This window comes from Rhipicephalus microplus, chromosome 7, assembly GCF_043290135.1.
Source record: "Rhipicephalus microplus isolate Deutch F79 chromosome 7, USDA_Rmic, whole genome shotgun sequence".
NCBI lineage: Eukaryota > Metazoa > Arthropoda > Arachnida > Ixodida > Ixodidae > Rhipicephalus > Rhipicephalus microplus.
The window spans coordinates 125031684-125160012 of NC_134706.1; the positions used below are offsets into that span (position 1 = coordinate 125031684).

Consider the following 128329-nt stretch of genomic DNA (forward strand, 5'->3'; position numbering starts at 1 on the left):
GAGGTTGGCGGTCGAAAGAGCCAAAGCGGAAAAAGAAGCTGAGTTGGAGAGAGAAAAGCTGGCAGCTGAAAGGGCGAGAGAAGAAAGAGAGGCAAGGGAGCGACAGCTGAAAGAAGAAAGAGAGGAAAGGGAGCGGCAGTGGCAGCACGAGATGGAACTCGAGCGGCTCCGGTTGCAACAGCGAAGTGAAACTCCCGTCCAAGCTAGAGTTGAAAGCAGCGAACGGGAAGATCACGGCTTCCGCTTGAACCCAAGCAAGCTGCTCGTAGCGTTTGATGAAAGGAAGGACGACCTAGACGCGTACCTCCACAGATTTGAGACGATTGCGAGGAGCCAGAATTGGCCGGAACAGCAATGGGCAACTGCTTTGAGTACCTGCTTGAGTGGTGAAGCGCTCAGTGTGTACGGTAGGCTGACGCCGATCGATGCAGCCAACTATTCAAAGGTGAAAGCTCCTTTGCTGAAGCGATTTAGATTTACCGTGGAAGGATTCCGGGACAGATTTAGGACAGGAAAGCCAGCTGATGGGGAGACGGCTACGCAGTATGCCGCCCGACTTTGCCATTATTTCGACAGATGGATTGAACATTCTGGGACAGCACAGGAGTACGATGAGCTTAGAGAGCTGCTAATTAGAGAACAATTTCTTACTAGTTGCCACCCAAGCCTGTCATTGTACTTAAAAGAGAGGAAAGCTGACTCACTTGAAGACATGCTTGAATTGGCTGATCAATTCTTGGAAGCGCAAGGTGGCACTAATTTGGCCAAGTTCAAGAAGGATTGTCCCAATGATTCGAAGAAATTGGCTCCCGAAGAAAAGAAGCGTGCACCAGAGAGCATTCCGCGATGTTTTCTGTGCAACCGAGTGGGCCATCGCGCGAAAAACTGTCGAACGATCTTTACGAGCCCTACGGTTGTAAAATGTTTCAAGTGTGGTCAGACTGGGCACAAAGCAGATGCTTGTCGGAACGGAGTAAGTCAATCTCACCAGGTATCCTGTGTGCAAGCAGCACCGAAATCTGATAATAATGCCGTCACTGATGGATTCGTAGAGTTGAAAAATGGGGAGAAAATTCCTATTGTGGGTGCTGTAATGTCAAAACAGCCAACCGGTGTTACGAAAGGAATGCCTACACTGCCTGGAAAAGTGGCGGGCAAAAAGATTACGGTGTTAAGAGATACCGGCAGTTCCACTGTTATCGTGCGGAGAAATTTGGTACGGGAAAGTGAGTTGACAGGCAGAACGAAACCGGTTTGCCTAATTGACCGTCCAGTTCGGATGCTTCCCGAAGCAGAAATTGAGGTTGAAACCCCGTACTTCAGCGGGAAGGTTACTGCTTTATGCATGACGACCCCCCTGTATCACCTTGTCATCGGAAACATCGACGGGGCGCGAGGGCCAAGTGATCCAGAATGTTTGGGAGAAGACCCGAAGATAGAGTCCTCGCCAACACAGCGGCCGCGAGATACAGTGGAGGAACATCCCGTGACGGATCTCACTAGAGCCCAAGGTGAAGCTGCGGCGCAAGAGACAGCGAAGGAGAAGACGATCGTGTCGAATCAGTTCACGGGCCGAGCAACCAGACTTACGTCGGCACGACCTCAACCGACAGACAGTGTAAAGGAGACGGTGTTGGCCAGCCGGGCAAAATGTAGAGGCATGATCAAGCGGGTAAATAAACAGACAGGACCCGTCGAATGTAATGACGCGTTAACGGTGTCGGAAGAGACAGCGATGGCTGAGACGACGCCTCAGATATCGTCGTTGGAAAGGGCTCGCCGAACGTGGAAACACAAGAAGAGACCGAGCGAGCACCGCAAAAGGGGGCGCAAGCGCTGCTCGAAATACTCAGGATAAGTGCTGAGGTCGAATCAGAATGTGTTGGGCAGTGCTGAGTGCCATATGTTGTGTTAATATTGTGTTATATTGTGTCACAAGTGTCGAAGCGTCTGTGCTGTGATGTGATGTATAGTGTTGTATAATTTTTGTAATGAGAGAACTTTGTACGTTTGTATTGTTTGGAATGAGTGATGAAGTGTTGTAGTCGTGTACCTGTGGCTATATTTCATGTGTTGTGGAATTGAACTACAATGTACAATTGTATTAAGTGATCTATTATGAATGTGAAGTGTCATGAGCGACGGACTATGTTACAGTCTGTGAGAGTGTGTGGTGACTGTTCGCGCTCGTTTTGTGTGGTTTTGAATATTATGAGATAATATTCTTAAAGTGGGGGGCAGTGTCACAGAACGAGCGCTAAAAATGAGCGCGCCGCCAAATTCTTGCGACAACGGGCGGGAGAAAACGCCGCGAGGTCAAAAGAAAAAAAAAGAAAACAAGCATCCAAGGCTCCCCGGGCGCGCGACGCCTCTCCTCTCGGAAGCGTCGCTTCGCCGATGAACCTCCTCACCCCACAGCGGCGACCGGGCAAGCGCTCGATTTTTCCAGAACGAAAGGGGCGTGGTCATACCGAGTTGAATCATCCTCCGGGGAGGGCATTCCAACCGTCTCACTCTCCCCTCAGCCTTCGCCGCGTATCGCGCCGACGAAATGACGAGAAATTTCTGGAAGGTGGCGCGGAAGGTATTTAATCGAGCGGCCGAGACGAGAAATCAGGAGGTGACGGAAGTTAACGCCAAAGCGCGTAGGGATTCCGCCGTGTAGTCGGCGAAGGTTTTGGTCCGTAGGGACGAAGCCGGAGATGAAGAGGATTTCCACCTGAGGGGTGAAGGCTCGGGCTACAGGCAAGAGCGTGTGTTTACCGCTATTGAGCGAAGACCCGTGGCAACAGCTGCGGGTGTGAAGCCGACGTGTTCCGGCGAAGACGTTGAAGTTTGAAGAGTGGCCAATTGAAGACGGGAGGTTTCCTGGAAGAGAAACTTCGAGGACAGTGGAACGGCAACAACGCTGGACTTTGAGTGAGTGATTCTCGGAAGAGTATCATTCAGACTTTGGTTCCAAGGACTTTGGACTGAATAGGTTTTCTATCTCTTTAGTCTTTAAGGATCTTGGTTGTTCAATGCATGCGACTGCATTGTAGTGTGTACTGTTGTCTGTGTCCGTTGTTCGAGTGTGGCTAATTGTACTGGGTAGTGTGTTGATTGATTGGTGACATATTGTACTCAGCTATTGTGGAGTGAACATATTGGTGTATTGTTTTTCTGATCTGCCATTATTGAGAATATAATTTTGTTTGTTTATCAACTGTCGGCTCTGACTTGTTCTTGGGGCCACAGCCGGCGTCCGCTGGCGCACCAAAAAGGACCACTTCTAAATTGTCCACGCTTTCGTGGTGCGGTTCGGGGGGCCAATACATCGGCTCTTGGAATTAACCCGGCGATTGCCTCCCTAATTAATGGGACCGGTGTGACAACTAGTGAATTAAAGAACAAATAAAGACAGTCGACGGTCGAACTAACGTACCAACAAGAAGGAAATATGTTTCTAAGCCCGTTGCATTTAACTAAAGACTTGTAAATTGTTCTCATTTACAGTGACAGAATCAGTACTAAGAGTTAAAAGAATAGCTGAGAGCAAAGGAGGTCAGATGGAGTAGCGAAACTTGCAATTTCCAAGGCACAAAACAAGATCAGGTCACAGAAAATATGGCAAGCTCAAGACCACAGCAAGCGGCCTTCTCATGGCAGAGATTATAAAATGAGCGGAAATTGATGATTATACATGCCTTCATAGGCGTTTTAATGAAAGGGGGAAGGGGGAGTGATCGACCTCCATAATCCCCTAAGAGGTGAGGGCGCAAAGTCTGCCCATACATTCAGTAAATAGGAATGGGGGCTCTTTAATTACCCCCCCCCCCCATTAGGCAACTGTGCGCACGCCTCTTCCTACTAATAGCCCAAACAGCTATTCGGCGTGCACTGAAAGTACGTGCGCATCCACTCTAGTCACTCGGCAGAGATGGATAGCGTACTACGACATAATTGGCTCTTGATTTCAATTGCAGTGATGTTTATTGACAACAATGTTGAGAGGGTGACCATGAAAAAAAGCAGCATTGAGCAGCTTCGGGGTAACCTTGCCACCTACTACACGGGGCAGCTTCACAGTGGTCAAAGGGGAGCACATGCTACACAGAATGTATGAACTAACTAAAGAAATAAAAACAGCAAACATTTGTGGTCAGAACTAATAAAGAAGGTTATTATAAAAGCATGCGGAAAAACTACTGTAGTGATGAAGGCTAAGAAAAAGAAGAAATGAGCTATACCAGTCTAAGAAATCACATAAATATGGCGCTTAGCCTGCTTAGCTACAGAGAAGGTACAGTGAGACCATTGTTTGCATAATTGACTTAGGATAAACAGCAAACAAAACTGTAGCAGTTGGTCACCGTGTATAATTCCGTTTTTCTTATTATTCCAACGTTTAGGTTACAAAATTTGTAAAAAGAATTATGTTACTGTAAGAATGTGACTTGTGTTAAAGCGATATCATTCCTAATTTTTCCCTCTCAGTGTTGCAAAAAGGTCTATGGTTTAGGTTACTCCACTGCTTAAGTATGGGGATGTCATAAGTGTACAAGCGCTTCACGCCGCATATAACATATAACAGTCTTTCAGCAGAGTCCCGCCATTTTCTGTGACGTGTCCCACAAGATCTGGGCGTCGTGCTCATTTCCAAAAGAAAACATCGGCTTGCAGTCCGCAAACATCTTCCCGCTGACGCCTTCCACTTCCTTCGACACTGCCAAGTGTATTGACGTCTGTGCACCATCCTCGGCACTCTGTAACGAGCAAGTGTAAGACTCCTTTAAAATTCCGCTCTTCTCAGCAATAGTCGTCAAATGCAGCATTAGGGCTAAACAATCTCTGCGAAATCTATACGTGTGGTCGTTATTCCAATAAGAAGAATAACGAACAACTATAAATCGACAGGGCACGTTGTAACAGCTTACTTACACAAATACGAAAATTAAAGTACTCGAGTTGATACAACTGAACATGAAGTATCCTGCTACTGCGCGCCTCAGGTTTGGTACGTAAAACACTAGAAGTTTTTTTTCGTGTCATTGGTATACGATGAGCAGTGCGCGCTTCAGGGCTGATGTGCCCAAAATTCCAAAACACAAACCACAAATAAATGACCCCGAAAGCAACGGAAAATTAAACAGCCAAAGGAAAGACAGAGTTTCATACATTGTTACACAATATTTATTGTTGCACTGCTGGTGAGCAAAGAGCTATGTAGATAAAAGCGAACACCTATGCTGAGATGTGGATGAAGCCTCGCGGCAGTGTTAGTGAGTAGGAACACGCTGGATTAGGTGCGAAAAAAAATACAATTCCAAATAAACTAAACTTGGTTAAATGGTATGGTAAACAAAAGTGAAATGCTTCCTTGCAGTAGTTGTTTAGTGCTTACTATACATTGATATAACAGAGATTATACAATTTTTGTTGGTGTTCAAAAGCTCCAACACCGATTTTAGCATAGACCTACAACCCGATGACCAACGTCCATGATTACTGACTTATTAACGATTAAACATGCCACCGTGGTCATGGATGTTTGTTATGCCTGTATAGTAGTTAACAGAGAGAGTGGAACCAAAGATAGTGGTGTGACAGCCGGAGAGCATCACTGATTGTGCCCCACACTTCGGCTAAGGTTGCCTACCTGTGGCATGGTAAGAGTTATTGAACGCCGCTGCGCGATTAAAGAAAACGCAACGCGCGTTGTGACTTCTTTGTTGGTCGGGCACAACTTTTTGCGAGGAGAGCCTATAGGAGGGCAACGCTAAGGAAAGGCGAACGTACATCCAGGTGAAGCAGTCGCGTTGCTCTATGCGTGGCAGAACACGTTTTGGACTGCATGGATGATATGAGCCCCACCGAAGCTTCGGGTAAGGTTAGCACCCTGCAGTGTGCGATTCTGTCAACGCCCGTTAAGGCGTTAACAAAACTGTGCTTCCGTTGGAAACGCATTGAGTAAGACAAACGCGTAGAAACTCCCAGTTCAATATACTAATCGGGAATTTCGCGGTAATGATGCATGAATACATCTTCACCAAGATAATTGAGAAAAAGCAGGGGTATAGATATAAGAAACGTGTTTTTTAAACGTTCATAGCATCTGGCTATCGCGCAGTGGATAGCGCGATAGGCACCAACTCAGAGGTCGCGGCTTCGACTACCATTGATGGTACCTTTTTTGTTTTTTGATCCGTGTCACTTTTAGATGTCATCTCCGTGACATAAGTTGGTCACTGAAATGTTGGTGGACCCCTGCATGAAACAATTTCATGTTTAAAAAGGTTTCACCAGCTCCACTTGGCAAACACTGATGAAACAGCGAAGCTGGTGGTGCGCAGTGGGGTTGAATGAAGAGGATTGCATAAGTAGAGTGAAGCGGTAATGAAATGGGAATGACATGGCCTGCAATGCACAACTGAAGCAGGATGAGCTGTGGGAGCAATAGTAAGAGTAGTCTTGATTTCTGAGAGTAGAGAGTAGTGAAAGTTGCGGGAGGAGTAGTAGGCGCCATGGTGAGCTGTGGGAGTAATGAATAGTGAGAGCGGTGAAACAGTAGTAGGCATAGTGTTGACTTCTGGGAGTAGTGACTAGGGAAAGTTGCCGGAGCAGTGATAGGCGCAGTGGCGAGCAGCTGTAGAAATGCGTAGTGAGAGAGGGGGAAGAGTAGTAGGCCTAGTGTTGACTTCTGGCAGTAGCGACTAGGGAAAGTTGCGGAAGCAGTGGTAGGCGCAGTGGTGAGCTGTCGTAGAAATTTGTAGTGAGAGTGGGGGAAGCAGTAGTAGGTGTAGTGTTGAGTTCTAGGAGTAGTGAGCAGGGGAAGTTGCGGAAACAGTGGTAGGCGCAGTGGTGAGTTTTGAGAGTAATGAGTAGTGATAGTTTTGGCAGCAGTATAAGGCACAGGGGTGAGTTATGGGACTAATGCGTGGTGTGAGCAGTAGTAGGCGCAGTGGTAAGTTGGGAAAATAGTGAGTAGTGAGAGTGGTGCGAGAAGTGACACACATCTGAAGTGGGAATGAGAGGCTCTCATTGTGTAAATCCCACTACGATCTACAATCTGCAATGGCACCCGGACATAAAAGCCTTAACAAAAAACAGCTTTCCTCCTAAACTAATTATGCTTTCGGCACACCATTTGGCGAGTGCTACTGTGCCAACGGTATTGCCAGTAGCAAGCCATAAAACATAATATGTAAAGGCGAAATGGCGTTACCAGTGCCCCAGCGCACTTCTCTGTGTCCAACAACTACACATATTATGCAGGTATTTCTAAGACGACTCTTGGAAGACTATCAGAACACTCAGTGTGTGAAGGGTTGGCGCATGAGACCTATCTTCCGGCATTGAACGCGTAAAAAAAGTAAAACGTCACGATGCTGTAGCAGAACTTCTACTGTAGTAAAGTAACAACATTTCACAAATAAAAAAATGAATGTTTTAACAGGATGAGTACAGTAATTGAGATAAGGAACCATGAAATCTTGCGCCCAAGGTAGGCATGATAATGCACAATTTTTGTTTAAATTTGGGTGGTCCGTAAGAACTGCTAAAGTATTCCAAAAAAGCAGCTAATTCGCAGTCCTAATATGTGATCCTAAGCTGTGGCTTCATGGCATAGTAACTGTGTCTTTTTTGCACCAAGCCTATGATGCGTTTACAAGGCACCTGAAGTGTAGGGCTACAGAAATTTCGCCATCCTCCTGTTTTTTGCTGTGTGCCTAAATCTAAGTACGCGGGTCTCAAGCATTTCGTTTCCATCGCAATGCGTCTGGTGCAGTCAACAACAAACTCATACTTTTCGAGTCAGCAGCAGTAGTGGCCACAATGGCGAATTATCAAAAGAAATGAAACTAAATAAGAAGCGCAGTGAAACCTATCGCACCAACCACATGTCGCATCATTTAACTAGATCTTGTAGTTTTGCTTCCGGTGGCGTAAATGGTTTCTTGACTAAGTTTCTTGACTGTGACAAACAATAAATTTCATGTACTCCTCATATCTAGCACATGCCTTGTTAGCCACAAGGACACCAGGGAAATGTCACGTTCTTCAAAAAAGGCGACTATTTCGAAGAAAGTAACAGAAAAGTTAATCTATGCGTGAGCAGCGCGATTCACAATGTTCACGAACTATAGGTGGCGCGCTGTATGATTGAGGATGGTGCCTGGAGGAGGATCAACCTATTTGCTAGCATAAGAACAGATAGTGTGTACGGACGCGCGGCACTTTCCACTTTCACTGAATCAAGTCATAACCTGCAAGTGAATGTATACGAGGCCAAACTACTTTTTGAAATCATGGAAAGCTCGCCATCTGGTTATTTGTTGTGGTGTGAAAGGTTATATTTCAGCTGCGTTATCATGTATGGAGAACGCTGTGCAAAATTTTGTGCGTGCTACAGAAACCTGCGCGAAGCAGATCTGACGTATGAACTGAATGGCACCATGAGGCAGTATGAAGCCAGCCTGCCTGACAAATCTGTCGCAGTTGTGGCCGCTATGGAGTAGCGCCTTCGCATCTGAACGAGACTGAATGTTTAACGTTGCGACTATTTGCAAATATATTGTCACATTGCATTACTTGCGCTATCAAGAACCTGGAGTAGCTTTTTCAACAGAACGCAAGCGCTTAACACCCCTTTAAGTAGTGGTTGTGCCACAGCCTTGCTCAGACTCTAGCCACGCGCAATTCACTGCACTAGAATGTTGCAGGTTCTATCAGCCCGATCGAAGCAAGAATATTGAGAAGAATACACAGGTGTGTTTTTCGCAACGTCGCACTTGCGAAAATTTGTTGAACAACGTCGTCCGCTGAAGTACATGAAAATTTAGCGGAGAGGCCTGGATTGTAGTCGCAACTGCTCGTTTCCTCGCTCGAGGTATTTCGCTTCGCTGGCCGAGCGTGTTGACGGCATGCGTGGCTTCATGTTATCCTGAGTAATTGGCTACAGGCATTGGACAAGAAAAACTATGCTTTTATTTTGACCTCGCTAAAGAATATTACGCATTCGTTCAATAATGGTGACTTACGAGCGTGAAATAAAAAAAAACATTAAAACACGAGGGGACGTGAAGTACAGCTTGCTCCTTGTGAGTTAGCAGTCATTCACCGTAACTGTATCTCTCAATGCGTTAACAGCCTCCAACGCACAGAAAAAAATCCTCGTCGTCAAGAGCGTTTCTTTGAGCATAACTGCTGAAAGCAATCTGAGGGATTCCCTCCGCTAAACGACTTCGAAAAAAAAATCAACGCTTCCCTCAGCACTTACAACACCAACACAACCTCACACACCGTGGCCTTGTGGGCACGGAGAACATTTTAGTCTGAAACATGCCAACAAGGGAATCACCTTCAGTGTGCTGCCATCTATCATCAAACACACAAAAACACGCAGTGCAGCGTTGGTAATGTTTTGGAAGAGCAAGTCTCGAGCCATCGTTAAAGGTCGCGCTGGATCAGATTGTAAAATGAATGTTTTGAGATTATTATATTAAGAAAGCATTGAAGAATGCTATACGGACGTAGAACAAGCTAGGTTTCAACTGTGAAGATCAGAATATAGCATTTGCCTAACCTATGTGGCTGTAGAAAATATCGCGAACGTGATACGTGTACTCTGCTCGCTAGAATTAAAAGCGCCAGTTACGACGTATTTGCACGAAAAGTTCGCGTCTCACAAGAACGAACCAGATTTGTCATGTCACGGACAGCCCGGTTTATTCACTGATGCAGAAAAAAAGAAAAGTGGCTTGCAAGTGTTAGTTTTTTGCAAACACGTTAACGATGAGCCGAACATATGCCGAACATATAGCCGAACATATGCAACGAAGGAACTTTGAAGCTTAGAGCTTAGCGTAAGCTCGTCTGGTCGAGATGATGCCTTGTGAAGGGAGAACACCAGAGACACTGGGCCGACGAATGCAAAAATTTAAAACCCATACACAAAAGCACGTTTCGGCTCCCGTAAGGAAGCCTTCTTCTCAAGAAAAACATGTGTCCCACCAGTTTGCCCATGAAGGCTTTGATATATTGCACCGGCAGCTGAAATGTAAAATCCTGTGCTTTGGCTTGTTATCCTTCACAGGGACACGCAATATACTGGTGAAAGACACGTGGTCTTGCTAAAGAGAATGGTCTACACGTCATCGTCATCATGAGTCACTCGTGATGTGGATTACTAAACGCACTATTACGCCGGAACTAGAAAAATCCATAAAACTGAGTGGTATCTCCTTTTCGCCCATTGCTTATAGCTCTCTACCAACTCGTTATTTCTCACCATCGCTATTTGATCGTACCCCGGATAAGTCAGTGCAGTTGCAGAGCATGCACTGGGCGCAAATATTCAGGAAGAGAAGTGAAGAATGAAAAAAAATGGCCCCGTATCTGCAAGTAATCTGCAAAAGTCGTCGAAATACGATAATCTTGCGTGTAGAGAGAGTGAACAAAACATTTATTTGATGTTCTGCGCAAGAAAATTGGTGAATAGTATTGCGGAGGTGCTGCGTTAGAGTGCCTCGAGCGGGGAGTGGAGGCTCACGAGCGCATCAAGTCATCTCACACGTGAACCGTGAGCGCCATCTGGCAGTTTCTTTTGGAAAACAAAGTGCGTGGCCATGCGCGCCCGTCTCAGAGATGATAAGATGTAGAACGTGAGGCGACGAGTAGGTGCCACCACCATCTCGTCTTAGCAAAGCGTTGGAAACACTTTCCGTTCCGTGCAAGCGTTGCATGGTAAGCGCAGTGTGGTAAGTGCTACGCTCCTTGAAATTACTTATGTATGCGTTTTCTAGTAAGAGATGCATATGCAGAATATCGACGGGCTGTTATGGTGCCTTAGATAAACGCAATAATTGCTTTTTCATTGACCATATCACAAGTATGAGCGCTCTACCTTGAGCAATATTGGTGGGCGCTGCGGATGGGGTCGGCCGTTTCGGGTATCGTTTGATGCCGTTTCGGGTACCGTTAAGAGCAGTCAAAAGACAGACAGACAGACAGACAGACAGACGAACTGAAATTTTCCGTTGAAGGTCCCCAAGGAAGACTATCGTCTTTAAAAGTACGACCCCAGTGTGCGCCGGCGAGTTTTTTCGTTGCGCGTGCTGTAGTTGGATAGAATCAGAAGGCGTTTCCTCTTTTAAAGTGGATGCGCGTTGATTGATTGATATGTGGGGTTTAACGTCTCAAAACCACTATATGAATATGAGAGACGCCGTAGTGGCGGGCTCCGGAAATTTCAACCACCTGGGGTTCTTTAACGTGCACCCAAATCTGAGCACACGGGCCTACAACATTTCCGCCTCTATCGGAAATGCAGCCGCCGCAGCCGGGATTTGAACCCGCGACCTGCGGGTCAGCAGCCGAGTGCCTTAGCTACTAGACCACCGTGGCGGGGCAGTGGATGCGCGTTAGCCTGCAGAAGTGGGTGAGCAGTCCAAACTGACTTCAAGAGCCCGACAGCCTGATATTAGCCCGAGAACGAACAATGACGTCGCTGCTGTCGCGGTGAAATGACGTCATGGCACGGAATCACCTGCTCCACAGCCGACGCATGCCTACGGTGGCTTCTTTCCGAGCACTTCAGCGATACGTTGGTGATTTCTTCTCAATCTCGATGAGTAGATTACTAAAAGTACAAAGTAAAGGTATTTATTAAAGTTAAGGTCGAGTAAGCTGCAGAAAGTATGGATCCACTTTGAAATTGAAGGTGCAGGACAGCGAGACATTAGTTGTTTTCGCCATGCATGTGCTCGAAAAAATCAATGCTAAGAAAATACTCGTGCTAAATGGGCCTTACTCAATAAAATTTTGCATAGACTACGCCTATAAACACTTGTGTTGACGCATTACAAATGAAAATAGGTTGTTTTCAGTTTATTCACAGCATTGCGATCTACCGTGCAAGTTATATCTGCCTCTGCAAATAATGTAGCTTATTAGACAGAGCTGCGCTTTGGCATGCAGGAGACTTAATATTGAGCTGTATTTCATACACAATCACTTATAATAGAGAGAAAAAAGTAACGCAGCAAACCACAGAATGGTTTTCGGAATTCCGGGAAGTTAGTATACTCGCATCTTATGTACAGATTTCTTCTCAACAGTCGTCAGGATTACGTAGGCGCATACCCTGAATACCCAAAGAGCTGACTCGATCTACCGTCACGCCATAAACGGCAATGTTCACTTCACACAGCAGCACTGCTGATAGCAATAGTTTACAACAACAAAAAAAAAAAAACGCCAGAAGGTCGAAACGAATTGTTTCAATTGCGCATGTTACTTGGTGGCCCACGTGATAATTGAACGCCCTTTGCTTCAGTGAAGGAACGATCTGTCTCGCTGTGATGAGCGAAGAAAACGACAACGACGGAAGTGCGGGGCAAGGCGCGTTTAATGTGCGCGTGACTGTCAGCGAATCAGCTGATGACCAGTGGTGGCCCATAGAGGTGGCGTGCCACGATTGGGCCACGGGCGACCACCACGTGGCAGTGGGCTTTGTGGCTGGGGACGAGCCGGAGCAGGGGCAGACGGGAGACAGCGGGCCGAAGCGTCGGACGCAGGTGATCCAGATTCCGGCCAGGGAACGCGGCCGTCCACGCTGCTGCCGTCCAACTACCAGCTGGGGCGGCATTGCCGGCACGAGTACTGCATCTCGGGGCACGGCCTGGCCTGCTGTTCTCTTCCTTGCCGAGGGCATCGCGGATCTCGGCGAGGCGTCTCCACGGTCAGCCGTTCGACACAGCGATGAACGTGGCCTGGCTAATGGTCACGGATGCGTCGAGCATCGCGTCTCGGCGCACGCTCTTCGCTGGACGGGCTGGCCATGCCCCGCATGGAGCATCGCGTCTCCGATGCGGGTTGACTGCTCCGTGGCCGCACCCATGCCATCAAGCGCCGGTGTCACGAGAGCGTCGCACGTCGGCAAGGGACGAGCGAGATGTTCTGCCGGGCGAGACGCGGGAGTGCGCACAGAGGAGCACGGAGCCGGGTGAGGATTCAGGGTGGCCGAGGATTCAGATGCCAGGGGAGAGACTGGCTGAATCTAGGATCGCCGAGCGGTGCCGAGCGACGGGCCAGACTCGGACGTGGGCCACGAGCTCATGAGCTGCAGGGCGCACACGAGGGTACCTGGCGGTGTCCTGGCCAAGAAGGAACGTGCGGAAAAGAGAGCTCGAGAGTGGAGGCCACGAAGGCAGAGGAAGTGGTGCGCCGCTCGAGAGGACGAGTTGCTGGCAGCGTTCCTGAGCCGGACGTGGGACACGTACGTGTCGGCCAGGTCGAGCTCCGGTGTGTCTGTTCAAGGTCCAAGGCCGAGACCTGCCGAACGGCTCCTGCCTGAGTGCAGTGGCCGGGAGCAGGTTCGTGGACGAGGCCTACCGGGTGTGGTCGTCATGAGGCGTGGCCTGATCCGGGACCTCCGGAGTTGCGACCCTGACTGCTGGCCGCGACGTCCGACTCAACGGCGCTGCACACGGTAGCGTATCCGTGCGTCGTCAGCCGTTCCACCCATGCCATGAAATAAAAACTTCATGTTAATGATTTCTCGTCCGCTATCAGCAAACACAGTGACGAACGTCCCGTTAACCATCACACTCGCACATAATGCTCACATACTGATTGAAGCTGTTCTGGGGTAAACAACGGTGAAAAAAATTTATTCATCGTATGGCTATTTGAACTGGTACTTACAAGCGTGACAACAGCACAGTTGCTAGGATGTTGCACGTATGGTGGAAACGCGGGGGCACGTACTGACACGTGTTAAACTTCCTTCTCTTTCTATTCGTCTGATAGTGCTTCAATTTCGCTGTGGCGAATAGCCCACATGACTAGTTTTCGAGATAGCCGGCTGGGTCGAGGTGTGCAGTGCAGTATCGACAGAAGGCGATGGCGGCACAGTTACCCTCCTCAATAGTCCCTTCATTGCTGGGCATTTGCGCACAACACGCATTTAATCTCTGTTGGACGAAGCATTCATCCGTTGGTTTAACTGCTATTAGTCCAACTTTCGGCTTATAGTGCAGACACTATCTGAAATCAGCAGCAGTTTCTCAAATAGCCTGATCTTGTTTTTCCAGTGAAACGGAGTGCCGACATTATTCCCCAAAACATGAATATAAACAACGTGATGAAATATGAACAACTACACACAAGAAGATCTAACGCAATGGCTGCGGCGGTATTCTCGGGCGAGCACATTCGATATATTTTGCGACACTCGATTTTAAATTGAGCTCGCACCAAGAGGGAAAAAAAGAAAAGCTGCCAGCAGTTACCCTGATGCGTCCGACACATATACCAATTCTGGGCGCGAAACAATTCCATCTTTCTAAAGGAATCGATAGTGAACAACGCAACAAGATATGCAATTACGCTGTCGTATACGTTTAATAAACGCGATATGATTGCGAGGCACGCTGCAGAGTATTTGTGGTAACTTCGTATTTTTTTAACCTGCTGCACATGCATTGTCTTTCACCTCCGTCGGAGTGCAGCTACCGTAGCTTAGAATTGAACCCGGCAGCGCGACACTATATCAAACCTCATCAAAGTGTGTACGCTGCTGGGATTGCAGACACTCTTGGCGATTCTACTGTAAAAAAACGTTTAGCTTTTCATTGTTTTACTACGAACATCATTGATACTGCTTCTGTAATTTATTTCAAGCGTGAGACAACTAAAAAGTTAACGCTGGCAGTGCAACGGCGTTGAAGCGAGCGCGTCTTATGTATACGCGTGCCACACCAAGATTCGAAGAGTCCTTGCCGTGACGTCACGCAAGACTCCCACCAGGCGGCGCCACTCCTACTTCTCGGGGCTAATCGAAGATATTGGAGAACCTTCGCACGTTCATGAGCAGAACTGCGTAATTAGTCATGGAGGCAATTGGCAGCAGCGCTGCAGCCGTCTGAGCGGGGCTTGTGAGACTTGTAAGCCAAGCGACTTACCCCCGTATTCAGAAACGCTCCTCGACTCGCATTCCATCCTTCACTTGACTGAGTTGAGAACTGCGCCACTGCTCGACTGAAATTAAAGCTGCACTTCTCAAGAATTGCTGCATAATATTGCCGATATGCAGTGACCCGGTCCACCAAGAGACGGCGCTTCTATCGACTTTTTCGAGTCGAGGAGAGGCCTTGAATGAAGGAGCGTTTGTGAATACGGTGGTTAGCCAATTTTCTCGGTCAACCCGCAACACCTAGTATGGAACAGCAGAAGGCACATCTGGGAAGCTCGGACGACTCGCTTGCTGGATTTCGTGCCGACCAGCTGTACCCCCGTGATCGCCGACGATAGCGCTGCTGCGGTCGACTGGGCTCCCTCTACGCCATCTCCGGCCGCCAACATGAGCTCTCACTGAGTGGTGCCTTGTCCTCGGACTCCTGCGACCGTCTCCATCTTTGCTATTTTCTCTTTACTTACGTCGCTCACTGTCCCTGCGCCTCGCTCTCTCCTTCCTCTCTCAATATTTACATTTCATCCTATCCTTTTAGTCTCTCCTTACCCCCATCCCTTGTGAGCTACTGTTGAAGTGTTGCACTCTGATGCAGACTGTTACGGGGCTCACTTTTCTTTTCTTTCCTTTTTAGGAATAACACAATAAATAAAATCTCAGACACGGAAGGGCCACTCGCACTCCGAGATCATGTCCGGCAGGCGGCTAAGGCCAGCCGACCCCTGGACGTAGGGCCCCAGCTATAAAAGCTGCATGATCCACCTCTCCCTTTGCCCCGTGAAAAATGTTTCTATGTATGGTTTCAATGGTTCTCAGAAAATAGAAAGGGGATAATGCGTACTCACGATGCGTAACAGCGTAACTAAAAGCGTAGCACTTCACCGTAAAAATTGAGCCAGCAACTTCGTCAAGTACCCTCCATCTGCTACAGAAATATCATAAAAATATTAAATAATCCAAATAATTCTCAGCGTAAACGACACCTTTTATCTGTACTTTTAATGCAATAATCACAACTTAAAATATCTATGAAATATTTTGTCACTTTGAGACCGACATAAAAGCACGTGATTACCCATAAATATTCATATAGCCAAAATACTTGAATTGGTAGTTATGTTCATTATTATCTTACCTTGCCGAAGCAGTCAACAAGGAGGCTTGATGCTCTTGAGTAGAAATCCTGCGCTCGGCGGGTCAATTCGGATTTGACAATGCCTGGATGCACACAGTTCACCGTAATACCTGCGTCAAATGTTCAATGATATTGTTTCGATTGGGTAGTTAATAATAAAGAATGTTGAATAAAAGCTATATTGCACATAGTAAAAGTGCCTAATTTTAAGTAACATATGCATGCAGTAAAACCAGCTAGCAGAGACAGGTAACTTGGGATCAAATGTACTGCTGCATAATAAAAACAGGAAAATCTGAATTGTTGATTGATATGTGGGGTTTAACGTTCCAATACAACCATATGGTTATGAGAGACGCCGTAGTGGAGGGCTTTGGAAATTTCGAACACCTGGGGCTCTTTAACGTGCACCCAAATCTGAGCACACGCGCCTACTACACTTCCGCCTCCATGAAAAATGCAGCCGCCGCAGCGTGGATTTGATCCCGCCATCTGCAAGTCAGCAGCCGAGTACCCTATCCGCTAGACAACCGCGGTAGGGCGAAAAATTCTTAGTTGCTAAAAGCCATCATGGCAGCTCATTTTCGGGACTAATCTCATTTAGGTGGATTAATTCTTGAGCGTTCACGAATACGCGGGGGGAGGTCTAGCGTACTTGGTCGGGTATTCAAATAATTATTGAGTATTTTCACAAACAAGCAAGTGCCCTGAGAGTCGGGGAACACTAGGGCACTCACAAGTCGTGAGGTAATAAGCAGCGGGCTGTGCGAGCGTCTGAATTTCGGTGGACTATGTTTTCTCTGCGTCAGTCGGGCTTAAAATCAATATATTTGAGATTACTTCTGTTTAGCACTGAATTTGAACGATTTGCAGCGTCTGAACTGGTGGTAGAAGGCCATGGGAAAGCTCTTTGCGACAGGTAACGTAACATGTGTAATGTTGCGTGGTATTTACAACCAAATGTGTGACATGTGCGGATGATGGGTTGCATTTGCAACAGGAAGCATTGAGGCCCTGTTCTGCGCTGAAATATTCGCTCATGGCCAACTTTTGATAAATGTACAGGCATAATAGAACCTACGCTTCTAGTTTTAACTGAAAGCTATGAATTGTTGAATGATCGTGTCATGGCTTCTTAAAGAAAAGCAGAGAGATTCAGAGGGAGTCTTTATTAGAAAAACTGAGATTTTTGCCGGTGTCTATATACCGCTGACATGCTACTTTTTGTATAGTAATGTGGATGGGTTTTAAACATTCCAGGAGAGAAAAAAATAACAGTACCAAGGTTTTCAACCATTCTTACTGGTCATAAAATTTCTGCGCAACTCAGTGGGAGTGCTCCATATACCGCCCGCACTTTTCATGCCGTGGCGCTGGCGTAGCTGGATGGGCAACGAGAAAACCGGCTGCTTAGCAAAGTGTAGACTATAGATGGTTAAAGCGACTCACTTCAGAGAGCGGCTCCGAACGGCTCAATCTAATAGAGTGAACCGGTTATGTTCAGTGGCTCACTTGTTCCCCAGGGGTCGGTTAATATGTGTACCTTCAATAGGACGCCTCACTTCGTGACGTCGGCATTGGCCGTGCCAAATGTCATTTTATTTATTTCCTTGGCGAGGGAGATTCAGAGCTACAAGTTTCACCAAAGGGCATGCTGCATCTGCCATAAAACAAAAGATTGAATTGCACTCACAACACAACAAGTATTTCGCCTCATTTTATTGTCGTTTTTGAAAATCTTCATTCCTATGAAATGTAGTGCGAAACAGGCTCAAGCGATTACCAGATTAACCACACAATAACATACATGTATTACAAGAAACATATTTTCGCAAGTACAGTATAATAAAAATTTTATATGTGTGAGTTCCGCATCCTGCGATCATTTTACATAGGTTCTTCTTCATTTCAACAATTTATCGAGTTAGCTGCTGCACTGCAACGCAATACGCACGCTATCAATACTTGGAATGTTGGAGGCTGGCTTATATCGTGCTTTCGCGCTCACTAGATATTTAGGACATTAAAATATAAGCACAAACATTCACATAAACCTTCGCTGGAGACATTACGTGAAATATTTCTGAATTACCAATGCATTTTTACATTTAAAATATTTCTTCAAGTTGTACTACATTTCACTGTATACCTTTGCGTATGGTTAGCTACCATGCTTTTCTTAATTATATTGTGTTCATAATATTGTCTCTATTAGTTTACTGACAGAATTACACGTTTATTATTGCTGTTGTTTTCTTGTACTAGAACTATTACAAATTCTTTTCTTTAATGAAATTTGAGTATTAAGCTAATGCTTGTTTGTTGTTAGAAATGTATTCATTCAAAAATAATTCCCTGTTACGTTTATACAGGTATTGTTATACGCTTTGCTTTTGTAAATATTTTTTCTATCATGTGCCATTAGGACTTGTACATTTGGTGAAAATATTTTGAGTTTTCACTTGTTGCCATGTGATTGGTCGTCTGGGCCCTAGTCAAGCTGTTTCATTACAGCTTTTAGCTCAGGAGACCATCCAGAATGTAATGTTTTCATTTTGCTCTGTAAAATAGAGATAAAGAAAGAAAGAGAGAAAGAAACAAAGAAAAAAGGAAAGTGAACTTCACAACAAAATTCGAAGCACACAGGACGAAGCGCTTCATTCTGTCTGCCCACTTCTTTTGTTGTCCTGTTCGTTGGGCTTCATTTTTTGAAGTGTATGTATGTTAGCCTCCTGGTGATCTGTTAATCTTCTGAGGCTGTCCGACGCTTTTTTTTTCACAAAACTAAAAATAAATTTCTTTCAGAAAAGAAAAAAAAGATTTGGCCTTGTTTCATTGTCGTTTCCAAAAATGATAATTTTCATCAAATGCGGTGCGAAACAGGCTCACGCAATAAGAGATTAACAGGAGATTAACATACAAATACTTTTTGGAGAGCTGTACAGTAGCCAGCACAACCATGACCTTAACATAAGAACTAGCAGTAACGCAGATGACACCCACGAGTAATGATAGAAGAAGTCAGAAAAGCCTTGGAGAGCATGCAAATAGGCAAAGCTGCTGGGGAGGATCAGGTAACGTCAAATCTACTGAAAGATGGAGGACAGATTGTGTTTGAAAAACTGGCGACTCTGTTTAAGAGGTGTCTCCTGACGGGAAGAGTACCATAATCTTGGAAGGATGCTAACATCATCCTATGACATAAGAAAGGAGATTACATGGACTTGAAGAATTACAGGCCGATCAGTTTGCTCTGCGTATTATACAAGCAATTTACTAAGGTAATTGCCAACAGAATTAAGACATTAGAATTCAATCAACCAAAGGAACAAGCAGGATTTCGAACAGGCTACTCAACAATCGACCACATTCATACTATCAATTAGGTAATAAATAAATGCTCAGAATATAGGCAACCACTATACATAGCCTTCATAGATTACAAGAAAGCGTTGGATTGAGTAGAAATATCAGCAGTCATGCCGACACTGCGTAATCAGGGCGTCAACAAAGCATACATAAACATCCTGAAAGAAATATACAGGAGTCATTTGCTGTCATAGTGCTTCATAAAGAAAGCAACAGAATACAATCAAGAAGGGTGTAAGGCAGGGGGATACAGTCTCCCCATTGCTATTTACCATAGTGCTTACAGCAGGTTTTCAGAGGCCTAGAATGGGAACAGTTAGGAATAAGAGTTAATGTAGGGTACCTTAGTGACCTGCGCTTCGCCGATGACATTGCATTGCTGAGTAACTCAGGGGAAGAACAGCACCTCATGATTACGGAGTTAGACAAGGAGAGCAGAAAGGTGGGCCTTAAAATTAATCTGCAGAAAACGAAAGTAATGTACAATAACCTCGAAAGAAAGCAGCGCTTTAAGATGGATAACAGTCCACTTGAAGTTGTAAAAGACTATGTCTTCTTAGGGCAGGTATACAAGTTGTCTTCCCGCAGAAATAAGCGTCGCTTCAAAGTTGGCGCCTTTATCATCTCACTCGCCGGTTTATTGGCGTCCTATTTGCCCTATTTCACAATGTGAGGCAATGCCTAAAGGTAGTTAGTATCAAGTTATGAATGCAGGAGGTGCATTTATAGTGTGCAGCGGCAGGCTTACCCGTGTCAGCCAGTTTTCGTGCCAGCTCCATCGTGAAAAGGGCCACGTAGAGCTTTGCCTTCGGGTACACCTGGATCCGACGGTATCGTTGGAAGCCCACGTCAGCGTCGAACGTCGCAAACCAGTGAGCAAGGGAGCCCACATTTATGATTCGGCTTGGCGAGCTCTTTTTAAGAAGCCCTTGAAAAATATAGATACCTTTAAAGCAATCATAATAAGAATTTGCATTGTAGACGGATGCACAGTAGAGGATGAAATGTGAATGCTTAGAAGACAAAGTGGAACGCCACTTAATTTATGAGCGCTTCGTCGGCATTACACCGTAATAAGAAGCGGAGTGATTATAAAAACTTACCCAGAAGCAGGTTTGTCAGCAAGAAATGACCCAAGTAGTTTGCTTGGAATGTCGTCTCGAATCCATCCTCTGTCTCCGTTCTTGTTGGCGGAGCTGCACATTTCCAAATTAAATGGTTACATGCAATGAAGATATGAAATCCTGAATGCACTCTTATAATTTAGCGTATTAAATTTCTGTTGTGGATGTACTTTGTTCCTCCACGTGTTTAAAGACAAAAGACTAATGAAGAATAAAGTCAATCGGTGATGTTTAGAGGTAGTCGAATGGTTTTGCATCGTACGCTGTGTTCTATGAAATTATGTTTAGTGTACACCCACATTATACTTATAGGGAGCAGTTTTTCAATCATAGATGCACAAAATAAATTAGATATGATGAACCTTTGGTTTTGTGAATCACTTCATAGGAAAAATGACAATACAGGCTGCCCATTCCCAACTTCTTGGTAGCACCTAGTATGCTTAATTTCACTCAACTAGCTTCAAATACTCTGAACTAAACATTGCTCAACATAGGCTTACATGCTGTTTATAAGCTTACTTATCCGACAAAACCTATTGGTTATTCGGACACTATATACCACAGTACTTAGACTATAAACATCGATTCATGCTTGCATCCAGGTCCAGTGGGTCCAGGTCCTGCATTCAGGCTTCAGACCAAGACGCCAAGGCTTAATCGAGAGTAGCCGACCGATCGGTCCTCCTGCAACATGCAGGCAAGCGACGCCTCCCACTGCTCGCCCTTTCTGGCTGATTCTGACATAACAATGCAATGCGGTCAAGAGATGGTTGCCGGCAAACCATGGGGAATAGCTGGAATGCATCGTGCGGTATATGGGGTGTAGTGAAAGCAACTGTACAAGGGGGGGGGGGGGGGGGCAATAGTTCCAAGGCCACCGTCCCATGCATGTATGTTCACGGCAGCGAGGCCTGGGAATGTTTGATCCACCATACATATTCTCAGCTTGCGCTAGTTGATCATCTGAGCTGTGTAACAGCATGGGTATGCAAAGTTATATCGTTGCTTCCGAGTCTTTCTGAATGTATACATTTTGCTGAATTAGAGAGTGTAAACGCAAGCGTTCAGTTACTGAGATGCTATATTCTCCAGTGAGGTGGTCCACATTCTCGTGCCCGTCACTCCGGCGTGCGCCGGACACCTTGAACTAGCATGGTGACCCATTCGATTTCTGTTTAGGATATCTTAGGGACGTAAGGCAGGGTGCCTGCTATAGAGAGGCGGCATGCTGACTGTAAGTTGGCAAATATTTTAAATCTGGATGCCCTCGTACTCGATGTCCTGTGAAGTCTCTCAATTTGTATCACAAATCTTTATTAAAGCACGCAATCTTTATCCCGATCGATCAGAATTTAGTATGCTGACCGAGAAGAAATTTTGAAATTGCACAAATTGATAAAGTTGCAATCACGACCGTTTTGCGGAGAACAGACAGCCTTAGCCTTGCGTTTTTCTGCACTGATGTTGACGCTGGAAAGCGCTGTATGCATTGTTCAGAAGCCCAATTTTTTTTGTTGCGAATAAATCTGAATGCTTGTTAACGCATTTTTAACGCATTAGCAGTCGCCAGCTTGCTCCCCCCTGTTTCTTCGTAAACTTGTGTGTCTGTGTATGCAAATAAATAAATAAATTGACGTCATTTGAAAATTTACATTTTGGCATATGAAGAGACACATTAAGCACTTGACTTGAAACTTGATTGATAGTGTCAGGAGCCTTATCACTACCTTTCGAGCTAGCATTTTTGATGCAGTGGTCTTCCGCAGGTGCATTTTCGGTATCTGCTCCAAGTTTGTGCCACTGATGAAGATGTCCGGTAGATGTAATGTTCTTCACGAAGATAATGGTAATCAACTTAAGAGTTTCCTCTATCGCACGTTACATTTGTTTAATTGATATCTCTATATGGCCTTGAGACAAGCCTCGTATACATATCTGGCAGGGCAGTGAAAGGTTGGCAAAATGGCCACAAATATGCAAACGATGACCTCTTTACGGTGAGTGTGTGCAAATATTCGGAAGCACGTCACGCAGCACGTGTTGCATGACCTGACTTCAAACGCAGTGCGCGCAGCTTGGAATGCTTACTGTGTAAACAACTAGCACTCATTTATTGTCATTGTGCCGCGCATTGTTGCAGAGGAGACGTTATCATGTTCGACGATCACTTGGGGCGCCGTGTTCTAGCACATACTTTAATGTTGTTATTATTTTTTGCTCAAGACAAGCCCGAACAGGAAATAAAGTGGACATAAATTTTCAGCCTACTATCTGATTCTTTTTAGGCATGTACCGAATTTGTGTGATCGCAGAATAAGCATATATTGGATTACACGCTATCTGTACAGAAATTCGCCAAGGACCCATTACCTCATTTTTTTGACGGGGATGTAATATCGAGGGCCCTGACATTATGTTACGTTATTCCCAGGTGGTGCGTTCTGAATCGCACATGAAGCGGATATTTTGGACAATTACTGGAGCGCACATGGGAAGATACTCGATTTTTATACATAGACAGAAGAATATAGAAGCGTTTTGTCTTGGGCAGCAAGGTGACTATACGCTTTAGTTTGTACTAACATTTTGATAAGGGCTCTGCAGAATTATATTGTCACGTGGTCGTGATGCCGACGTAGGCAACAGATGGCCATTCGAAGAGGAAGCTCTTCATTTGCCAGAACTTGTGGCCAGAAAATGAAAGATCAGCCTACAGCCATACGAATTGGCAGTGATAGTGTTGAAAACAGCATCGGCCAAGGTCAATCTAATTAGTTCGCGACAGTCAGAACGAAAAGTGGTCTGAAACTTATTGCGATAGACATAAACACCACTTGACGATTGAAGTGTGACTAGGTGAGGGGCTACAAATATTGAAAACAAAAAAAACTAATTAAACGTTTATATTCAATAGTTTAAATTTTATTTATTACAAAAATTTACTTTGACATATGGTATCGTGCCCTTTTTTTTCGTTTGATTTCGGAAACAGCGGGCACATGCAGACAGTCTAGTAACATGGCCCAACAGATTTGGGGGCGTGTCTAGCGTGGCTAGAATGGGCAGGTGTGAAAAGCGGCCGCCGAAACCGGTCCCCAAAGCGCGCCGATGCCGCTTGGGGCGCTGCATGCACCGGCGCGGGTAACATTGCGGAGGAAACCAACGAGACGCACGTGCCGCTCTCCACAAAAAAATGCTCCCACGCTGTGCGGTGGTGACCCGTTTTCGATAAAATCACTTTCATCGAGCAAGTGTCAGGCAGTACATGGCACCTAGGCTCTTTAAGGTCTCATCTTTGAAAACCATTTTTGAAAAGGCCTTGATATGCTTAGTTTAACGTCCCCAAACCACCATATGATCATGAGAGACGCCGTAGTGGAGGGCTACGGAAGTTTAGACAACCTGGAGCTCTTTATCGATTATACTCCAAGATCAGAAGTTTGAATCAATGCGCCCACGCTGCGGGAGCCAGAATATCATTTTAATAAACCACGTATTTAAAATTGACATGTCATAAATCATTTGCTAAACATGGTTGTAGTACCATAATTTATCTTGCTAAGCTAAACGTCAACCCAATTGTTTGTTTCACAAGACACGAAGAATTAAATGTGGATTTTACACATTCCTTGAAGCGTTTAGGATGAACATTGTCCTACAGGCTACCTTACCTATTAACCACCTTAAACCACGAAGACATTGACACTTCATCCTTTCTTGTGCCATTGAGAACTTCCTATGTAGCTCTTTAAATATTGCCTTCATATATTCATATATTCGCCTTTGCAGAAGAGCTCTCACTTTTCTTTATAGCTACGTACACGAGTTACGCGGTAATGTTTTCTACCATAAAAAAACAGTAAGTACGACAAAAAACAAGATGAATGCACTCTCGCGCTGCCGCACTGCAGCAAGACCATATACACGAGTAGAAATCATCAGTTGTAAACTGCTTATATGAAGTTTGCACCATTATACTCTTTAGCAATATGTACGGCCCGGCCCGGGCCCTATGCTTTTCGGAGGCCAGCCAGCCCGGCCCGACGATGTATAGAGGACGGGTCGTCCAGGCCCGGCCCGGCGTCCCATGCCCAAGGGCCAGCCCAGCCCGACTTGGCCTCACTCGATGAATGACGCAATAAAGCACATGGCAAGAGAAAAAATGAAAATGCACTTATTAAAAAAAAGCATGCCATCCACCCTGTAGCTTTTTTTCAATTGTTCATAAAATTCAAGACTGAGTGCAAAACCATTCGCAAAATATCATGCAGAAACAAAAGGTTGTCTATCAATTCGGGCTTCAATCGGGTACATCATTCCTGCATTACATACCTTGCAGCACCTTCTTGCAAGATCTTTCTTGCAAGTTGGGCAAGTTTTGGTTAGTTCTTTTTTTCCCTTTCTAAAAATTAAGAAGTTCTGATTCGGAGCACGCGCTTAGTAATTCAGTATGCAAGTACTCGCTAACTTCATCTCGGGTTTCCTCCAAAAAAAGCACATATATGAACAACGAGGATTCCGGCACATTATCTATTTTTTGGGGGCTTGACTCGGGCTTTTTACTAGGCGCAAGCCCGGTCCGATAATTAAATTGGAAAGCCCGAGCCCAGCCCGGGCTCGAGGTGGAAAGATGTCGGGCTGCCCGAGCCCGGTGCGCGAGCCGGGTCGGACTCGGGCTTACGAGCTACCCGGAGCCCATGCACATCTGTAATACTTTTTGATATGAAAGTTTGTTAGAAAACTTCAAAATCATGCCAGCCGCATACTTAAACTATAAAGAAACATGAAGGCTGATTTCGATAATCCAGAATGTAGTCTCCCTTTGACGTTCCTCGCCGGAACTGGAGAAAGTTGACGGCAGGACCACACATTGTCAGAAGTTATTGAATAATGTTATTGAGTTATTGAAGAAGTTATAAAATGAAATTATTGAAATCGCTCTATCATTGTCCGTCAAGATGCCGCACTGAACTCGGCTTGGATGATTCAAGGAAAATTACGCGTCGGGTTTTGTTTGCAGGTGCAAGGTTTGGGGTCAGGTGCGAGAAACATTTTCTATGGCACGCACTTACGCAAAATGCCAGCGTTGTTGATAAGTACGTCGAGGCGCTCCTCCTGGGCGACCACCTGGGACGCGAACTGCCTGATGGAGGCGAAGGAGCACAGGTCCAGGCGCATACATAAGGGTCGCACGCCGGTGTCACGCCCAATCTCCTCCGCAGTCGCACGAGCCTTGTTGACGTCTCTGCAGGCCAGGATAACGCGAGCCTTGCGCCGGCACAGCTCACGGGCAGTCTCCTTGCCGATTCCTGTACTTGCAGAAAAATTGTAGTTTTATTATCAAGACTCGAGCACGTCTAAGTATTATGGAACTGCAGACATTGCATATGTTCTTGATATCCTAACTGCTCGCACAATGTCCACAATTTTCTAAAGGTTGCACCTGGATCAAGTGAATGTGCTTTGACATTTTGAATTTTATTTGTAGAAGCTGTCTTTCGACAATTCGCCTGCATAGTATTTTTATTTTTCCGTAAACACTTACCTCAAGGCGTAAATTTTGCCAGCGAAGGGGAAATAATGATGTGTTTTGCATGGAACATGCAAACCATCCATATGGCTCGATTTCTAGGTTTATTTGAAATCATGCAGACAGATATCAGCTGTCCGGTTGGAACCGCTGACAAAGCTACCGACCTAAAAGAGGTGCTATTATTTTTCCTCGTCTGGAGAGGGTAGACGTTTTTTGAACAATATGCTCTTCTAAAAAAAATCAACCCATATCTGCATGTTAATCTGCAAATGTCGTCAAAAGACGATAGTCTTGCGTGTGTAGAGAGTGAACAGAACATTTATTTGATGTTCTGCGCAAAACAATTGGTGAATGGTATTCTGGAGGTGCTGCGTTAGAGTGCCTCGAGCGTGCAGGGTAGACGAACGAGCGCAATAAATCACGTCACCCGTGAGACATGAGTACCATCTGGCAGTTTTCTTTGAAAACGAGGTGCGCGGCCTAGAGACGGGCGTGCGCGCCCGTCTCAGAGGTGATAAGGTGTAGAACGCAAGGCGACGGGTAGGGGCCACCACCATGTCGTCTCAGCAAAGTGTTGGAAACACTCGCCTTTCGTGCAAGCGTTGCATGCATAAATGCTACGGTCCTTAGAATTATTTATATATGCCTTTTCTAGTAAAAAACGCACATACAGAATATGTACGTGCTGTTACGGTGCCCCAGATTTGTGCAATCATTGCATTTTTATTGACAATCGCACAAGTATGAACGCTGAACTTTGAACAACATTGGTGGGCGGTGCGGATGGGGTCAGCCGTTTGGAGCAGCCGCAGCAGTGTCATGTGTTTCTTGAGTACCCGGTACCATTTAGGGCGGAAAAACAGACAAATATACAAACAGATCAATATTCTTGCGTCAAAGGTCCCCAAGAAAGACTATCAGCTTTAAAAAGAATGTGAATTCATTACTAGCTTCTTGCTACAAACCGGAAACTGACATTTATTGTCTTATGACAGGCAATTCAATGAAACATTCACAGAAATATTTTGCCAACAGCGTTTATATAACATCGTAATTATGACACTGTCTGTCTTAACGCCTTGCGAATACACTGTGGGGAGTTTTGCCCTCGAAGTTGTTTGATGCCCCACGGAATGTTTCTTAGGCTCAAATGTCTAAAATATTATGTTTCTCCCCAAGAATAAAGTGGCGAACGAACAACATGTCACTGTGTAGCGATGTCTGATGGCAAAAGTCAGAAACGTGGTGGTGACATCTTATTTTCCAAAAAGGCACAACGGAAAAATGCCCCTGTGGCTGAAAATTCAGACAGCTGTGGTGTGATTGTTGTGGTCATATCATATTTCTGTGCAATTTTGACGCTGACTGCGTGGCAAATAAGATGCTATTTCACACTAAAAAATAGGCGTAAAACCTAATGTTTACTCTCAAAGTATTATTTCCTATGTTTTTAGGCAAATACGGTTTTTCTTGCCATTTACTTTTGTTAGCGTAAGGCTATTAAGTGTGCGTTTGCTCATTGCTTTTCTCTTCACCAGTATTTAAAGAAAAAGACCACTGGAAATGCCGCCCGCATCTTCCCATGGGGGGAACTCGAGTAGACGTGTCCCAGAGTGGTGGTGGTATTGCGTGAACGTTGCGTCATTGGGTAGTGTTCGGGAACACTTCATTGTTATTTTGTCTTTATTATTCTTATTCAATGAATGAAGGAGAAGCATTGGCTTTAAAGAATGGTGGGACGCTGCTGTGCGAGCTAGTGCCTGCATATACGGGGTTTCCAGCGAACGGTTGTGCAGCTCGAGCAGCCAGTTTTTACTAGCAGACGTTGCCAATTGAGGAACCTGATGTTGTCACACCACCCCTGTTAATCCGCAAGTTGCACTAATTCTCTTGGAGAGCGATAAAGGGCGGTATTATTCAGTTCATGAATAATTTTCAATGCATCGCTTCGCTGAAATCTTTCCTTTAAAAGAAACTCCATTAGTTACTGAAAGAAGCTGTGTAATTCTCTTACCAGCGTTGGCTCCAGTGATAATTACTGTCTTTCCCGACATGTCCCTTGTCGATCTGCATTTGCCTACGGTGACCAAGCTGTAGATCTTTAAAAACATGGCCATGGCGAAAACCATCAGCACAATGGACGCCAAACAGGAAGGTAAAGTCATGACGGCGGTATCAACACCGAGGTCTTCGTGGTCTTTGTCTGAAAATATAATTCGTGCCAATCGGTCTGCGCATCAGCTCGGCAGAAGTACCACTACATAAAAATTTAAAGAAAAAATGAGGAAACAAGCGTATATTTAAGGGCTCCTACTTCCGTGTATGACATGATAACAATCAGAACTAAAAGATAATAATAGCAAGGAATGCATAGGGGAGGTTATTAGAATTCATGGCGACGTAAATGTGAATAAAGCTATGTGGAAGACACGGCAACTTGCCACCCCTAAGGACCGAGCGTGCAACCTAACATATGTGCGTTTAACATATGTGCGTTCAAACGAGTGAGCGTTAGTCAGCGCCCCCGGTACTGATTACGGTGAGTGTGAAACACTTTCTTTTTTGCCTGTTGGCGTATGTATAGCAAGCGATCTCTGAACAATCTGACAGCTGACCAATAATCTCTCGCATACTGCTTTGAAGTATCAAGACTGCCATTACGAGATTGTCACTATGAATTATTGATAACTAGCAAACAATGAAATTAGTGAAATTAGTGATAACTAGCAAACAATGCTGCCAAGGAACATATATACGTCCGTGCTCACAACAGCAAGTCTAACCACCTTGTCTTCGCTATGAAGGCTTTGTTCACGATCATCCTCGGATGGCCATCCTGCTTATCAAGCATTCCTGCGCCTTTCGAAACGTTTCTAACAGCCACAAGCACATCTGCGCCGCTCGACTTCGCACCACCTATCGTGTTGGCACTTTCGCTGGATGCTCCCATCCGCACCCCAGTCTCATCGACGCAGCCATCACCTGGAAACGAAGATTTAGGCAACATGCCAAGTGACCTGAACGTCAGTGGACATGGGAGCAGTGTTCACAACAGCATGCCTAATGACCTTGTCTTCGCTATGCAGGTGCGTACAGCCACTCTCTTCACGCTAAAAAGACCGATGATCAGTGTTTGCTACTGTTCCCGTGTCCACGGGTGTTATTGCATACCATATCCGATTGCTTTGCTGTTGCCCTTCTGTTGTAACAATCGGGTGATGTCGAGACTAACCCTGGGCCTAGCACATGCTCTGAATTGATGCTGAATATAGATTTACTCCCCGCAGACCCTTCAAAACAAATGAATGTATTATTCGAGCTGCTGAAGGATCTGCATACTCGTTCCCTTGAAGGTTACAAAGCACAATCTGAGCTGGCTTCTGATGTCAAAGCTATCAAGTATGGCCAGAAGGTCACCGAGACAAAAATTAATGGTCTTCAACAACGGTTAGACTCGCTCAAAAAAATCATTAAAGGTCGATGAATTAACTAAACATATGGCATCCGCGCAGGCTCAGGTTGAAGAAACCGCTAGTTGTCTAGGTACGTTCGATTCACGTCTCGCTGAACTTGTAGATCGATTACGCTCTGATAACCTTGTATTCCGGGGTTTTCCTGACACAGAAGAATCGTGGCGAGAAACCGAATCCAAGCTAATCACATCAATAAGATCAGTTTCTGATTCCTTTCCCGATGGTGCAATAGAATGCGCACATCGTCTCGGTTCCTTCATTCCGAACAAGTGCCGCCCCATTATCGCAAAATTTTCGCACTTCGAAACAAGGGAAAGCTGCGAGACCAATTTAAACAACAAAATCTTTCAGTTGGCGAAGACTTTTCATTACCTACTCACACCGCCCGCAAAAAACTCTTTGTTCGGTACCGCGCAGCCTGGCTCTTCCAACTTCAAGCTTCGTTACAATAAATTATTTTTGAACTATAAGTGCTATGTGTACGACACTACTAATGATTCTGTCCATGAACTGATTCAGTATGAAACACGTGCTGGACTAAATCATGCGAATGCACGGTTACCGGTACAATAGCAAAACGATGAGGGAAGTGGCCGATCGCCTCATGCAGACACATTTGTCATGCCCATTCCTTTTACAAATGCAAGAAGTGTTCTAAATAATTGCTTTTATTGCTTTTCGTTGTCATCAGCAATCGACACGTGCAGCGCTAAAATTGTCGCCATTACCGAATCCTGGCTTCTTGCACACGTGCTCGATTGTGATATATTTCATGGCGCTTCTAATTTCACTGTCTACCGGTGTTACCGCACTCAGCGCCGAGGAGGGGGTGTTGTTCTCGCCATTTCTAAAGATGTTTCGTCGTTTCATATAGACTTTAAACCGAGCTTGAATGCACATGGGCTTGCCTAACACTGAGTCCTCCAAAGATAACCATTTGCGTATGCTATCGCTCGCCTTCATCATTTGCCACCCTCATCGACAATTTACATGATGCCAATAACCTGGTTTCATCTCAGTTTTCCTCATCACCCTTGTTTTTACTCGGTGACTTCAATTTGCCCAATCTGTTATGGAACACACAACCACCTGGTATAACACCCTTTTCAAATCCGGCGAAAGAATTTTGCGAACTTTGCTCTGTGTTTTTCCTGTCCCAACTCGTTACACAGCCGACCACAATCACTTCCACCACTGCGAGCACGCTTGACTTAGTCTTAACTAGTCGTCCAGATCTAGCTTTCCCTATAAATTTTCTGCCTAGTATTAGCGATCATTCTTTAATAAGTTTTGCTATTAACGGTAGCGCTCCTAAAACAACTAAGGTTAAGAAAATTACTCGTGTATATGAGAAAGGAAAAATTTTTAGGCAATGAACATTGCATTGGGCTCAGTTTTCGACAGTTATTTGATTAACTTCAGTTATTTTTTAGTTCTCGACGGTTAGTTCTCAGTAGTTATTTGATTATCTGGTGTAATTTTGCAGAACAGGTACATCTGTTGACAGAAAAATACACTCCTAATCGTACCATCACTTCCAACACACATGCCCCTTGGTATAACTCGTACATCAAGCGCCTATCTAACAAAAAGAAACGGCTCTATAGTTCAGCTAAATCGTCTTCTAACCAAGCACGTTGGGAATCCTATGAAACTGCTAATCGTACATATATATCTGCCCTAAAGGAAGCTAAACATTATTACCTAACCCACACTCTACCAGACATCATCAAAACAGACATTTACAAATTTTGGCGCGTCATTAACCCCCCTTGCAATAGCACTATCATTCTAAAAGACACAGAAGGCAACATATTCCTAACGCTTGCGCGATCACTCTTAATTGCACATTTTGCAATTTTTTCTCGGTTACAAGCAACATCACCTACCGGACATCAGCACATGCAACTATCTGTACTGTTACAGGATCATGGATCCTGTAACAGTACATTCATCTGGCATTGCTAAACTTATTGATAAATTACCCTTTAACTCAGCACCAGGCTTTGACGGCATCAACAGCAAATTTTTAACACTAGCGTCTTCAGCTCCATCATATTGACCAAAATCTTTCAACAATCCATAGACTCATCTACTCTTCCTTCGAAATGGAAAATAGGGAAGGTGATTCCTCTGCAGAAGTCCGGCAGCAAAAACTCACCCTTGAATTACCGCCCAATCTCACTGGCCAGCACCTGTTGCAAACTTCTTGAATATGTAATTTTCACCGACCTGCTTAACTTCCTCAACTCCAACTCAACTCAACACGGTTTCCATAAAACTTACTGTTGCGACAGGCGAGACCAGTGCTGGGAACTGAAAACGTTTATTCGTCGTGAACACAGTATTCAAAGCATAGGAAGAGAGAGGGGGTTGGGAAGGAGGAAAGAGCGGAAAAAGACATGACGCTCAGTTGCTGGCACGTCACGCGCCTGGCTCAGGTGGTAGTAGATAACATAACAAGCTGATTACAACATTTCTCCTCCCTTAGAATTGAAAACGCTGTACAGGTTTTCTTTCCCGGGTAGAGCGTCGCAAAACTTGTGGGGATTTCTGCGCATTCTGGATAGGCGGCTACGGTTGCGCAGATGCTACCTGGTCTGCGGGCTGCTCGTTCAACTTGCCTTCGTTGCTGGTCGGTGTGGGCGCCGCTGCAGCCGGAGGGCTCCCCTCGTCTTGGTCTCACTGAGCGCCGCTCCGGGCAGATGCCGGGCTTGTCCTGGAACGCACTTGGTCTATGTGACGTCGAACCACCCCAGCGGGTGTTTGTATGGTGACCATGCGTGACCCTGAAGGTGATTTTCCCTCGTGGCACGGCGTTCTCCTGTAGTTGAAAAGAATTTTCACCAATTTCTCTTCTAATGTGCCTTTGATTATCTACTTTAAAGCTTCCTTCATCGTCCGAACAGCTCGTTCGGCGAGCCCGTTAGACTGGGGGTGATACACAGCCGTACGGAGGTGTGTGATGTTATTGTTCTTCACAAAAGTGGCGAATTTTTCACTAGTGAACTGCGTGCCATTGTCTGCAACTATTGTGCGTGGAACACCAAATCTGGCAAAAATGCTGCGAAAGCTGGCAATAGTAGACGACGTGCTTGCCTGCCTCATGGACACGGCTTCAATCCACTTAGTTGCAGCATCCACGACTACCAGTATTATGCTGCCTGCGATCGGCCCGGCGAAATCGGCGTGCAGCCTGGACCATTTTTCCTGAACTGCTGGCCGACTCACTGGTTGAGCAGAGGCTGGCATAGGAAGGTTTTGCACGCAGTTGTGGCACGACGCTGAGAGGTGTTCTATCTCTCGGTGTAGTCCCGGCCATCAGAATGCCGATCTGGCGACCGCCTTCATTGCCGATGACCCTTGATGCGTCTCATGCAGCATATATAGCACCCGTTCTCGTGCTTTTGTGGGAACAACTCGATGACCCCAGTATAACAACCCAAGAGCTACGGATAGCTCTAACCGGCGGTCCGAGAATGGCACCAACTCTGTCTTTTACATGTTTCGGCCAGCCTTGCTTGGTGTACTCTACTACCCTCGCTAGTAAGAGGTCCCGCGCAGCTTGGAGTTCGACAGACACAGTACCATCATCGAAACTTGCTAGAGCGGAAACATACTCTGAGGGTTCGCTTGTTGATGGTGGAACTGGAGTCTGCAGCGGTAGCCGGCTGAGGGTGTCGGCATTTAGTAGCAGCTTACCGGGCGAATACTGAAGCTTGTAGCGAAATCCACCAAGGTAGAGAGCCCAGCGCTGTATTCGTGCTGCGGCAAACGCTGGCGTCGGCTTCTCCGCTTCCAGAAGGCCCAGTAGCGGCTGGTGATCTGTGACCAAGGTAAAATCTCTGTTGAGAAGATAGTCGCGAAATTTCGACACCCCAAAAACAAGGGCCAAGGCCTCACGTTCTAGCTGGGAGTCATTCCCCTCAGCAGTGGTCAGCGTTTGCGAACGGAAGCCTATGGGCCGATTCTCTTTTCCGTCCGTATGAAACAACACGGCACCAATGCCATGCGGCGAAGCGTCGCACTCCAGCTTTAATGGCTTTTCGTGGTCGTAGTGAACGAGCACCCCTGCCGCAAGTAGGCACTGCTTTGCATTGGAAAAGGCTGTTTGTTGAGCTTCTCCCCAGACCCAACGCGCATTTTCGCCAAGCAACTGGTACAAAGGTGCAAGCAAAGATGACATATTCAGCAGGAACTTGGAGTAATACGACAGCATGCCCAGAAATGAGCGTAGTTCCTGCACATTTGTCGGGCTAGGAGCCTGGGCGATTGCTTCCACATGTGTCTCAGTGGAGTGTAGGCCGTTTTTGTCGATTTGGTGCCCTAAGTACGTGACTGAAGGCTGACTAAATTTGCATTTGTCTAGCCGGAGTTTTACACCGTGCTGACGGAAACGCTGCAGTACCGTTCGCAGCGTCTCGCTGCTTCCCTGTCGCTCCGCAACCAACACATCATCGAGATAATCTTGCACGCCTGGTAGCCCCTGCAGGACTGTTTCGAATTTTCGCTGGAAGATGGCTGGGGCAGACGCTATGTCAAAAGGCAGCCTCTAGAAGCGAAATAGCCCTCAATGTGTCTTAATTACGCATAGCTTCTGCGATTCTTCGTCAAGTGGTACTTGATTATACGCGTCACGTAAGTCGAGAGTGCTGAAGTACTCTCCGCCGTCTAGGCATGCAAACATATAATCAATCACTGGCAATGGGTACTGCTCCAGTTCGCATACAGAATTTAACGTGATCTTGAAATCGAGGAAAATTCAAACTGTTCTATCTTTTTTTAAGACGGGCACAATGGGCGTATCCCACTCCGCATGCGCTACCGGTGATAACACCCCAATTGCTACGAGTCTGTCAAGTTCTTGAGAAACCTTATCATGGAGAGCGAAAGGAATGGATCGTGTTTTACAGAACTTGGGTGTAGCTCCTTCCTTGAGTTGAAGGTGCACAGGGGGACCGCTGATGCAGCCGAGTTCCGCTCTGAAAATGTCTTCAAACTCGATGACGATGTCGTCCATGGCCGGAAGGCACGTTGGCGATCCGGCTTCCGCAGTCAAGTTAAGGACAGGTGACCCTGCATTGCTCAACTGAAAAATTAGGTCCCTTCCGCATAGACTAGGACCGGGACAATTTAATACTACCAAGGAGCAGTCTACTACGGCACCCTTGTAGCCTACTTTCATGTCCAATTTTCCCAGAACGGGGAGCTTGCCAAGGTAACATAAAAGCTTGACAGATGAAGGTTTCAATGTAGGCCATCTCTCCCGGTTCTTTTGATATATTTCGCGTGGCACAACGCAGACGGGCGCCCCGTGTTTATCAGCATTGGCATGTCAATGCCGCACCACGTGAATGTCCTGTGGATTGGGGGTTCTAACTGCCACTTCCGAGATGAAGTCAAAGTCCAGAGGTGTATGGCTTCGTCTGCGTTCCCCTCCGCACGGTCTTCCGCCACCGCCAGTGCTCATCCCTGCATGGCGTGCGTCTGCCCGGTTTCACGTTTCCTCGGCGCGTCACTCGAACACATTTTCGCAAGATGGCCCGGCCTACCACAACGATAGCACCTACTCTTGGCCCAGCCGCAAGCGTGGGTGTTATGCTTCACTTCCGCAGCGTCCGCATTTTAGCGCAGGCTCGTTCGTCAACACGCTTTGCGCGCCAACCTTCAGTACGGTAGTTGCATCACACGATATCTTATTCGCGTCATCTTCTGCCGTTTCGGCTGATAGTGCTATCTCTTCGGCCTCTTCCAAGGTTAAGTTTGGCTTTGCCAGTAGCTGTTTTTGCAAGGCTTTTGATCTGACGCCACAGACTATACGGTCGCGGAGCATTCGTTCCAGCATGCTGCCAAAATTGCAGTTGTCTGCAATGCGTCAGAGGTGGACAAGGAAATGTTGCAAAGGCTCACCGTCGTGCTGACATCGACTGAAGAACCGGAAGCTTTTCGTTATCTCGTGGCGCTTCGGGTCGAAATATTCATCCAGCGCTGCAACGACTTCTTCGTAGGTTAGGCTGTTGGGGTTTCTTCGAAGCAACTCGTCCCGTAAAAATCTGCACAGTCCTCGTGTTTAACGCTGCTACGAGCAACGCCCTTTTTTTTCGCTGTGTCGGTAACCCCCGTTGCCTCGAAATAAGCCTCTGCATTGATGACGTACACTTTCCAGTTGTCCCTCTCGCCATCATACTCGGGAAGTTGGTGGTGGGCCATGGCTGCCGTCGTCACTGCGGCAGGTTCTGGAAATGCCGTACCGTGGTTTTTCTCGCCGTGTTCTTTTTCGTCATGGGTTTCGATCCCATCCTCGTCGCCACTGTTGCATATCCGGCGCACACACAGTGCGTGAACGACAGGCGAGACCAACGCTGGGGACTGAAAACGTTTATTCGTCGTGAACACAGTATCTAAAGCATAAAAAGGGAGAGGGAGTTGGGAAGAAAGAAAGAGCGGGGAAAGACATGACGCTCAGTTGTTAGCACGTCACGCGCCTGGCTCAGGCGATAGTAGATAACATAGCAAGCCGATTACAACACTTATTCATACGAAACGCAACTAATATCATTTACTCATGGACGAAACTGTATTTTAGATCACGCCTCATCTGCTGACTGTGTGTTTTTATATTTTAGTAAAGCATTTGACAAAGTTTCGCATCAACTATTTCTTTTCAATCTAAGTCTATTGAACCTCGATAATAAAATACTGAAATGGATTGAATATTTTCTTTGTAACCGCCATCAGTTTCTTACTGGTAATAATCATGACTCACCTGTAACGAAAGTTCGTTCCGGCGTGCCTCAAGGATCAGTACTAGGACCACTTCTATTTCTAATCTATATTAACGACTTGCCATCTACATTGACATCTTATGTTCATTTATTTGCTGACGATTGCGTAATTTACCAGGAAAGAATCAGTACTGACGACTCTAATGCTCTTCAATCAGATATAAACCTTATAAGTGATTGGTGTAATACCTGGCGAATGCAACTAAATATTAACAAATGTAAAAATTTACGTGTTCATAGAAACTCTACCACCCTTCCATTCTACCATATGAATAATATCCCCTTTAGACCCTGTGAATTTATATAAATACTTAGGTGTTCATATAACTTCAAACCTAACCTGATCTCTTCATATTGAATACATAACCAGTAGAGCTAACACCACGCTTGGCTACTTACGTCACAAATTTTCTAACGCCCCGTCATCTTTAAAATTACTACTTTATTAGTCATTAGTGCGCCCGAAACTAGAGAACGCCGCAGCAGTGTGGGACTTACACAATGAAAACCTCATCTTCTCTCTAGAGCTCCTTCAAAAGAATTCTGTTCGTTAAATGTTTTCCAATTATAACCGCACTTCCAGCATATCTTCAATGAAAGCTAACCTACGTCTTCCGTCATTAGCATCACGAAGAAAAATAGCTCGCTTAACTCTGTTTTATAAGATATACTATCACCCATTTCTTCATAATAACTTCATTTCACAGCCACATTACTTATCGCACCGTGTAGACCATCGCTTCAAAGTCGAAATTCAAGCAGGAAACACCAACACCTTTAATCATTCATTTTTCCCTAGAACAACTCGACAATGGAACCACCTTTTCAATGAAATAGTCAGCATCATTGATAATAAGTTTTTTCGAAAAGCTATAGCTAACATTGTTTAACTTGAAATTCAAGGCACCTTATTATAGTTCTAAAGTTGTATAAACAGGAATATTGTCATGTTACTTTGTTTGTTTTGAATATTTTTGCAAAGCCGTTCCTTGCTACATTGTATGCACTGATATTTCTAGTGGTTTGTTTTATTGCACTGTTGTATTACGTTCTTCTTCTGTTATTTACGACCCAAATTTGTATAATTTTTCGTTTCCCACTCCCATCTGTAATGCCCTCAGGCCTTGAGGGAAGAGTAAATAAATTAAATAAATAAGTAGATAAATAAATAAATAAATACAAGTAATTGCAGTATAAGTGCCAACAAAGAAACGAGTACAAAAAGATAATATTCCACCGGCAAGCAGCGAACCGGCAACATTCGATTTACGCGTCCGATAATCTGAGCTTTAGCGGCGGTCATCGCTCCGCCCATTTTATGTGCGTTTACACGTCATGGTTCAGCACCACCATTAGCCATTACAACGAGTGTGAAACACTTTTATTTTTTCGTTGCTGGCATCACGAAGCACCTAGTCTTTTTACGAGCTTGCAGCACACCTTTAATCACCCGCATACGACTTGTAGGCATGAAGTCTGCCAGAACAAGATTGCTCTGTATGTGTGCAGGAAAAAACTTTATATTTCATAGTTCTTTTTTCGTTCTTAGCCAATGTTAGAACTATCTGACACTGAGGCCAAGGAATGTATAGGGGATAATATTACAAGCAATTACAACGTGATTGTGAGAAAACAAAAGTGATGGAAAAGATAACCTGCCCCGGCAGTGACTGAAACTTCGACCTTTGTGTGACCGCGTGGGGTACTCTACCGCTGAGCTACGATGGCGGTCATCCCCTTGTCTGCTTTCGGGGTGCATTAAAACGTGGGAGCGTCAGTCACAGCAACCGGTAGGAGCTACTGGCAACCGATAGTTTGTCGTAGCCACGAAGATCCTGCTCTGCCGATGACCACGCTGTGGCGAAAGCACAAGCACAATCCACCAGCTGACAGCAGTCCTGGAGACTAACCTTGGCCGCCAGAAAACCTTACAAGAGCAGATTTGCAGAAAGGCGACGCAGCCGTGATCCGATGCAACGTCCTCACTGTGATGGAACATCACGAAACACAGAACTTCACGTGTGTAATGATGATAGTGAAACCACTCTGTTCGACGCCGGGGCTGACCATTCCGTGATCAGCGGCTAATTGAACAGCAACTGACTTGCACAGCTACGAACTTGCTGGATGTTTTTTTTTTTATGCTGATCACTCATTAACATAACTGGGTGTTTTGGAATGGGTGCACCTTTAGAACGACGACTCGTTGTGCCATTCATGTTCTTTGATACCTGGAACATCTTTGTGCTTCTGCCACAAAATAATATACGTGTTAAAAAACCTCTTTCTTCTGCGTGGTATTCATATGGTGTACAATTTTAAATGCAAAGCAGCTCTTTGACTAGCCTGTGTAACGCTGTTCCACCGTGAGCACTGCGCTCCCCTGGCCGCAGGTGTTGGGGCGGTGCAAAGTAGGTCACGGCTTTCCTCGCAGTGCGCGCTCATTGACGTCACCCTTTCCCTAGCCTATCGCCGCTCGCATCTCGTCATTTCTCTCGCTTCACTTTTTCTACCGCTTGCAAATTTCGAGCGCACATCGAGCGAACAGTCTTTCTGCGATGAAACTTATAGCAAACCCAACCCGCGTCCCGTGTCTTTGCGTTGTAAACAAACCTTCACTCGAGTAAAATTTAGCGAGTTTCGCTTCAAAACATTCTTCCAGCACCCGCGTCGATGCCCGCTTCAACCAGGTCAACGCCGTGCGCACCTCCGCTGCTTGGCATTCCATCAGGGTTCACTTCGGGGAGGTGATGTGTAATTTTTTTCCTAAGCCGTCTCAAGCAACGGCGTGTGCTTTGTGGCACCCCACACGCTTGCCGCGCGAAATGCCTCGGTTTGAATAATACTCGAGCTGGAGATTTTTACCACTTATTTTATTTGTAGCTTACTGAATTTTTAGGTGACGGTGAACGCGTATTTTTCGCTCACAACCAACAACGTCCGCACTGACGCTGGCACCGGAACTTCTCCGAAACAAGTCCTTTAGCACCCTCGTGTGCACAACACAACTTGCTTGGAAATGAACAATGTAGTTCACTGCGTATATGAAGACAATGCCTAGAAACAATACGAAGTAAAACATACTTACTGTTATGTGCTGAAGGAAGCCGCCTGCCCAGGTGTCTGAATTCTTGACAATTGTGACAGCAGGAAGCTTCCCGGCATCAACAGCACAATTCCGTCAGACAAACACACAAAAAACTCGCCTGTCATGGCATCAACTGTGTTTTGTAAACATCCACTCATAATTGTTTGTCATTTGTGCGGGACAGTTGCTGAGCGCATGAGCTTAGCTTATTTTGAAACTACTTCCTGCACGCATACTCACGGAACATCCATGTTGAGGGCAGAAAGGAAACGTAGTTTTGAAACGTTTTACGCACACTTCACCAGCTGCAGCTGCTCACTCTTGATGCAGGTACTAGAACATGCCGTTCTTAAACAACGACGACAAAAACGCTGAACAAATTATGGTACAATATGGTGCCCAACAGATGTAAAGCACCACACCGCGACATAGAGACATTTGTAAACAAAGCGAAAGGAGGTCAACCCAAACAATTTGTGGCTTCCTACCCTAATTAGCCAAACGCATAGCGTATTATACCAAGTTAAACGCAGTTTGTGGTAGGATGAGGTCAAATGCGACAAAAATCTTAAATTAGTGAATATTTGGCATTGGTTTCCTTCTTACAAATAAACATCAATGCAGAATCAATTATTTCGGTACCAGGTAAGTGGTACATAAGCATTGTCGTGTTGCCACGCTTCAAAATAATATTTTAAAAATAACAAAATGCCCCAGATGTCTCAGTTTGCCCCAACCTGCGAGGCAAAACAAGACGGTGTGTGAGGCAAAATAATACCGTGTGAAAAAAGTCAGTCCTTCAGTTTATGCAGTAGAAAGACTTGAAATCTACTCTGTGCGCGTTTAAGCAATCTTACAGAGCTCAGTGCTTGTACTCTACGAATTGAATCTAGAGATAACGCGGCGCCGTGTTGCTCCGAAACTCCTTGAAGATAAAACACCGCCAGTCTTTCTTTCTGCTATGGTTGTCTTTTGTTGAATGCTTGCACCTCAATAGATTATTCAATATTAGATGATAAGGATGTACTGACGTACCTGCTTCACTTCTTTTTGCCGCTTAGATAGTGAACTGCTCAGGTGTTTCATGGCTTTTATTTTCGCCCACCGGGCTTTCTTAGTGAATGAGTTTCAGACTGTTTTAGATGGAGTTTTTCTAACACTTGTTTACTTTTCATTAGGGTATGGAGAAACATAATTAAAGCTCATTCACAAGACGCGTTCGGGAACGACTTGACTTGAAGGTTTAGCCACTTTTATGCGTCTCTTTTACAGCATCCTTGAGAATACGGAAATTCTTGATGCAGCACGAATGAAGGAAGTCGAGTAGTGAATGCCAATGAGTCACTTTTTATATCGTTTACCTCCCAGGAAACTATATATTATATTTTCTTGTCCAATAATGAACAAAGAAGTATAGTTTGTAATGAGTGGAACCGAATCGTTAGAATATGAGGACACTCTTTAAGGCAACGTCTTTTTGTTGGGTTTCACCCCTCTCACATGCCAGAATTCAGCAAATAATGTCTCAACTTTGGCCCTTGGCACCAAACGAGTAAACAATTGGTGTTAATTATGTAGCTCGTAATTTAAAATAACAACACAAATAGTTACGTTGCTGTACTGACGCAGAGGTAGCTTCATGCACGGATCCGAAAATTTAACCGAGCAAAATTTCGCCCATTTTTGACAGGTCGCGAACACACTGACACTATCGCGCAATTTATGACGTGTGATTGCGGCGGGCAATCTTCATCTTGTACATATGCAAATGTAGACACGGACCAACAATTATAGCCTGAAAATAGAAACAAAGAAAAGTAGCTTTTGTATCAGCTACAGACGCCGGTAAAGTGAAAATTTCGCATTTTTATGTGTCTCATTTCCCCTACTTTATCCTAAATAGTATAGAGAAGTGTGTTGCAACTATGAAAATGCAAAAGTCACAGCTTCACCGCAAAGGCAAAGCAACGAACATGACAGCAACAATGTGAAAGGTCACGAGTAGAATGGCAAGGACATCTAAACGTGCCCCACGTTTCTCAGGCACAATTGACGCACGAAACGTACTCACAGGTACAGGTGAACACAAAATTACTTCGCCGTGTCTGAAAAGTGCGCCCTGTTCGCAAACGGAGGCTGTGCAACGATTTTAGTGACCTTTGTGTGCCCCGTAACTACAACAAAGTCGTTCCAGTGCAAACTCAACGCCTGCAAAGACGTATGATACAGCCGAAACCTATGACCGGAAGATAAGGGCACGCAAGCGATCGTACACTCCCCTCCTTTCCGTGGACCAAAATACGGGTGAGAGATGAGAGCCGTGCGCGCTCATTGCGCCATCGTGCAGATAATGCTGAAGACACAATAGTTCACCCCCACCCCACCCCCAAGATGCCTGCCAACGGCGGTAACTGGCAGATGTAAGTAACTTGCCGTTTGAACGATGAAAGACGTATCGCTCAGAGATTAACGCCTCGCATTGACGACGTGGAGGTCCCACTTCCGATACCGACTTTTTTCTATATTTTTTGCTTTCTTGCGTTTTCATATATATAAATACGTATACACATATAGTTCATGACACTTACGCCAACGCCAGCGGCGATATCCAGCCGAGAGGTCCATATAAACGCTATTGCGTTAATTGTGATCATATGATAAAGCTACCGACTTCATTTGCTGATGATTCAAATTTGGTTTATTCTTTCTGATGTGGGCTTCTAATAAGACATAAATTACAGGCTGACAAAAGCGTGCAATTAAGAACTCTTCATTAGACACAATATAATGAAAATGTACAGGCAATAACGCAAAGAAAAGTAAAGTGGATGTTATTAGAATTGATGTCAATGTGAAAAACTATAACCAATAAGGCGTCCGATGCTCTACTACAAATTGACGGGAGCGTTGATTTCTCTGCCCACTCTACAGGGTATATGCGCGCATATGAAAGGGGAAGCGTCCGTCAGCGCCACCTGTTGCCATTACGGCGAGTGCGGAACACTACCCAGCCCCTTTTGTTCGCTTGTTGGCGTCAAGTTGCACGCAATTGTTTTACGGGCTGGCAGCTGAACGAAGGTCTCAGGTTAAATTCTACTGGTGGGAAAATTGCCTTTTCGTTCGCTTTTCTCGCTTAACATTTACATTACGAACAGAGTATGGTGGTGGTGGTGGTAGTGATCGCACCACCACCACCACCACCACTACGAACACTTCTAATAACACTCGCTATACTTTCATTGGCTACACTGTTAGCTCCCATTATTACGGTGACCAACAATGAAAACGAACGCCCTGGCAGGATTAATGCCTTCAGGTAGGGGGCGTTCACACTTGGCCTCGAAAAGAGCGAAACCGATGAAACTCCGGAGACTGGCTCGTTTCGCCGCCAAAGCAGCCGGAAAACCACGCCACGCGGTCGGCGCGCAAGAATTGCTCCGAGACCGATTTTTCCGCCACGCGAAATGGAATCCGGTTTCCACTTCACAGCCTTGGGTGCGATAAAACAAACCAAGTGACCTAACCAGCCGGCCGCAGATTCAACATGGTGGCACAGGCGTCGGCGGTGGCTCGCAACGGCTCATATTGCAAAGTACCCGTGCAGCACGACGATGCTTTATGGCCTCAACGAGGACGAGTTCATCACGAGGCTCATTAGGATTACGATCGCCAAGAACTCTGGAAGTAAACGGTGCTGCGGCAGCGAGTCGGCATGCCCCAACATGTCTCGTTTTTGTGTACAGCCGGTTGAAACCGCGCCGCTGTTGCGGTGCGTTCGCTCATGTCGTTTCAGCTGGCGTATCTCCCAAAACAACGTTTGAAGGGGTGCAAGCTTTTTTTTTCACTACTTTTTGTCAATAACTAGGCTGCGAACTTTAGTTACCAGAAAGCCGGCAAAATCAAACCAATTTTCGCCCCGCCGCGGCGGTGCAGCGGCTAAGGTACTCGGCTGCTTACCAGCAGGTCGAGGGATCGAATCTTGGCTGTGGCGGCTGCATTTCCGATGGAGGCGGAAATGTCGTAGGCCCATGTGCTCAGATTTAGTTGCGCGTTAAAGAACCTCAGGTGGTCGAAATTTGCGGAGCCTTCCACTACGGCGTCTCTCATATTCATTTGGTAGTTTCGGGACGTTAAAGCCCACATATCATACTAAATCGAGTTATTGTCAAGGTAGCGACGGAAGCAGCGGCAGGTTGGGGCAGAACGAGTGTGAACAATCGACGCACGCGGTCGTGGTTTTGCGGCCATCATGGAATTTTCGTTTTCTCTTCCCTTCCCTAACGTGAACGTGGCCTAAGTCTGCGAGTGATTATTTGTCAGCGCAAACCTTGATATAAGTTATCCTGCCACGTGATATCCACAGGTAGGGGAATCGAATTTCGGCAGTGGCGGCTGCGTTTTGTATGTAGGCGAAAATGCTGTTGGCATGTGTCCGGAAATTTGGGCACACGTTACAGAACCCTAGGTCGTCAATATTTCTGGAGTCCTCCACTACGGCGTTTTTCATATTTCTAGAGATGGTGGTTTTGAGACGTTGAACCCCACATATCAACGAACCATATAGTTTAATTCAATGGTGCGCAGCGAATATCCCTTATCGCGTGCATACAGCAATGCTTACGCATCGTGGAGCAGTTCACGAGCAACTCAATCCCGCAACTACGAGCGAGTAGATAGGATTGGGGCAAAATGTTCGACGATGCATGTTGAAAGGGGGCTATCTTTAACGCAGTGCGCAGGTTCAGCAACCGGCGATAATTTTTCAACAATTGTTCCTATTTAAGAGTCTCAATCACGAGTTCGCCTCATTCAATTTTCGTGATTTCACCCAAACTTTATAGTGAAGTCTTTTATTGTCATGACTTGACAACATTAGGTATACGTGCATTTTACTCACTGTTATTGTAGAGGCCTTCGATGTAGAGTTTTTCGATGTCGACGGGCGCTGCCAGTTAGAGACAGACAACAAAATATACAAGCATACGCAAAGTACTTTGATTTTAACAGTTAATTGTCGTTTATTGTCAAAGTCAATGTGAAATTTTGTTTAATAACCTTTACTCTAACACTTCGGTTGTGCACATGAGGATAAGACATTATATGAATACTAATGGAAAGGTTCATCATTTGAGCCTTACCAGAATTCGGCGCGAACCTCACAAATTTGCACAGTAATTATTCATCGCACATAACACTTCATTTTCATAATGGGCTATCGGAAGCTGGTACAATCTCGCAGCAGTAGCTCCCGAATAGACTCCATCAGAAAAATTGGAAAAACCTACATCGTATTTTGGGTGCCACTGCTTGGGTATCGTGGTCTCACATGTAGCATAGCTGTACAAGCGTATAGATTCTAATTACCTCAATAGAGTTGAGATGCCACTGTTTCGGTAGTATGATGCCACAAATAATTTAGCTGTACAAGCGTTTCAGTGGGCGTCTGGCCGTGCCTCAGCAGAGTCCTGCCATTTTGTGTGACACGTCCCATAGGTTCTCAGCATCGTGAAAATTTCCAGGAAACGATGTCGGCTTGCAGTCCGCGAACATTTTTCCAGTGACGCCTTCCACCTCCTCCGAGACTGCCAGGTGTACTGACGTCTGTGCGCCATCCTTGACACTCTGTTACGAGGAAGGACACCAATTGTATTATACTCGGCGACAACTTTCTAGGCACTCAAGGGAAAGCTACGGAGTCAAATCATATGCATCCTACCACGAGTGAAGGTAGTTTTAAAGTAGCACGCGTATTTTCAGCGTGAAATATAAATGTTCCTTCTTTATTTTCTACTTGGAGCTATATGAAACAGTACGCTTCTCATCCTGTAATATATTCGTATTTATTTGAATTTATCAGTTGTGACTTCCTGTTTATGAATGCGTGAGGAAGTATCGCCTTTCTAGGTGCACCTCAAACGCTTCGCCCAAAAGCTCAGACTCAGACTTGAGTTTTAAAATAAAAGTTTTAGGGGTGAAGCTTCTTATAGCGGCACCCGTTCGTTTCTCGTAGTCGTAGTAGTAGTAGTGTGTAACCAGTCTTACATTTTGACCTCGAAGGTAGTGCTGGTGGGAGATTTCTTTTATGTGTTGTTGAGCAATAAAAAATTCGCAGCGTGAGCGCTAACTAAAAGCCGAGTTCTCCTGTCTCTCATTCCCCCTTAGCAACAATTGGCATGTACACTGAGCACTATCTGACAAGGAATGGTTGCTACGTTATAATCGCTGGGCGTAACATTTTTGGTTTTAGAAAACGTTTAGTGAGCGTTGGGCCTCAGTGCCATGAATACATGAACTAGTATATATCATGAACTCGAGGTGGCTAAAGGTGGGAAGTAAACACAAAGCGCAAGCCGTAATAAAGTGTGCGTGTGCCTCCTCTTGTTCAGTGCTTGGAATGTCCGCTGGATGACGGTGTTCCTATATGAGGAATATATGATGAAAAGATGCGAGATGGTGGTACTTGAAGTGTTTAATAGGTGGACGAACGGACGCACAGACAGATGCAAGAACGGACACATGGAAGGCTGCACAGATGGGTGGACGCATGGACGGACGCAGGAGCGGACGCATAGACGAATGCAGAAATGGACGCACAGATGGACGTGTGGACGCACGAACAGACGCACGCGCGGACGGGCGAGTGGATGCACGGGCGGCCACACAGACGCACGCATAAACGGACGGAAGCACGAACGAATGAACGGACGGATACTTCACCCCACCCTCCATCATTCACTCCGTGGATATGCTGCCATTGCTTTCTCTCTCTCTGTCTCCCAAACACTAAGCGGCATATGCGTGCGTCTAATTTTCCACAGCGTTACGAGACGCGCGCCAGGATGAACCACTTCGCGAAGTGCTAAATGTGCACAAGCTCCCCCTCCGTACACTCTAAGCCAAAACGGAGCAACAGGGGTATAGGGGTTGCTCCTTTCAGGGAGCAATTGCATTGCCACTCCCATTACTCTCCTAAAAGGAGTAACTGCAGAGGGAGGAACCGTTGCTCTCATTTCAGTTCCTCCTTCGGGGGATGAACAGTTACTCCCTCCAGTTCCTCCCTGCAGACCAACAGTTACTCCCACCAGTTGCTCCCTGCCGACCAACCATTACTTCCACCAGTTGCTCTTCTAAGAGCAACAGTTACTCTTTACCGTTCCTCCCACGTGTTCGCAGTTACTCTCTGAAAACCAACTGCACATGCTTCCAGTTACTCCTTGGGGAAATGAGTATTTATCTCGAGTATGCTTGTCACACGCTTAACACATGGCGAGAGCTCCTTGGAAGAGCACTGCTTGGGTGCTTCTAACACAAAAAGTGGACAATATTGAAAGGAAAATAAATGCTTTATTGTTCTTTTTATGAAGCGACGTGTGACCACACGTAAAAGTAGACTTCGCCACACCACAGCCAGCACTAAACAAACACCATAATACATCAAAGGTTTTCTGCGTCATCCGTGGAAAAACAATCTTGAATTATTAGCATAGGGCAGTCTGTGTCATCATTGGTGAGAGAAGGGCAACTTCTCCAATTCTGAAGAACTCAAGTTTCGCAGCTGGTGTTTCCATCAGGCTAGCGCAGCAGAACGTCACCGCAGGCATATGTGAAGCATCTCATTGCTGCAAGAAAAAAAATAGAAGTGTGAGGTTAAACATGCCAGAATCAATTCATAACAATGAGTCACACACACTGCAGCAGCGCTTACATTCTAGGATGTCTACTGCAAAACGAAATGTGAAAAAAAGGAAGGTTCGGCCAAACGTTACTTGGCAAGCCATATAAATGCTGATGTGGTAGACGCTCTTCACATGATGTCTCAGACAGCAATATTCTGGAAGAAAATGTGCAGCACCTCAACAAGGCATATTTGTAGTAGCTAAAGATACCCTTAGGTTCAGTTAACTTGTTTCCTATACACAGCTGAGTGACATTTCTTTGAGCCCATTCACCAATGGGCATTCTAAATGAGGTCATGTGTGTGGCAAATAACACGTACTGTCCGCTCATGTTAAAATACTTATTTAGCTCGTGCACATAGTTGCTCTCGATTCTACTGTTCTATCATACGCTGCTGCGTCTTGAATTGTGCAATACCTGTAGGCACAAGCCAAGCATGCAAAGCCTGCTTGAAAGCAACCATTTGCAGAGGCTATATGATAATCTTCAGTATATTTCTTTGTACCTGACGCAAACGACTGGACAAAACTATAGACAAATAAATGTAGACCGTGCTACCTTCAAAAAATGCTTTAAATTTAGAAAACTAGGGTGCATTTGTTCACTCGGTTGACGAGTCACAGCCACGAGATATGTAAACGAAGCAATATATCTTAAGGCATGCACAGATATTCTGATTCTTTGTTTGACAGTGTCACAGATAGCTTGCCAATACATATATATTTGAGAGCAACAAGATGTGAAGCTTTTATTAGTTCAACGTCTTGTTGGTTCACAGCCAAACAGGTTACTGCTTGTTAGACAAATTGGAATAAGCACACCATGGTTTCCAAAAAAAAAAAGCATTATTAGAAGTTAGCTCCCGGTGTGAATGTCTGCCTATTTATTTTGTACTGCCTTCTACATGTGCCACAAAGACATTTGTTGAGGATGTGCTACCAGTCAAGCCAAGATCGCATACTTGGTCAATGTGATGGAAATACAAACATTAGAAACACTGCCACCTCTAGTAAGAGCATAACACTTCAGTATCTTGGACTAGCAAAGAGGGGCACAAGAAAGTTAAGCCCACTCTTGCAGAACTTTGAACGCGAATATTTCAGAGTGGGGGAGGTCAACATGCTGTGGCACTTTTAAACCCACGAAACATCTGCAGAAAACAGGGTAAAGGCAAGTCAAGAAACACTGTTATGAAGGCCTGCGCATGGACAGCTTTGTGAATCTAGGCCCAAGTGTTATGCTTTGTGCAAGCCAAAATCTATGTAAATAGGGAAAGCATACTTTCAGGAGTACCAGCGTAAAGAAATCTTGGCAGTTGGCTTTTTAGTACAAACAGCAATCCCTGCAATGAAAACATAAACATTTTATCTTAACGCTAACAGTGTGAGCACACACACGGGCCAGCGGAGCCATGTCGAATTGTCAGTGCCAGTGTAACCATGTGGCATAATGAACTATTCTCTGGCCAACACATGCACAGTTTGCCCCTAAAAAGCGATGCTTTCATATACGTAGTACAAAAAGTCTGCACTTACCGAAATTCACTTGCTTTCTGTACTTTAGCATCGTTGGGAGCATCTTTATCTGCAGTATAACCAAATTTGTGTGATATCCCTGAAAAAAAAAAGTAAAAGACATGCATCAAATATTGTTTCATTTGGTAGCAGTAAAGTCAGGTTTAGAACAGCCTAGTGGGAATCGGCCTAATTATGTGCATGCGGCAAATCCCAAACGGCATTATTGAGGTTGTCAAAATTTTCGTCGATTGGTATTAACGTCGATATGCGACTTCAACGGCATGCCAAATTTTCACAGCGCATAAAGATTTCATGATGCAGAATAATGACAGCGCTAACGAGAACATACAGCATTTATGATTGTCTTTTACAATATTCAGTTTTGCTAAGGTTTTGCATCACTAAAGAAATCTGAAAGATTTGGGTCATTTCTCTTCCAATTGTTCTGTCAATATGTAAACTGCTCGCTTGATGTTGCGCTTATAAAATAGTACGTTCAGCGCAGAGGTGAAGCAAGTGACGCAGTGATGTGGGCAGATTTTTTTTTTTTTTAGGCGTGCGGGGAGGGGGGGGGGGTCCGCTTATCTGAATAGGCCGGGCAAGCGAATATGGTCGTCAATTTGGGCTCCCTACGCCCGGCCTAAAAAAATTCTGTGCGCAACCACCTGGCTATGCCAGTGAAGTGATGCGACAATGATTTGTTCACTTACTGATTTACATACACTTTGCATCTCTAAGAAATGCGGCCCAAGGCCCCAACACTCAGCCGTTAACATTACATAAAGCCAATGGTTGAAAAGTGCCAGTATGAATGCAGCTACAACCCCACCCCAATGTTTTTTCAAGCGAGGTAGTGTTGCGCAAAATGAACTTTTAACTGCAAAAATACACTGGCACTGCAGTGGTGACAGGGGAAGCAAGAGGATGCAGGCGGTAATAGAGGTAATTTAGTCCGATACGGCTAGCAATGGATACGGAGAATAAGAGCAAATCATTTCTCTTTCAATAGCGCAACCACTCAACAATGTATTGTAAGAGCATTAAATGTTGCTGGAAATGCCACTCACCTGCACGCTGATGCATGCACAGTCCTTTGTCCGACGAGCGAACAGGCTTGCAGATAGCTGAAGACGTGTTTACGATGTGTTTGTTCCACCCAGCAGCAAAATCCACAACTACTTCGCGCTCCATAAAGATAAATATACACTAACCTTCATCACGAATAAGTAGAAACGCAAATCTGCGACACACACACACTATCAAAACATAGCTCACAAGCCCGCACGTCCATGTGCTCGCCAACCACAGACCATATGAAAATGAGTTAGTAGTGCGAACGCGAACCTAGTTGCGCCGAAAAAAAAAAAACGTCGAGCAGTGGCAGCACAGGCGTCAGCGCAATAATTTCAGTGTGTTCTCCTAATAGAATTATAAAAAAAAAACTGAGGTACACTAAAACTCATAAATAAATATAAAAAGTTGAGTGTAATTTTTTATTTAGTGCTAGTTAACATAAACACTGAATAAAAATTACTTTGTAATTTACATCGTTTGCTACACTAGCGCCACACTTGTCGTGCGGGCGCAGATGGCGCAGATTTGTCATTCTGCCCTCAAACTACACGGTGAAGCGTGCTACTAAGTGAATGGCTGATGAGAAGCGCATCTGGGTCCGCTTTTTTTTTTCTTCTCCGATATATCTGGGCGTTCGCGGACGAACGGCGTGTCTAGGCTTTTTTTATCGTTGTTTTGCACGTGTTTCGGCGTTCGGTCCGCTTTGACGTGCCAACTCTCCATTCTGCTGCTGCGTGTGTTAGGTATTTGCCATACTGTATTCTCAGGCCTTCTGTGTTCAGCCAGCGCTGCTATCTCATTATCTACGGATGCTAAATGCTAAAATAAATCACTGTTTTGGTTTGGTGAAGTTTGGCACACAGACCAAACAATAATCTGGCCCATGAATATCAATGTGGGCGGCATGCATATTTGTGTGCGGTGTCTTGCCGGGGAGTAACCGTTGCGTGACGAGAGCATTTACAGTGGTTCCTCCTTCCGTTGCTCCCTTAGAAACTTAAGATGAATACAGTTGCTCCCCCATTCTCGACCAAGTCGGCCATCTTGTTCCGCTTGGTCTTTTCGGAGAGTAGCAGTCGGTCTGAAGGAGTAAAAACAGCCGTTGCTACCATTTTGGCCATTTTTGGCTTAGAGTGTAGCTTTCCCTTCAGTACCAAGAAAAGTTGTCGCCGAATATAGATCGTGCGTTTCTCAAGGGATCAGTTTTGCATGGTACCACGATTGAAATAGGCACTGTTCAATTTGTATGTCTTCGTATTTCGACACACACACAACACACACACACACACACACACACCGGTCGTAGCCCCGACGCGGTGGTCTAGTGGCTAAGGTACTCGGCTGCTGACCCGCAGGTCGCGGGTTCAAATTCCGGCTGCGGCGGCTGCATTTCCGATGGAGGCGGAAATGTTGTAGGCCCATGTGCTCAGATTTGGGTGCACGTTAAAGAACCCCAGGTAATCTAAATTTCCGGAGCCCTCCACTATGGCGTCTCTCATAATTATATGGTGGTTTTGGGACGTTAAACCCCACTTCTCAATCAATCAACACACACACACACACACACACACACACACACACACACACACAAAGGCCGACAAGTATGTGTACGCGTTGCGAGGCTGATAGTTTATTATTGAGGAATCGGGCTGTTAGAATGCTACCCTCCCACACACAAGCAAAAGTTGAAAACAAAACAGCTGTGTCTTCTTGCGTTTATCTTGCGTTAACCCATCCTGCTCTCTTGTTTTTTCTATAATCCTGTTGGTAATGGGAAATCTATGCGGAACAAAATAAGTTGCCACCACACTGCCGGCTAATATAGGACACGGCCAAAATGAGTGCGGAACAGTTCTAGCGAAAATTTGCGATACAAAAAACACAACAATACACGGCTTCTACACCCTGTGGCCCGAAGTAAGTGCGAATAGTTCTTCGGGTCCCTCGCTTTCCAACAAGGAGTAGTTTTCCACAGGAGTTAAATGAATCGGCTGGCACTCTTTCGTAAAAGAAAAATGTAACGCCTTGTTCTATGTGCTTTCGAGATTGCAACAGCACAACGACGGTGAGAAAGATGACATTGATAATGTGACGCCGACGTAAAAATGCTGTAGAGTGATTTTGATCATTACCTTTTGAGGTGCAGCTTGCCGGCATCTACATATTTGACGATTCTAAATCACCACTCCGTAGTCATCAATGGCTACATACTGGGCAAACTGAAGAAGCATATCCGGTGGTGTATTTGAAAGGAGGACGACGTTTACACTACGTCAATAAAAGCTAAAACAATGCAGCTGGTCGGACGAACATAAAAGTGGCCGATGTGATGTTGCGTGCATTGTGTTATGGAGAGGTACCACGCATTCTGAATACACTTTGAAATCAGCGCAAAAAAAAAACAAATCGCAGCAAAGAACTTTTTCCTCGAAATAAGTGGGAAGCAACGTGAGTACAGACATTTTTCTAAATCTCACCTTGCCGAAGCATCGAATACAAAAGTTAACTATTCTTGCGTAGAAGTTCGCAGCTGTGGCGAATTCGGATTGAACGAATCCCGGATGCAAGCAGTTGACCGTCACACCTGCAACAAAATGTCCCAGATATTGTTGAGACTGAACATTTCATGGTTCTAGCTGGCTTAATACGTGGTATAAAACACGCAAAGACTCTGAATGCGTACTTTCATGTGCTTTATACACGCAGAAAAATCATCTAGCACTCTCGAGTACCCAGAAAATAAACTTTACTGCAGCATGGACACCGTCAGAATATTTTTAGAAAATTACGAAGCAAGAAAAAAAAGCAAGAAAGGCATTTGTGTTTATCCACCGCACTTTTATGTAATCGATTCATTAGTACCTGCTATTCTGACTATAGTATACTTCTGGTTTACAAAAAAGAAAAACAAAAGATTTAAAGAACAATTTCGGTTTGTTACAGCTGTACGCACCGGTAGCGTGCAGTCTGCTGACACTATTTCCTTTTCAAGTGTTCCAAGGGACGTCCTTGTTTTATTGCGCTAGTTAAAAGACGGGCTCGTCAACACGGGGTCAGTCCCAATACATTAGGTCCGCACAAAACCAATCAGTCAAGCTGAACCTCTTCCCGGCTTATACACCGAAATAGACAGGCGGGCAACGACGGTTAACCTAGAAAGGAGAAACCCTAGCCTAATACATAAAAAAAATAAGGAGATCCCATGTACCTGAGAATCGACGTTATGCGAAGCACGAGGAGTGAAGATGACCCTGTTGTAATTTTTTTAATTGAGCAACACGTCATGAAATGTCTCTAAATACGTGTACACATGTTGCAATCACAGACATATGTTGAACAGTTGCAGATGTTTATGTAACCAGTTGTATGCACTTGCGCAATTATGTTAACTGGAACATGTGTATTAGCAAACCCAGAAGCTGATATCAAGCGCTGATGCTCGTGAGCATGCTGGCCCTGGACACTGCTGCATAAATCAGCTTCAGCGCATGGTAACCCACCACATTTGACGTTAAACCGACGTGACGGCTGTATCAAAGGACTACATATGTAATCTTTATATATTTAGGTAGGTAGCACTGCAACCACAGAGAACGTTTCACGAAGATAAGCGTCTATTTGAAAGGTGCGGTTCCGAGTCCTGCGTACCTCCTTGGTAAAATGCTTCAGTGCCATGCAGAACGCTTGGTTTTAATTCCAGCTGGGACTCTGACATTTATTTTTTATATTCGTCAGGTCGATGCTACCGATGTCGCGTATTTCTTAGCGCACGTGCGTTTCAATTGCACACTTGTATTCTCGTAGTTCCTGAGTAGATACGAAGTGTCAATCACCTGTGGCACATACCCGAGTACTAGCGGCACATACCCTCCCGTGTATGTGGCACTGTCTGGCGGGAAGTGTTTGACGACGTGTGCGACGAGATGGTGTCATTATTCATGTCTTGACTAGGACATAATATTCATCAAACCATCTTACCCTCCCATGCTAATTTTGGTGTACGCCAAGTTAATGGGGTCACCACGGGAGCACCCAAATGTAAGTGGATAGATAGATGAATAGATAGATAGATAGATAGATAGATTGATAGATAGCTAGATACATCGATAGACAGACAGATAGACAGATAGATAGATAGCTAGACAGACAGATGGATAGATAGATAGATAGATAGATAGATAGATAGATAGATAGATAGATAGATAGATAGATAGATAGATAGATAGATAGATAGATAGATAGATAGATAGATAGATCACCATAGGCCTAACTACGTCCACTGCAGGACAAAGGCCTCTCCCATGTTCCGCCTGTTAACCCGGTCCTGTGCTTGCTGCTGCCAATTTATTCCCGCAAACATCTTAATCTCATCTGCCCACCTAACCTTCTGTCTCCCCCTAAGCCACTTCCCTTCTCTGGGAATCCAGTTAGTTACCCTTAATGACCAGCGGTTATCCTGTCTACGCGCTATATGCCCGGCCCATGTCCATTTCCTCTTCTTTATTTCAACTATGATATCTTTAACCCCCGTTTGTCCCCTAATCCACTCTGCTCTCTTCTTGTCTCTTAAGGTTGCATCTACCATTTTTCTTTCCATTGCTCGCTGCGTCGTCCTCAATTTAAGCTGAACCCTCTAAGTCGCCAGGTTTCTGCTCCGTAGCTAAGTACCGGCAAGATACAGCTGTTATATACTTTCCTCTTGAGGGATAGTGGCAATCTACCTGTCATAATTTGGGAGTGCTTGCCGAATGTGCTCCACCCAATTGTTATTCTTCTAGTTACTTCAGTCTCGTGGTTCGGCTCTGCGGTTATTACCTGCTCTAAGTAGGCATAGTCTTTTACAACTTCAAGTGCAATATTGCCTATTTCGAAGCGCTGCTCCTTTCCGAGGTTGTTGTACATTAGGTTCGTTTTCTGAAGAATAATTTTAAGACCCAGCTTTCTGCTTTCCTTGTCTAACTCCTTAATCATGAGTTGCAATTCGTTCCCTGAGTTACTCAGCAATGCAATGTCATCGGCGAAGCGCAGGTTACTAAGGTATTCTCCATTAACTCTTATCCCTAACTGTTCCCAATCTAGGCTTCTGAAAACTTCCTGTAAGCACGCGGTAAATAGCATTGGGGAGATTGTGTCTTCCTGCCTTACACCCTTCTTGATTTGTATTCTGTTGCTTTCTTTATGAAGCACTATGGTAGCAGTTGACCCCCTGTAGATTTCTTCCAGAATATTTATATATACTTCATGTGCGCCCTGATTCCGCAGTGTCTGCATAACGGCTGATATTTCTACTGAATCAAATGCCTTCTCGTAATCTATGAAGGCTATGTATAGTGGTTGGTTATACTCTGAGTATTTTTCTATTACCTGATTGATAGTATGGATGTGGTAAATTGTTGAGTAGCTTGTTCGAAATCCTGCTTGTTCCCTTGGTTGATTGAATTCTAATGTTTTCTTTAGTCTGCTACTAATTACCTTTGTAAGTAGCTTGTATACTACAGCTAGAGAGCATGCAAGCTGATGGGCCTGTAATTCTTCAAGTCCTTGTCATTTCCTTTCTTATGTATTAAGACGATGTTAGCGTTCTTCCAAGACTCTGGTACTCTTCCCGTCAGGAGACACCTCGTAAACAGGGTGGTTAGTTTTTCTAACTCAATCTGTCCTCCATATTTCAGCAGATCTGATGTTACCTGATTCTCACTAGCAGCTTTGCCTCTTTGCATGCTCTCCAAAGCTTTTCTGACTTCTTCTATCATTACTGGTGGGGTGTCACCTGAGTTACTGCTAGTTCTGATAGTATTAAGGTCCTGGTTGTCTCGGCTACTGTAAAGATCTCTATAAAACTCCTCCGCTATTTTAGCTATCCTATCCATATTGGTAGTTATTTTGCCTTCTTTGTCCCTTAGTGCATACATCCGACTTGTGCCTATCCTAAGTTTCCTCTTCACTGCTTTAACACTTCCTCCGTTTTTCAGAGCATGTTCAAGTCTCTCCATGTTATACCTTCTTACATCGCATACTTTACGCCTATTAATCAACTTCGAAAGCTCTGCCAGTTCTATTTTGTCTGTTGTATTTGACACTTTCATGATTTGACGCTTCTTAATCGTGTTCTTCGTTTCCTGAGAAAGCTTGCCAGTGTCCTGTCTAACTACCCTGCCTCCAACTTACACTGCACCCTCCGTAATGATACTCGTCAGATTATTATTCATTGTATCTACGCTAAGGATGGTTTCCTCATTAAGAGCCGAATACCTGTTCTGCAGCGACACTTTGAATTCCTGTACTTTCCCTCTCTGGGCTAGCTCATTGATTGGCTTCTTGTGTATCAGTTTCTGTCGTTCCTTCTTCAAGTCTAGGCGCATTCGAGACCATACCATTCTATGGTCACTGCATCGTACCTTGCCAACCACTTCCACATTCTGTACGATTCCTGGGTGTGCACTCATTATAAAGTCTATTTCGTTCTTATTTTCGCCATTAGGGCTCCTCCGTGTCCACTTGCGGTTTTCTCGTTTTCGGTAGAAGGTATTCAAGATTCATAAATGATTGTGTTCTGCGAATTCTACTAGTAGCTCTCCTCTGGCGTTTCTAGTACTGATGCCATAATCTCCTACTGCTTGGTCTCCAGCCTGCTTCTTCCCTACCTTTGCAATAAAGTCGCCCATCACTATAGTATACTGTGTTTTTTCCTTACTCGTTGCCGATTCCACGTCTTCATAGAAGCTTTCAACTGAAGCGTCATCATGGCTGGATGTAGGCGCGTAAACCTGTACTACCTTCATCTTGTATCTTTTATTCAGTTTTTTACGATACCGACCACCCTTTCATTAATGCTATAGTATTCCTTTATGTTGCCAGCTATGTTCCTGTGAATTAGGAACCCCACTCTCAGTTCTCTTCTGTCTCCCAAGCCCCGATAACAAAGGACGTGCCCATTCTGCAGCACCGTATAGGCCTCATCTGTCCTCCTAACCTCATCGAGCCCTATTATATCCCATTTAACACCCTCTAGCTCTTCGAATAGTACAGCTAGACTTCCCTCACCAGATAAGGTTCTAGCGTTAAATGTTGCCATGTTCAGGTTCCAATGGCGGCCTGTCCGGATCGAGTGATTCTTAGCACCCTCTGCTGCGTTGCAGATCTGACCGCCGCCGTGGTCAGTTGCTTCGCAGCTGCCGGGGACTGAGGGCCGTGAGTTATTTGACGTATGCATGTGAGAGGTAGTGGCTAGATACTGCACCAAGGTAGCCAATCCTTCTCTGGTGAGGGAGTGCGTTTCCTGCGGTGGTTACCGGTGAGGCCGCACCCCAGGCCTCTTAATTTAGTTCCATCAACACGCGGATTTTTTTTTGATCCGGTTGGGAACTGCGCGGCACCGGGATTTGAACCACGGACCTCTTGCATGTGAGGCGGATGCTCTAACCACTACGCCATCACCGCAGGTAGATAGATAGATAGATAGATAAATAGATAGATAGATAGATACATAGATAGATAGAAAGATAGATAGATAGATAGATAGATAGATAGATAGATAGATAGATAGATAGATAGATAGATAGATAGATAGATAGATACGCTCAATGTCGCCGAAGTTTGCTAGGAAATGCGTCGCATTCGGAAAAATCAGAACAATAGAGTTATTATGTGTAGTAATAAAAGTCAAAGAGCTATAATGCGTAGGATACAAAATGTATTGGCGGTTGTATAGGACGTGAGATGCATTCATAATGAAAGCCTTACGTGCAAAATATTCGCACACATTTGCTAGCCGACGGTAGAAAGAGTGTGGGTACCACCGGTTGTTGCAATGTCGTCTTAGAATATTTCGCGAGAAAGACCCATCCTTAACCTACTGTCGAGACGTGGTACAATGCAATGTGAATAGAAGCGCTTCCTAGTGAGAAGGGGTCATTCAATAGATTCAATGAAACGTAAAGGAAGAGGAACACTGGGTCATAAATTATGGTTGCTTTTAGCGTGTCTACTACATAAATATTTTTATAGTATATTCATTCTGTGTAAATTACGCTGCAATATATTTACTAAATAGTTACCAGCTAACGAGTAACACCAAGAAGAACTTATATTTCAGTATTTTAAGCGATTGGCGAAGCAAAAAGAAAACCATGGATTAGTTGGGCGCTATCAGATTCCTAACTGAGACATGTCCGTGCAAACTGCAGGCTACGAATTATTCAAACTCAAATTTATATATAATGGCTTCTATCATTACAGGATGCAAAATGTGCAGACCATTCCTGCAATGTAAAATACCACAATCAGTATTCTTGAGTTTTCTATACCAAAATTTTTTCTGACAACTTTTACTCGCAAACTTTTTGTACTATGTGGTGTTTCTGAGTAGAATTTCACATTCAGAGGTGTGAAGTTTTTATTGATTTAAAGTGCTTCAACTTCTTGACAGTTGATGGCTGCGAGTGGCTGTGGTAAATTCTGTCAAACAATTTTTATTTAAAAAGAATCAACTACTTTTAGTTAGAATTATCCGGGCAGCCTTGAACAATACTCCCCTCTGTATGAAATGATTTTCTAGTTGTTTAACACATTTTCGCACTTTTTTACACTCATAAAAGAATCCTTACCCAAGAAGGTAACTTTAGTTCACTAGGGCCACGAATAAAACACTGACTTCGTTGGCCCACTGCTTATGACGTGAAGTAGTCAAGCCCACCTTGTGTAGCTCGACATAAATAACCCCTTCAGAATGCTATATGAAGTAATTGTCAGAAATGCCTGAAATTCGCGTGACATAATTCCAAGGCACTCAGTATTACATTACAAGGAAGAAAATGAATGAATGCGTAATTTCGCTCATTACCGTAATTAGTGTGCAACTATTTCTCTCATTATTTTTCTACTAGTCAACTTCAGTACGTGCATAAAAATGAACTGTTGGCCACAAAATACATGCACAGTTTTTTGTTTTTGGTTCTATTGATTTCAAGCCGAGAAAAAAATACTTTTCACGTTGGTCCTGGATCGCGGCACGTTGAACAATCGCCAAACATGGTGGTATCTCCAGCAAAGTGATCCAGTGAATCTGTGAAATAATACGTAGCACGATGAAATGAATGACAGCTAGCTGTTCATTCATGAAGCCTGCAGAAATGTGCACACTGAGCGTTCAAGCCATTTGAAAAAAAAAGGCTGCGTGTAACCCCTTTTGAAGTTGGCGTCCACAATTGTGGGCCAAACCTCACGCTGAAATATTCAAAGCTGAGCATGAAGCCGCATACATTGTAGCATGATGGTCATGTTGCAGCAAGTGCCTTTCTTAAGTGGCTCTGTGGTCTTACCGGTATCAGCCAGTCTGCGCGCAAGTTCCATCGTAAAGAGCGTCATGTAGAGCTTAGTGCAGGGGTATACGAGGTTTTGCTGGTATTTTTGGAAGCCGACGTCAGCATCAAACGCAGTGAACCAGTGAGCAATAGAGCCCACGTTGATGATGCGGCTCGGCGAACTCTTCTTCAGAAGACCTTGAAAATTATGGATACAGTAAGTGTTGTCATCTGCAGAACTTTCTTAGCGCAAAAGCACGAAAACAGATCGTGCAACGTAAAAACCTTGCGTGATTCAGCACATTACAACTTCAAAGGGCTTAAATGAAAACTTTAGTATTTTTTAGTATAATAATACTACTTTGAAAGCTCTAAAAACCATTATTTTGTCACCGCATATTTGATTAAGAGACAAGAAAGTGAAAACGAAATGTAATTCTCTTGTCACAAACAAAATGCTGAGACATCTGCATGTAAATGTCAGCACAACGTCTTTTCTTTCAATTCTTTTTGTCGCCTTTTGGTGATATTGGCTAAACAGCATTTCATGAAACATGATAAGGTAAGCTTCTTCCCACCTGAGACGACGACGTACTTTATTTTTAACGCTAATTAACTATTTACATACTTCTAGACACAATCATGACCATCGGCGTCAGAGAGACTGATGCGGAAGCATGGAGGTGGCGCTGGTACTTGACTTTTTTTTATTTGTTCTTATCCTGCGTCTTCTCGCGTCATAAATTGTTTAATGTTGTTAAAGGGTAACATACTAGGAGGAGAAAAATTGTATTTTTAGCTCCAGTTACGTGTGTTCGCTTTCTCCAAAGAAAAGAAAAAGACGCTGTTCTCAGGTCAATACATACCAAGAAGAAGGTTTGTCAGCAAAAAGTGACCCAAATAATTTGTCTGGAACGTAATCTCGTATCCATCTTCTGTCTCCGTTCTGTTCGGTGGAGCTGCACATTAGCACATTTTATGATCATTACTTGTGTCGAAAATTGAATGAAATTTTCATTTTGACAAACCAAACTATAAAAATCTGCGTGTAAGCTGAAATCGTCCATGCTGTGGTTAAAAAAAAGCTAAACATTTTTCTTTTGAATTCACAAGCTCTCATTGCATGTTACGCGTTTTGGATTGCATATACTTGCTGGATTGAACTTCTGAAATGAATATTCTCAAAACACTTAGGAGAACATCAATGTGTAGCTTACGTAAAAACTTTGTAGGCAACATTTTTTTATTCTATACAAGGATTCTACGTTCACAGCGTAACGTGGAAATTGCTATGTTTCGCTTAGCGTAGGATGGTTTAGAAAAAAAATATCTGAATATCGAAAATTCTTTTATCACCGTTGCATGTTTCTGTTTAAAATAATAAACAATGTTCGTTATTCATCAAAATAACCGACAAGAGTTGCGAAGTTTTCTGAGTGACCTATCATTCAGACTTCGAGCCTAATAGCACAAGATCATACAGTTTCGTATGTTAAAACATTAAATTTTTGGACGGGTACGAAGATTTACTATCTGCTCGTGATGAATATTGCGTATTTAGTGTGACCATAGCTCAGTCCTCCGTTTTCTCATTGACGCGTTTATAATAAAAGCAGTGGTATGCGTTCCCCACACACCTCAAAGTCCTTCACATCTCTTTTGAGAAAATCAACCATGATGTAGGGCAGCGCATCGTTGGCGCAAGTACCAACTCCCAGAAAAATTTTCAGACACTGCGTGGGTGCCTATGCCCTTGGACAGTGTTGATGAATGTGTTTTTTGGGATTATATACGATTGACTATTGAAAGTACCAATTTCAGTAGCACAATTTGTTCCCCATGGTGAAAGGTAAACACGGTGGAACCTAGATGAGACGTACGAGGAATAACAGAGAGGACAAGTGCTCCCCCTACCTCCGGTGTACGGTCTCCGTTTGGGTGAAGATCCAGTACTAATATACGTAGACGTTGAAGCAGTACCACATCACTTCGTATGTATATTATTCTAAGTTACTACCACTCTCCCTTTTTTCATTTAGCATTCTGCGCCTGTGTGATGCAGATACATAAGTGAAGATACATAAGGGAAGTAAGGATATTGATCACCCTCTAGCAAACCAGCAACAGGGCTCGCAACCACTTGGTTAGCTTGGTAGTCACCAAATTGGTATTGGATCAGAGGAGTTTATGACAATTATCACAGACAGGTGGTAACACAAAAACCACGACATGCATTTCTTCTGCTGCGTGATTTAGAGAGAAACAAGAAGAAGAGAGAGAGAGAAGGAATGTAGGAAAGGTAGGGAGGTTAACTAGACTATACGTCCAGTTTGCTATCCTACACATGCAGAGGGGGAGGGGGAGTAAAAGAGAGAAAGAAGGATAGGCACATGTCACATTGCACCCACAATGCCGAGTTTCACAGGCGGTACCTCAATGAAGTTGCTGACAAGTATCTCAGGAGGGCTCTTGTGGCTTTCTGTGCTGATGTTCTGCGCTACCAGGCTCCTAAGATTTTCGCTTCATTAAATGGCCGGTCATCGAGTCTATTCAAGGCACACTGGAGAGTCTGCCGATCTTCATCAAATTGGGCACAGTGGCACAAGAGATGTTCGATAGTCTCGATACAGTTGCAGCTTTCACACATGGATGAATCCGCCATGCCAATGCGATGGCTGAATGACTTAGTAAACGCTACCCCCGTCCACAGCCGGCACAGCATTGTAGCAACACGTTGAGAAATATTGGATGGCAGTTGTTTCTGACGTAATGACTTAAGATTCTGAGGGTGATGATTGGAGTTAAGTGGAGAATTCCAGTGCGCAAGCGTGGTATTATGCGCGATGTGACGAAGTTCTCTAGCTGCGTCTACTCTTGACAAGGGTATTAACAGTGTGGGTGCTCCATCGTGGGCACATCGGGCAGCGTCGTTGGCGAGGTGGTTACCGCTGATGCCACAGTGGCCCGGCAACCATTGTAAAACAATGTCGTGTCCTTGATCAGCAGCGCGATGACAAAATTCATTAATACGATACACCATCTGGTGGTAGTTTCCTCGTCGTAGATTTCGCACGCATTGAAGGGCTGCCTTGGAGCCGCAGAAAATGGCCCATCTACTAGGGGATTCTTGCGTAACAAACTCCACAGCGGCTCTAAGAGCGGAGAGCTCGGATCCCGTAAATGTCGTGACGTGTGATGTCTTGAATTTGACGGTGATTGATCGAGATGGTACGACAAAGGCACCTGTCGAACTTCCCGAGACCGAACCGTCCGTGTAAACATGAATTCGGTTAGTATACGACAAATGCAAAAGGTCCAGTGAGATCTGCTTGAGAGCTGCAGATGACAGGCTTGCCTTTTTAGATATCCCCGGCACTTGAAGGTGCACAGTCGGTCTTTTCATGCACCACTCTGGAGATAGTGGTATGGTTGCGGGCGAGAGTCTCCACGAGATGGAATTCTGGTTAGCCGCAACAACTTTGGAAAACGCTGCCTTTGGTCTTTCTCGTGGCAAGCTAGCAAGGTGGTGGTTAGGCACTGTATATGTGACGGATATGTGTCCGGAGTGTGTCGACAGTTATATATGTCGTGATCGGATGGTCTTTAGCAATACCAATTGTTGCTAATGTATTAGCGCACTGAGGTAGCCCCAAGCATGTGCGGAGGACTTGGCCTTGAATGCTTTGCAGGACCCTGATGTTAGTTTTTCCGGCGTTGGAAAGCACGGGCGTGCTATACCGCAAATATCCCAAGAAGAGCGCTCTGTACAGCTGAAGCATAGATGACACTGATGCGCCCCACGTTTTACTAGCGAGAAATCTCATCACGTGTGTGATAGAGCTGAGCCTCTTCTTCAAGTGCGAGATGTGAGCACTACACGAGAGATCTCTGTCGATAATGACGCCCAGGAATCGGTAACGTCTCATATACGAAAGGTTCACGTTGTCGATAGAAACAGGATAACGGATCATGGGCCTGCTGGTAAAAGGGACTAAGGCGCACTTCTCGGTGGAAATTCTGAGGCCTCGAGCATGGAGGTACGTCGACGTTATTCTCGCTGCTTTCTGGAGCCGTGCGCGTACCTGGAGTCGTGTCACTGCTGAAGCCCAGATACATATATCATCAGTGTATGTAGAGATATTGACTGATCGAGGTACACTTTGTACAAGGCCAATGATCGTAAGGTTAAGCAGCGTAGGGCTGAGAACCCCGCCTTGTGGAACGCCACGAGTGGTGTAATGATCAACGGTGCTGCCTTCCGCAGTGAGCACGAAGAAGGATCTCCTTTGTAGGTAGCTCCGAATCCATCGAAACATTTCTCCACCGATTCGAATGTTCGCCAAGGCATCTAGGATGGCATCGTGCGTTACGTTGTCGTATGCACCTTTCACATCGAGGAACATTGCAACCGAGAGGCGCTTGAGGTATTTCTGTTGTTCCACAGAGGTTACGAGGTCGATGACATTATCAATAGAAGAGCGGCCTCTTCGAAAACCAGTTATGGCCTCTGGGTATATATTATATACCCAGAGGCCATAACTCGGCCAATGACCCAGAATCCTTTGTTCCGACAAAGGCCGATTCTCTAGTCTATCCAGAGCTGCAGTGAGTTCTTGTCTTTGCACGTTGAAATAGGTGCACTCACACAAAAGGTGCGCGATGGTTTCTTCGCAAGTGCAGTAAGTGTCGAAATAAAGGGTGCCCCGAGTACTCAAGGAGGAGAATGCACTGCGTTTCTCAAGCTAGTTGGTCAGGCAATAAACTGCCCTGTCTCGGCTGATGATTGTGTTCATCGTGTTGCTGCAAAATCTGGTGAAAAATATAATTGCACGTTGCGTGTTTCGCAAGAAGAAAAATGAATTTGTTAAAAAGGCACGCAAAGCACAGCTTCACACATCGCAGATTGGCTTTAGTGGAGCGACTGATCGGGCTGTGTATGCAAATGATCACTTGACCCTCGAGAACAATAAGCTGTTTTCTAAAGTCCTTGCGCTGAAGAAAGAAAAGAGGTGGTCTTTTCTCTGGACAGAAAACTGCCAGATAAAAGCAAGAAAGACCAGTGACAGCAAGTTTTTCGGCATTCAAGCTGAATCAAATCTGCGCATATTCACGAAGACCTTTTTTTTCTTTTCGACTGTGTTGATGAAATGCTACATAAGAAGGGAAACGTGGCTTCACTGCCACCCATATATGTTCGAACTTTGATAGATTATAACAATCCCTGCCTTCTTCACTCAAACGCGAGAAGCCTTTGGCGTAATTGCAAAGACATTTCTTGCTTCTTACTTCCCTTTTGATGCCAATTTCCTTAGTATGCATCACCGAAACCGGGCTTTTTCATGATGATTATGACTTGTTTGAATTTCCGTCTTATAATATATTTTCTCTTTCTAGACCAAACACTATCATCTCTACTCGACGTTTGAAGTTAAACACGTGACTGGCTTTTTTTTCATTCGCTGGCTTTATAGTTAGCCGAAGAACAATTATGTAAACAATGCTAAAAGCTGTCTGATCGGACGTTTTGCAAGCCAATGTATAGTTTAGTCACTCGAAGTTTTACCAACGTTTGTTAATTCAAAAATAAGGTGCATAAATTGCATTATTTAGGTAGAAAAACATAGTGTGACTTCCTTCTTGCAAACGTCGTCAACGTGACTGTTGTCGCATCGTGAGTGAGTTTGGTGGCACATATAAAGCTGGGGCGAGAGATGGCTGGAAGAGTCTATATAGTTCGAACTATTCGTAAATCCTGGATTGTCACACTAATTAAAGGAATACAAATTTTAGGACTAAGGACTGATACAAATAGTTATCATGTCGATGGTAAACGTCTATACATGTATAAAGAGAAGTTTTTTTCACAATGTAGCCCGGCCGCGATGGTTTCAGGTACCCGGCTGCTCACCTGCAGGTCACAGGATCGAATCCCGGCTGCGGCGCTTGAATTTTTGACGGAGGTGGAAATACTGTAGACCCGTGTTCTCAGATTTGGGTGCACGTCAAAGAATTCCAGGTGGTCGCTATTTCCGAGCCCTACACTACGGCGTCTCTCGTTATCATATGGTGGTTTCGGGACGTTAAACTCCACACATCTATCTATTTTCACAAATGTATGTTCCAAATTTTTATGATACCAATTATTACTTTTTTTTATACTAAGAACAACTCATGGACAGGCATGGGGAACGATTAGAACGTTGTGTACTCACACAATACGCCGGCATTGTTGATAAGCACGTCAAGGCGCTCCTCCTGGGCGACCACCTGGGACGCGAACTGCCTGATGGAGGCGAAGGAGCACAGGTCCAGGCGCATACACAAGGGTCGCACACCGGTGTCGCGCCCGATCTCCTCTGCAGTTGCACGAGCCTTGTTGACGTCTCTGCAGGCCAGGATAACGCGAGCCTTGCGCCGGCACAGCTCACGGGCAGTCTCCTTGCCGATTCCTGTACTTCGACAAGAATTCATGTTCCCTTCAGAAGAGTTGTAATAATCGTGGTTCTTTCATAAGTACTAGTGCCGAGATTTGTTCCCGTGACCTATGGGTCTGCAGTTAAACACCATAACTACTAGACTACCGTGGCGGGTAGAAAACTGCAGTGTACACAGATGCGACACAGGTGTGTATTCTCGAAACCAAGTGATTTTTGCCATTGCTTGGGCTGATGCACGTCACTGTTCGCGTCAAACAGGTAATCTGAGTGCAACAGCCGGCCGCTCCGTGAATACTTTCGTACATTCAATAGCGGCTTAGGCTTAGGCAGGATGATGATGACACTGATGACAATGTACTACATGCTGTAGTACCCACTCTACGCCATTACGATGGCGACGAAGAATAAGCGCGATCCACACCATAAATTCTCTTTCTGCCATGGATGAATATGAACGGGAACGTGCTCTTGCCAGAGGACCGCAATGCCGACGCCGACAACAAACTACCCCGGTGGCGAGAGCTCTGGAAGTAGCAGAAAAAGGGCAACGCCGACACCAAGTGGTACCGGAAGGGGTGGCTTAACCCAAAAAGAAATCACAGCTATCCACGGAGTGAATGATGTAGAGTAGGCCGAAGCGTCCGTCAGCCCGTCTGTGCTTCCGTCCGTCCGTTCGTTCTTGCTTCCGTCCGTACACGTGACCATCCTTGCGTCTATCTATACGGCCATCTGTCTGTTCATGCTTCCGTCCGTGAGTCCGTCCATCCACCTGTCTGTCTGTCTGTCTGTCTGTCTGTCTGTCTGTCTGTCTGTCTGTCCGTCCGTCTGTCTGTCTGTCTGTTCGTGCGTCTATCTGCCCGTTCGTCCGCACGTCTATCCATCCGTCCGTTCATCTGCAAGTCTGTCTGTCCGTCCGTCCCTGCGTCCATCTAGTGAACACTCCAAGTACCGCGATCTCGCATCCCCTGTGGCACATACCCGCTTCAGAGCGGATGTGTGCCACCGGTGGCTGCGTACTACTACATACATACAAGGGATGGACAGACCCACATATTAAAGAGCTTCGCCTCTAAAAAAACACGTTTTCACACTCCAAGCACGCGTTTTCACTCATATACATGCGTGATTGGGCAATGTAATGGGTGATTCACAGTAAGAACGAACGCCAGTGCTTCGTCCACTTGTCATAACAACATTTGTGAAGATGCATGGATTTTTATATCACCAAATCACCCACATGGGCATCCTTCTACTTCCCTAATTCTTGAAATCATACTGAATATGACATAAGCGATACTTAGCATTTTCAATGGCAGTAATCACCCTAAGAATTTGCAACAGGCTATCTGAAGGCTTTTTCCAGCTTACACCTTGAAGTTACAGCGGTAGTACAGCCAAGCTGTCTATGTCTTGGCGAAACAAAAATCTGTAGTTCCCACGTGCGCATGAGCTCCTTGCGCATACGCACCACGCGAACATTGGCCAATCCAATTAGTCAGCACTAGTCCAATGAAAATATTGGCATGAACATAAAAGACCAACCACGTTTTTTTTTTCGGATGTAAGTAATATGTGAGAAGAAAAACTTAGCTGACGCCTCTGTATTAATCCAGCGATAAGTGGCAGGACCACACTGGTTCACTGGTTAAGCATCTGTACGGATATATTGGCCGAGGACTTATCGAAAACAGTTATACCAAGTAAGATTAAACAAAGCATGAGAGGTGGACATCTAAAATTTATTTCAAAATTGCATGTTATTTTGCCTGATGAGTGGAAAGAAAATAACTGTAGTTGGCTTTGCTGAAAAAATATTTTTCGATGCACAGTACAGTCATAATTACGAAGAAGTGGAGAGCAATGCTTATCTAGCTGCTCTGGTGTTTTTGTGACTATGGTTATGAGATGCACCAAATGTGTTCAATCTGAATACCTTAAATTTGCGCAGCAAATAATAGGCACATTTTGGTTTGCGTTCAACTAGTTTTTGATTCTCCGGATAGTGTACATAATTTTACTTAAAAAATAGAAATCGTCCCACAAAATGTCGTCTTGCCTGTTTTGTGGGTCTATATTTCAAAATAAGTGCATGACAGACCGACCGAAATTCCGCATGAAGTTCTCTGCGTGCTTAGCTATAAAACATCCAAAGCCCATATCATTAACAATTTTCAATAAAGAGGTACAATAGCTTCAACTTTAAGAAAGCAGCGTTCAATAGAAAATTGAGACGAGGAATAAAAAAAAACCTTTTTGATAATTCTTCAACTTTCTGCACTTAGGATCTTGTACTTGAGCTTTGTAATCAATAAAAACTTGTTGCATAATTTCATTTCACTTGTAGGTACGGCCCGTGGAATAAGGCCCTTGCGCATGGATAGGCAATTGTAGATTGAACTTCGCACCCACTAAGTTTATGGAATGCAGGCCTATACCTATAGGTTTCTTAAAAAGTAAAAAGCAGTGAAATAGCTGTCGGCTGCACTGAGGCCGCCAATTTTGAAACGATTTGTTTACGGGAGCGCCCATGAGTGCGGGATTACCGAGCAAGCAAGGGTGGACATTCCGGCGTGTTCCACTGCGAAGAGGGCTCGTTTGCGTGTCCTCAAACGAATAGATTGTGATACCGCCTGAGGTGACTCTAAAGCAAATTCCTTGGAGTAATGGTATTTTATTCGTCCTTTGCTCGCATCGCAGCTGTGCGCGCCTTGTTAACTCGGTTAAGATAGAAGTACAGACGTGGTATCCATTATTGGCGCTTTTTGTTTGTTCTAGTGACTAAGGCACTAAACTGCTGACCAGCAGGGCATGGGATCGAATGCCGGACGCGGTGGGTGTGTTTTCAATGAAGGCGATAGTGCTTCAGGCCCGTGTGCCTACATTTGGGTCCCGTGATCAATTCATTTCGAAATTGGCATCGTCAATGCAGCCGAGATGTATTTCAGTGCTGCTTGTCTTTTAAGATACTTTAGTAATGGCCTGCATTCCAAGCGCTTTGCGGGCAAAAAGTTCGACCTACAATTACCTACCTTTGCGCAAGGGCCTCGCTTGAAGGGCCGTAACTGCAAGTAAAACCATACTATGCAACATGTTTTTGTATTTATTGCGAAAGGTAATCTGCAGGAGAATAAGTGTGTAAAGTTTAAGAAATATTTAAAACATTTTTACAGCCATCGTTCGAATTTGTCGTAGTATTTTCTTTGCTTAAAGGTAGCGCTACTGTATCTCTTCATTGGAAAGCGTAATTTATAGAAGCTTTGGCACTTTTTAGAGTAAGCCTGCTGAAAACGTAATCCAGAGTTCTTGCCACACTGTCCTATGCCTTTATTTAAATGGAGACGTGCAAAGTGGGTAAAAAAAATATTCTGGGTTGATTTTCAGGCATTGTATAGGATTATGTACGTCGCGCAAGCAAGCGACAAATAAATGAAGTTGTCGCAGAAACGAGGTGAGCCAAGCGTGGACGGCATTCAATGCAAATAAAAAGCAAGAATCTTCTGTTTTTTATTTTGCTTATTAACGCGTGCACTCTTTCGTGCCTCTTGTCTTCCTCTTTTTCTCCTTGACTTCAGTGAGTTTCAATAGCTTCTGGCCCGCATGAAGCTTCGGGCCCGCTCTCCTCATTGGAAACAAACTTAGAGTTGATAGATATGTTGTACAGATCTCCGAATGAGTTTTCCTTGGTTTTCAAACGGCAGGAGTGCATCTTCCCGTCAACTTCGGAATAAACTTCCATGACTTTAGCCAGGTTTCAAAGTGAACGAAGAGAGCGTAAACCAAACAATACGATTTCTCCTCGGTTCACATTTCTTGTTTACTTGCGTAAGCTTGCTCTCTCAATTCCTTCAGATATTCCTTGTTCCATCTTTTCCACCAATGTTTCATGACGTTCTGCCGCTTTCTCCAGATTTCTTCAATTTTGACTTCGTGTTGATATTCATTATTACTTCGAAGTTTGTATTTTTAGGGGCGAAGCTTTTTATAAGGGCACCCGTTTGTCCCTCGTAGCCGTTGTAGTGTGCAACTAGTATAACATTTTGACCTTCAAGGTGGGGCCGGTGAGAAATTTCTTCTGAGCGTTGTTGAAAAATAAAAAATAATGCTCAATGTACCTGATAATGGCTGCTAATGGAGAATGAGAGACAGGGGCATTCGGCTTTTAGTTAACGTCCACTCTGCGATCCCGATTAGCAGCCATTGGCATGTACATTGAGCACTATCTGACAAGAAAGGGTTGTTACGTTATACTCACTGGGTGTAACCTCCTTAGTTTCAGAAAGGTTTAGCGAGCGTTGGGCCGCAGTGCCATGAATACAGTGAACATGTATATACCATGAACTCAGGGTGGTTAAAGGTGGGAAGTAGACCCGAAGCGCAAGCCGTAAGAAAGTGTGCGTCACCTCTCGTTTAGTCCTTGGAATGCCCGATGGATGGCGGTGCTTCTATAAGGGGAATATATGATGAAAAGGTGCGAGATGGTGGTACTTGGAGTGTTGAATAGATGGATGAACGGACACACAGACAGATGCATGGATGGACGCATGAATGGACGCAGGGGTGGATGCATGGACGAACGCAGGGACGGACGCACGAACACTCGCACGCACGGACGGGCGGATGGACGCATGGACGGTCACACAGACGGACGCACGGACAGACGGAAGCAAGAACGAATGGACGGACGAATGCTTCACCCCACTCTTCATCATTCACTCCATGGATATGCTGCCAATTTCTTTACCTATTATGCAAGCCGGCACAATACGTAGCGGTTCATCTGGTTCGCTGTAGAAATACATAAGTCAACGGCCTGTTGTTAAGCATCGCTTCAACTTCACAGGTTCTTGTTTCCATCTATTTCCTGTTTAGCAGTCTCTTTCGGATGACTGTCCTCGCTGATGATTTCCTGCTTTTTATTATCCTTTCACAGAAGCCTCCCACCAAGGCGCTTGTTTGGCGATAAACTTCCTTTTTTTGATCTCTTTGGTTAGCTCTTTTAGAAAATCCTTCTTGTAGTTACTTCAATATACGATTGAATGGCCTTGCGTTGTCATTATATATTGTCCGATATTAGCCACTTCTCGCTGTAAATCTTCTGAATGCATGTAAGAATGCTTCCGTTTTGCAGTTGTTGACAACTTCGAGATTTACAGCTCTTGTTGTTGCATACAAGAATACTGCGATGTACAGTTTTGTCATGCCTTTCACGGCGTCTTTTATAAGCATCTGGCCTGTAAAATCTACAACAGTCACTTCAAATTATTGTTGTTGGTTTACTCTCTCCGCAGGCATCGGTGCTGTGTCTTGCTGAGTTGGTATAGCGTCAAACCACTGACACTTTGAACAACCATGAGTAACCTTCTTCGGCTGCTGCCTTCTATACATTATCCAATATTTCGTTCTAAGCTGTGACAGTGTTGCCCTGTTTCCTCCACGTAACGCGAGTTAATATACATGTCCTACTAGAAGCTTTGTAGGGGTCACCGCTTTGGTAGCACAATTGGATGTTTTTCGTTGTTTGTCAGTTCACTTTGAGAATGAAGACCCTTGTGCCTTATTAGCCCTTGCTCATCTTCAAAGACTTCCCTATCACAAAGAAACATCCTTGTTGTCTTAGTCGTATTGCTCTTGTTGAGTATAATATATTCTGGTATGTTTTGTTGCTCCAATTTTATTATCGCCGTCTTTGCATTCTTCAGTTCCTCAAAACTCACATCGCTGAATATCAGCTTCTTTCTTATAATCTGTATGTATCTCAGAACCCAAGCTGTTACTGTGTGCAGTCTTATGTAGGTTGGATATTTCTCGGCGTCGATCACGCCCGGCATTGACGTGTATGTGTTAGTCGCATAACATTCACTACTCTCAGTGTCTTCTTCCGTTTCCATCTGCCCTGTGGTCTTGTTTATCGTAACAAGCCTCTTTGGACCATGTCACCATTGGTCCGACTCTATCAAAGCCTTTGTGCTTACACCTCTGGTCATTAGATCAGCTGGGTGTTCTTCACTTGCAATGTATTTCCACTCTGATAGCTTCGTTTTCTTTTTATCTCCTTCACTCTATTCTCTACAAAAATATCTCGCTTTCTCTTTCCGCGTAGCCAACTAAGAACAATGGTCGAGCCCGTCCAGTATATTGTAGCTTTTAAATACCTTGCAAATCCGCTTCTGATGTATTCAGAATTTGCAATTAGGATTTCAGCCTCTATGTCCTTTTCGTAGTGATTTATAAAATAGGCCACTGCTCCGTACGCGTATGGACTTGCATCTAAAAACAAGTAAAGTTCTGTGTAAATAGGCTTCCTCCTTTGTCGTACATGAAACCATTGTGGTACACTGAAAACTCGAAACGATTGCAGCTCTTCATTCCATCTCCTTCAAACCTCCGTATCATCATCTGGCAATGAGTCACCCCAAGACGTCCCCCCCCCCCCCATATTTTGTATTTCACGCTTGGCTGTTACCGTGAATGGAGTAAAGAGTCCCAGAAGATCGTATACTCTTGCAGTGAGCTGTAACATTTGACGCTTCGTTAGCGCACCGCTGGTATTGGTGTCTTTTATGTCAAATGATGAAAGGTACAGTCTATCCTTCATGAAGTTCAATCTGTTGCCAAGCACCTTTATTTCGGTGGAAGTCCTTTATATTTTGTTGTAATCCAGGCTCATTTGTATTGCCTCTTGAAAAACATCTTTTGATTCTCAAAAAAGTTTTTAACTTCATTGAGTGATTCGGCTCCCATTATCACATTATCACATCGTCGACGTAGATGTCGCTCCTCAGTGGTTTAATCGTCTCCGGAAATTTCTCCTCCTACTTGCTGAGGTGGAGCTGTACTGTTGATGCGAGCAAGAAAGTACTGGGAGCAGCGCCAAACGTCACCATGAACATTCTCCATCTTGAAACCTTCACATCGCTTCTACTCGCAGTGCGTCTCTGTCTTCCTTATGTATTGCAATCTGTAAGAATGCCTTCTCAATATCAGCTGTCATTGCAATGCGATGGTGTCGGAAGTTCATCAGCGTGTGCACGAGATTACGATTGAGATTCTGTCCAGTTCGAGGCTGTTATTTAGAGATTACCCTTTTGTGGACGATAATCACGCATCAAACACTATTCTTATCTTTGTTCTTTGCCGATATTCCTTGATGTGGGCTTGATGTGGCATGTGGTGGCAGTGTGTCATTGGTGCCCTTTTTTCCTCGGCCACTTGTGCCACTACACGATTCAAGTACTCTCTGATGGAACTGTCGTAACCTTGCAGTTCAGTTTCGTCCTTCCGTAACCCTCGCGTGAGTTGGTTCAATCTGCTCATTATGACATCCTTGTTTTCATCAAGTTTCACGTTATCTTTCCATGGAAGTCGTACTGAGTATCTTTTCTCTTTACACTTCAGGTTCTTGCTAAAATACTCCATCACACTCTCTTTTTTCTTTGCGTCTTGCTCGGTGCCCTTTATGCTGGTGAATTCTGTGTCCCAGAAATACCTTAGCTCTGTCTACAAGTCGGACGTTTCACTTCAGCGTGAAGTATCATAACGGTTGACCATTTCAATATTGTTGCAGCTAGCTTAACTTTGCCTTGCACCGTCCAACTAAATATAGTTTCTGTTGCTGTCAGCTTCACTTCCAGTTTTCGGATGCCTCCGGTCATATTTTGCCAGTACTGGTCTGATCCAACAAAAATTCCAATTTTTGTGTAGTTTGTGCTTTTACGTAAACCGTTAGCCAGCTTCAATTTGTCGGCTTCATACTACTTCTTCAGTGAAACTGGCCGAAACAGTAATTTTTTTCTTGATAGAACGTTAGCCTCGAGTGCTTCCAACAAAACCTCTACGCCACTCTATGCGCTTATAAGTTTGGCTTCAACTGAATTCATAGTCTTTTCCTCTTGTCCTCCGAAAGAACCTTTGGTCAGTCTTTCTTTTCCTTTGACTGGGCAACCAAGCTTTTTTGACAAGTTCTCAAGGATGAATATTCTTTGGCTACCAGTATCCAACAGAACCCAATAATAGGACAACTCATTTCTACCTACTTCTATTGCCACTGCAGTCTGCAGAAAAATACTTGATATGTTCGTATATTGGCAGGTTGACCCTTGCTCTTCCTCATTTTCATTTTTACCTTGAATGGCCGCTGCGAACTGCACTTTTCCCGGCCGTTCTTTTCTCCGGCACATGGAAGTTGCGTGCCCTTTCCCGAATGTCTTGCATCTTATGCTTGCCTTGGATATTTTGGTGGTGTGGCGAGGCCTCGTGCAACGGCGGCATCTATGAGACGCTTTTAGCTTCATTTTCTTCTCTTTGGATGGCATATTTTTTATAGTCTTCAGAATAGACGGTATTAGTCTCACAGAATACGCAAAACTACGTCGGTGCTCTGAAAATCGACCGTTTTTTTTTGTTGCCTGCTGTCAAATTTGTTGCCGCGGCTTTGGTTCAGCTGTACCAATTGCTATCTGCACTCAACTTGATCTTCCATATAGCTCATCGAACGCTTCAGAGTTCCTTCATGATGTTTAGTTGCATTTGGATGTCGATCTAGAGACCGACCGGCCGATTCTCTTTGTTTCAGTTGGAACTCCATGAGCATCTTCACAGGTAAAGATCTTTTCAATACTGGTAGTAGCATCGATGCATAGGACCCGATTTCCACGCCTAAAGATTCCAGCCCAGGTGCGTGCAGTGGTACCTTGTCTGACTTGTCATTTCCGAAGATGCACATGGGGTTCCAACTGAAACAAGGAGAATCGGCCTTCTATATGAGGAATATATGATGAAACGATGCGAGATGGTGGTACTTGGAGTGTTGAATTGATGGACGAAGGGACACACAGACAGATGCATGGACGGACGCACGGATGGCTGCACGGACGGATGGACACATGGATGGACGCAGGAGCGGATGCATGGACGAATGCAGGGACGGACGCACAGATTGACGTGCGGACGCACGAACAGACGCACGCAAGGGCGGGCGGATGGACGCATGGGCGGGCGGATGGACGCATGGGCGGCCACACAGACGCACGCATGGACAGATGGAAGCAAAAACGACTGGACGGACGGATGCTTCGCCCCACTCTCTATCATTCACTCCGTGCATATGCTGCCATTTTTTTGTTCTTGCTCCTTGTACCTTATTGCAACAAGTATCGAGAGCTTTCGACCACGTATCCCTTTACAAAAGCACTGACGCTAAAAACGACGCATTCGACTTGTGGCGCAAGTGAAGTGCATGTCATGTGAACGATGGCACGAGCGTGGCACGCAGACGCCTCTGTGCGTGTCGCTGAACACTTTGACTGCTCGAAGAAAACCAGATTGTATCCTCGCGCTTTTGGGCTATGATTATCTCTAATTTTCTGTGTCTACCCCGCTAGTTTTCTTCTGTTTCCTTATTAAGTGTGAATACACTTTCTAAGCGACCCCAAACCATCCACCGCCGTCGGCGGCGTCCGCAGTCTTCTCTCTATCTTTAAAAGAAAGAAGACTTGGCGAGCCGCAGGGCAACGCTCTACCGAATAAGCCACAGACGCGACGCTGATATCGGTGTCAGTAACGCGCCTTATACCCCCTCCCCCTTCGCTCGCTCCTCCGTTCTCCTCGCTCGCTGCAGCTTCGCGCGCACCCCTCTCTCTCGCGCGCCCGTCTTCTCTCTCAGTCTCCTGTCGAGAGCGGGTCGTGAGGGGAAGTAAAGTTAAAATCCGTTGGCATTCGCCAGTGAGTTAACGTAAACTCCCCCGTGTGATCAAATTGCAATTCCCAGGAACCATTACACCATAAAGGCTCCATAGTGTGATTAATAAATATAATAGTGCGAATTAATAAATACCCCTCATAGCATCACCCCGTGTATTCGCACCTAACCATGTTAACCCTCGGGGAAATGCTTGGGAGGTTTTTTTTCCTTTTTACTGCTTCCTTTTGCACTCAGCCCCAGCATTAGGCTCTCATGAAGTCCGTGGTCGGCCAAGAAGAGTGCGAGATAAATATTGCAGCATATCCACGGTGTGAATGAAGAATAGTGGGGCGAAGCATCCGTCCGTCCATTCGCTCTTGCTTCCGTTCATCCATGCGTGCATCTGTGTGGCCGCCCATGCGTTTATCCGCCCGTCCGTGCATGCGTCTGTTCGTGCGACCACACGATCATCTGTGCGTCCGTCCCTGCTTTCGTCCATGCATCCGCCCCTGCGTGTGTCCATGTGTCCATCCGTCCGTGCAGCCATCCGTGCGTCCGTCCAGGCACCTGTCTGTGTGTCCGTTCGTCCACCTATTCAACACTCCAAGTACCACCATCTCGCATCTTTTCATCATATATTCCTCATATAGAAGCACCGCCCTCCAGCGGACGTTCCAAGGACTGAACGAGAGGAGACACATGCACACTTTCTTACAGCTTGCGCTTCTTGTCTACTTCCCACATTTAGCCACCTCGAGTTCATGGTATATACCAGTTCACTGTATTTATGGTACTGCGGCCCTGCGCTCGCTAAACCTTTATAAAACCTAAGTGGTTACGCCCAGATAGTATAACGTAGCGACCCTTTTTTGTCTTCTGTGCGTTGTTGAACAATAAAAAATTTGCAGCGTGCGCATTAACTAAAAGCCGAATGTCTCTGTCTCTCATTCTTCCTTAGCAGCCATTGGCATGAAGATTGAGCACTATCTTGTATTGTTCAACAACGCACAGAAGAAATCTCTCACCGGCACCACCTTGGAGGTCAAAGTGTAAGACTGGTTACACACTACGTCTACTACAGCTAGGACAAACGGGTGCCGCTATAAGGAGCTTCACGCCGGTTGTTGACTCCGGTTTGCTATTGCAAATGACCTCCCTGGTCGTTATAAGTCAGGGGCATCCGTCAGTACGAGTCATGGTGCCCGTGGCGTCTTGGACGCCTTCGAAGGCGCTTGTCTTCGACGTTCTCTACGGGGACTAGTGCCGAGATTGTCGTTGATGCGATGGCCTCAATAGTCGGCCTCTCAAAGGTATACTGCGTGCAGCATCAGTGAGCTCAAAACATCCAAGTCACCGTGAAGAGCATGGCCTCAATGTCTCTAATATTAAATGCTGACTGCCTCGGGATTGGCGGCGAGCGTGTTCAAGTCATTCTCGTTGGCCCACAAGTGACCAACATCGCCTGCCTGTTCCTGCCATCATTCGTTTCAAACGAAGCTCTCGTCCAAGCGTTATCCCCTTATGGCAAGGTGCTCACTGTCACCAGTGGTTTGATGAGTGGGCGACGCGGCGTACTCACTGGAAAGCGGTATGTTCGAATGGAGATGAACGCCGCTGATCCTGTGCCGAACTACCTGCGCATCTCTGGTCCCCATGCTACGTTCGACTACCGTGGTCTCCAGTGTGTATGTCGAAGATGCGGCTCAGGGGACCATCTACGAGCCCAGTGCACAACACCATATTGTGGTCGCTGCGGTGTGCACGGTCACGTTAGTGAAGGATGTGACCACCCGTGTCGATGCTGTGGGGATGGCCACCCAACTGTGGTTTGCTCTGTCCACCGCTCTTACTCAGACGCTGCCGCTGGTGCCTTTCCACCACTTACACCGGCAACGGAACCAACTACCGACTCGGGGGACGCAGAGGAGGTCACCGACGCTGTGCTGGCCTTACCCCTACAAGTTCCTTCAAACGAAGCGCACAACGAAAGCGCGATTGTCGATGCGACGCTTGGCGATCGGCTTGCCCGCTGGTGCAGGAACCGTGCGCTTCGAAAGACGCAACTCACTGCCCTAAAAACAGCGTCGGCGTCTCTTCTCTGACGCCACTTGATGTTCAGTGCGCAAATGACCCCAGTTCTCAGGCTGCTGCTCTTAGAGTTCACCCTACGAGTCCTGTTATTTCGGAAAACAGTGGCGAAAATACCACAAACTCTTCTGTTGTGGCCACTCCGACCATTTCGACATCGCGTCATACACGTAAAAAATCGCCCACACAAAGGGTACCTACACCGGCCTGCCGAGACGCGGACAGTGCTGCCAGCATCAAGGATGCGGATCCAAGCTGCCGGCGGCTCAGTCCCTACCTCTTCAGGACACGTCTTCGGAAGACAGCTTGAGCCTGGGACTGGACAGTAGCATCGGACTGTCTAGCCTTGCCGATTTCGACGTCGACATGAGAGCTCCACGTGAAACAAAGCGAGGGCACACTTACAGCTCTTGCTCCGATGAACGCAGTGATGGCCGTGGTAAATCCCAACGGTCCAAAAAACCTCGACCCTCTTCTGGAGGGTCGAACAGTGCGTTGTAATTTGGTTGAGCAAGTGTCCCCTGGACACTTTCCAGGATACCTTTAAGAACTATGCGTCCGGGTTAGTCTTTACTTTTTATTATGGCTTCTACACTGCATATCATTTCATTGAACGTTCAGGGTTTTCGCATTCCGGCAAAAGAGGCTGAAGTGATTAGTGTCGCCCGCGCAGCGAATTGTGTTTTTTTGCCACCAGGAAAATTTCTTCTCGCTATCCGACGTGCTTGCTTTTAAACGAAAGTTCGACCCAGATTGTTATTTCTCTTTCGCTACATCTCGTGATACGAAAGTAGGTATTATTTTTTTATTCGAGCTCTATTATGGTATCATCATGCTTTTTACGATGGCGTGGGCAGGGTTTCGGCTTTAGACTGTAGCTACTTTTCTTTCAGTTTAAGTATACTGTGTGTGTATGAGCCAGCGCAAGCTGGACAGTCTAATGACTTTTTTAGAGACCTGGATGTGTTTTTTTTCTTGACGGTCGTGATGTCATTCTGATTGGCGACTTCAACTGCGTTCTAAATACGCGAACCGAAGTACAAGGTCCTGGCTGGGGCCGGTCTGCTTGGAATTCACGCGAGCTGCGTCGCCTTGTCCACCACTTTTAATTACTAGACGCGCACATTTTAGTGCACGGCAATACCTTTGTTTGGACATGGCGACGTGGACGATCCTCCAGCAGGCTCGAGCGGGCTTATATCCCACGAGCGTTAAAGGCGTTTGTCTCTGATTTATGCGTTCCGTCCTTCCCACCATCTCCTGTGTACGTATCTGATCACCGGCCTATTGAGCTTCATCGATTTACCAAGTCCCGGATCCCTCGCGGACGGCCCGCAGACTCCTCGGCTCACAGGTGGTTACCTCACATGCACGTGATCTAAATGTCCCGAGCCAGCCCGAGCGGCCTTGGGCCATCTGCGCGCTTGATGCTGACTGCATCCGCTGTGGCGTCTGCTATGCCTGGCTATGCCTGGCTATGCCATCTGCTCCCTCCATAGATGAAACACAGGCCACAACGCTGACTCATTACAACCTAAACAGCAGTTAAGTAGTGAATTATACCTATTCCTGTTGTGATGCAACTTACTGTAAGCGAACTACTCGAGCACGTGCGCATCGTAGACCGGCACGGTCGTTCCACCTCTGTTTCTCCTAGCGAGTATAACGCGTGTTTGCCCGACCTTAGGGAATACGCACATGCTCGACGTGGCTCAGAACACCAATGACAAAAACTTGGTGCGCTAACAATGAAAATCCAGAAACAAGCGAGAAGTGGACAAAAAAGCAAAGAGAGAGCAAGAGCGCATCGAAAATTTCCCCTGTCTAACTTAAGATGGCCGCACAGCATGTGCACCGCGCTGTCGTCTGCCAGCGGCCTGAAAGAAATTTTTCGGGCGGTCCCGGGCCGCGCGTTGGCTGCCAGGCACGCGAAAGATGAACATGCGTCCGAGTGATCCCAGACCAGTGGGCGGAGCTTCCAGTTGGTCCCCTAAAAAAACGAATGCGGCGCCGGCATCCGGGGCCGTATGGAGCCGTCCGGGACGTGTAAATTGATGAAGGTCATTGTCTTGAAGCTCGAAGTTCCATTTTCTTTTTCGGAGAAGCCATGGCGTCTTGATGTTTGCGTCCTGCAGGGCGCGCGCTCAAGATCAGACTTGTCACGTGCAATACATGCGTCGCTCATGGCGTCTGGTCCTGAAGATTGGGATGCGCTTAAAACACAGTGGCACCTGCGCTGCGCAGTAGAGGGGCGTTCGCTTCGTCGACGCGTTTCTGGACAGCTTGCTGATACTGCGATGAAGCTACGCATTACTTTCCGCGCCGAGACGCCTTCTCCTCTGACGCGAGTGTGGCAGCGTGAACTGCGTGAACGCTTTCAACGCTTGACTGCTGCTTCGTCCCTGGTGGCAGCAGCATGGCGCTGTAGACACAACCCATGTGCACACCCCGAGGAGCTGCGCTACGCGAGACAATCCTTTTTCGGGCAATAGGAGGCATCTGTCTCTATGACAGCATAAATACCACCTGCGCAGCGGCTTCCTACGCGTGATCGATCTGTTTTCTTGGCGCATTTTGAAGCAATGTCGTGTTCGCCCATGCGGACTAACTGTGATGAAACACCGTCAATGCTTAGAAATTTGCCCCGTATTCTTCAAGAAGCTGTGGATTGCCTGCACATCCCTACGTCGGCTGAAGAGGTAAAGGCGGCACTGAAATCTATGAAACGTGCAACGGCCTCAAGGCCAAACGGTTTTCTTGTTGAGTTTTACTTGACATTTTGGGATGAGATTGGTGCTACCTTTGCCGCAGTAATCCGGCGATGCTACGTGGACGGTGTCTTCCTATCAAGTTTCTGAGATGAACGCATTGTGCTTATTCCAAAGGGGGATGCTTCCTCTGTTAATCCTGAAGATTGGAGACCTATCACGCTCCTCAACGTTGGCTATAAGATATTCGCGGCGGTAGCCGTTCAACGTTTGAGGGGTCTTTTGAACACCCTGGTAGATCATCGCCAGACTTCATCAGTGCTTGGACGAGAAATACACAGCTTGTCATTTACCACACGGGATATCATAGCCTATACTCTGTCACTATCTGCGCGTGGTATCCTTGTGTCTTTGGACCAGGAAAAAGCATTTGACCGACCAGAGCACGCCTATATCCTTAATGTGCTCACAGCCTTCGGCTTTTCTCATTCGTTTGTGAAAATGATTAAAAATACATACACAATTCTGAAAAGCACACTAGTTCTGGATGGCTAGGAAAGTGCCACCTTTTCCATAACACGTGGGGTCCGTCAGGGATGTCCATTGTCTCTTGTGCTATTTGTCCTCAGCCTTGAGCCATACTTACCTGCTCTTGACGCGGACGCACGTTTCCGGGGTCTTGCGCTTCTTGGTAGCAGTGCTTTCGCTCATGATATAACCTTGTACCTTTCAGATGAAGATAGCCTTTCACGCAGCATGCGTGTATTTTCCCGGTATGGCGACATTTCAGGTGCATCGTTGAACATCTCAGAATCCCGGTATTTCTTCATTGGCTCTCCAAACTCCAGGCTTAGCGCCGGTTTTCCCATTCAGCCGGCTGTGTCCTTTCATGTTTTAGGTATTTTATACAACCACTACGGTATCTGCGAATCTATTTGGTTGAACGCTCTCGAAGAAGTAGGACAGAAAATTCGGGATGCATGGGATTTTGACTTCCCGCTTCTTGAGCGGAGGCACCTTGCGCAGACTGTATTTTGCGGTCGGATTTGGTACCTTTCTCACGTCGTGCAACCATCTTTACGTATCGTGCGATCACTGAAGTCTACTTTGTGTTCCTTTTTTGGTCAGGCGGCTTTGAGTTGGTCTCTCGCGCGGCACTGGGACAGCAGCGTTCTCAGGGAGGCTTTGCGTTCCCTTCAGTGTCCATACGCTGTCGGCTGCTGGCTGCTGGCCTAGTGCAAGGGGAGAAATCTCCCGCACGAACGCTTGCATATTACTTTCTGGGTACTTACCTTCGGCATTTGATGCATGATGTGCAACTTAACAGGGCGCCGCAGTCAATAACACTTCCTGCGTTTTATGCAACAACTGTTGCATTTTTCGCCATGTCAAGTCGAGCTGTCCTGGCATAGATGTTTTGAACAACCACATAGTTGAGACAACTGCTGCTTTGTTGCTTCCATTGGTGCCGCCAGCCCGCCGTGCTCGCTCTAGACGGGTGTCTTGGAGCACGTTAACGGCTTCTTTTCTGCCTGGACACCTCCGGGACTTCATGTGGCGCCTGGGATGGGGTGTGCTTCCCACTCTCGATCGCCTCGAAAGGTGGAGAATGGTCCAGTCAGCAACATGTCGGAACTGCTCCTTTCGGGAAAAAAATCAGCATTTTCCGAGGCATTGTGTCATTGCTCGCGTTTTTTGGAGAGCTGTACATGCCGATTTCGCTGCCTCAAAGTGAATCGCTTCGTTTCTTCTGGGCATTGTTCGCGAGGCCGCTTCGCTTGTCTTCTGATTGTTGCCCGCTCTTTCTGCCTCTGGCGCAACCCCTGCGAGGCGGCTGCAGCGGGCCGCCGCTGCCGCGCGCTCTACCCGATCCTAGAGAGATTGTACTCGGAGCTGCTGTCTGTTTTGTCGGAGGAGCTCTTCTTCTTCGGTGAAGAGGAATTTCTTCGGCACTGGTCTTGCCCTTTTGTGTTTTTCTCTCATCGACGAGTGAAACTTGTCTTTCGGCCGGCCTGGTATTGGTAGGCTGATGATTCGATGCGCTGGCGGAAATGGCATGCCAACATGTAAATATGGAAAGTGTACATATATATGTTTTATTTGTGTCTTTTGTTTACCTTGAAGTATTTTTGAGGTTGGGTTTGTGTGAACTATCAATAGTACATGTCTTTCAACGTCATCTCATATCCATGTTCATGTAAATGATGCCTGTTTTGTCATCATCGTTTGAGTATGTCTAAGAAGGAAATGTTCTGTTGAGTGTTATTGACGTTTGTGGCAATAAATTTTTTTTTCTAAACAAAAGGCGATACTCGGCTGCTTAGCAAACGAGTTCTTGCCGTGACGTTTCTTTACCGTGACTGCCCCGCCACCAGTGTTAGTTCTCGGGGCTAACAGAGCTCGCATGCGTGCTGCTTCGTACCACTCACAGTGGCGTGCGGTATCTTCTATTCGTCGGTTGTTGACTCTTTTATTGCGATAGCAATAAAACCAACAGTCTCGGTCGGTTTTTGCGTTGCCGCCGCCACCGCCATCAATCACGTATGTGTATATTCATGTGTATATTATATAGTTTTGTACAATAATACCTATAGTGGAACCTGGCGCTATGTGTCTACGCAGGCTTCTTCAGCGGAGCTTGTACCCGCATGAGAATGATGGGAAGTATAGGCTTTGGATCTGTTTCGGATAGATCACGTTCTTGAGATTCGCAGCGCTTCTTTTCCGAGTCTGAAACAAAGCAATATGAAGTTATATCAAATTAAAACTTGCTGCATTTCTTTGTACGGAAACTTTATTAGAAACGGTTCTTGTGACTAGGCGGTAGAAGTGAAACCACGACAACTATAACCACCAGGGTATGCATTGCTCTGCCATTGTGTTCCAGATTCGGCATCAAGCCCCGCCGTGATGGTTTAGTGGCTAAGGTACTTGGCTGCGGACCCGCAGGTCGCGGGATGGAATCCCGGCTGCGGCAGCTGCATTTCCGATGTAGGCTGAGGTGTTGTAGGCCCGTATGCTTAGATTTGGTTGCACGGTGGTCAAAATTTCTGAGACCCTCCTATATGGCGTCTCTCATAATCATACGGTAGTTTTGGGACGTTAAACCCCACATATAAATCAGATTTAGCATCAATATGTAGTGAATTCTTCCTTACAACATTTGAAAAAATCATTCTTGGTTTGCCCTTGAAAGTACGCAATATCTATTCATAGAAATAACAGCATAGTATTAGGTGAGGAACGCTTAACGCTTTGTCTGCTGTGATTCCTGGTGCGTCTGTTCAAGTGGTCTGCCCCTAATACACCTGTCGTTTTGTTGTGAAGTCGAGTGAGAAGAGCGATGTGGTGCGTCTACTTCGGGTCGCCGTTAGTTTGCGGTTGATTTCAACGAGTTTTGGCATGACGCACTAAAAGCAAACGTGATCTTGGTGTAATATCCTGCCCTTGCATGGGACGCTACATCTATGCACAGCGGTGAGTGGACGACGCTTCACTTAAACTGTTCAACCCGGCTTGTACAGCTCCAGCGTTGCCGTGAATTGAGAGGCCTAGCAGTTTTCAGCTTCTTTGAACAACAAAGGCGCAGCTTAAGTCCTTTGCAGCCACCCAACTACCCACTCTATGCGAAAAACGAAACTGAAACAGGAGAAAAATATCCGCAGACAGTTCGCTGGCTTACGTGATTCAATCTGAAGCCTCTACTTTCCATAATTCTTATGAGGGTACACGATCGCAGCGCCAGGTTTCTCTCTAGGTATTATCGTATGAAACCCTATATGGTATATATAGACACTTTCAAGTCTTACAAACGCAGCCCCTTCACAACTTCTGGTTTTGTGCACCGATATGTTTCAATAGCAATGGCGGATCACAAAAAACTTTAAAAAATAGCCCACTGATTTTCCACAGCCTTCTTTCCCTTATTGGGCAAATAAATGGTATTTGAGCTATATTAAAATGATGAAACAATCTCTTGTACTTTACGCCCATTTCTTTTGTGTGAAAAACAAAAGAGAGATATTCCTTACGCTTGAAAAAAAATATAAACCCCTGGTGGCCGAAATTTCCGGAGCCCACCACTACGGAGTCTCTTATAATCAAATGTTGGTTTTGGGACATTAAACCCCACAAATCAATCGAAAAAATTGAAAACCTGCTTTCACTTTTGATGTTAGGATCTGGTAAACGAGGTGACAATGCTTCTAACGGTTGCCATTTGTGTGTTTGGATGTACCTTCGGTCTGGTCGTCGGTATATTTACACTGCAACGACTCAAACAATCCGCCGATGGTCTCTGGAAGACTCCTTCCGTGCCTTGTCCTACCCACAGCCTTTCGTTGGGCAATTCTGTAGTCACAATGGAGGCACACGCAGCGACACCCACAAAACTTGCACACCTGCACTTCATTTTCAGCCATGCTCCCTGCTCCGCCATATTCCCTCTCTGGCTATGTGGAGCATCCCCCGCCTTAATCCACGGCGTCGAGGGAGGTGGGTGCGGATACACAAAAGGGAAGCGAAAAAAATTCTTTCATGGGGTGCACAAAAGGCCTATTCAAACGCCGTGGTAGTATCGGAGGGGCATTCTTATCTCCCCCAAGCTTCCTCTGTCGTGATCGTTTGAAGCAAGAACATGGGCAAATTTTCGCTCAGCCGCAAATCACCCGACGACACGCCGATTACAGGACTGCTGATGTGTTTTGCAGGTACTTTCAGTCTGTCATTTTGTTACACTATGACGACATTCTTTCTTTTGAGGCGTCGTCCTCGTTGTCTGCCTAGTGTGATTATGGGGTCTTGCGACCTCGTCAGGCAGAGACTCGTCGCTGGAAGTCTGCGTCTGCCTCATGTCTTTGTCGGGGTCGTGTCAGTGTCGTGTTGCTCGAGTGTGAACGCGCCTTTACAGCAGTGTTTTGCAGAGTTACATAAGATCGGATGCTAGCTTTGCTTCGTAAAATGTTCGAATAACTTGCTATCACATCCATTGCATTGCCCTGTTTTGGCGCAATTGTGGCTTTTTTGGCCGTGTGTTCTACATCTTCTCGTCAATGTCATTTCTCTACTTTCACAGGACCAAGCCTCCCATCACGATGCGTTTTTCTTTATCCGGGATTATTTACTGCACTTTTTTTTGTGCGTCCCATGGCTTTATCTAATCTAGCGGTGGAAGCGTAGCCGGCACGGCAGAAATCACTTGCGTGAGGTGTCTTCTTCATTGTGCGTGGTCTAACCATAGCAGCTCCGTGGCTGTCGCTGCCACGCATCCCATGCCTTAAAGGGCCACTCACCAAGCTACCAAATTACAAAAAAGGACGCAATATGCTTTCCTGATATTTCTTGTCCTTCTTGGCGCACTACTGGGACGTAGACAGTAGTTGCCTTGACGTCTACAGCGTACATGCTCTTGATTCGTTGATATACGCAAAATATCACATGTGATTAGTCTCCTTCACTACTTTGCCATGCAGCTGCCCATCCGTTCTTCTTTGTGTCGCACGAATACCGTGCACAATCAAACAATCAAACTTCATTTTTTGAGTTTACAACCACGCAACAGCGTGCAGCTGAGAAGTACGAAATGCTGATAGGCTCGAGCGCTTAGTGCTGATATTGTTCACGTTCATTCAAGAACGAAGGGGCGAAAAGGATGCTTCGTGTATATGAAGGAGAGGAGAAAATCACCCCCTCGTCTTTAAACACGGGGTGATGAGTGGCCCTTTAAACGTGGCTTATCAAGAGATGCGCGGGCTTTAAGGCAGCTTAAAGTGCATCGCTTAAAGAAACACGCGCAGCACAGTGACAGCGAAACTGAAAAAGTCAACTTTCTATGCCCCCCCCCCCTTTTTTTAGCCGTCGTGGGACAACTACTACAAGCAGACGTTTATGGTACCCACTATGATATAAGTAATTGGAATTTATGTGTAGGGTGGAAGTGTCCACGATGCCATTATGTGTCAATCTTCGCAAAAAACGTGGTACCATCTAATCACTTGTAAGTATTTATGCTCACTTTATGGCGCCAAGACTCAATCGTTGTGCCATTCGCATTGTGTGAGGCCTGTTAGTTACTTTAACATTAGAAAACACCTTATTACAGGGGTCAACATGACTCCTTACACGACATGAAACCTGCATTGGACCGGAGTTGGAAGCACGCGCTCAGCTCAGTCATAAAGAATAAAAACGGGCACAGCTCATTGGTGGAGCAATTAGCACTGGGTTGCCACTTAGAGGGCCCAAGTTTGATTCACATTCCGCCCGTGATATTTACATTTATTTTTTGTATTCACCCATGGTTGCGGTGGACAATTGGAGTGCCAGAATTGGCCATTGTTGTGATATCACAACACTTTCAGTGACGTTGTGTACGTCAGCTTCCATGACACACCACGCATTGCGCGTTTCATCAAATGGCTTTAAACTTGGTGCGCACTTTTCTACAGGCCTCGTTAATGGGCAACTGGAGATAATTCATCTTCAAAAAGCTGCATATTGGGGCAGAGAATCACTTGGCTGGATACACTAAGATGCCGGACAATTGTTCGACATGCCATGTACCAGGACCAGCTTAAAGACTTTTCGTTTTCGCTCCAAGCGAATACGGCAACAAAACAAAGTGTGCATGTTTTCCAGGCCTAATAGTTTATTTCTTATGCAAGTATGGAAGCTGACTGGTTGCAGGACAATTAGATATCATTGCACGCTAAATAATCTTATAATTTGAAACTCAAACAAAACAAAACATTCTGTCATTTTCTTTCTTTGAATGTAAAACTGAATGCTCCCGAATCGTCATACAAACTTGACGCATCTCCACATAATGCATCCTTATGCGTGACTGAAGCACGGGCACAGCTCCTCATAAGGGTGATTAAGCGTAATATCGAACAAAGCGTGGCTGGCCAAAATCTCAAAATATTTTAAAGTTTTATATAGTGTAGCAAGGGGAGTGGAAAGAGATCTGTAATAGGTTAAGAAAAATTTGAAGCATAGTAAATCAATATTGACGAAAATTTGTAGTGCCAAGCTTACCTGCTGAGGTGTTTTTTCTGGATTTGGTCATAAACACCAAAGTATACTAAAGTTGTGTACTTCGAAATTGTTTAATTAAATATTTGTAAGTTTTTGCTTGCGTTCTATTGAAACTCACCGAAGATAAGGAGTAGAAGAAGAAGACAAGGGGCACGGAAGAGCACGCGCGTTAATGAGCAAAAAAAGAAAGAATATTCTTGATTTCTGCTCGCATTGAACGCAGTTCATGCTTGTCTCTGCGACGTGGTGCCGTGGCCAGAATAGCGGCTTCTCCTTTTCCCATTGGCCACGGAATAACAGGACAAATGAAGAATGACTGCTAATGGCAAATGAGAGACAGGCAAATGTCGCTTTTAGTTAACGCGCACGCTGCGAATTTTTTATTGTTCAACAACGCACAGGAGAAATCCCCACCGGCACCACCTTGCAGGTCAAAAGGTAAGATTGGTTACACACTACGACTACAATTATGAGGGACGAGCGGGTGCCGCTTTAAGAAGCTTCGCCCCCAAAAGAGGATGCAGGAATGAGGCGTGTGCATATGAAACGAAATTTCGCTGCCGAGGGATCGCATGTTGTTCCTAAATGCCTACGGCACTCGTTCAGCGAGGCTGTGCTCTGTGCCACGGACGCAAATGATCGCATCTACGCTCATGATCCTCGCTTAATCATGCACACGCCGAGGGGGCTCAGTGGTCATGGTGTTTGATTGCAAGCTAAACTGAAGGGCAGGGGAACGAATCCCGGCTGCGGCGGGCGCATTTGAGTGGAGGCAAAATTCCTGAGACGCCCATATGCTTAGGGGCACGTCAAAGAACTCCAGCTGGTCAAAATTTCGGAATTTATCTCATTATGGAGTCCTTCATAATTGGACCATCAATTCTGGACGTGAAACCTCGGCCATTTTTGCAACCTTTTCGCCATCAGCCGTTTAACAATTGAAGGCGACTCGTAAGCTTCAAGCAGAAGCGACGCTCAAGAAACGAGCTTGTACGCTTATCATGGGATAAAGGTTGTCCGTTACTACCCAGACGATTGCATACTGGATAATCATTTGAGTCACAACTTCTAACAAAATTTACTGATATGTTCAAATTTCTGTCTTAAATCCAGCAACACAGACGTGTATCTCTATGAGGAAGTTTACGCACGCGTGTTTGCTAAGTGGAGGGTGAAAAAAGGTAACTGTGTGACGTCGTCCAGTATGCAGTGGAAGTTTAGCCACAGGGATAACTTCGTCCAACTCATAATTGCTATCGGAGCCTTCATCCTATGGAAGCGCAGGGGACTGGCCCGCCTGAGTGGACGCCCTCAGAGAGCTTTGTTTCCTCTGCTACATCGGCTAAAAAACGTGATGCTTTTGCACCTCAACGCAAAACTAGTCATGCTAGGATAAGAGGCTTTCCTCCGACGCTGGTCTACGCGAATCATTATGGTAAAAAAACAACAGAGTGTCCATGCCTTTCCTCCCCTAGTGAGGAGGGGGGCCAGAGCTTGCACCACTGTGACATCACGGTGTGCATTTTTTTTCTTCATTAGAAACATGTAGTTTTTGTGCAATATTGTTCTTGAGCGCGAGAGCAAACTGTCTTCACAGCTGAATGCAAAACATCACCCTACGCTGTGAATGACCCCCCCTTGTTTGTTCATATAGCCTTACTGTTTATTTAAGTTTAATCATCTCGTTGTCATGAATGTCCTGTCTTTGTTGTACAATTTTCGCATTGTACGTCACTGCACACGCTATAAGCTCTTTTCGCAGTATATAACAGCTTCCATGGTACATACGCATTCATCACCACTGTCCATTTTTCTGTGTGCACATAAGCTGTGTAAGATATATCGGGAAATAAAATTCTCTTAAACCAGCATAGTTTTCTTTATGCACGTTAGAATTTCTGTTTACACGTACAAACAATTCCTGTTGTGCATTTGAATGTAAATTAAGATATATTAGCATGTCGGGAGAACGAACAATGTAACAAATAAATGTCTTCTGTGTATGTATGATTTTTTCAGAAATAAAATTTTCTTGAACATAATAGCACCTTTTTTTCTGAGTGCACATAAGCTATGTAAGATATATCCGGAAATAAAAGTCTCTTAAATCAGCACAACAGCGCCACTGCTCTATTTAGCCGGAATTGCTCGACCACCTCGTCGTGTTTTGCTGAGAGTGGTTACTGCGTGCCGGTCCTTTTCTTTCTGCGGCCGCCACGCGCCCGCGATACGGTGGGGATAATTGCTCAACGTTGCGATGCAAGTCTAACAAGGTAGAAGGCGACTGTTTGCACTGCTAGCGAAAGTTAAGTGAGCTACAGAAAGTTGCGATTATCTGATGGGCAAGCCTTCCTCGAAACGGAAGATTAATTGTGAAAATGGTGGGGCATGACAGCAAGACATTCGTTGCTTTCACCGCTTACGCCAAGAAAGTGGTCCTTGAAAGCTCTACGCTCAAAATTCTAACTTTCAGTAGAACTTGGCCTACACTCTGGAGTTGGAACATTTGTTGCAAAGAATTATAAATAAACTTATGGTGCTTCAAATTCACTAAGTACATAGTTGTTTTTATGCATATTCTTCGGGTTATTTGACAAAATAGGTATTTCTGCTAAAAGAGGCGTTAGATGAATTCGCGAAGAAAATATCTGCAGGTATATCAAAAATGATGTTGAACAAAGTAGTAAGGTCCCATTAAAATGCTCAGTGAAATGCTGACATGCTATCTGTACTTTAATAACGTAAATATTTCTTCTAATTGGTTAGTCACTTGCACCTATGTGGCCTCATGTTCAAATATGCAGGAACTGCTGGTCGGATCAAACACCTGGTCACAAGCGGTAATGTTTGATTCGCATGGGAACGCTAATAATAGCAATTCTTCGCAAAGCAAATGCCTGAAGGTCGCAGCGAGCGTTGCGCACGGTTTCGATGGCGCTCTCATTCACGTAAACCACGTGATAATTAAACGTTCTTCGCCTCAATAAATCAGTGTCTGATTTCTCAAGTTATATTCACGTGCAGGTTGATGAAACTTGGAGATTATCAATTGCGAGGAAAATTCATACACGAGTGGGCTATTTAAACCAGTATACTTACTAGCGTAACTGCTGCAGCGCTGTTGCTACGATGCTGCATGATGTTGGCGCAGCAACCTCCACTAGTTTTTAGTGAGATGAAGCCCTGAAATTGCTTCTAGAAAAGCATGAAATCAAAATACACAAGGAGCGAAAGAGTATTTGCATACTAAATAAATATAACAGTTGAGGTGGTGTTCACGGCCAAGCGCATTGAAGATCTATTGCGAGCCTCGATACTGCATCGGCTTTTGCAAATGCGTGTGAAGCTTGGCACACAGGCAAAAAAAAAACTGTCCTTCACCAGGTAGATGCATATGTCCCATACAAATTTTGGCGAAGTGAGAACATATCTTTGAAAGAAAGCGCTCGTGAAGGAAGCAAGTATATAGTAATGTGAATATGCTACCTTACTTGTAAAAACTGCAACTTGAATACGACACGCGCTGTAGTATGATTTTGACCACCTGGCATGCTCTCGCTCTTCACTGCCGTCGAAATGCGATTGCAGCAGTCGAGAATCAAACCCATCCGCGAGTTTCATGGCGGCATACACAAACCTGATTAAAGTGAGTACGGTGGAGCACCGTAACTGTCGGCGATGGTACTGAACAAACTTTTTCTTTCGTTTTACTAGGAACATCAGCAATGCTGCTTTCGTCATTCATCTGAAGCTTGAGTCAAGCGAGAAGTGAGCACGAACAACGGAACAGCGTGCAATGCGAGCGCATGTTATGTATGCGCGCCGTGGCGGGCGTCGAAGAGTCCTTGCCGTGACGTCATTCAGGCCTCCCACCAGGTGCCGCCACTCCAACTTCTTGGGGCTAATACGTCAGGATTACGTCAATCAGAGCGGCCGAGCACGAACGGCGCTGTGCTCATGCTTCTACCAGTGCTCCCAACAGGAAATTTTAAAGCAAGCTTTCTCATTCAAAGTGAGGCATTCATACCAAGTCACACTTTGGGACAGTTAAAATCTTGTAGCGTGCGCCATCAAACCCTTTTCTCTAGGTGTAGATATGAACTGTCAATAATCTGTGGCACGCATCCGTGTACCAAGAACCACTGTACGTGGGTCGGTGCCACAGGTAATGGAGTGTTTGTATCTATCTCGGAATGACTCGGACAGACATTAGTACCACAACTTGTATGGAGGACCGTTAAGAGACAGTGACCTTGGCAGCGCAGACCCGACGAATGCAAATATAAAAAACAAGGATCTGAGGATGAAATTAACCAAAGCGTTTTGCGTGGCATTTGCGTATTTTCCAGCAGGTCAATGCCATGTCTTGCAACTACTTTGAAAAAAAAAAAGAACTATGCGGACGTAGGGTTGGTGCTACTTCAGTTGTAGTTGCATTGCACGCTGGTTTAAAAGCAAAGCAATCAACCTTGCATATCTGCTGATTAACCACACCACGGTGGTCTAATGGCTAAGGTACTCGGCTACTGACCTGCTGATCGAGGGATCGAATCCAGTCTGTGGCGACTGCATTTTCTATGGAGGCGAAAATGCTGTAGGCTCGTGTGCTATAATTTGAATGCTCGTTAAAGAACCCCAGGCAATATATATTTCTGAAGCCCTTCACTATTGCGTCTCTCGTATTGATATAGTGGTTTTTGAACGTTCAACTACCTATATCCATCAATCAAATCAATATCTACTGAGAAGAGCACGAACACATGCTCACCCCTGCTAGCTCCAGTGATGATCACAGTCTTTCCGGACATGTCCCGCGTCGATGTGCATCTTCCCACGGTGACCAAGCTGTAGATCTTCACGGACGCTGCCAGGGCCAACACAATCAGCACCAGGTACAACAGCAGCCAAAGCAAGGCCATACGAGAGGTCTTTCTACCAGCTGCTTTTTTATCCTCTTCAAGGGCAAGGATGTTGGTGATGTTGGCTTCGACACCGGTAGATGAAGTTACTGAAACGATGCATGTGTTCGACTTTACTGGTTCGTTTCAGCAAATTTATAACAGTGCAAATAAAGAGGGCACGAAGGCGCGGAAACGTCAGAGAACGTAGTAACGTAGAAGCCTCGTGTGTTTGTCTACGTTGCTCTTTTTCGTCCTGTCATCCTTGCGCAGTTGAGAAATATGCTGGCAAAGTTACGAATGGCTAAAACAATGAAAATTCATATTAACCTATGATGCATGTGTTACAAAGCTTGTAATATGCGCAACATTAGATATCCGCAATCATTCAGAGTCACATGAAATGACCGCTACATTCACTAGGATACTGTCGCCGTACGACGGCAGATAATTTCTACACGACACTCTGTAAGAAAAGGAGCAGAGAGAATGGAGACCCGGACCACGCTGATGGTTGTTCAGAAAAAGTTGTTAACAATTTGGAGTACCTGGTACTCTACTATGGGAGAGCATAAAGCCGTCCCGTGAGCCAAGAAATGTGGCACAACAGACAGGCACTGTTCGTCAATAGACTTCTTCAGAGCAGTGACTGCCTTCTTTGCACAAGCTTTCCGCGTCACGTTCTATTGCATTTAATGCCCGTAAGGAACGATTCTCCTCAATCAACCTGGTTTCTCTCCAGCGCGCGTGCGTATCCAAAGCGTTGCTGTGATACCATGTTTGCAGAGTTTTGCATATTGCGAGCACTCATATCCACGGGTATTTATTTTTTTTCTCTTCTTCTCACACTTTACCTGTTTTCGCCCGGATTTTATATACAGCGCTGAACGTAGGAATCGTACCAATGAACCATCACCTATGATCTGTCTTAATCGCTTTCTTAAAAAAAAAAACTCTCTGCTGTAAGGCATTTACATATTTTACCCAAATGAAGAAGCGACTTATCTCAATCAAGCTGCGAACCATACTCACATACATTTTATATTACTGATGCGTTCACTACTAATTAGGAAGTATATATAAACGAGTGCCGCCGGCGTTTCACGTACTGAAGATTCTGTTTTAAAGTTTAACAGAAAACGCACTTATGGAGGCATCCGTACCCATCAGGTACTTAGTAGCATTTACCAAAACAGCACAGCAAATTCAAAGAAGTTGTAAGAGACGCAACTGCTTAACGATACACTTGTCATGGAGTGAGTCCAAGGGGGAACGCTGGACGCAGACAGCTGTTTAACTGCAGCAGAGTAGCACAAAGGCGCAGACCTCTAAGATGCTCCTGTCGTTGCAGTATGGGTCATGGTAGTCTGCATGATTTCCTAAAATGCGGGTTATCATAAAATATAGAATTATAAGTCCGCCGGACTCACTTATATAGTTTCAGTCATAGCTCAATCGGAATCAGGTGAATCTGAGGGAGTCGAAGCATGGGGGAGTTCGAAGACCGATGATACACAACTGTAATGACGTTGCGTCATACGCGGTCAGTATATACGCAGCTGGCCAAGCTATGCAGTAAAATATATTTATTTCGAAACAGATGTCAATTCAAAAAAACATCCTGTTAAGCGTGTAGTCCAGTGACACGTGTGCTTCCCCTCTTCGAGTTGAATCCCGCGTCAAATATTCCAGCCACTTGTTATGAAGATAGGTTGTTGAAGCAGCGCTGTTGATCACATAAATATTAGCGGTTTTTGGCTATTGCTCGTTCATTTACTAATGCCTTACATTCACGTACCCTTCACAACAACATTTCACAAAAGCTGCGGAAATGCCTCAATTCACATTTTAGATAACTAACCAGTCGTTATATGCGAAACAAATATATTGGTCAATTTATTGGAGAAAAGTAGTTTGCAAGTGATTCTTCCGTGCAATGAAAAGAGCCCGTAACAGCATTTTTGCGTCGCGATGGTTTTGGTAACTATGCTAGTTTATGTGTTCTACAAATCAACCCGACAATTGGAAGCATGCCTATTTGCTTAGTTTAAATTATGTTGTGCCTCTTAGATGAAACGTACACCCTCTGTCGGTCTTGCAGTGAAGAGCTCGGCACGTGTCCGAGAAATATTAGCTCCGCATATATTGCACTTCATGCCATTGCATATAGTATCTCGCGGTTGCTTCGCGACTAGTATACCGAACGTCAGGATGGCATCAGCGCAGTTATAACACACACGTGGGTCCCTAAGGCCGAAGACGCTTTGGTCGTTAACTTTTTGGAGATTTCAATTGTTTATACCTGAGAGAGGGTATAGCGAACCGTTAAGTTAAGAGATATAGAGCAAATGCTGGCTGGGAATTTTTATGCATACGCACTTATTTCCTTAAAAGGCTTTATTTCATTGTAAAAAATAAGAACAATGAAGAAAGGTCAAGGCTGCTTAATACAGGAAAAAATAAATGAATAAGCGAGCACTCACTCACAGCAGTTGTTCAGTTTAAAAATATTTAAAGAGATGATTCATGTGCTTTGAAAGGAGTGTGGGCGTAAATAAAGATACAAACAAATTATAGACGTCACATGCGTGCTTTGCTTTTAGAAAAGAAACTAGTTATGGCTACCAGGCGCAGAACTATACACTGGTTGAATAGCGAGAGCTCCCTCCATACATAATCTCTCTTCATCGAGCACAGCAAATTAACCTCGTACCGAGCCGTTTGCCGCCTTACAATGGGGCAGTCGGAGCGGCCGATGGACTTTGCGAGTGAGCACTGTACTCTGGCGTAGAGCAACGCCTCCGAATCCGCGATTGGAGCAGAACCAGAGCTGCTGGGGCAAGTATGGGGATCAAGGTATGAGCTGAAGTCCTTGAGTTTTTCAGAATACCTTGCTTGTTCTTTTCCATTCCGCTAATTCCACTGCCGAATTATGTTGAACTCGTATGCGGTCGTTCGATGTCACTCCGCAATAAATTGATTTGCCCAGTCAGTCATGTCGTCCACAATTACTGCCAAAACACGCGAAAATGACAGCACCCCCAAGCTAACCAATGTATTCGGGGTCATTGGCAGAGCGGTCAAACAACCCGTCACCGTGACGGGTATACGGCACGCCCAGTTACGGTCCTCTATACCGATTTCGGTGGATCAAATTTTTTTGCCCCTCGGAGTTACTCCCGCACTGAACCCACTCATACTCTCATTCAAACATTTGGCTCCCGCCCTCACTTTGTCACTGGAACACGCTTTCCCCAGAAGGAACAGAAAAACTTGATCCGGCTCCGCTATTAGAATTAGACAATAAAATACGTAAGGCTTCAAATGATTTGAGAGAGAAAAAGTAAAAGTGTAGTGAAGGCCAAAATGTGAAAATAAACGAATGAATGAAATAAAAAACATTCTAGTCCTGCAGGACGCACTTAGCACGAAGCGGGCGTCTCCTACGTAGGGACCGACAGCTAGTACCTGGTAGCCACTTCGTGGGTCTGCTGGACGGCGCCTTGCTGGTCGGCGAGAAGTGGGCTCCCAAGGAACCTCTCCTACGTGTTCGAGGTAGAGTTAGAAGGAGTTTTTACACTCCCAGAGCATAGGTGCGAGTGTCGCCGTGTGTCCACATGAGGGGCATGTGTCACTGGGGTATGCATCGGGATAATAAACGTGAAGCGTGGCAAGGTTTGAGTACGTGCGAGTCTGTAATAGGCGTAGTGTTAGCGCTTGCGGTCTGTTAAGCTTCGAATGTGGAGGTAGAAAAATGTGGTGCTTAAAGTAACAGTGCTTTGTTATGTCGTTGTACGTAATGGGTGCATCCTGATTGGTTTCTATCTCAGCGAGATGGGGTCGCCCTGTGGTGACGCGGTCAGTAAGTGCGCGCGCTACATCATGGGCGATCTCGTTGAGGTTGGATAGGGCACCCGGAACCTGGCCGAGGTGGGCGAGGAACAAGATCACGGCTTGGTGCTTCAGGGCACTCGGGTCCACGCTGCGCAGGATCCGTAACGGCTGGTCGGAGATGACTCCGCGTTCGAAGGCTCTGATGGCCGGTCTGCAGTCGCTGTAGTCGACTTCCCGTTTGCTGTCGAGCGCACCTATAGCTATAGCTACTTGCTTCGCTACTTCGGGGTTTTGGGTGAGGATTGTGGCACAGTTAGGAATCTGCTGCGCGGATGATACAACGACCACGGCGAAGGCCCAGTGATTGTGATAGGCAGCGGCGTCTACGAATGAGACATTGTCCGCTTCCATGTGTATGCGCTTGAGAATTGTGGTCACCCGCGCAAGGCGCCTGCTGCCTTTGTATTCGGGGTGAACATTTCGCGGAATGAGAGCGATCGTGATAAGGTCACGCATTTTACGGGAAATTAAAGTCAACTTTGGGGGATCTCTGGCCGTCCAGGAGAAGAGGCCGAGCTCGTGCAGAATATGGCAGCCCGCCTTGGTGGTCGTGAGTCGGGTAAATTTCACGCGTTCCTGAGCTTTGGTGATATCTTGTAGCATGTTATATACGCCAAGCTCGAGGGGTTTGTGCGTTGGAGTGGTGATAGGGAGGCCAAGGGCTCGTTTCATCACCTTGCAAATAAGGGCATTGAGTTGATCGTGCTCCTCACGTAACCATTTGCGTATAGCGGCGAGGTATACATAGGTAAAGGGACACAAAACAAACGCGTGTATAAGACACAGCAGGTTGTCTTCTTTGAGGCCACGGAGCCGGTTAGCTATTATACGTACGAGTCGCATGGCATTCCCAGTCTTAGTCCTGAGCGTGCGTACTGTTTTGGTATTGGTTACACGGGACTCGATCATATTACCAAGGATCTTGATGGTGTCTACCCTGGAAACTATACGACCATCTTTGGTGGGGAGGTTGATATTGCGTTCCGCCGGAGGTTTCCACCCTTTGGGCTTGGAACTCCGGCGTTTGAGCAAATATATTAACTCTGACGTCGCGGATGAGCACCTGAGACCGGTGTGGTTTTGGTAGGACTCAGTGGTTTTGATGATCTCTTCTAGAGCGCACACAGTGAAGCCATCTGACCCTGTTGAGCTCCACATGGTTACATTGCCCGCATAGATGGTGTGGTTTAGCCCGTATATTTTCGATAGTCATTCGGGATGCCCGATCATCGCAGATTGAAGAGCATGGGCAAGAGGACGGATCCCTCAGATGTGCCCCGCTGTCAGAGCTCCACTTTTTTCGACACTAGGTCTACACAGAGGATGGCACTGCGTCGAGTGAGAAAAAAGCGGATGAAGTAGTGGAATCGAAGCCGCAGACTGAATTACGCGATTGCTTTCAAGATTTACGAGTGCAGATGTGGGCGTTTCATCTAAGCCGTCTACTGGACGATCGCGCTTGACCACTTCCGTGTCAACTATGCAGCAGCAACGTGCAGCTGATAGTTCAACGATTGAAGGTGCAAGGACCAAGGACTGTGCACTTCGTGATGAGAGTACGAACCAACGGGAGGCCGAGTAGGTGGACAGTGGAAACTCCACGGACGTGCAGTCTTCTAGCGGTCCCATGATTCCAGCAAAGCGAGGTGCTCCTATCATTGTGCATCAACATAATGCCATCGCATCGAAGCAGCCACCTAAAAAAGTAAGGGCCACCCCTGATAATGCCTCCACGCTCTCCGCTTCTCAGTCTTACCCAACGCCCGCCCTTTCCCAATCCTATCGAGATTACATACGCCCTCTCTCGTGCTACGACATAACTTCAGTGCCCATCAAACATGTTCAAAGGGTCGTTGACCATGCCCTTGAAACAAAGGGATACAAAGGGTTCGCATCATACAGATCGGCGAACAAAATTACTGTGCACCTAGCATCTCTCAACCATTTGCAGAAACTATGCTCTTTAACATCTAGACCGCTGTCAGGAGATCAAGAGCTGCCTATGCAGCGCTACTTTGCATGAGCCCTAACATACAAAAGAGTGTGGTCTATGGCATTGACCGTGAAGACTCTCCTGAGATAATATGTCGCAAATTGTGCTCCCCGACGCACAAGGCTTTTGCGTCCAGATTCATAAGCGAAAGTCGTACTTTCTTAATAACGGTGCAGGGCCCCCAATGTATTCCTGACAATTTTTACTAGTATGGGTGTTTGTTACGCCCCAATCTGTGTACCTTCCTCGGGCAATTTTCGGTTACCGTTGCTTTCAACGGGGACACATGCAGGCATTTTGCCAACAGCGTGCTATTGACACAGAAGGGCTCACACCTGAGGGCCAACCACGATATCGATGTGGCCTATGTAAATCTGATGAACACGACATGACAAGCATAAACTATCCGACTAAAAAGAGGGCCACAGCGAGATTACGAAAGGCTACACCCAAACACAGTATTGTAAGAACTAACAATTTCTTCGAAGTTCTTACTGAAGAGCCGGAAACACTCACAGCAGAAGACACACAGGGCTCCGAGACCCAACTGTACTCTTCAGTGGTTCAACAAGACAGACAGACCTAAACAATAAAACCAAAGCAAGCTGAACCACTGCTTGAATCGAATGATGACCATGATAATATTGACGCTCGGATAGAAGCATTAGCCAAAGAAATTGAGAGGTTACGCAAACATAAAGATGTCGTCATTCTGAAGCGCCAGAAAACAGGACCTACACGCAAATAATCACTGAGTATGCATTCTCCAGTTACGCCTGCAGCCCACACGACACTATGGGTCAAACAACGAGTTTGAACAGCAGTTTTGGATCATCTTGCTCAATTGACGGCACTCATACAGGATTGATTGCACCATGGCTGTCTCTCTGCAGCAGCTCGTGACGGAATCCTTCAATGCAATTGTCGAGGTTTAAGCTCCAAGTTAGGAGAAATTAAAACCAAGCTTGAATACAACAAGCTACATGTATGGGCGCTACTTATTCGAGAGCATAATAAGCTGTGATTCCTCTACAATTTTAATGGGTATCATCACCTGTTCATTACAGATAGGCGTGCTATGACTATGGGGTCAACTCTAGAAAAAGCCGCAGTGCATTTGTCATCACGTATTCCCCATACAATGATTACTATGGCACCATGGTGCAGTGAAAATCGAAAGGTTGTCGCTGTTCTGACACGACCATTGAGGACTCGTGTCATACTTGTGTCTTTTTATGCTATACCACAGCCTACACGTCTTAATTTTGGATGGATAGCACATCTGCGTTCTACGTTTCCGGGGATTCCCATTCTTGTAAGCGGAGATTTCAATGCCCTACATACAGATAGGGGATACAAGCACAACTCCCAACAAGGATGCCAGGTTAAAAACATCATGACTGATGCCACATTTACTCCGTTGAACCATCACGCCGTCTCTACCTGCTCTGTACGTACAACATCGGAAACGCACGCTCCAGATCTCCCTTGGTGGTTCCTGGGACGCCGCAATGTCGAGTGGAGTCGGATACCTTGGGTAGTGATCATATGCCAATAATTTTTGGTTTACAAAAAAATGCATAAGACAAATTCGACGACGCGTAGCGATCCCGCATTGGGAGAAATTTCGGGAATCGTCACTTGATAAAGTTCCCTCAGAGCCCACAGAAATTTTTCCCGCTTTGCAAGAGCTGCTCTGCAGTAACACAGTCGAGACAATCGTTGACGAAGAACAACCTCAACCGGACCTCGCTCTTTTGAGACTGTGGGCAAAGCGACATCAGGTGGAGCTGTATACGTCGAGGAATCCAGATGCACCAGGTAGCCGTGCACATGACAACCATATAGCAGCAAAGGCGCGTCGGCACGAAAAGCAGCTTTCTGGACAGCGGTGGCATGAGCGGTGTGAAAAACTTGGATCTGGCATGAAAAACAGAGCCCTTTGGTGCACGTTCAGGTCGAGGGAACGAGGTTACAAGCAACCTGATCCTGCATCGAGCGTTAGGTTGTCGATGTAAAGTACGCCACAAGAATTTGCAGAGCAGGCTGCAAGTGCATTTTTCCCAAAGTATGATGGCGCATCTTCTATAAGCTGCACGGAAATCGACGAGCTTGAGCCAAGTGCCAAATCCGATATATCCAGTCCTTTTGGCATGGCCGAAGTAATAGCGACGATTGAAACTTCTCACCAAGGAACAACACCTGGTTCAGATGATATTTCATACGAGGTCTTCAAGAACATGGAAGGTGAAGCTCTGGATGCACACCTGCAGGCTATTATTAAAGTATGGAAAACTGGGGACCTCCCATCTGATTGGAAACACTCAGTTGTCGTTCCAATTCCAAAACCCAGAAAGTCTCTAAATAGCCTGCAATCCTTAGCCCAATGTTATTGAGTGCTACTGTGTGCAAGCTTGCTGAAAAGTTGCTGGCAACACGTGTTTCCTGGTGGCTTGAACGACACAAGAAGTACCATCCGGCTCAAATCGGGTTCCGTTCTCATTTGGGGACTGAAGACGGTTTTTCTATCTTGTTGGATGACATTTTACAAATTTCTCCACACAGCCACGCAGTACGCACTGTAATAGCAACTGACGTAACGAAAGCTTCCGACAACATAAAACATGACGTTATTTCATCCAACCTCATCGAGCTCGTGTTTCCACTGTGGGTAGTAAAATTTATTTACTCTTTTAGGCACAACCGCACATTTGCGATAATAGTAGATGGAAAGCCTAGAGGTTGCCTAATGTCCAACAGAGGTGTCCTGCAAGGATCCGTTTTGGCTCATCTCCTGTTCAACATTACTCCAATACCTCTAGCATGGCAACTACACTGAATTTTAGATGGGAGATTTCTGATATAAGCTGATGATGTGGCTTTATGGTCTGTACACAAAGACGTCTCAAGACAAGCACAACGACCTCAGAAAGCTTTTGATGTTCTTTAGAGATACACTCGGAACGCAGGGTTAGACATGTCCACCCAAAAATCATGCTATGTTCAGATTTCTAACAAAGCAGGACACAGAAAAATCAAGCAGTGCCCCTTTACATGTACTGTAGGTGCAGTGACCATTCCTGAGGCTTCGGAGGTCCGCATACTAGGTCTTCATATTCACCAGTCCGGCAATGGAGTGCACTGGCTTCGAAAAGTCAGACAGAGTTCCACAAAAACACTTCATCTGATTCACCGCATCGCATCGAAAGCAGCTAGAGCTCGTACACATGTAGCTCGACAGCCCGTCCGCACAGTTCTGCAGCCAAGAATTTTATACCAGGCGTAATTTCAACGGATAACTTTGGCCCAGTTGGCACACTTGAAGACTAATAACCGTGATGCTATGCGCACAATAACAGCGTTACCTTGCATCACTCCCATACCAACTTTAAAGGAGCACGCCCAGCTTAACACAATTGCAGAACTGGTTACGCAAACAGAAAAAGCTCGTGAAGTCAAAAGGCAACTTGTACCTATTGTTGCTGCGTTGCATGCTCATTTTCAATGAGGCTCTCGCATTAACAACCAAACCGAGTCTATGCTTCCCTCGGAATTCACCATCATCATATCTAATAAAACAACAAAGTTAAAGCGCTTCGATACATCATCTACAATTGGCGAACGCTCCATCATCGAGGCCCCATGCGCTAAAACCTGCAAACTATATACAGATGCTGCTATCCTATGAGACGGTGGCAGGACATCATTCCTGAGTACTACGCATAGTTTTGTCAGAGGCCACCAGCGTTATCTATCTACGAAAGCCACTCCTCTTGTGATGAAGCTTCAAGCCATTCACGACGCAATCCAGGATGGTACCTCTAAGCTGCCAACAATTAAGCAGATTGACGTATACACTGATTCCTTAGGAGCTATTAAGGAGCTCAAGAAATTACACAAGGCGGTGGATATCTGCGAGGCGATTCATAAGCTGAACCATAATACGGCTATTTGCGTAAAAGTACATTGAATTCAAGACTATGCTGCGAACCCACACAACATTGCTGCTGACCAGCAGGCGCGCTGCTCTCCAGACACAGACTTTCCAGCCATTCCCCTTCCACCTCAGCCCCTAAACTTACTCCATACCCGTAAAAATGTTCTCCGGCAGGATACACGTGCTCTCATTCCACCGTGTATCTGCTCTCACCCCCTCACCTTACTAGGGCGGAAGAACTTGTGCTTAGGAGGCTTCGGGCAGGGGTGGTCTTTACACCGGCCGTTATATTGTCATGTAACTGGTCATATTGACGAGTTGGTGATGCTGTCTATATTGTCCCACTCCTGCGATGCAAGCAGATACATACCAGCTTTTATGGACTAGTAAAGGGTTGCAGCCAGAACGCTTCCGTCACCTCGCTCAAGCCGGCCTTCGCTCCAGCGACACAGCCAGTTACAACCGCTGGATACATGAAAACAGATTTTACACGACACTACTTCACTTCATACACAACACCGACAAAAATATTATGCCTTAAACGCAAGTATTTGTCGCAATAAAAAAGAGTGCGTTGTGGTATCAAATGGCTTTTCTAAATCAAGACCGAGTATCGCACGAGTGTGTCGAGTGTTTTCGCGATCTAGAAATTGATTCTATACGAGTAACATGGCGTCTTGAGTAGATAATCTTGGTGGGAAGCCAATCAGGTGGTGCGGCAGGCAGTCATTATCTTCCAGGTATCGACCAACCTTATTGAGGACGACGTGCTCAGCCACCTTGCCCACGCACGACGTAAAGATATGTGAAAGCTCGAACGTTTACATAGTTATATTAATTGTCTCGCAAAGATTTCATTTTGTTGCTATTATAATAACATGCTGGAACTGTGCTCTAACATGTACCGTTGTTCTTTAGTGCATAATCATCAAGGCCATTGGTCTGAAACAGCCTTCACCTAGCGGGCCCAAGTCGCGAAAGTGAGTTGGCATAGGACCCGGAACAGTGAAAAAGATAAAGACGGGGGGGGGGGGGGGTTGAACAATATGCCACCTAACATATTGTTTTCAAAGAATGCTTTTTCTTTGTCACAGGTTTATACAGATATTTGGACTCCAGGTTTTGAAAAAAAGACACCAGGCCTGCACGAAACGCGCAGTCAAGTCACAGTGAAAGGTAGAAGGGTGCTTTTATAGCCTCTTAGAACACACTTGGGTCACTGCAAGCACATTTGCAAGGCACCCACTAAGCCATAAATCATAGTTTTTGTGTTGTAAGGAGGCGTTCACTATGTCATCCCATTCTTCGGAGAAGCGTGGTATCCACACTTGCAAAAAAAGAATTGTGAATTTTTAAAATCTGTTGCTCACAATGCGGAAGAACTGTGTTTAAGAATTTTGTAATGGGTTCGTGCATTCGACAAAGCACTCGTGGCGCAATTCACAATTTGTGACGCCTTGTTTTAAATTTCTGAAACGCTTTATTACTCGCATCAACGTGAACAATTTCCCGATATAAAACTTGCATTCCCATGGTCTTTTTTCAATGAAGTTTCCAGCATCGGTGTGGCTCAGCGCTGGAATGCTTGAATGGCCAGTAGAGAACCCGGATTAGATTCTTATTGTGTCAGTGATGTTTGTCCTTTAGTTAGTATTCTTTCTTAATTGGCTTGATGGCGGTTACGAAAACCAGTGCATGGCGGCGGCAGGCAACTTCGTCACATGTGGATGTTGTTGTGATCAGTATAAGTATGTTTGTCAGCTTAAGCAATAAACATATTTATACTGATATCGACGATGACTAAAAACCTGGACACCGACAGTTAATAGAAAGCTTCCGTTCCATGGCGATGTTTGAACTCGTGGTAAGTTCATGGGGGATCCTCACGAAATGAAATGCTTCAGACCACTTTCATCTCTGCAGCTAATGTGAGTATAGTAATGGCGGTATTACTTAGCAATCTCACAAGACTTCATTCCGTATGAAGCCGCAGATCACGTGTTTTTTAGACCACCATACATGCATAAGACTTTCTTTTTCTCAAGAGTATTTTTCTGAATACTGGAAATTCGCGTTTGCATGTCTTTTTCTGTTTCTCCTGAGTAAACAGACGTGGTGCTCTGTCAGTGGCCAAGCTTGCTCTCTTTCTATTTCATGTGTCCTTGTTTGTCCACGTAGGCAGACCAAATAAATAAATTTTGCGGACCTATAAATACTACAAACACAAAATGAGTAACCCAATTCAAAATCTCATGTGTGCTTCTACTCTGATGATATTGATTTTTACTTGCCTGTATAATTTTAGTCAGCGTGCCACTGCAGCGTAGCTCCGGTTTTCACCGAAAAAGTGTTACATTTATTATTTACACATCTCCAGTTAAAGAATTTTTAAAAAATTTGATATTATGTGTTTTCGGCCACAATAACTTCCAACAAGTGCTTGATTATAAACGTGTCATATACATGGTATTGTTTTTTATCAGAAAGTTTCCAATCGAGATCGTTTATTTCCCGCGGAAATGATTACAGTGAAATCTCAACAGAGACAATCTTTTTGCTTATGAGGCAGGTGACGGATTTTAACATTTCTGCGTGGTGTCAACACCAAAACTATGTTCTGACATATCATGCAGAGTTGGCTCAGTTTTATCATTCATACGTGAAACAAAAAAGAACGTAGTATTCCCTTTGTGTGTGCTCGCAGAGGTTTCTCGCATATTTTTGCTTATGGAGCATTGATTGTGCGTTCGCACACTAACTAAACTATGTAGTGTTAAAAAAACAAAACCAAGTTCTAAGCGTGAGATTTGTCAATCTTGGCAGTGAAACGTATGCATGTCAGAAAATAGGCAAGTGGTTTGTTTGCATTTGTGGAAAACTAAAAATATTTGACAATACGTTTTCTTCTTTTCTTCGCTAGAGTTTTCTTCACTCAGACTTAACTTTCACATTGGACCAAAGAAGGAAGGAAAATAGGAAGAAAAGAACGGCAGGGAGGTTATACAGCCTATACGCAGCTGGTTCGCTACCCTACGCCTGGGAGGGGGATGGGGGAGATGAAAGACGGAGACCAGAGAGGGAGTCATCACATGCAGCGTTCAGGCGGGTTCTCGCACAAGTATAGCCATTTGGTACGAGTTATGCATACAGTGGGCATACAGTTATGCATACAGTATGCATACAGTTATGCATACATTACCTCACTAATGATCTTCCCATGGCTTGCATTTTAACCATTCTGATAAAGCACAACAGCGCATCATCTCGCTCAGAGAGAAGCTCCGAGAATGAAAGGTTGAATGTTTACATTTCTAACGCATTTAGAGTGAGCCAACTGCGACATGAAAAAAAGAACGCTTTGCAGTCACGAAGAATGTCAAGCAGATGTTACAAACCAAAAACTAAGCCACATGCCATAGACTTATTTGTTCTGTGGTTGCTATTTTGATTATCTTCATGTATGCATCGAATGAGTACTATTTCATTTTACTACTATATATATAGCATAGATTCACAAAGCTTTCTACACATAAGTAATGGGAACGAAATGTGTGGCTATGTAACCCCAGCGGCCGACATGCCATCAGTATACTGTAGAATAGCGGACTATAATCTGTCCATCAATACTGTGTTTATTCTAACAAGTTCTACGCTTGAGATTTGGCAAAGGTCGCAGTATAACGTACACGTCCGGAAATGTGCAAGTCGTTCGTGAGCATTTGCAAAATAAGAAAAATCATTACCATAACCTTCGTTTGCTGGTATTTCAGAGAACAGGCGGAACGTCTGGGGATAGGCGTTATCAATCACATTACCATCTGAGGTTTGCTGTTTCATAACCAATATGTGAGCCACACCGTAGTTGAAGGTGGTTGAAATTTCCGGACTCCTCAACTACGGCGTCCCTCGAATTGATATCGGGGGTTTCGGGTGTTATTATTATTATTATTATTATTATTATTATTATTATTATTATTATCATTATTATTATTAATATTACCCCTTCAAAGCTTAAAAAATTTCAACCAACTGCTGTTGATGAACGTGCACTGCCATCGTATAGTGCACTGGCTTCAAGCATTTCAGCTCCATCGTAATGTAACCAGTGTTGCCACGATCGAAAACGCTACCTTAAGACGAGCAGCCCAGCAGCACAACTGCTACACCACCATGACAGACTATCGGTCACATCACTCAAATTCGGAATAAGCCACCAACAATCAGTAGCTTTGAGTGCTCAAATATATTTAAAATCTCTCTACAAAGTATAAATACTTTTTATTTAGAAAGCTGATTCTGCCCTTGAAACCACTACGTATTCTGAGCGCACAGTCGCCTGACACAGAATTGGGTGTATGAGTTGACATCAAGATACCTCTACTATTGTTTACAGAGTAGGCCGGACAATAGTGTATCATAGCTATCTACAACGGCTAAGCAAAGCCTACCTACCTTGTTGCACCCGGACGGTGAGCGTTATCAATTTTATCGATTCAAAGCAATTAAAGCGGCAGAGAGATTCCCAGCAACCGCGTCGCGTTGGAGTCGAACACCAAAGCGACACGTTGCAGCCTCCACTGCCTCTCTGGAAACAGAGACATATTCCACTCCTTTTGGTTGTATGATATGTTAGCTGCACAAAAGCGGCCAACTGTTTTAACAGCTGCAGTTGTAGCAGGTGAATAAGAGAAGCAATTATGGATTCATGAAGGCGTGTCACGAGTGACAGAAAAACGCATTCGGTAAAACTGTTCACCCCGATTGTACAGCTGTGATGTCTGAGCCCACGGTACGTTCTCCTGTAGAATGCCGCAACGCCACCCAGGATGGAAAGGTCATGTCTTTTCGGTGCATCAATGAACGCTTCTTACGTAAACCTAATGCCAGTGAATCATATGCTATATATAGAGATGAGGATGCTGAGAATGTCTAGATATTTAAAAAAATAAACATATGGGTTTATTATATTGGTTTCTGCAAATAAACATTATTTTGGTTGTTGCAGGAAAACGCTGCGCTGCACAGTGGAGGGCAGAAAACTGGACTGGCACAAGGAAAGCGCCTCTAACAACTGAAGTTTGTTGCAATAAATAGCAAAAAAAGGTGGAGTAACATACAAAGGGGTGGGCACTGCAAGCCGCCAACGCATGATCCTATCGGGGTACTATCTTTGCCATAATACACGTGCTCTTATCAAACCTTTTTTTCATTTTATTTGTTTCTGTAAACATACCACTTGCCTATCCGATTTGATTGATTTGTGGGGTTTAACGTCCCAAAACCACGCGATGATTGTGAGAGACGCCGTAGTGGAGGGCTCCGTAAATTTCGACCACCTGGGGTTCTTTAACGTGCACCCAAATCTGAGCACAAGGACCTACAACTTTTACGCCTCCATCGAAAATGCAGCCGCCACAGCAGGGATTGGAACCCGCGACCTGCGGGTCAGCAGCCGAGTACCTTAGCCAAAAGACCACCGCGGTGGGGCACTTGTCTATCCGAAAGGGCTATCGAAGGTGCTCTAACACATGCGCCGGACTTCCCAGACATCATATAGCAAGCTACAATGATTGTTCTTCTGATTTTATCATTGCTGTGAGACAGGTTTCAGCGCGATGCATGCACCGCGCATAGGATGAGCGAAGGTTTCCGTCATTTCGATTGGCTGTTTGTCTCGTAGCCGGAACGTCATTTCTTTCATTATTTTATTTAGTTGGTGTACTTCCTTTCCATCATCGTGTTTCGTTCGCACGAAACTGGATCCCGTCAAACTCACGCACTCATATGGGCGAATAATGAGCTAAATCTCGATAAGCATGACAACAATAGTGGCTAAGACGACACGTACAACTCGCGCAATTTTATCACGCAGACGTGACAAGAAAACGCTCTGTAATAGTCTCTGCACGAGTCGCAGATCATTTATTCGGACTATTAATATATGTGAGCAATCGTATCTACTATATACAAGCATTTCCAATAAAACTTTTGTCGCCGTCATGCCGAGTTGAGGCGTGGCGGATAACGTCATGCAGTAGAGGCAAGCCCCCTGTACCTTTCAGTGCTGGTACTTAAAGCTGCTTAGAGAGTGTCGTGGTGTTAAGAAGATGGAGGCATTCCGAAGTTCGGATGGCCGTAGGAAAAAGCATGCATACGGGCATGCCCTACAAAGTCGCTACGATGACCTAAGCTGTCGCGAAAGTCTTACATTTCGTGGTCTCTATAGATGTTTTGGTCCACAAGTTCTTCACTTATTCTGCCTACACACCGTACTTTCTTGCAAAATATGGACCAGCGAACTTTGCATCAGGGACGCGCGAGCATGGCGGGGTGCACAACCCTTGAGATCGCAATCAAATATTATAGCACTGTTGGGGATTTCATGAAGTGTGAATGGCCATAGATGCCTTGCAATGCACCAATTATTCTGCACTGCTGGTGAAGGTTTCAAATAAGAAGTTGGTATTTGAACACTACGAAGATAAGGGCAGCCTGATCAGGGAAGGGGAGGGGGGTAGAAGAGCTGACAAATCACACAAATTTCGGCACACAGCCTCCCCATTTTAGAATAAATGGGGAGGCTCCATGCAATATCTGCATTTATATTCTCGCTCAATTTAAACCCAATATTGCGAATTATTTGCGACATTAAGACAGTTATCATGATCCAACGTGGGTAGGAATTATATAACTTGTCTTTATACCACGGTTTGCTGGCCTACGGCACAGGCATTGTCAGAAGAAAATTTTTTCACGTCTCAGAGGCTAGGACGACGAAAATTGAAATATCCAAATTGTTGCAGTCATCACACTCCTCAATAGAAGCACCCATGCCTAGCAGAGCAAACAACACTCACAATGAAAGAATAGCGGCCGGCGCCAGCTTCTGCCGTCGAAGATGGGACCTTCGCCACTAGCGCATTCGCAATATACACGCGAGTGGCGGTATCTTCCAGCGCACTCCCCTATTACCGCACGCGTTCAAAATTGCACAACATCAATCACTTGACACGGGTCAGAACACTCGAAAACATTCGAGAAGGCACCGATACACTCCGGAAAGGCTCTTGCGGAGCGATAACATATGCTATCGGGTATCCTGCGATAACCGGCAAAAATGGAAGAATATTGTGCGCGTGTCAATATTTAGTCTGAAAGCGGCTTTTCCAACGAGATAACGACTTTCACGTTCGCGTAGAAGGCTATGCGCAGCGTGTTTGGAGTACGGCAAGTAAGCCCAAATAGAGACCACATGTGTTCTCCTCGAGAACAGGTGCGTGTATATTCGGCAAGTGCGCCATCTGGTCTTTCCTGTAATTTCCCGCTCCCCCAGACAACAGGCTCAAATATCGATTTTAAACTTCATTTGCGCATTCAAAAAGTCAGGAGCTGTTTACAGGTGCTGCTAACGCTCTACCGAGCTGTGCAATAATGCATGCTCTACGTATTACAGTTATCTTGATTTAATGTCGAGAAACAACGCAGTGCTTCCATTTTAACTTCATCATCCGCATTATATTTTTCAGAAATTTAAACTTCTTCGCTTGCATCAACGTTACGCACAAGGTTCACTGTAATGATATGAAAAAAAAGGTTTTCGTTCAGTTGTAAGAAAGTGTTTTCAATATTTATGCTTCTTTAAGCCCATTTTTACTCTACGTGTGTATTACCCTTGTTGTTCACTATAACCGGTTCCGTTGGAAAAGGCTCCTCTCCTTCTTTCCTACAAATTGCTCTTTGATCATAGCCATAGAATTATATTAGGCTAGTGCAAGTGCGATGGGCAATAAAATATCAATTATTGAATAGGAGAGAGCAAACACAAAAAAAAAACTTCTTGCCAGTAATAGCAAAAATGTGAGTTGTCAGGTGAATTTTTCAATTCACCTAACAAAACAAGTGTACCATTTTTATGTTTGTTTACACACATCACGTGTTCCTATTATTCTGTATAGGCTATTTTGACCCACAGGTCACGCATCAAGTTCCGGCTGCGGCGGTTACATTTTTGATGGAGCCGAAAATGTTGTAGGCCCGGGTGCTCATATCTGGGTACACGTTAAAAAACCTCGTGTGGTCGAAATTTTCGGAGCCCTCCGCTGAGGCGTCTCTAATGATCATATGCTGATTATGGGATGTTAAGCCCTACTTAATAAATTAAGTATAGACTATTGGACAACACGCAGGTTCATTCATGTACACACCAGGTTGTTCGAAGCTTGGTTTAGCAGCGGAAAGTTGTACACGCGTTGACAATTTGAGAACGAAGAGTAGCCTGGCACTTGTTCGAAAGGGCGAACACGTCTGCTTAATGATCGTATAAGCAGCTTATTGTCAATGTAGGAACCTCGGTGCCGAGAAAGAGCAAGGAATAATGACCTTAAGGCGAGGGGCGAGGGCTCTTTACTCCACGGGAAGAATTTTTCGTAAATTGCTAAAGGACAAAGCTCTATCAGTAGGTGACTATTTTTGTAAACACGAATTAGAAGTCTTTAATGGCGTCAGAAGCACTTGGCCTCCATAATGCCTGACACTCAGAGATCAATGAAGATAGTAACGCAAAGAATAATGTGAAAGATACTCTGGTTCCACCCCGTGGAAAACAGAGCCTCTGCTTTTTTTTTCAGTTCTCTGAACACTAAAGCCCTTGGAAGGGGCTCTCGTAGGACGGAGTCAACCATGGCTTCGTATGCTCGGGTCACAGGTAGATGCGCGCGGGCGTGAGGGTACTGAAGGTAAATACAAGTTGTACGTGAGGAACATGGAGTGGAAGCTGTTGGAGCCGGAAATGTAGCCTTTCTTAGTCCTGCGATGCAGCCAACAGAGTAACTTCCTCAGAGCCTAAAAATTATGGCGCATAGCGCGTCTGTGTTGCTCGACTTAAATATGGCTATGGTTGGTGAACCGTAGCGTGCCCCCCCCCCCCCCCCCCCCGCTCCCTCGAAAGTTCTTCGAAGCTCAAGTAGGACTATTGGCGTTCTTTGTCAACTTGGGCGGCGCAGCTGCCCAAAGAGCATGGCAGTCGGTGACACCTTCATTTGCCCATGAAAAAGCTCGACAAGGTCATTGCTTCCTCGGTGGTATGCAGACGGTGGTATGAGACGGTGTGTGCCGAACAGCCTCACCAGGGCACAAGAAAAAGCTCTAAAATAACCTGCCTTGCTCAATACTTCTGCGCAGAGGGCAACCACCATAAACACACGCAGAAACCTATCTTTCTGCATCTGTTTTCGCTGTTCTGCCTTGTAAAAGAGCAGCGTAAAGCCACGATCTTTACTAGTTATTACACGTGAAGATTAGCTTCAAACCCTGATATTTCGGAAGAAGCTGAAGGAGGTCTAAATGCATGAAATCGAAGTGCCGCCAAAGTGGATGCGCCCCCAGAAGCGTATGCCCTCTCAATTTCCCTGTGGAAAGGGTTGCCAGCATTTCGCATAGCTCCGAACGTTTTTATTGATGTTCGGCAAGACGTAAGCCATTCCAATGTGAAATGATTTAAATTTCGCGAATGCCATCCCTCAGCAATAAACAATAAACACAGTGGTTGCTCCATTTTCATCACGGCTTTTCCTGGCTGCCGCAATTCTACGCTTCTGCTATGCACCATCTTAGTCGTCAAGGAGTCCCCTTTCACTACATGTCATTCATAAAGAGTTTTTTTCCCCAAAGTAGTTAAAAAAATAAATCAAGGCTTTTTTTAGCCAATGCATATAATAATGACAGAACAACGCTGATTGCAGCATTTGTAAACAACTTTTTTTTTCTGAACCTGTTCATCAACTGCCATATTCGCTTTCATCTGGTGATGATGAATTATTGCGTATAAATAGAATGCGTGTAGCACGGGTAACCAAAATGTTTTTCTTTAGGCTACACAACTTCACTCTCTCAGTGAGGTGACATGGTTGAATGAAAAATCGACATATGTGTCTTGGATTGTAAATTGTAGACCCTGAACCAAACTGAAACGAAAGAGCATTGTTTCATTCATTGGCATCAGTCATTTTGGGGGCAACTAAAAAGAATAAAAAAGTTTCTGTCACAAAACAACATACTAGGTTGCTCCCTTTCAAAAAGGTCTCATTATAATATGCCACATGATCTGTTCATATTACTAGGACTTTATTTGATGTAGAAAAGTCGCATGATTGACAGACGCACCAAGCCATCACGATCGACAAGGCATACCTTCTGAGAAGAAACTGCTCATTTGCCTAACGTTGATGAAACAGTTGACCACATTCCGGAGTAGCTTAATGTTCTGAACGCCTGCGTGTGTTTGCCTGACTTTTAAAATACCTCGCACTGTTTGGCGAAATTCGCGTGTTGTGTATTGTTAAACAAATTAATTGTGGCAAATTCTTTTGCGCGCATTTCACAATAATTGCAAGTAATGATTCGATGAATGAAAGAAAAAAAAACAAATATTGTGGTTGTGTGCTAGAACACTTGCTTGTCTTGTAGACGACCTGGGTCCGATCCTTACTGAGGCCCTGAGGTTTTTAGATGCGAAGCCGCTTATGGTGGAGTTCAATCCGGTGGTGTGCGGCGTGACCAGCCTTACTGCGCATGTGCAACAGCTGGCCCAAGCACTACCAGAACTCGCTCACGTGCTAGCGCATTCCAGCCCGTGTCAGGTGTTGCGTAAGACGCTGTGGTCTCTCTCTTTTGCACTCTGTCAGCAATCATGTGATGACGTTGTCGAACGAGATTCCATGGATGCGCGATGAACCCATAATCCCACGTGACATGGCGATGAAGCAGCGTGGCGTGCTTCTTGAAGAGTTCAGGATGCGTAACTGCAATTGAAACTACAGTTGTTTGCTCCACTTGCAAAGACGCGTTCATATCAGACAAGGCGTCCCTGATGAACGGAACTTGAGCCATGCGCTGCTTGGCATGCTACTCATGGTCTTCTTTATGGGGTGATGGTGATTTTATATTCATTTGATTTGAATATTTCTCCAATTATTGCCACAGTCAAAATGAATATTCACTCAAAAAACAACGTCGACCCTGACGCCAACACCAGAATTTCAGTGAAAAGAGCTATTGAATGCTATCACGTTAAACGTTCAAAAGTGATTGCCTTATTTCAAAAATTGGGGCAACACAAGATTGAACGTATACGCACAGCCGCCGGACAAATAACAAGGTTGTTTTTGATCCACAAGCAGTGACAGAGGCTCCCTAAGTTTGTGAGGTGCTGTCCGCTGTCCTATTGTGGAGAGGGCAATTTACGGTACCTCGTACGGGCCGCGCCAGCATGGTCGCACACAAAAATGTGTTTCTTGCGGCTTTTTGTCCATTTCTTTTTCATATCCATTTCTTCTTCTTGATTCCAACTCTTTCAACATGGTTTGTTCCCCGACTCACTATGCTCGCTTCTTGTCTCTTAAGGTTACACCTATCATTTTCCTTTCCATTGCACGCTGCGTTGTCCCCAATTTAAGCTGAACTTTCTTTGTAAGCCTCCAGGTTAGTGCTTCGTATGTAAGTGTTGGCAAGATGCAGCTGTTGTATACCTTCCTCTTGAGGGTTAGTGGCAGATTACCATTCATGATTTGAGAATGCTTGCCGAAAGTGATCTACCCCATCTTTATTCTTCTATATAATTCACTCTCATGGTTCGGTTTATCGGCTACTTTTTGTCCCAAGGAAACACATTTCTTTACAACTTCCAGCGTCTCTCCACCCATGGCAAAGTGCTGTCTTCTACCGAGGCTAATGCACGCTATAGTTTTCCGCATTTTATTTTCAGACCTACTTTTCTTCTTTCCGTTTACTGTTCTGTAATCATGAGCTGTAATTCGTCCGCTGTGCTACTCATCAAGGCAATGTAATCAGCGAAAGACAGGTTACTAAGATACTCTCCATTAGCTATTATCGCTAACTTTTAAGATAGTCTCCTTTAATCTTTTCTCCCTAATAATCAGAGCAAGCGTTACACTGCTCACACTTGTAGGCGCCGTTCAAAGTAAACCGATTTAAGCTGCGTTTTTGCACTGGTCGTTTATATTGGCCTTGCAAGCAAAGCACAACGATTACTTAACAGGCTGGGGTGCTGTGCAGCTCGGATCGAGATACTCAGTTCAGTTTCAGCTTATTGAGGTGTATTTTATTGCGTACGAAATGTAGTGAATCCAGTGTGCTTAAATTTAGGTGTAAGAATGGCAGACGGGGCTTGGTGGTTTAGCATAACTGAAGCGTAAGGTGGTGGTGGTGTAAAACATTTCATTACAAGAGGAATTTGTATGACCTCTTTAGAGGTCCGTACAGACTATCTGGAGCCTTTATTCCAGGACCCCATCGGTTGAAGTCACCGTCCTGGTTCTCTGGACCAGGACCTGCTAGTCTTGAAGGCCTTAGCAGCTGAGCAGGGCCACTTTTCAGTTCTCCGCCTTGGGGTTAGGTTGAGTAGTAGTGATTGCGTTACTTTGGCAGGCTCACAGAATGGCTCCTACAGTTTATCGCTTTCCAGGAAGCAAGCTGTGCGAGGAGCTAAAGCGCAGTTCGCTGCACTACGCGATGCGTACACGGTTTTGTCACTTTGAAGAATTTTTTTCCGTACCCAGTATTACCCACTACTAACAGTTTCAAAACTGCTAAAGTGGTTCCAACAGTTTCCAAACCTCCGCTAGCTTCGCGTTTCGCACACCCTCCCCTACAAGTACGCTGTTATCATCGGACAAGTGACCTCATTGATCAACAACACTAAGAACTGACGTAGCATCTGAATTCTTTGCAAGCTAAGGCGTTCCACGACATGTCCTGTCTCTGCGCGTGGGAAACACTGCCGTCGATCCTGTGAAAGGAACCTCAAGAGGACCGACTTTACAGAGTAGTGCCAGCGGCCGAGTGCGCTTCCTATGCTCATGCTTGTTCCTTGTGCTGGAGGTGGGCATTTGTTCCGAGTTTACGCAGTATTTACGAACTGAGTGCTAGGTATTCGTGGCTGCTGGTGCACTCAACTGTAGATTATTTTCTATTGAGGTGAACGCTGTGTTTGTAGCTAATAATATACTATGAATGCTCATACAACAGACGCACTGACAGATTTCGCAAAAAACACTTGAGAAAGAGTGCCTAAAAGCATCAAGTGAAATAACTGGTAAGTTGACGACAGCAGTGCACGATCTCAAGAGTGAAATAAAGGCGCTCCGTCGAACTTGTTAGTAAGAGCTGAGCTGACATCTGTCAGCACTTCAATAACGAGAGTCGAGGGGTTCGAATCGAAAGTGAAGGCATTTTGCTCGGAAGTAAACGAAGTAAAAATTATGCTCATAACGTTCAATAGGAACACACTAAGAGAAAGAGCGCCTAAAAGCATCAAGGAAATGGTTAATGTAATGAGTGAAATAATTGCAAAGTTGACGACAGTAGTGCATGATCTCGAGAATGAAATAAAGGCGCTTTGTTGAACTTGGCAGTAAAAGCTGAGCTGACATCTGTCAGGACTTCATTAACGACTGTCGAGAAGTTTAAATCGGAAGCGAAGGCAGTTTGCTCGGAAGTAAATGAAGTTAAAATTCATGCTCACAACGTTCAATGGGAAAACCTGAAACCGAACAAAGAACTGAAGGCAGAGAAAAAAGTTTATTTAACTAAAGCAATATGGGAGAAAGAATAACATTGAACTGAAAGGTGTGCTCACTGCGCCGAATAAGGATCTCTATAGGACATTCCAAACAGTCGCTAAGTTCCCACAAGAAGAGCATTCTAATAGTTAAATTGATGTTTCCCTCAGGATGCCAACCAAAGGAAGTGGCCCTGCAAATGTTGTACTAAGATTTGTGTCGAGATCTGCACGCGACAGTTTTTTTTCTATTTTTGCAAGCGGTGAAAAAAATAGACTCAATGCTTCTTTTGTTAGTTTGGAGAAAAAGAATCCTGTTTCTATAAACCAGAATCTCTAGAGAAAAAACAAGATACCAGTTGAGAAAGCCCTACAGGTGAAGAGGGAAAACAATTGAAAGTTTGCCCAAGTTTCTGACGGCAAAACACGCATAAGAAAAAGCTAAAAATACGAGGGTATTACCAGTGACGTGTGAATAAGACATGGCTAAAATATTTTGACGTGAGCCGAGAAAACTTGTATTGTCTTAACCATGGCTAAAGACCATGCATTCAATACTGAACGTGATTTAACTCTGTCTTACAGCTATGCAAATAGCATAATGAAAATTTCAACCTGCTGTTGTCATAATCGCGCAACATGAACAGACATGCGACATCATTGCTGCTACAGAAAATTACCCAGAAAAGAACAAAAACGTGCCTATTCTTGGTACATAGCAGCATCGCAATCACTCTGTTCAGAATCTTGAGGTGGTGGTGTTTTTTTATATGGTACGATCTAAATTTTTTTTATTATTTCGTCTTTCATAGTTAAACTACCACACGCTGAGTGACCATTTCTTCTATTTGAAAACTCACTCGCAAAAGGGGTGGCTGACAGACCACCAAGTTAAATCATAGTTTACTTCTTGGATAAACTTGAGGAATTATTCTTGACACTCTCAAACAACAACATGCCTGTTGTAATCGTACGTGGCACTAATATCGACAGTATACGTTCCAGGAACAGACAGTATAGTGACTGACTACAGTCTTACAATTTCGCTAATGTCATCACTGAGCCAGCTTGAGTAACTTTTCTGCAGCAACTATAATTTATCAAGTTTTGACAAATAAACCAATTAGTGTAGACGCCTGAATACTTCTACAAACTATTTCTCACCATTTATCAATATTTCTCAATGTACCAATCACTATAGGTGAAAAATATGATATCAGGAAAATATTCATGAAGATTGATTACAGTAATGCCCGAAGCCTCTTGTTGGCATGTCATACAGAAAGTTTATTATGATGACGAGAGCATAGAATCCTCAAGTGTAATTATACTTGGGGACAACTTTCTGTGGCAATGAAGGGAAGGTTACGTGGGCGAAGCTCTGTTTCTGTTCTCCATCGTGAAATAGGCCGGTTCGACTCACGTTTCTAATGATGGCTGCGTTCATGTATTTTCACTGCACACTATTTAGAACACCTGATTCCTTAGGTATTTGTGAAATTAATTTGACACAAGCTCTATCGGCAACTCTTCGGAATAGCTGCAGCGCTCACCCAAAGACGAAGGTACCATTTTGACTGTGGGGTGCACGTAAGACGTGCAACCTTTTTAAGCGCGCAAAAAAACGAAATGACTCTTCAGAAAGCAACAACAAATAATTGTATCTCCTCGGTGCGTTCAGCGTCTCTTTAATGGCATCAAGTAGAAAATAATGTTGTTCTTTTTTATTACTTTCACGCGGAAAACACGGCCGCATTCGTGGCACTACATTTTACAGCAGTGGCACATGCCCTCTCTGGCTCCGTTGCATTTCCTTCATTGCCACATAAAGTTGTCCCCGAGTACGATCACCTAAAAGACATAAGAAAAAAAATTGCCAGCGTGAATTGTCGAAGTGCTTTTACAAGAAGCCCGTTTCCGCGTGGATGACTAACAATATACTTGACCTACTTAAGGCGATAGACAACTGGTACCATAAATCAACTCGGGACAAATGCAATGGCTAATACCTAAATGAGTATAAAAAACCGTAATCTGTGCTGTATCTGAGTATCTGTGCTGTGCGCGCAAAAGAAAGAATACTACTCTGGTCACATGTGCGGCAGGCGATTCCAAGAGCATCTGGCAAAGCGAAAACGAAGTTATTCACCAGTCTAGCCAGCAGCACATTCTTCCCGATAATCTGACGACAAGCACAGTTGACGACAAACACATAATTCACAAACACAAATCCTAAGTTCGCAAAAGTACTTCCCGACTACGACGTGCCGGCCCACTTCATAGCTCCTATTGTTCATTCCTTTGTAATGCATGACAATAATCGGCTGGAAGTAAATTCTACTGTGAACAAACTAAAACTTGCAAAAGCTGCAGGATTTGATAGGATAACAGTGAAGTTCGTCAAAGACAATATTGACGGAGCGGTACCGTGTTACTCCACCTATTCAACCATTCATTGCACACGGGAATCTATCCATCTACGTTAAAAACTGCTTAAGTGACTTCGATGTTCAAAGACAAAGATGAACCTGCCCCATCATGCTATCGCCCAATATCTGTTCTTAGTGCCGTCAATTATATCATAGAAAATCTTCTTTCTAAAGATATTCATTCTCTTTCAGAATAACATCATGTATTTTGTCCACAACAGCATGATTTTCGACCTAAACAGTCGACATCCACCACAGATTTTTCAATAACCAAGACAATAAATACCGTTCTTCACAATAACCAACTAGTGTTAGTCATCTTTCTTGATTTAAAAAAGGCTTCCGACACCACTAATCATGAACTATTGCTCAATAAGGTAAGTGCGTATGGCTTTTGTAACAACAAATTTTATTTTTTTGCAGCTATATTCATAATTGACAACAAATTGTTAAAACAAATATTGTAACCTCATCCTCACAACGTCTTACAGCAGGAATACCGCAGGCTTGAGTACCTCAGTTGCAGTTTTTCACAATTTATATAAGCTAATTGGCCAAAATTTTAGGTTTCGCTGATATACAAATGTACGCAGACGACATTGTTTCGATAATTACGCGTACCAGCATCAGGAACCTACAGGAAAAGACCAAATCGAGGTTGCTAATATTTACGAATGGTTTGTTGCCAATTATTTGACATTAATATTACAAAAAACAGATACCGTTTTCTACTCAGGTTCAAAAATATTTGTGATGACTGTATTTCACTGCATATGAATCAACGTCCACTCGAACGCAATGAGTCGTATACTTATCTTGGTGCTATTCTTTATCACCATCTTAAGTGGCAGAATCACGTCTAAGCTCTTTGTTCGAAGGTGTCATTTACTTGTTTCACACTGTATCAGGCTTGAGATGATTTTCGAACTAACATGCTCCACATCTTGTACGTTTCATGTTTTCAGTCTCACCTTACATACGGCATTGATTCATAGGTATAGATATGTGTACTTGCCTAGAACCTATTAGACGTGTGTAAAAACGAGCCATTTGAGATAATTTTCCTCGCGCCGAAATTAAGCTAGCATACTGAATTTTATATGCGAAGCATTTCTTAGCGAACTTCGGCGACATTGAGCATATCTATCTATCTATCTATCTATCTATCTATCTATCTATCTATCTATCTATCTATCTATCTATCTATCTATCTATCTATCTATCTATCTATCTATCTATCTATCTATCTATCTATCTATCTATCTATCTATCGATAGATAGATAGATAGATATCTATCTATCTATCTATCTATCTATCTATCTATATATCTGGCCACCGACAACTTTTAGCTCTCCTGGCCGTTTCGATGATGGTATCATTACAAAACTTGGTATGACATAACATGACTGTATGGAGAACATACATGACTAGTCATAACATGAAAATCATGAAATTTATGTCATGAATGTCATGATTTATATTTCATGCTCCTGCAGCTCTTGGGGTGGTTCGAGCGTATCTTTTCGTGACGGAGGGACGCCGGACGCGCTGAAATGCGCATGCGTCAAAGCAACGCACCGCGGCGTGTGTCTGCGAGTATATGGCAGGACCGGCGCCTGGCGTGGCAACGCGGGCGAGCACCCACACCGCGTCACGTCACAATTTATTGGCGTTTTGACTGTGGCTTGTAGTCAAGTTCTCACATGACACGCATCTCATGATTATCATGCTTGCACCAATCACATACCTTGGTCATTCATTGTTGTCACGTAATACCATATTTGGCATATGTGCAGCTAGCGAAACTGCCGCGAGCGCATCATCAGTGTTGATTAATTGATTTGTGGGGTTTAACGTCCCAAAACTACCATATCACTATGAGAGACGCCGTAGTGCAGGGCTCCAGAAATTTCGACCACCTAGGGTTCTTGAGGGTGCACCCGAATCTGAGCACAGCGCATCATCTGTGTGACAAGTAGTCATGTTGTTACATGACACGCAGGTTGTGATTATCATGTTTGGATGTGTCATTTACCTATGTCTTCCGTTCGCGTCACGTCATACCGAGTTTGGTACATGTCAACCTATAGGGAAACGGCCGCCAGCGCATCCTGAGTGTTGCATGTAGTCATGTTTTTACATGACACGCATCTGATGTTTATCATCTATGCACCAGTATCATACCTTTGTCAGTCATTCACGTCCCGTAATACCAAATTTGTGTAAGTGAAGCTAGCGAATCGGCCGCGAGCGCATCATGAGCGTGGCATGTAGTCATGTTGTTACATGAACCGCATGTCATGATTTTCATGTTAGGGTTTGTCGCTTGTGTTCACCATGCAATCATACCATGCCATGCCAGTTTTGGAACATGTCATGTGAACGAAACCACCGGTTAGCTGCAGGACCATAAAATAGAAATCATGACATTCATGGCGTGCATGTCATGACATGTACGCCATGAAGGTCATGATTTTCATGTTATGACTAGTCAACTCTGTTTCTTATACAGTCATGTTATGCCATACCAAGTTTGGTATCGATACCATTATCGAAACGGCCAGGAGAGCTAAACGTCGTAGGTGGTTAGATAGATAGATAGATAGATAGATAGATAGATAGATAGATAGATAGATAGATAGATAGATAGATAGATAGATAGATAGATAGATAGATAGATAGATAGATAGATAGATAGATAGATACGCTCAGTCACCGAATTTCGCTAAGAAACGCTTCGCATTTAGAAAGTGAAGGTACCTTATCGACACAGCTTTTTGCCAGGCTACTGCGCAGCCCTCCAAGTACCATGGTTGACTTTAATAAGGAGGCTACGGATATTGAGTGGGCCCTTCATCAATGCTGCAGCCAATAAGGCCGCATGTCCAACAATGTCCCCAATAATGGTATCGCCATGACGTCTGAGAGTCAGAGCTCCTTGCAAGACTTGATTAGGGAGATAGTTCGCGAAAAACTGCAGAAGTTCCGGACTCGAGTTGCTGAAACTTTCATTGCGTCGGTCATTGAAGCCATTCGTGACGAACTTCGGCAAGCGCTGTCTACGGCTGGTCCTGATGCTGAGCAGCATCCTATGAGTTACGCTACCGCTCTCCGAAGACCACCACCCGCTACGCCGATGCCGTACCGCCAGGCACCAATGGCCCTTTGGTCCCCGCCGCAAGAGCAGACACTAAAGCAACCACCCAGGCTACAGCCATAAAACCAGCCGTCAACAGCCACGCCATGGGCATCGACACCAGGCAAGATGATCAGACGTCCACCGACCAGAAGAACAGATGCATGGCGCACAGTCGACAGGCTTTCACTATGCTTTCACTGCGGAGGTGCAGGCCATACTGCCCGTCACTGCTGGCATCGAGGTGACTCATTCAGTCCTCGTCCACCTCGGTTTGATGGTTGACGTGCCAACGACAAATGCACTCCACGCCACGACGACACCTCTTTTGATGTAGCCCGTTCTTACATTGAGGATGGCCGTACCAGTGCAGAGGAGGCAATGTCAACTCACACGCCTGGTCTGGAACATCAATCCCGCTCTTCGTCTCCCACACGTTCGACTTTGTCGCACCGACACACTTACGAGGATCTTAATACAAGAAAGTCACCTAGCCCACGCCAGGGAAACTGAGGGCAGCGACCTCAGGGGGCAAGGTCACAGGCCATGAAGATGACGAGAAAATTCCACTGCATGACGTTGTACAGCCGATAAGCCGTGAAAGCGAGGAAATTGTGACTGCCGACCTTACTATTCTTCTTAACGGCCAGAAAGTGACAGCTGTAGCCGAAACCGGTGCTGACGTGTCTATTATCAGTGAGGACCTCGCCGAGAGCCCCAGAAAAGTGAAGACGTCGTGGACGAGCCCTCATATAAGATCGCAGGGGCCTGGTAGAAGTACAGAAGAATTGACATCAGAGGTTCTTCTCTCACTGCGTCGTTTGTCATTATCACCGCATGCTGCAGAGATGTAATCCTTGGCATGATTTTTTACGAGAATATAGCGCCGTAATCAACACCCGGAGAGTTTGATTACTCTCTGCAACAGTTTGGGCTTACCAGTTTTTTTCAGAGGTGCGAACAAACCAACTGCGTTTTGTTGAATATGTCAATATCCTCTCTCTTAGCCATGCACGCTTGTTTCTGTGGCCGCTGCTGTCCAGTTTGGTGCCGAAGGAGTTGCAGACTAAATGAGCTCGCTTCTCTTCACCCATGGTATTTCCGTCGCACGAGGTATTGTTACAGTTTCTGCTGGATGCACGGACTTGCTGTCGACCAACTTTAGCGCTGAGCGCTGGAAATTTCCAAAAGGCACGGTTGTCGCTTACTTAGACGATGCCATAGATGCTGAAGGCTGCTTTGTAATAGTCGACGAGGAGCTAAAAATCGATTCAGAACCTGTTCTGGACGTTAGCATTACTTTGTCAAAAACGAGCGATGCAGACTGCTTGGCTTATTGGCCGGATTCCAAGACTGCTTTTCGAGAACATCGAGAGTGGGCCACACGCCTTTAACCAAGCATCGGATAATTGCCAAGGAAACGGGGAGACCTATTCACCAGGACCCTTATCGAGTGGCTCCAAAAGAGCGCGAAGACATACAACACTGGGTAGACAGAATGCTTGAAGACGCCATCATTCAGCCTTTACAGAGCTCTTGGGCATCGCCTGTGGTCCTCGTTAAATAAAGGACGGAAATCTTCACTTCTGTGTGAATTACCGAAAGTTAAATCTGGTGACGAAGAAAGACGTATATCCACTACCTCGTATAGACGATTCTCTCGACAGACTTCGACATGCTCGATACTTCTCTTCAATGGACTTGCGCAGTGGATATTGGCACATCGAGGTGGACCATATAGAACACGAGAAGACTGATTTTGTGACACCAGATGGGTTATATGAATTTAATGTCTTGCCATTCGGTTTTCGTTCAGCGCCTGCTACCTTTCAAAGACTCATGGACACCGTGCTTTCCGGGTTGAAGTGGAAAACCTGCTCAGTGTACCTGGACGATGTCATAGTGTTTTTCACAAATTTAACGAGCACCTTGAAAGGTTTGAAGTGGTCTTCCGAGCCATACGGTCCGCGAATTTGACGTTGAACCTTGAGAAGTGCCACTTTTGCTACGAAGAGCTACTATTTCTTGGTGACGTCGTCACTCATGCGGGTGTTTGTCCTGATCCTGAAAAAGTTGCATCCGTTGCACAGTTCCCTGTGCCAACCGATAACAAGGCTGTCAGATGCTTTCTCAGCCTCTGTGCATATTATAGACAATTTATCGCGGACTTTGCACGCATTGCATCACCGTTAACTCGCCTCTCCAGAGAAGACAACATCTTTGAGTGGAGGAATGAAGAATAAGCTGTTTTTAACGATCTTCGCCAGCGACTACAAACACCTCCAGTGCTTGCCCACTTTGACGAGAGAGCCCCTATGATGCTTCACACCGATGCTAGCAATGTAGGTCTCGGAGCTGTGCTTGTGCAGCAGCAAGTTGACACAGAAAGGGTAATGGCCTATGCCAGCAAAACGCTAACATGTGCTGAGGCTAATTAGTCCACGACTGAGAAGGAATGTCTCGCCATGGTATGGGTAGTTACAAAATTTTGCCGGTATATATATGGCCGCTCCTTTAAAGTAATTAGGGACCACCACTCACTATGTTGGTTACCAAGTCTTGAAGACCCTACAGGGCGATTAGCGCGTTGGAGTCTCTGGCTGCAAGAGTTTGATATAATAGTCGCAAAGAAGTCAGGCAAGCGACGAATTGTGTTAGATGCGATGTTACCGCATGAAGGTGACGACATCAAACCGGACGCCGACACGTTAACGAAATGGGCGGAAGAAGCTAGGCAACTTGCAAGTTTGCGGATCCGCCAGCAGCAAGAGTACGATGAAGACAACAACAATGGTCACTGCAGAACAGTCGCCTAATGAAGTGGCGAGAAAGTATGGTTTTAAACCCCCGTACGGAAACGAGAACTTTCCAAAAAGCTCCTAAGAAGATATTTTGGACCATACCGAGTGCTGATACAACTGAGTGATGTCACTATGGAAGTCATTCCAGGCAGTTTGCGTAGCACGAGGCATCGCAAACACAATTATGAACTCGTTTGCGTAGTGCGCATGAAGCCTTACGTCAGCGAGTGATAGCATGAAACTAAAAAAAACTACATTACTGACTTCGCATGTGGTCGATGCTCTTTGAGAGGGAGGCAAACGATGCGTGTCTGCATGTGAACGAAAACGATGATGGAGGATTTAGCAGACACCAGGTAGTGGCCATCTGGCTTTACTCGAGAAAGAAAACAATCTTGCGGCTCAGCTGTTGAGAACACGCTGCTTTCGCTGTCTCAAGGCGTACCTAAGTTTTGTTCGCGTTGTATCGCGAATATACATACATACATATATATATATATATATATATATATATATATATATATATATATATATATATATATATATATATATATATATATATATATATATATATAGTTATGAGATATATAACAGAACGTAATGCCAAGGAATGTACAGGGTAAGTTATTAGAATCAACGGAATGTAAATAAGAAAGAAAAGTGGGTGAAAACATAACCAGCCGTGAGCAGGTTATATTTGGTTCCTGCTCACGGCTGGTTTTGTTTTCACCCACTTTTCTTTCTTATTTACCTTTCATTGGTTTTAATAACTTCCCCTGTACATTCCTTGGCATTACTGTCTGTTATATCTTATAATTATTGTGACAAAACACAGAAAAACGAGCCGTTTGGTATACACTTATTTCCCCTAAATATATATATATATATATATATATATATATATATATATATATATATATGTATATATATATATATTTATATGACTCATTGTTCTTTTATATATATTCCATGTCTGTTACTTATTTGTGCGCTTTTTCTTCTCTTCCCATGTTACTCTTTTTGTATTTAAATATCTCTGGCGAGCACAATTGACAATTACATGTTTGTATAAGCCCCAACACTAGTCTTTCATCAAGAGTATATATGGGCTTTGCGAGCGATCTGTATTCATATTTCATGCTAATAAACTTCAACTTTAAAAGCTTCAACAAATGTGCTACATGTCTGCTACCTACCCACAGTACTGACACTGCTTTTTCACCATAGGTTTGAAATTTTTGACTAGAACAGAGCGTAGCAATGTGTCCGCCTCGAGTCGAAGCAAAATGTGCTCGTCGACTTTCTTCAACACAATTGCAGGGGGGAAGGTGGTGCCGATGATTTTCTCGTTAGAAATTAAAAATTCTTTCATACCAGTAGTTAGAGTAATCCTCCCCTCTCGCCTTGTTTGTCTTCATCGGCACTGAATAAAGTAACCCGGAGATTAGCGCTCGCGCTGCTACATCTGCAGCATTTTCTTTGCAATACCTGATGGCTCGGTGTCCGTATATGGTGTTTCTGCTATATACAGGATGTCCCAGCCGTCTTTAGCCAGAGTTTAAAAATATGCCGACAGACGCAATTACAACGCGACCAAATGCATTTTGCTGACCGTCGCCTTGCGTTAGACTGTTTTTGTGTTTTAAAGTAATCTTTAGTTACATTTGTTTATTTACTAATTTTTTAAGGAACAAAAATGAATATTACAATGAGAAAGTTTTAGATCGGTTTGCAAAACATTCGATTTGACAGTGTCGAACTATGTATCTGTTAATTATTAGTGCTTTTCTGATAACTACAAATACCCGCGAAACATGAAAAAATCACAGCATATCCATGAAGTAAAGTGTGATGAGTGGGGCGAAGCGTGCATACGTCCATCCGTGCTATTATTTGTTCATGCGTACATCTGTCCGTCTGTTTGGTCCGTGTGTCCTTCCATGCACCAAGTCGTGCGTTCATTAGTTTGTCCATCCATACGTCCATTCGTCCGTCCGTCCAAGTCTGTCAGTCCTTTTTTCCATCTGTCTATCTGTCTGTCTGTTCATCCGTCCGTCCGTTCGTCTGTCTGTCTGTCTGTCAGTCTGTCCATCCGTACCTCCATCCGTCGATCCATCCATGTGTCCGTCTATCCGTGCATGTGTCCATGCGTACGATCGCGTTCTGGAATGCAGACGGCACGTTGTTAAGACCAACGAGAAGCGAGCCAAGGAAGGTGAGCGCTAGCGTCTTCAACACGCTCGCCGCTCTGCTTCGTTCATGCCCCACCAACGATCCGACTCGTACGGCGACTATCCAGGAGACTGAGGAAGGCACTCCTTTCTTAAGCATCCACGCACGACCCAAGCAGCAGCCAATAGAACAGTAGTGGTACAGTGCCATCTGAAATATCGTCACTGAACTGCAGCTTGTATGTACTTCTATGAAACAGCACCATATTTTATACTGTTAGAGAGATACTTACCTTTTCTTCTTCTCGTCTCTTCTTCTAGCGGTTACGCCGCATGCACGGCAAGGTTAGACTGAGAAGAGCTTCGCCCCTAAAAAAATACTACGTGACAAATCCACTGGCGCACCTACGTGTGCCATGATTCTGGTGCTTCCCGAACGTTTCACGTACGAACGATACGCTTCCCTCGCACCGATTCACGACAGCGATAAGTAGTCACAGTGGTTATTACTTTTGTCACCGATATGAAAGCGTGTTCATCGCTAAGCTACCACCATCGTTGAAGTCTTGTCGAGGCAGCACTATAAGGTAAACGCCATTGTCGTTGGTACGCGGAACGTTAGTGAGCACTAGAATCATCGTGCGCACTTGCGCGCGAGCATGTTTGTCACGTGGTGATTTTTTGCATTTCGCGGACATTTGTAGTTGGCAGAAAAACACTAATACCTAACATATATAAAGTTCGAAACTGTCTAGTTGGACGATTGCAAACCGATGTACAACTTACTAATACAATTTTTCTCGAACTTTTTTTTCAAAAGGTAGGTAAATAAATCATTCTATTTAAACATTATTTTATAACCGAAACAAAAACTCTAACTACCTTCATGCAATGCTAGGCAGCAAGCGTTTGGTAGCGTTGTAATTCTGTGTGTCAGCACATTTTTAAAATCTTGATGGGGATAGCTGGGGCACCCTGTATATGAAAATTAAAAAAAAATCATCCAGAGAAAGACTCTGGCGCACGCAGTCTAATCTCCAACCTTTCAGTCTTGAGTGCGTGGCGTTTAGGACTTAGCCACGAATAAGCACCTCTGTCCACGTTGAAACGGCTAGCTATTTATGTCTACCCCTTAGCACTGGCGGCACCTACATCAAAGAAAATAGGATCTTTTCAGCATTATTGTTGTGATGGCGCGATGAGCGCGCTCAGCGTGAATATTATATATATATATATATATATATATATATATATATATATATATATATATATATATATATATATATATATATAATATATATTATTATTAGATATTAGTATTATATGTTATATATATATATATATATATATATATATATATATATATAAATATATATATATATATATATATATATATATATATATAGTTATGAGATATAACAGGCAGTAATGCGAAGGAATGTACAGGGGAAGTTATTAGAACCAATGGAATGTAAATAAGAAAGAAAAGTGGGTGAAAACATAACCAGCCGTGAGCAGGTTATGTTTGGTTCCTGCTGACAGCTGGTTATGTTTTTACCCACTTGGTTGTTTAAAAACTATATTGGTTGTTTAAATAGAGGATCTCTTTCTATCACGGGAATCTAGAAAGAGGGTTAAACTTTTTCGAACAAAACAACGAAGATTACTATCTTTCTGGCCCTTGGTGGGAGCCCTAAAACCAGAGGGTCTGGTTCATTTGAACTCTTTGAACGCTGAATAATCAGCCCCTAGATGCGCCGATTCACGCTCATCTCCCACGCGAGCTTCGCACCGCAGAAGGGAAGGGGCCTCATCTACGCACTTATCTCTTGGTGTGGGAGAGTCATGCGCCTATCGGTTTTATCGGAACGATTGCACTTAGTTGCTGGGTGCACTAAGATCACTTTGCTCACTGCACACTCATCGTTTGCAACAAAATCGCACCCTTCAAACGCAGCGAACTTACAACTGGAACAATTGTAAGTTTGCACTCAAATACGTAACTGCTACTAAGTTCTTTGCGTCGTTTTTGTTTAAACAGCGCGTTAAGCCTCGAACTGCAAACGTAGTGAGTTCGCTCTTTTCTTGTGTGGGTTGTTTTCATTCGTCATTTGTGTGTCAGCAACACGTTTCACGTTTTGATGTACTTGGCGTTGTCAGCGTTACATTCCAAGTTGTTCCAATCACATTCATCGCTTCAGCCTTGAGACGAAACGGTGACTTTGTTTTCCTTTCAAAACACGTGATCTCTGCTTGCAAGATTTTGAATGGCGCGAATTTCGAAGCTTTCGGCAATCTAACAGAAATGACGCTACTTTGTTTGGGCTTCCATGTGACATGTTATGTGTGCTTTATTCCGCTGCCGTCGCCTTCATGGCGTGCTAGACGGTGACCCGAGATATTTCCATAGATACGCTGTTCTTACTATGTTGACTGTGCAGGAGAACTTTTTGTATGAGTCGCTATCGCTAAGGACTATAAAAATGAAGATGTGTGGTCTAAAAGAAAGTAAC

At 44.9% G+C, this 128329-nt stretch overlaps 2 protein-coding genes and 1 pseudogene across 3 annotated transcripts; all 3 read right to left on the reverse strand.

Annotated features, from left to right (window-relative positions):
* Positions 1-3949: 3949 nt before the first annotated feature.
* LOC142767617 (retinol dehydrogenase 13-like) lies at positions 3950-28888 on the reverse strand. Of its 2 annotated transcripts, none has more exons than XM_075869650.1 (6): positions 28132-28888; positions 25657-25893; positions 20561-20653; positions 20206-20385; positions 16089-16198; positions 3950-4745 (listed from the first exon to the last, which is right to left on the reverse strand). In XM_075869650.1, the coding sequence occupies exons 1-6, from the start codon at positions 28280-28282 to the stop codon at positions 4578-4580; spliced, it is 939 nt and encodes a 312-aa protein (XP_075725765.1). In that variant the 5' UTR covers positions 28283-28888; the 3' UTR covers positions 3950-4577. The 2 variants fall into 2 exon arrangements, with proteins under 2 accessions (XP_075725765.1, XP_075725766.1); XM_075869651.1 differs by lacking the exon at positions 3950-4745 and adding an exon at positions 12371-13462.
* A 3024-nt stretch (positions 28889-31912) lies between these two features.
* Positions 31913-40549, reverse strand: LOC142767857 (uncharacterized; annotated as a pseudogene).
* A 3904-nt stretch (positions 40550-44453) lies between these two features.
* On the reverse strand, positions 44454-106275 carry LOC142767618 (retinol dehydrogenase 12-like). Its single transcript, XM_075869652.1, has 7 exons — positions 106155-106275; positions 91749-91988; positions 65246-65482; positions 59900-59992; positions 59052-59231; positions 52209-52315; positions 44454-45085 (listed from the first exon to the last, which is right to left on the reverse strand). The coding sequence occupies exons 2-7, from the start codon at positions 91897-91899 to the stop codon at positions 44918-44920; spliced, it is 936 nt and encodes a 311-aa protein (XP_075725767.1). The 5' UTR covers positions 91900-91988; positions 106155-106275; the 3' UTR covers positions 44454-44917.
* Between the last annotated feature and the right edge of the window lie 22054 nt (positions 106276-128329).

Coding starts and splice junctions, on each gene's coding strand:
- LOC142767617 (XM_075869650.1), bottom strand. CDS start 28,282: ATGACTTTACCTTCCTGTTTGGCGTCCATTGTGCTGATGGTTTTCGCC. Junction 25,894..28,131: donor TATCACTGGAGCCAACGCTG/GTAAGAGAATTA, acceptor CTGCAAGTACAG/GAATCGGCAAGGAGACTGCC. Junction 20,654..25,656: donor CAACAACGCTGGCATTTTGC/GTAAGTGCGTGC, acceptor GGAAATGTGCAG/CTCCGCCAACAAGAACGGAG.
- LOC142767618 (XM_075869652.1), bottom strand. CDS start 91,899: ATGGCCTTGCTTTGGCTGCTGTTGTACCTGGTGCTGATTGTGTTGGCC. Junction 59,232..59,899: donor GCTGACAAACCTTCTTCTTG/GTATGTATTGAC, acceptor ATAATTTTCAAG/GTCTTCTGAAGAAGAGTTCG. Junction 45,086..52,208: donor GTATTCGATGCTTCGGCAAG/GTGAGATTTAGA, acceptor TCCTCGTAACAG/AGTGTCAAGGATGGCGCACA.